At 43.7% G+C, this 144,179-nt stretch overlaps 3 protein-coding genes and 1 pseudogene across 10 annotated transcripts; 2 read left to right on the forward strand and 2 right to left on the reverse strand.

Moving 5' to 3' along the window:
* Positions 1–949: 949 nt before the first annotated feature.
* Positions 950–11,640, reverse strand: LOC115129207 (ankyrin repeat and SOCS box protein 12-like; annotated as a pseudogene).
* Positions 11,641–31,574: 19,934 nt separating this feature from the next.
* LOC115129199 (moesin-like) lies at positions 31,575–69,836 on the forward strand. Of its 7 annotated transcripts, none has more exons than XM_065018398.1 (16): positions 31,575–34,025; positions 34,136–34,227; positions 34,798–35,237; positions 56,684–56,767; positions 57,076–57,171; positions 57,287–57,409; positions 59,984–60,135; positions 60,532–60,615; positions 61,380–61,526; positions 61,654–61,750; positions 62,938–63,101; positions 63,185–63,315; positions 63,477–63,628; positions 66,987–67,079; positions 67,221–67,433; positions 68,076–69,836. In XM_065018398.1, the coding sequence occupies exons 4-16, from the start codon at positions 56,705–56,707 to the stop codon at positions 68,238–68,240; spliced, it is 1,680 nt and encodes a 559-aa protein (XP_064874470.1). In that variant the 5' UTR covers positions 31,575–34,025; positions 34,136–34,227; positions 34,798–35,237; positions 56,684–56,704; the 3' UTR covers positions 68,241–69,836. The 7 variants fall into 7 exon arrangements, with proteins under 7 accessions (XP_064874470.1, XP_064874472.1, XP_064874473.1 ...); XM_065018400.1 differs by having other exon boundaries at positions 34,801–35,237; XM_065018401.1 differs by having other exon boundaries at positions 34,804–35,237.
* Positions 35,380–49,036, reverse strand: LOC115129219 (zinc finger C4H2 domain-containing protein-like). 2 transcript variants are annotated; one of them, XM_065018403.1, is made up of 5 exons: positions 48,885–49,036; positions 43,490–43,661; positions 37,087–37,259; positions 36,830–36,992; positions 35,380–36,022 (listed from the first exon to the last, which is right to left on the reverse strand). In XM_065018403.1, the coding sequence occupies exons 1-5, from the start codon at positions 48,935–48,937 to the stop codon at positions 35,909–35,911; spliced, it is 675 nt and encodes a 224-aa protein (XP_064874475.1). In that variant the 5' UTR covers positions 48,938–49,036; the 3' UTR covers positions 35,380–35,908. The 2 variants fall into 2 exon arrangements, with proteins under 2 accessions (XP_064874475.1, XP_064874474.1); XM_065018402.1 differs by having other exon boundaries at positions 36,803–36,992.
* Positions 69,837–71,262: 1,426 nt separating the features above from the next.
* Positions 71,263–100,583, forward strand: LOC115129125 (androgen receptor-like). Its single transcript, XM_065018404.1, has 9 exons — positions 71,263–72,467; positions 76,667–76,800; positions 77,133–77,249; positions 81,753–82,001; positions 82,220–82,429; positions 83,506–83,650; positions 87,757–87,887; positions 87,972–88,123; positions 98,051–100,583. Exons 1-9 carry the CDS (start codon positions 71,614–71,616, stop codon positions 98,216–98,218), a joined length of 2,160 nt encoding a protein of 719 aa, XP_064874476.1. The 5' UTR covers positions 71,263–71,613; the 3' UTR covers positions 98,219–100,583.
* Positions 100,584–144,179: the final 43,596 nt, after the last annotated feature.

Genomic DNA, 144,179 nt, shown 5'->3' on the forward strand with positions numbered 1-144,179 from the left:
ACTGACATAAAATGGTGAGGAAACAGACAGAACAGTCATACTACCTGTGACTAGCAGCTAGCTACATGTACATACTGTATAAACAACAGACCATATATGATATTACAATATTGGTATTTTGCGTTGGAGACAGCCAACAGTGTTGTTTCAGTTTTAGGTTTGCATCTCAAATGGCACCCTATTCCCTATATAGTGCACTACTTTGACCAGTGCTCCATGGGTCCTGTTCAAAAGTAGGGCAAAATAAAGGTAATAGGGTGCCATTTGAGACTCAGTTCTATTCTCAGTACCGGAGACCCAGTTATATCCCCAGTACCAGAGACCCAGTTCTATCTTCAGTACCAGGGACCCAGTTCTAGCCTCAGTACCAGAGACCCAGCTCTATCCTCAGTACCAGAGACCCAGTTCTAGCCTCAGTACCAGAGACCCAGTTCTATCCTCAGTACCAGAGACCCAGTTATATCCTCAGTACCAGAGACCCAGTTCTATCCTCAGTACCAGGTAGATGCATGGTGTTTTGTGGCATCCAGAGTTCTGCATGACACATGAGATTAACTCTTTGAAGATTTGGTTTTCTCTTTTAACAACCAACCTGCTTGCCATTATTTTACAACCTTCCACTGTTTCATTCCATGTAATGATATGATATGAGAAATCTGTAGCAGACATTATACATACTGTGCACTGATTTTGTCCCAAATGGCATCCTATTCTCTATATAGTCCCTATAGGCCCTGATCAAAAGGAGTACACTATACAGGGAATAGGTTGCCATTGGGACGTACACACAGTCATCATTACAAATCCTTGTTGCTTTTCTCTAGTTGGTTTCAGAACAGTCAGGGTACTAATGTAAGGACACTGAAACAGATAACAAGACAAGTAACAAGTTTAGTTGGAGCTACTAGGCTGTTCACTGTACATTCACATTGCCATCTAGAATGGGGGGGGGGGGGACTGTACTCTGGTATGACTCCTATTTTATCTGACAGTCTGAAATGTCATCTCCATGTTTGTACAGTACAAATAGCAGGAACATATATTTTCTCTCTGACCTTAGATTGTTTGTTTTGATTGGTTGTGGAAATTGAAAATCCAACTCTGAAACTAAGTAATGCCTATTGAAATGTGATATGGGGAGCGGTGAAAAGTCTATATATTTTGATGTAATCAAAGAGCACTGGGAATTATTACGTTGTGTTTCACTGTAAAAACAGAACCACTTCTGATATAACTGTACTTTAGTTGAAATTAAAACCTCTATATACTGAACTGTGTCGTAAGGTCAATGGGGACGTTAGACAGGATATGCTCATCCTGTAATGTGATGTCATATCCTGTGTGTGTATGAATTATTCTGTTAAAATAAGGCAATGTCTTCTTCCTGTTTGTTTGCTGCTCCTTTGACTGACTGGGTTTAAACCAGTTTTTTTTATTTGGGTATTTGGTATTTTATTAGGGTCCCCATTAGCTGTTGCAAAAGCAGCAGCTACTCTTCCTGGGGTCCACACAGAACATGAAACATGACATAATACAGAACGTTATTAGACAAGAACAGCTCAAGGACAGAACTACATACATTTTTAAAAAAGGCACACGTAGCCTACATATGAATACATACACACAAACTATCTGGGTCAAGTAGGGGACAGGCGTTGTGCCGTTGCTTATTTGTTACCAGGTTAGAACCTGGGTTTGACTGACTGGGTTAGAACCCTGGGTTTGAACCTGGGATTGAATGATTGGGTTTGAACCTGGGTTTGACTGACTGGGTTTGAACCTGGGTTTGACTGATTGGGTTTGAACCTGGGTCTTATCGCAATCCACAAGACCATGTCATTGAGCTAAAGCCTCAGAATTAACTCAGGGAACTTACTTCAGTCTTCAGCAAGGTCACTCATAATGTGAGAGAGATTCCACAAATACATTTTTTTTTAGCTTGACTAAAGATGACTTCCAAACGGTGAGCAGTGATTTCATAGACGGAGAATACATTTACTGTGGTAGTGTGACACCTAGTGGTTACTTGTGGTTTTACACTTACAAAATGTATCTCCTGAAGCTCTGTGCACTTATGTAACTGTCCAGAAGAGGGCAGTGTCTCACCATGGTTTCAGTAGACTTCAAACAATTTCCAATGATTACATTTACGCACGGTTTGCTGAATTCAATCACAGAGATTATGTTAAATAAATGTGTTTCTTCTAATTAAACCTCTACAACTATTCAAAGGCAAACTTGGCATAATTATTATTCACACTTCCAATAAAAACAGAACAAACTGGACTTTGCAGCCCATGACACACTCAGTAGAGACAGTAGAAGACAGTATGAAATTTTCACACTTTTTGTTTACATTTTGCAGAAATCCTCCTCCATATTACTTTCACCTAAAATGTGTTTTCAGAACAGTGGAGATGAAGCAGAGGACTCCCATATTGAGACACAGCCAGATAGGGTCTCCATTTGTGACATCATCTTCATCATACAGAGTTCAGAGGTCAGGAGATAGAGGTCAGGGGAGATGTTTCAGGTAGTTCCTCAGTATCTGGGGAATGTCCAAGCAGTCTATGGATGTCATTGTATTAACCACGGGGAGGTGTCTCCGAATCGCGAGCCGTGTCTGTGACATCAGAGTATTGGGACAAACTGGAAACAAAACACAGGGGAGGTTCTAGTTAATTCAGGGGAGGTTCTAGTTAATTCAGGGGAGCTTCTAGTTAATTCAGGGGAGGTTCTTGTTAATTCAGGGGAGGTTCTAGTTAATTCAGGGGAGCTTCTAGTTAATTCAGGGGAGGTTCTAGTTAATTCAGGGGAGGTTCTAGTTAATTCAGGGGAGGTTCTAGTTAATTCAGGGGAGGTTCTAGTTCATTCAGGGGAGGTTCTAGTTAATTCAGGGGAGGTTCTAGTTAATTCAGGGGAGGTTCTAGTTCATTCAGGGGAGGTTCTAGTTCATTCAGGGGAGGTTCTAGTTCATTCAGTGAAATATGTCTCCAATGTCTCGTGTTCTCATCATTAACAACCATCAATCAGTTAGAGATACAGAACAGACTGAATATGTGAAGGTCAAATCTGTAACAACTGTTTAACAAGTGTGTGTGATGTTCTCACCTCTCTCCTTGAGCAGCAGAGCCACCGCTTCGTTCTGCTTGGTGGTCTTGTCAATAATCAGCGTGGGCAGATACACGTCTGCCCCAAAGTCTATGAGCAGCTGTATGTATTCCAACCCAGCAGTCATACCTGAGACACATCTCCAGCACCGTCTTGGGCTGCTTGATCCTGGCCAGCATCTTCTCTGACTTACAGTTATAGTCAGGATTAGCCCCGTGGAGCAGCAGCAGCTTGAAACAGTCCATATACAGCGGATATGTACAGGGGTCACCTGCAGGCTGTGGCGTTGGAGGCCCACTCAGGGACTTTGGGCCAGACGTCGACCTCGGCTCCGAACTGAAGCAGCTCCCTGAGGACCTCCACGTCTCCCTCGCGGGCGGCGTTCAGCACCGGGGAACAGTTGTTGTACGGGCTGCCGTTGGGGTCGGCTCCAGCCTTCAGTAAGACCACAACACAGTCCAGGTGTTTACCACTGACTGCTGTAAACAGAGGGGTCTGGGCCTTCACATCTAGACTGTCCACCTGCAAAACCAATCAATCACCAAGCAATAATTCATCAATAGGTTAAATCACATTTATTTAGAAAGCCCTTTTTTACATCCGCAGTTGTCACAATGGGCTTTTACAGTAACTTAGAGTAAAGGACCGTTGTTTCAATCAACCCTATAATAGACCATGTCAGCAGCTGTCACAATGGGCTTTTACAGTAACTTAGAGTAAAGGACCGTTGTTTGAATCAACCGTATAATAAACCATGTCAGCAGCTGTCACAACGGGCTTTTACAGTAACATAGAGTAAAGGACCGTTGTTTGAATCAACCGTATAATAGACCATGTCAGCAGTTGTCACAATGGGCTTTTACAGTAACTTAGAGTAAAGGACCGTTGTTTGAATCAACCCTATAATAAACCATGTCAGCAGTTGTCACAATGGGCTTTTACAGTAACTTAGAGTAAAGGACCGTTGTTTGAATCAACCCTATAATAAACCATGTCAGCAGTTGTCACAACGGGCTTTTACAGTAACATAGAGTAAAGGACCGTTGTTTGAATCAACCCTATAATAGACCATATCAGCAGCTGTCACAACGGGCTTTTACAGTAACTTAGAGTAAAGGACCGTTGTTTGAATCAACCCTATAATAAACCATGTCAGCAGCTGTCACAATGGGCTTTTACAGTAACATAGAGTAAAGGACCGTTGTTTGAATCAACCGTATAATAGACCATGTCAGCAGCTGTCACAACAAGCTTTTACAGTAACATAGAGTAAAGGACCGTTGTTTGAATCAACCGTATAATAGACCATGTCAGCAGCTGTCACAACGGGCTTTTACAGTAACATAGAATAAAGGACTGTTGTTTGAATCAACCGTATAATAGACCATGTCAGCAGCTGTCACAATGGGCTTTTACAGTAACATAGAGTAAAGGACCGTTGTTTGAATCAACCGTATAATAGACCATGTCAGCAGCTGTCACAACGGGCTTTTACAGTAACATAGAGTAAAGGACTGTTGTTTGAATCAACCGTATAATAGACCATGTCAGCAGCTGTCACAATGGGCTTTTACAGTAACATAGAGTAAAGGACCGTTGTTTGAATCAACCGTATAATAGACCATGTCAGCAGCTGTCACAACGGGCTTTTACAGTAACATAGAGTAAAGGACCGTTGTTTGAATCAACCCTATAATAGACCATGTCAGCAGCTGTCACAACGGGCTTTTACAGTAACATAGAGTAAAGGACCGTTGTTTGAATCAACCGTATAATAGACCATGTCAGCAGCTGTCACAACGGGCTTTTACAGTCACATAGAGTAAAGGACCGTTGTTTGAATCAACCGTATAATAGACCATGTCAGCAGCTGTCACAACGGGCTTTTACAGTAACATAGAGTAAAGGACCGTTGTTTGAATCAACCGTATAATAAACCATATCAGCAGCTGTCACAACGGGCTTTTACAGTAACATAGAGTAAAGGACCGTTGTTTGAATCAACCCTATAATAAACCATGTCAGCAGCTGTCACAACGGGCTTTTACAGTAACATAGAGTAAAGGACCGTTGTTTGAATCAACCCTATAATAGACCATGTCAGCAGCTGTCACAACGGGCTTTTACAGTAACATAGAGTAAAGGACCGTTGTTTGAATCAACCGTATAATAAACCATATCAGCAGCTGTCACAACGGGCTTTTACAGTAACATAGAGTAAAGGACCGTTGTTTGAATCAACCCTATAATAAACCATGTCAGCAGCTGTCACAACGGGCTTTTACAGTAACATAGAGTAAAGGACCGTTGTTTGAATCAACCCTATAATAGACCATGTCAGCAGCTGTCACAACGGGCTTTTACAGTAACATAGAGTAAAGGACCGTTGTTTGAATCAACCGTATAATAGACCATGTCAGCAGCTGTCACAACGGGCTTTTACAGTAACATAGAGTAAAGGACCGTTGTTTGAATCAACCGTATAATAGACCATGTCAGCAGCTGTCACAATGGGCTTTTACAGTAACATAGAGTAAAGGACCGTTGTTTGAATCAACCCTATAATAGACCATGTCAGCAGCTGTCACAACGGGCTTTTACAGTAACATAGAGTAAAGGACCGTTGTTTGAATCAACCCTATAATAAACCATGTCAGCAGCTGTCACAATGGGCTTTTACAGTAACATAGAGTAAAGGACCGTTGTTTGAATCAACCCTATAATAGACCATGTCAGCAGTTGTCACAACGGGCTTTTACAGTAACATAGAGTAAAGGACCGTTGTTTGAATCAACCGTATAATAGACCATGTCAGCAGCTGTCACAACGGGCTTTTACAGTAACATAGAGTAAAGGACCGTTGTTTGAATCAACCCTATAATAGACCATGTCAGCAGCTGTCACAACGGGCTTTTACAGTAACATAGAGTAAAGGACCGTTGTTTGAATCAACCCTATAATAGACTATGTCAGCAGCTGTCAACGGGCTTTTACAGTAACATAGAGTAAAGGACTGTTGTTTGAATCAACCCTATAATAGACCATGTCAGCAGCTGTCACAACGGGCTTTACAGTAACATAGAGTAAAGGACCGTTGTTTGAATCAACCCTATAATAGACCATGTCAGCAGCTGTCACAACGGGCTTTTACAGTAACATAGAGTAAAGGACCGTTGTTTGAATCAACCCTATAATAAACCATGTCAGCAGCTGTCACAACGGGCTTTTACAGTAACATAGAGTAAAGGACCGTTGTTTGAATCAACCCTATAATAGACCATGTCAGCAGCTGTCACAACGGGCTTTTACAGTAACATAGAGTAAAGGACCGTTGTTTGAATCAACCGTATAATAGACCATGTCAGCAGCTGTCACAACGGGCTTTTACAGTAACATAGAGTAAAGGACCGTTGTTTGAATCAACCGTATAATAGACCATGTCAGCAGCTGTCACAATGGGCTTTTACAGTAACATAGAGTAAAGGACCGTTGTTTGAATCAACCCTATAATAGACCATGTCAGCAGCTGTCACAACGGGCTTTTACAGTAACATAGAGTAAAGGACCGTTGTTTGAATCAACCCTATAATAAACCATGTCAGCAGCTGTCACAATGGGCTTTTACAGTAACATAGAGTAAAGGACCGTTGTTTGAATCAACCCTATAATAGACCATGTCAGCAGCTGTCACAACGGGCTTTTACAGTAACATAGAGTAAAGGACCGTTGTTTGAATCAACCGTATAATAGACCATGTCAGCAGCTGTCACAACGGGCTTTTACAGTAACATAGAGTAAAGGACCGTTGTTTGAATCAACCCTATAATAGACCATGTCAGCAGCTGTCACAACGGGCTTTTACAGTAACATAGAGTAAAGGACCGTTGTTTGAATCAACCCTATAATAGACTATGTCAGCAGCTGTCACAACGGGCTTTTACAGTAACATAGAGTAAAGGACTGTTGTTTGAATCAACCCTATAATAGACCATGTCAGCAGCTGTCACAACGGGCTTTTACAGTAACATAGAGTAAAGGACCGTTGTTTGAATCAACCCTATAATAGACCATGTCAGCAGCTGTCACAACGGGCTTTTACAGTAACATAGAGTAAAGGACCGTTGTTTGAATCAACCCTATAATAAACCATGTCAGCAGCTGTCACAACGGGCTTTTACAGTAACATAGAGTAAAGGACTGTTGTTTGAATCAACCCTATAATAAACCATGTCAGCAGCTGTCACAACGGGCTTTTACAGTAACATAGAGTAAAGGACCGTTGTTTGAATCAACCCTATAATAGACCATGTCAGCAGCTGTCACAACGGGCTTTTACAGTAACATAGAGTAAAGGACCGTTGTTTGAATCAACCCTATAATAAACCATGTCAGCAGTTGTCACAACGGGCTTTTACAGTAACTTAGAGTAAAGGACCGTTGTTTGAATCAACCCTATAATAAACCATGTCAGCAGCTGTCACAACGGGCTTTTACAGTAACATAGAGTAAAGGACCGTTGTTTGAATCAACCGTATAATAGACCATGTCAGCAGCTGTCACAACGGGCTTTTACAGTAACATAGAGTAAAGGACCGTTGATTGAATCAACCCTATAATAGACCATGTCAGCAGCTGTCACAATGGGCTTTTACAGTAACATAGAGTAAAGGACTGTTGTTTGAATCAACCCTATAATAGACCATGTCAGCAGCTGTCACAACGGGCTTTTACAGTAACATAGAGTAAAGGACCGTTGTTTGAATCAACCCTATAATAGACCATGTCAGCAGCTGTCACAATGGGCTTTTACAGTAACTTAGAGTAAAGGACCGTTGTTTGAATCAACCCTATAATAAACCATGTCAGCAGCTGTCACAATGGGCTTTTACAGTAACTTAGAGTAAAGGACCGTTGTTTGAATCAACCCTATAATAAACCATGTCAGCAGCTGTCACAACGGGCTTTTACAGTAACATAGAGTAAAGGACCGTTGTTTGAATCAACCCTATAATAAACCATGTCAGCAGCTGTCACAACGGGCTTTTACAGTAACTTAGAGTAAAGGACCGTTGTTTGAATCAACCCTATAATAGACCATGTCAGCAGCTGTCACAATGGGCTTTTACAGTAACATAGAGTAAAGGACCGTTGTTTGAATCAACCCTATAATAGACCATGTCAGCAGCTGTCACAACGGGCTTTTACAGTAACATAGAGTAAAGGACCGTTGTTTGAATCAACCGTATAATAAACCATGTCAGCAGCTGTCACAATGGGCTTTTACAGTAACATAGAGTAAAGGACCGTTGTTTGAATCAACCCTATAATAGACCATGTCAGCAGCTGTCACAACGGGCTTTTACAGTAACATAGAGTAAAGGACCGTTGTTTGAATCAACCGTATAATAAACCATGTCAGCAGCTGTCACAATGGGCTTTTACAGTAACATAGAGTAAAGGACCGTTGTTTGAATCAACTCTATAATAGACCATGTCAGCAGCTGTCACAATGGGCTTTTACAGTAACATAGAGTAAAGGACCGTTGTTTGAATCAACCCTATAATAGACCATGTCAGCAGCTGTCACAATGGGCTTTTACAGTAACATAGAGTAAAGGACCGTTGTTTGAATCAACCCTATAATAGACCATGTCAGGTGTCTGGGTTGGAGAAGCTAACCCAGAGTCTTCTATCGGTATATCTCACCTCCGCTCCGTGCTCCAGCAGCACTTCCAGACACCTCAGGTGCCCGTGTGCTGCGGAGGGCCGTAGGGGGTAACAGGGATCCCCCAGCCGCTTCCGCTGTTGATAGACTTTCTGTAGCTCTCCTGGGACAACAGCTCAGCTAACACCACCATGTCATCACTGCTCACTGCCTGGTTCAGAGCCTGAGGAACAGAGCAGTATTATACCTCCACCATACACACAGTGTTATTGGGTTGCACTGCTGGGTAGTATTCACTACACTCAAAACAAAACAGAGACATGCTATCTGAACTTGTTCAATAAGATATTTTCTATTTAACTAGGCATGTCAGTTAAGAACAAATTCTTATTTTCAATGACAGGCTAGGAACAGTGCCTTGTTAATGGGCAGAATGACAGATTGTTACTTTATCAGCTCAGGGATTCGATCTTGCAACCTTTTGGTTACTAGTCCAACGCTCTAACCACTAGGCTACCTGCCGCCCCATCTATAAGATATGTTCGTTGACATTTTCTGTTGGACATAATTTTGAAACTCTTTGCTACGGAGTCTCCAAATGAATACGACCCTAGTTAGGTCACACCCATGTAGACTTGGGAAGTCACCCCAGTGGGTCTGATGCTGTGTAAGTCTACTGATGCTGTCCCAGTGATAGGTTGCTAAGTTACAAAGCACTGCAAGCTCATTGGTTGTATCTGGCCATGCTCATTGTCCTCCTCATCCTCTTCCTTGGGCTGAAGCAGAGAGAAGATCTTGGAGACATCCATTAGACTCATCTTGAGAGGGTTGGTGGCTGTGTTGATACTGTCTAGGACCATACTGTTACTATAGATATAACAGTTGCAACTCATCCATCTGATGAGAGAGAGAGAGAGGGAGAGAAAGAGAGAGAGAGAGAGAGACAGAGAGAGAGAGAGAGAGAGAGAGAGAGAGAGAGAGAGAGAGAGGCAAAAAGAAAGAGAATGAGAGAGAACGGATGAAAGAGAGACAAAAAGAAAGAGAGAGAGAGAATGGTAGAGAGAGAGAGAGAGAGAGAGAGAGAGAGGGGGAGGGGAATATAAATAAATAAATAAATTGAATGAATTAATAAACTGTATAGATCCTCATAGGGAAAAGTGATATTGTCACCAGCATTAGACACAGATAATACAGACACATAGCTAAACTGGGGTTGTACCAGCTCTCTTTTTCTTTAACTAGGCAAGTCAGTTAAGAACAAATTCTTATTTTCAATGACGGCGTAGGAACAGTGGGTTAATTGCCTTGTTCAGGGGTAGAATGACAGATTTGTACCTTGTCAGCTTGAACTTGTAACCTTCCGGTTACTAATCCAACACTCTAACCTCTTGGCTACCCTGCCTCCCCTCATCTGTGCTTCAGGACAGGAATAGATCAAATATAATAGACCAGGAATAGATTGAGACAGGGAATAGATAATAGACAGGAAATAGATAATAGACAGGAAATAGATAGAGACAGGAATATATAGAGATGGAATAGATCATAGACAGGGAATAGATAGAGACAGGAATAGATAGAGACGGAATAGATAGAGACATGGATAGAGAATAAACAGGAATAGATAGAGACAGGGAATAGATAGAGGCAGGAATAGATAGAGACGGAATAGATAGAGACATGGAATAGATAGAGACAGGAATAGATAGAGACAGGGAATAGATTGAGAAAGGAATAGATAATAGACAGGGAATGGATAATAGTCAGGGATAGAGAATAAACAGGAATATATAGAGACAGGGAATAGATAGAGACAGGGATAGAGAATAAACAGGAATAGATAGAGACAGGGATAGATAGAGACAGAGATAGAGAATAAACAGGAATAGAGAGAGTAATGTTTACTGTTAATTTTTATTGTTTATTTCACTTTATATATTATCTACCTCACTTGCTTTGGCAATGTTAGCACATGTTTCCCATGCCAATAAAGCCCTTGAATTGAATTGAATTGAATTGAGAGACAGGGATAGATAGAGACAGGAATAGAGAATAAACAGGGATAGATAGAGACAGGGATAGAGAATAAACAGGAATAGATAGAGACAGGGATAGAGAATAAACAGGAATAGATAGAGACAGGGATAGAGAATAAACAGGAATAGATAGAGACAGGGATAGATAGAAAACACATAGAACTCAATGCACAGTATTACATATAAACCTTTTTTCTAATTCAGTTCATTTAGTCTCAGACATCGGCAAATGTTTTTTTAGGAGCCAAGTGGGATGAACACTTGTTGAAATAGACATTTCTATATAAGGGTTAAATTAGTGAAAGTCTTCATCGTATGAGTTTGCACTAGTTTTCAGAAAGGGCATAATGTTGAGATTGATTGAGAAAATGAAATGCTTCTGAATATTTTTCTCTATTTGCGTAAACAACTATCATGGAAAATATGATAAAAGACAACAGATTTGGGGACTGTTAAAAACATCCATCCATCCACACAATCCCATTCCCCATTTAACTCCTTCTATAGCTACTATGATCCAAAGACCCAGAGCCACACAGCAAATGGTGGTTAACAATGCTTTCCACTTACCTCACCCACAGGGAGGGTCACCAACCAGTGATCTCTCTGCCAGTAATGTTACTCAGGACGTTGGAAGTAAAACGTCCCTCTCTTTAATAACTCCATGGTCCATCGCTCACGTGGAAGAAGAGGAGAAGACGCCAAGAGGAATGTGTTGCTGTATCCACACAGGGACTGGGGTCTGAGAGCTGAGGGGGGCGTGTTACTTTCTAACACAGCAGACCAGAGAGGGGGTCTGGCTGGGTGGGTGTTGCTGTATCCACACAGGGACTGGGGTCTGAGAGCTGAGGGGGGCGTGTTACTTTCTAACACAGCAGACCAGAGAGGGGGTCTGGCTGGGTGTTGCTGTATCCACACAGGGACTGGGGTCTGAGAGCTGAGGGGGGCGTGTTACTTTCTAACACAGCAGACCAGAGAGGTGGTCTGGCTGGGTGTTGCTGTATCCACACAGGGACTGGGGTCTGAGAGCTGAGGGGGGCGTGTTACTTTCTAACACAGCAGACCAGAGAGGGGGTCTGGCTGGGTGGGTGTTGCTGTATCCACACAGGGACTGGGGTCTGAGAGCTGAGGGGGGCGTGTTACTTTCTAACACAGCAGACCAGAGAGGGGGTCTGGCTGGGTGTTGCTGTATCCACACAGGGACTGGGGTCTGAGAGCTGAGGGGGGTGTGTTACTTTCTAACACAGCAGACCAGAGAGGGGGTCTGGCTGGCTGGGTGTTGCTGTATCCACACAGGGACTGGGGTCTGAGAGCTGAGGGGGGCGTGTTACTTTCTAACACAGCAGACCAGAGAGGGGGTCTGGCTGGGTGTTGCTGTATCCACACAGGGACTGGGGTCTGAGAGCTGAGGGGGGCATGTTACTTTCTAACACAGCAGACCAGAGAGGGGGTCTGGCTGGGTGTTGCTGTATCCACACAGGGACTGGGGTCTGAGAGCTGAGGGGGGTGTGTTACTTTCTAACACAGCAGACCAGAGAGGGGGTCTGGCTGGGTGTTGCTGTATCCACACAGGGACTGGGGTCTGAGAGCTGAGGCGGGTGTGTTACTTTCTAACACAGCAGACCAGAGAGGGGGTCTGGCTGGGTGTTGCTGTATCCACACAGGGACTGGAGTCTGAGAGCTGAGGCGGGTGCCCTACCAGCCCTATCCTCAGAACCATTATCAGCTGGTCACACAGCCCAACCCAGCTCAGCCCAGCCCTCAGAACCATTATCAGCTGGTCACACAGCCCAGCCCAGCCCTGCCCTCAGATCCATGATCAGCTGGTCACACAGCCCTGCCCTGCCCTCAGAACCATGATCAGCTGGTCACACAGCCCTGCCCTGCCCTCAGAACCATGATCAGCTGGTCACACAGCCCTGCCCTGCCCTCAGAACCATGATCAGCTGGTCACACAGCCCTGCCCTGCCCTCAGAACCATGATCAGCTGGTCACACAGCCCTGCCCTGCCCTCAGAACCATGATCAGCTGGTCAAACAGCCCTGCCCTCAGAACCATGATCAGCTGGTCACACAGCCCAGCCCTGCCCTGCCCTCAGAACCATGATCAGCTGGTCACACAGCCCAGCCCTGCCCTGCCCTCAGAACCATGATCAGCTGTTCACACAGCCCTGCCCTCAGAACCATGATCAGCTGTTCACACAGCCCTGCCCTCAGATCCATGATCAGCTGGTCACACAGCCCTGCCCTGCCCTCAGAACCATGATCAGCTGTTCACACAGCCCTGCCCTCAGATCCATGATCAGCTGTTCACACAGCCCTGCCCTGCCCTCAGAACCATGATCAGCTGGTCACACAGCCCTGCCCAGCCCTCAGAACCATGATCAGCTGTTCACACAGCCCTGCCCTGCCCTCAGAACCATGATCAGCTGGTCACACAGCCCTGCCCAGCCCTGCCCTCAGATCCATGATCAAGAAGAGCTCTGCACAGGTATGGCATCTTGCATTCTTTTCCAGCATGCCACTAGATCTACACATTCCATTTTGGGAGGTGAAATCTGTTTCCGCCTCTCAAAAAACACAGGGAAGGAAAATGAGTTAGTTATCTTTGTTTTCTTTATTATTTTGGTTAGGTCAGGGTGTGACGAGGGAGGTTTGTGTAGTTGTGTATTGTCTAGGGGTTTTTGTAGGTCTAGGTGTTTATATGTCTATGGTTGCCTAGACTGGTTCCCAATCAGAGGCAGCTATTTATCGTTGTCTCTGATTGGGGACCATATTTAAGTAGCCATATAAAATAATGTAAGCAGGCAGATAAACTGAGGTTTGCCAAAAGTGTTTCAAAATGTGAACTTTTCATTTTTTGGACCCCCTTCCTCAATCCCACTCCACTCCACCAAGTGGCGGTGAATAATCATTGGTAGCGGCACTGCGCTCACAAGAAGAAAATGGTTGCTTCTGTTGTAGTTTTGGGTGTGTAGCTAGCTAAAGTATTTTTATTCTAATAGCTAGCTAATTCATCACAAAGTTTGACACAATTGCGTCAACATTTTCTTTCTGTCACGTACAAGGTTAGATTTGTACTTGTACGTTGTCGTTTTGTGCACTTTACTATATTTGTTGAGGCTACACGTTGGATTAAAAAATATATATAATAACAAATGTCAGCAGCAGTAAAGCTAGCTAGCTAGCATCAATCCGACTTTCGTCACCGCCTCTTGTTACGTCATTCAGTTGTACGTCAGTCGATCAGAAAATCGTGAAGGTAATATCACATAGTGGCCACTGTTTTTGATATGAGGTCAGTTTGTTCAACCTTTGAAAGCCAAATTTACGTTAAAGAACTCGTACTGTTAAACAAATGCGGCGCCATGTTGCTGGAAGTTCCCAAGACTAGAAGTGGCATTTCCGGCGGCTTGAAAAGGGTATTTTTCTTGGCCCTAGGCACGGAGGAGAACTAGGCACAGGAGATTTACTGCAGAAGAATGACACAGGTCAACAATCAACTGAACCCAGAAACTGGAGGAGAGAGAGGCAGGGGGAGAGCAGCCCTCAGGGGAGAGCAGCCCTCAGTGGGAGAGCAGCCCTCAGTGGGAGAGGAGCCCTCGGGGGGAGAGCCGCCCTCGGGGGGAGAGCAGCCCTCAGGGGGAGAGCAGCCCTCAGGGGGAGAGCAGCCCTCGGGGGGAGAGCAGCCCTCAGGGGGAGAGCAGCCCTCAGGGGGAGGCCGGAAGGAAGAGGCAGAAGGAAAAGAGGGAGTGTGAGGACCAGAGCATGTCAGTTTACAGCTCACTTCTGCCTTGAAGATGAATACTTTCACAGAGGAGATGAGACACGTGAGACAGACACTTTGTCTGGGTATAGGAACGATATATGTTCTGTTGGGTCTACTCTAGCTTAGTCTCATTGTATTTACACACACACACATCTATACAACAGGGTACAACTCACACCTCTGCAACAGGGTACAACACACAGACACCCCTCTGCAACAGGGTACAACACACACACACACACACACACCTCTACAACAGGGTACAACACAACACATACACATCCCTCTGCAACAGGGTACAACACACCTCTACAACAGGGTACAACACACCTCCATAGCAGGGTATAACACAACACCTCTACAACAGGGTACAACACAACACACACACCTCTACAACAGGGTACAACACCCGTCTACCACAGGGTACAACAGAGGAAGACAGACTGCACATAGAGTAAAGGCTCTTCATATGCAGTGTTCCTTCATGCTTCTGTCTCGTCAATACATTCCCATCTTAGCTATGTTATTATTTTCAGTTTCTACTGTTTCAGGACAATCTAAACTACCAGCAGTCCCTGAAAAAAAATATGGTTTGAAGTAACCTGTGTTCTCATGTGTTGTCAAACGCTGTGTGCCTGTTCAGAGAGTTGCTAAAGGGCCTCCCCAAGCCCTCTGACGGTCCAAGTAGGATATGGGAACAACAGCATGCCAGGGGGAGAGCACAAAGCAACCTGGGGTTACCTTGGCAACAGAACAGGAATCTGGGGTTACCCTGACGACAGTACAATAACTGAGCTAAAGGTACCCTCATGCTGGTCGTGTGACTGAGCATATCAGAAATCACACCCATTTCCCTGTGTAATGAACTTGTTTTGCATGGAGACAGCCCAATGAGGAAGTGGATTGCAGCCTGTGACCTACAGTGAGTGTCACTGATCATCTGTAATATAATGAGATTCATCTTCGTCTAGAAGAAAATACAATTCCAACTGCAGTACAAAACGGCCATTTATTTTTGAATTCTTGTATTAAAGTTTGACATTACAACACTGTTAAAAGCATAAGTTATTAAGCGTCATGGTTTTCTCAGTCCTTGACCGTCCCTTATGTGTTCAGTAAACATTAGAACAACTTCCTGGGTTATACACTGCAACAATAAAACCCACTTTCATATCATCACAAACAGTTACAACACAGTCATTATAGCTCAGCCATGGAAAGTGTTCATGCAATGTAAACATACTAAATACAGAGTAACAAGTACATTCAGTCAGTTTTACATTTATAATGCCTGAACCAATCACAACATTAGCAGAGGAATGCTGAACTCCGTTCGCTTACATCGAAGTGGAGTTGAGTTTTGATAACTGGTTGCGTAATTTGCTAGCAACAAAATTGAGTCACCATCAGTCGATACTTGTACAAATGTAAATTCTGAAAAGGCTTACAGGGCATTCAGAAGGTATTCAGACCCATTTACTTTTTCCACATTTTGTTAAGTTACAGCCTCATTGTAAAATGGATTCAATTATTTGTTTTTTACCCTCGTCAATCTACACACAATACCCCATAATGACATCACAATACCCCATAATGACATCATAATACCCCATAATGACATCACAATACCCCATAATTACATCACAATACCCCATAATGACATCACAATACCCCATAATGACATCACAATACCCCATAATGACAAAGCATAAACAGGTTTTTAGAAATGTTGGCAATTTTATAAACCAAAGAAATAACTGAACACATTTACATAAGTATTCAGACCCTTTACTCTGTACTTTGTTGAAGCACCTTTGGCAGCGATTACAGCCTTGAGTCTTCTTGGGTATGACGCTACAAGTTTGGCACACCTGTATTTGGGGAGTTTCTCCCATTCTTCTCTGCAGATCCTCTCAAGCTCTTTCAGGTTGGATGGGGAGCGTTGCTGCACAGATATTTTTAGATCTCTCCAGAGATGTTCGATTGGGTTCAAGTCCGGGCCACTCAAGGACATTCAGAGACTCCTGTTTTTTCCTGGCTGTATGCTTAGCATCGTTGTCCTGTTGGAAGGTGTACCTTCACCCCAATCTGAGGTCCTGACTGCTCTGGAGCAGGGTTTCATTAAGGATCTCTCTGTACTTTGCTCTATTCATCTTTCCCTCGATCCTGACTAGTCTCCCAGTTCCTTCTGCTGAAAACATCCCCACAGCATGATGCTGCCACCACCATGCTTCACCGTGGGAATGGTGCCAGGTTCCCTCCAGAAGTGACGCTTGGCATTCAGGCCAAAGAGTTCTATCTTGATTTCATCAGACCAGAGAATCTTGTTTCTCATGGTCTGAGAGTCCTTTAGGTGCTTTTCGGCAAACTCAAAGTGGGCTGTCATGTGCCTTTTACTGAGGAGGGGCATCCATCTAGCCACTCTACCATAAAGGCTTGATTGGTGGAAGTGCTGCAGAGATGGTTGTCCTTCTGGAAGGTGTTATGGGATTTATATGAATAATGACTAAATTATATATACATTTAACGTAGAACTATAACTAAACAGAATACTATCCTGTCATTGTATGAATTAATGAATCGTATTATAATCAAAACACTGAATATAATGTGTGTAGTCTTAGTCAAGAATTAGAACAAGGACTTTCTGTTCCTTGTTAGAAACGAATGGAGCTATCGTCTGACCGGCTGGAATACTGTGTTCCTTACAGGACTTTCTGTCCCCACCCAGGGAGGGGCTTGTAGTAGATTGTTTAACAGGTGGCAGACAATGTGAGAAGGCTTGTGAACTATATTGCCATTGTATCTGAGAGGAGGAGGGACATTTATGACAAAATGTGAGGTATATAAACCAATGTACATGGTATTATGAACAGAGCTCTCGAGAATAAACGCTATTGGTTAATGTTGATGACTGGTCTCTGTCTATTTTATGTAAATAAGAACCTTACAAATTTTTATAAACGGACAGAGTGTTTAAATTGAATTGGGTAATGAACACATAGGAACTAAATTCCTCTAACAATTGGTCCTTCGAGCAGGATCTAAATATCTGTCCCTGTCATCTGAAGGTAACAAGCCAAGAACCGTGCACGGGCGGGCCGTGGTCCCGTAAAATAAAGCCCTGTCCCCTGACATTGGGGCTCTATAACAGGCCGGTATACACCCCAGGTTGACAGGAACGGTGACTAGATCCAACCGACATTGCTTTTCCCAGTCTGCGAGACCAGGTCTGTAGTCTTTATTCTCGAATTTGGGGGGAATGATTTAAGATATCTTTGCTTTGATGTTCTAAGTTTTAGAATTGATCAATAATGGGAACTTAACTTTTTATGGCTGCAGGGGCAGTATTGAGTAGCTTGGATGAAAGGTGCCCATTTCAAACGGCCTGCTCCTCAGTCATAGTTGCTAATATTTGCATATTATTAGTATTATTGGATAGAAAACACTCTGACATTTCTAAAACTGTTTGAATGATGTCGGTGAGTATAACAGAACTCATATTGGCAGGCAAAATCCTGAGTTGAAATCAAAACAGGAAGTCGGAAATCTGAGCTTGTATGTATTCACCAGAGTCCCCAATGAAATCCCATTGAGATATGAATGATGTTGAACTGCCTAGGGGTTCCACTAGATGTCAACCATCAATAGAAATTATAATGAGGCTTCTATGTTGTTGTGGGAGTGAATGAGAGCAGAATATATCAGATGTCCATCAAGCAGCCATTTTGCGATCGCGCTTTTTCCTCATGGTAGTCACTTGCGTTCCATTGCTCACGAAGACAAGAAAGAATACTCCGGTTGGAACTTTATTGAAGCTATATGTTAAAAACATCCTAATTATTGATTCTGTACTTAGTTTGAAATGTTTCTTCAACCGGTAATATCACTTTTTGAAGTTTTTGTCCGCTGACCAGAATTAGCGTTTGGATATGTATACCAAACGCGCTAACAAAAGAAGGTATTTGTACATAAATAACAGACATTTTCGAACAAAACAAACATTTATTGTGGACCTGGGATTCCTGGAGTGCTTTCTGATGTAGATCATCAAAGGTAAGGGAATATTTATAATGTAATTTCTTGTTTATGTTGACGCCATCTTTGCGGCTGTGGTGTTTTTACTTTTGAGCGCCGTCTCAGATTATTGCATGCGTTTCTTTGTCCGTCAAGTTTTTTTGAAATCTGACACAGCGGTTGCATTAAGGAGAGGTATATCTATATTTCCATGTGTATAACTTGTATTATCATCTACATTTATGATGAGTATTTCTGTTGAATGATGTCGCTATGCAAAATCACTTGATGTTTTTGGAACTAGTGAATCTAACGCGCCAATGTAAACTCAGATTTTTAAAAATATAAATATGAACTTTATCAAACAAAACATGCATGTATTGTGTAACATGAAGTCCTATGAGTGTCATCTGATGAATATAATTCAAGGTTAGTGATTAATTTGATCTTTATTTTGCTGGAAAATGGCTGTGCTTATTGTGGTTTGGTGGAGACCTAACATAATAGTTTGTAATGCTTTCGCTGAAAAGCCTATTTGAAATCGGACACTTTGGTGGGATTAACAACGAGAATAGCTTTAAAATGATATAAGACACATGTATGTTTTAGGAATTGTAATTATGAGATTTCTGTGGTTTGAATTTGGCGCCCTCTATTTTCACTGGTAGTTGTCATATCGATCCCGGTATCGGGATTGCAGCCATAACAGGTTAACGGTATTCCAAACAGATTCATGCAAGGTTTTGTAAACCATAAATACACCGGGTTTTAGTAAACCAATATCGATAACGCGGCAGGTCCGAAATGACCTGAGTTAAGGTGCACTACGATAAATGAAAATATCTTAATAGATCCTAGTGCCTTTGGAGGCCAATGGGGTTATTAAGGCGGGATATAGTAGGTGTTGTTAGATAGGGTGGTAATTTGGTACAAATAGGATAACTTATGGTTAATTGACATGAGGTAAATTAGCCATAGTCCAAATTCAAAAGACTAAATAAAGTCCTAAGTCCTGTCTATCTGTATAAAACAGGTGTGGACATAAACTAGGCTTGGAGAGAAAGGAAGGTAATGCGAACAGGATAACGCACCTATTCAATACTGAAAGAAAGTAATATCCACAAAAGGAGAAGAGGGAAGCCTAATGTAGCGGAGCGAGATACGAGATATTGGTGTACTTTAAAAGCCCTCCGACACAACCTGAAATAAGAGGTTAACTAGGGATTTTCGACCCCTGAGTAATAGCTTATAGTTGTATAGGTAAGACCGATTGACAGTCAACGCTATAGATAAAGTTTTCATAAAGGAGAAATATACATCAAACACGAAATATACATAGATTGGGAGCATTAACTTCTTCGGGATAGGGGGCAGCATATTCACTTTTGGATAAATAGCGTGCCCAATTTCAACTTCCTGCTACTCATCCCCAGAATATAAGATATGCATACTATTAGTAGATTTGGATAGAAAACACTCTGAAGTTTCTACAACTGTTTGACTCATGTCTGTGAGTATAACAGAACTTATGTAGCAGGCAGAACCCTGAGGACAAATCATTCAGATATTTTATTTTGAGGTCACTGTCTATTCAATGAGCTTTCATTGGGAAACTAGATTTCTAAGGGACCTTGTTTGCAGTTCCTACCGCTTCCACTGGATGTCACCAGTCTTTGGAAACTGGTTGAGGTTATATTCCTTTGTGTAATGAATGAAGTACGGCCATCTTGAATGAAAGTTGTATTACAAAAGTAGTTTGAAATGTTTTGGCAAAGTTTACAGGTAACTTTTGAGATATTTTGTAGTGACGTTGCGAAAGTTTAAAGCTGTGTTTTTCTGGATCAAACGCGCCAAATAAATGGACATTTTGGATATATATCGACTGAATTAATCGAACAAAAGGACCATTTGTGATGTTTATGGGACATATTGGAGTGCCAAGAAAAGAGGCTCGTCAAAGGTAAGGCATGATTTATATTTTATTTCTGCGTTTTGCGTAGGGCCTGCAGGGTGAAATTCTCGCTTTGTTTACTGTTGTGCTATCATCAGATAATAGCATCTTATGCTTTCGCCGAAAAGCCTTTTTGAAATCTGACATGTTGGCTGGATTCACAACGAGTGTAGCTTTAAGTTGGTATCTTACATGTGTGATTTAATGAGTTAGAGTTAGATAAGTTAGATTTTTATAGTACATATAGAACATAACTATAGTAATTGGATAGCGGTAGAAAAGAACACACACATAGAAGGCAAAAAGCACATACACATAGAAGAAGATGAGACAGAAAAAGGCTTGCCGTAAAACCACCCACACAGAGAGAGAGAGAGAGAGAGAGAGAGAGAGAGAGAGAGAGAGAGAGAGAGAGAGAGAGAGAGAGAGAGAGAGTCAAAAGAAAGATGTAGATAGTCAAGGGAAACAGCAGGTCAAGGGTTAAATACCAGGTTACAAGATAAGGGGACATACAGAGAAAACGAGAGAGAGAGAGAGGGAGTAAGGAGAATCCTCGCTGGGGAAAAGCTAGGACCTTTAAATTAGGGCTATTTTCAGGGAATTGTCTCGGTGCCGGAGTTTGCGACTATTGGCGGGAAGGCTCTGTCATTCCAATAGTGATGGTGGTCGAGGGGTGGAAATTTTACCTACACTGCTAGAGACTCAGGTTCGTATCTCAGCCTTGGCACCGATAGACTAAAATATATTCTGATTATAATTCAAATACTGATATGTTTTGCTGGGAGAGATACGGTTAGGTAGTGTTTATTTAGGATAGAAACTGAACGTTTTAATAGCTTGTTTAGGTTAAATTGAAAGACCAATCCATTCTAAATAATAGCGGGGCGATGTCGTTGGAATACGCTGTCTTGCCTAAATACCCCGCTGGAATAACGTATTAGGAATGGAGTCGTATTTAAAATGCTGAATCATAGAAGAGACAGTTACCTAAATCTAATGATTTCTAAATAATAACGAAGAGATCATTACGATAGAGTTGTGCCCATCGAAATGTTATTATTCTTATGGGTTGACTGACATACGTTATACATTTAGCGAAGTACATGGTACGTATACATTTTGGAATAGAGAAAGTTGGAAAGTTTGATTTTACTTTTACGATAGAATTAAAGCAGAACTCAATCCGAGTAGAGGGTAAATCTTTGCCTAGACTAGAGGTAGGTTGAATTGTTGCGTGATAACGTAAAACTGCGTCATTACGTTGAATACACAATAACGTTACTCAAATTGATTTGACAGTTGTTCAGGTATACTCTTTTCTGTACTTTTGGCAGTACAATTTTGATTGAGAGAAGTTGACTGATGTTGTAAGTTCTGTTCAAGATCAAACATTTGTGATTAATTGGGTTTGGCTTGTCGAACCCGTACTACTACTGCTGCTGCAGTCAGCCAACAATGATTTGCAGTTCGCTGAAGTTGCTGCTGCCTGGGCACGGCTGAGCGCCTGCTGCTGACGGCACTCACAATGCACTTTTGCAGCCAGGCAATGATGTGATGTTTTTTAAAGTAGCTAAATTCGTCAGGGTAGTCTGGAAAGATGCTAAAACTAGCAAAAAAATAGCTAGGAGGGCATCACTGGTTGGTGGCGCTCACTGGGCTATATTTGGCTATAAGAGAGGGAGGTCTGAATAGTTGAATCGTAAAAGTTTTATCAATAGTGAATAATTCCCGATTGATTGATTTTTGGTTTGATTGTTTAGGTAACACCAGTGAAATTTAACAGGAAGTTAAGGTATACTAACATTATAATCTGTTTCCATTATGTGGAACCATGACAGGTCAGCAAAGTGGATTGCAGGTTGAGTTCATTTTATTTTAAAGGGACAGTGCACGTTTATCACCGTTGTGTGTCTAATGGCAGGGTGTTCCTATCAAGCATTTTGGGGAGACTATTTGAAGAGAGACTGAATGGGATCTTAGATATAACCATTGAGGAAATGTAAAACTAATGATTTGAGGGAGTACAATAGAATGATCATTATTATTAGGTTTTGTTTGTAGTAAACATTAGGGATCAGGGAGATTTCCATTTTCCTAGAGACACGATATCTTAAAGGGGTACACACATATAGAATATTAGAGGTTTTGTTTTCTGAGTTTGAATTAAACACGTGAAATATTTAGATAAAGGGTTCTTTAATATGTCTAATATAGAATGGAACACGGCTGTAAAAGGGTGGCATGACCTTTGACCTCTATCGTGGCATTCTCTTGTGGTCTGATCAGCCTCAGGGGAGGGCCATTTGGATAAAGAATGTGTGGTCATTTGTGATACTGATTTTAAGGTAAATTAATTATGATGGAGTTTATAGCTCTTTGACATAATTGTAATTTGAACCAATGAAAAGAAAGAAATGGCATAGCCCTGGATTAATGGTAGACTTATGTTAAGTATTTAGAACCTAATCAAGGCCAACAGGACAGGTATAAATGACATCTGCGGTGATTCAGGATTATTGATAGGATCGAGAACCTTAATTAACCTACGTAAGGACTTTAGAAATTGCCACCATAGACATGTTTTTCCAAGAAATCCATGAGTTCAGATAAAGCCAAACAGTGAGACACTTAGTTAATATTTGGAAACAACACATAGTTGTTACGGACTGTTATGAGAAAGAGCGACAGACAGAGAGGAGGAAGGGCAGATGGAGGAACCCTCCCCGCACTGCTGAGACCTTGAGGGTTTGAGAGCAGAGAGGAGGAAGGGCAGATGGAGGAGCCCTCCCCCCACTGCTGAGACCTTGAGGGTTTGAGAGCAGAGAGGAGGAAGGGCAGATGGAGGAACCCTCCCCCCACTGCTGAGACCTTGAGGGTTTGAGAGCAGATAGGAGGAAGGGCAGATGGAGGAACCCTCCCCCCACTGCTGAGACCTTGAGGGTTTGAGAGCAGAGAGGAGGAAGGGCAGATGGAGGAACCCTCCCCGCACTGCTGAGACCTTGAGGGTTTGAGAGCAGAGAGGAGGAAGGGCAGATGGAGGAACCCTCCCCCCACTGCTGAGACCTTGAGGGTTTGAGAGCAGATAGGAGGAAGGGCAGATGGAGGAGCCCTCCCCCCACTGCTGAGACCTTGAGGGTTTGAGAGCAGAGAGGAGGAAGGGCAGATGGAGGAACCCTCCCCGCACTGCTGAGACCTTGAGGGTTTGAGAGCAGAGAGGAGAAAGTGGAGAAGGGTGGTCAGGAAATGAGCAAGATAGGAGTGACACAGAATGGGTAGATAGCAGTTACTGAGTGGAGTAAAACTTAGTTGGTTTCAGGAACTAAGGTGTTAAACACGGAAACATTTCCCAGAAATTATTCTGCACAATCAGGTCGAAATAGTAGCATTGACTAGTGTCTGTGAAATAAGAAAGGAACGAAAGATGACGGTTTAAATAGACAAGCACATATACAGTGGGGAGAACAAGTATTTGATACACTGCCGATTTTGCAGGTTTTCCTACTTACAAAGCATGTAGAGGTCTGTAATTTTTATCATAGGTACACTTCAACTGTGAGAGACGGAATCCAGAAAATCACATTGTATGATTTTTAAGTAATTCATTTGCATTTTATTGCATGAAATAAGTATTTGATCACCTACCAACCAGTAATAATTCCAGCTCTCACGGACCTGAATGGTCATGAGGGCAGGGAAGCCAGACAGTGACAGTTGCATTGAACTGCATTATCTATTTCCCCATATGCCCATTACATCCAGACTTCCCCCTTTCACAGTTACAGGAGAAAATTATTATTGTATGGCTCGCAACATCACACACGGATGGGACGTAGGGGAAGTAAGGACATTATTGTATGGCTCGCTACATCACACACGGATGGGACGTAGGGGAAGTAAGGACATTATTGTATGGCTCGCAACATCACACACGGATGGGACGTAGGGGTAGTAAGGACATTATTATTGTATGGCTCGCAACATCACACACGGATGGGACGTAGGGGTAGTAAGGACATTATTATTGTATGGCTCGATACATCACACACAGATGGGACGTAGGGGTAGTAAGGACATTATTATTGTATGGCTCGATACATCACACACAGATGGGACGTAGGGGTAGTAAGGACATTATTATTGTATGGCTCGCTACACCACACACGGATGGGACGTAGGGGAAGTAAGGACATTATTGTATGGCTCGCTACATCACACACGGATGGGACGTAGGGGTAGTAAGGACATTATTATTGTATGGCTCGATACATCACACACAGATGGGACGTAGGGGTAGTAAGGACATTATTATTGTATGGCTCGCTACATCACACACGGATGGGACGTAGGGGAAGTAAGGACATTATTATTGTATGGCTCGCGACATCACACACGGATGGGACGTAGGGGTAGTAAGGACATTATTGTATGGCTCGATACATCACACACAGATGGGACGTAGGGGTAGTAAGGACATTATTATTGTATGGCTCGCGACATCACACACGGATGGGACGTAGGGGAAGTAAGAACATTATTATTGTATGGCTCGCTACATCACACACGGATGGGACGTAGGGGTAGTAAGAACATTATTATTGTATGGCTCGCTACATCACACACAGATGGGACGTAGGGGAAGTAGGACAGAGAATGTTACAACCGACAAGACAATGAGGGACTTGACTGGCAGATGAGTGGATTGTGACATAACCTGCCTACCAATTGGACCGGTAGTTGTGCACTAGTGCAGCTAGGCATGCTCTTCACCCTTACCCAGAGCCAGGTCGAAGAGAGAGAAGGAGTGCTCCGTTAGGATATTTTTGACCCTAGAGTTTTACATTGATATCATGGGAGTTCCAAGGAGATTACCTGATGGGTTCTGGATTGGAATCAAGCATCCTCTGGTGATAACAGCTGCAACTAGGTTGATGGGATGTCAGAATAGAAAAGCCTTGGACATGTTAATGGTTGAAAAGGCTGGGGGTGTATGAGGTTCAGAGCAGAATGTTGTACTTTCATCCCAAAATGACACAGCTCCACACGGATCAGTGACCAAGGCTCTGGCAGAGAACTCGGTGGTAGATAATGCTCTAACAAATTGGTTTGATAGTGTGTTTGGGAAATTAATAAATGTCATGATCACTGTGTTGTGGGCAACCTTCACCTGTGTGACTGTGTTAGTTTTGTGTGGATGTGCGTGAAAGGTCTCATCTCCAGGACTCTGGAGAAATCGATGAGACAACAGAAGGTGAGATAGGGACCGATTCCGAGCTCTGGCCAGTAGAATGATAAATACATGACTCCAGATCTAGTAGATGGACCTGGCTCATTCACATACGAGGAGCCTATGTTGGAGGAGACCATTTTTGATGTTTAGACTGTTTCTTTGATGAAGATTATAAAGACAATCCTGATAAGAAGAGTTATGATTCTGTCCTAGAACAGTCAATGTAAATATATATATTGGTCTTTGTTGGTTGAAGTTGGATAACTAGAGATATTTCTAATAAAAATAGATGTGTGCTTGTGTGTATAATATTTAGTCAAAGTGTGGGGGATTTTTATGAATAATGACTAAATCATGTATACATTTTACGTAGAACTATAACTAAACAGAATACTACCCTGTCACTGTATGAATGAATCGTATTATAATCAAAACACTGAATATAATGTGTGTAGTTTTAGTCAAGAATTAGAACAAGGACTTTCTGTTCCTTGTTAGAAACTAATGGAGCTATCGTCAGACCGGCTGGAATACTGTGTTCCTTACAGGACTTTCTGTCCCCACCCAGGGAGGGGTTTGTAGTAGGTTGTTGTTTAACAGGTGGCAGACAATGTGAGAAGGCTTGTGAACTATATTGCCATTGTATCTGAGAGGAGGAGGGACATTTATGACAAAATGTGAGGTATATAAATCAATGTTCATGGTATTATGAGCAGAGCTCTCGAGAATAAACACTATTGGTTAATGTTGATGACTGGTCTCTGTCTATTTTATGTAAATAAGAACCTAACAAATTCTTATTACATTTTACATTTAAGTCATTTAGCAGACGCTCTTATAAATGGGCAGAGTGTTTGAATTGAATTGGTTAATAAATTCCTCTAACAAAGGTTCTCCCATCTCCACAGGGAAACTCTGGAGCTCTGTCAGAGTGTCCATTGGGTTCTTGGTCACCTCCCTGACCAAGGCCCTTCTCCCTTGATTGCTCAGTTTGGCTGTGAGGCTAGCTCTAGGAAGAGTCTTGGTGGTTCCAAACGTGATCTTGTTTTTGCACAGTCAACTGTGGGACCTTATATAGACAGGTGTGTGTCTTTCCAAATCATGTCCACTCAATTGAATTTGCCACAGGTGGACTCCAATCAAGTTATAGAAACATCTCAAGGATGATCAATGGAAACAGGATGCACCTGAGCTCAATTTCAAGTCTCATAGCAAAGGGTCTGAATACTTACTGTTATTATTTTTTAAATTAATTAGCAACATTTTTGAAAAACCTGTTTTCACTTTGTCACTATGGGGTATTGTGTGTAGATTGATGAGGGGGAAATCTTTCCCTCTACAGGAGAAATACCTGCAGAGGGAAGCCCCCCAACCCTAAAGGACAGAGGGAGAGACAGGAGAAAGCCCTGCAGAGGGAAGCCCCCCAACCCTAAAGGACAGAGGGAGAGACAGGAGAAAGCCCTGCAGAGGGAAGCCCCCCAACCCTAAAGGACAGAGGGAGAGACAGGAGAAAGACCTGCAGAGGGAAGCCCCCCAACCCTGAAGGACAGAGGGAGAGACCTGCAGAGGGAAGCCCCCCAACCCTGAAGGACAGAGGGAGACACAGGAGAAAGACCTGCAGAAGAGTCTGCAGTGTAGACCGAGAAAGTCTTTGGACCCTGCAAGAGCGAGGACAGGACCAACCCAGCTGGTCCCCCTACAGCTCATCTCTGCCCTGAAGCTCCAGACTGGGCTCCACTGGTCCCCCTACAGCTCATCTCTGCCCTGAAGCCCCAGACTGGGACCCAACTGGTCCCCCTAGAGCACATCTCTGCCCTGAAGCCCCAGACTGGGACCCAGCTGGTCCCCCTACAGCTCATCTCTGCCCTGAAGCTCCAGACTGGGCCCCACTGGTCCCCCTACAGCTCATATCTGCCCTGAAGCCCCAGACTGGGCTCCACTGGTCCCCCTACAGCTCATCTCTGCCCTGAAGCCCCAGACTGGGCCCCACTGGTCCCCCTACAGCTCATCTCTGCACTGAAGCCCCAGACTGGGCCCCACGGGTCCCCCTACAGCTCATCTCTGCCCTGAAGCCCCAGACTGGGCTCCACTGGTCCCCCTACAGCTCATCTCTGCACTGAAGTTCCAGACTGGGACTCAGCTGGTCCCCCTACAGCTCATCTCTGCCCTGAAGCCCCAGGCTGGGACCCAGCTGGTCCCCCTACAGCTCATCTCTGCCCTGAAGCTCCAGACTGGGCCCCACTGGTCCCCCTACAGCTCATCTCTGTCCTGAAGCCCAAGACTGGGCCCCACTGGTCCCCCTACAGCTCATCTCTGCCCTGAAGCCCCAGACTGGGACCCAGCTGGTCCCCCTACAGCTCATCTCTGCCCTGAAGCTCCAGACTGGGACCCAGCTGGTCCCCCTACAGCTCATCTCTGCCCTGAAGCCCCAGACTGGGCCCCACTGGTCCCCTTACAGCTCATCTCTGCACTGAAGCCCCAGACTGGGCCCCACTGGTCCCCCTACAGCTCATCTCTGCCCTGAAGCCCCAGACTGGGCTCCACTGGTCCCCCTACAGCTCATCTCTGCACTGAAGCTCCAGACTGGGACTCAGCTGGTCCCCCTACAGCTCATCTCTGCCCTGAAGCCCCAGACTGGGACCCAGCTGGTCCCCCTACAACTCATCTCTGCCCTGAAGCTCCAGACTGGGCCCCACTGGTCCCCCTACAGCTCATCTCTGTCCTGAAGCCCAAGACTGGGCCCCACTGGTCCCCCTACAGCTCATCTCTGCCCTGAAGCCCCAGACTGGGCCCCACTTGTCCCCCTACAGCTCATCTCTGCACTGAAGCCCCAGACTGGGCCCCACTGGTCCCCCTACAGCTCATCTCTGCCCTGAAGCTCCAGACTGGGCTCCACTGGTCCCCCTACAGCTCATCTCTGCCCTGAAGCTCCAGACTGGGCTCCACTGGTCCCCCTACAGCTCATCTCTGCCCTGAAGCCCCAGACTGGGACCCAACTGGTCCCCCTAGAGCTCATCTCTGCCCTGAAGCCCCAGACTGGGACCCAGCTGGTCCCCCTACAGCTCATCTCTGCCCTGAAGCCCCAGACTGGGCTCCACTGGTCCCCCTACAGCTCATCTCTGCCCTGAAGCCCCAGACTGGGCCCCACTGGTCCCCCTACAGCTCATCTCTGCACTGAAGCCCCAGACTGGGCCCCACTGGTCCCCCTACAGCTCATCTCTGCCCTGAAGCTCCAGACTGGGCTCCACTGGTCCCCCTACAGCTCATCTCTGCACTGAAGCTCCAGACTGGGACTCAGCTGGTCCCCCTACAGCTCATCTCTGCCCTGAAGCCCCAGACTGGGACCCAGCTGGTCCCCCTACAGCTCATCTCTGCCCTGAAGCTCCAGACTGGGCCCCACTGGTCCCCCTACAGCTCATATCTGTCCTGAAGCCCAAGACTGGGCCCCACTGGTCCCCCTACAGCTCATCTCTGCCCTGAAGCTCCAGACTGGGACCCAGCTGGTCCCCCTACAGCTCATCTCTGCCCTGAAGCCCCAGACTGGGCCCCACTGGTCCCCCTACAGCTCATCTCTGCCCTGAAGCCCCAGACTGGGCCCCACTGGTCCCCCTACAGCTAATCTCTGCACTGAAGCCCCAGACTGGGCCCCACTGGTCCCCCTACAGCTCATCTCTGCACTGAAGCCCCAGACTGGGCCCCACTGGTCCCCCTACAGCTCATCTCTGCCCTGAAGCCCCAGACTGGGCTCCACTGGTCCCCCTACAGCTCATCTCTGCACTGAAGCTCCAGACTGGGACCCAGCTGGTCCCCCTACAGCTCATCTCTGCCCTGAAGCTCCAGACTGGGCCCCACTGGTCCCCCTACAGCTCATCTCTGTCCTGAAGCCCAAGACTGGGCCCCACTGGTCCCCCTACAGCTCATCTCTGCCCTGAAGCCCCAGACTGGGACCCAGCTGGTCCCCCTACAGCTCATCTCTGCCCTGAAGCTCCAGACTGGGACCCAGCTGGTCCCCCTACAGCTCATCTCTGCCCTGAAGCCCCAGACTGGGCCCCACTGGTCCCCCTACAGCTCATCTCTGCACTGAAGCCCCAGACTGGGCCCCACTGGTGCCCCTACAGCTCATCTCTGCCCTGAAGCCCCAGACTGGGCTCCACTGGTCCCCCTACAGCTCATCTCTGCACTGAAGCTCCAGACTGGGACTCAGCTGGTCCCCCTACAGCTCATCTCTGCCCTGAAGCCCCAGACTGGGACCCAGCTGGTCCCCCTACAGCTCATCTCTGCCCTGAAGCCCCAGACTGGGCCCCACTGGTCCCCCTACAGCTCATCTCTGCACCGAAGCCCCAGACTGGGCCCCACTGGTCCCCCTACAGCTCATCTCTGCCCTGAAGCCCCAGACTGGGCTCCACTGGTCCCCCTACAGCTCATCTCTGCACTGAAGTTCCAGACTGGGACTCAGCTGGTCCCCCTACAGCTCATCTCTGCCCTGAAGCCCCAGGCTGGGACCCAGCTGGTCCCCCTACAGCTCATCTCTGCCCTGAAGCTCCAGACTGGGCCCCACTGGTCCCCCTACAGCTCATCTCTGTCCTGAAGCCCAAGACTGGGCCCCACTGGTCCCCCTACAGCTCATCTCTGCCCTTAAGCCCCAGACTGGGACCCAGCTGGTCCCCCTACAGCTCATCTCTGCCCTGAAGCTCCAGACTGGGACCCAGCTGGTCCCCCTACAGCTCATCTCTGCCCTGAAGCCCCAGACTGGGCTCCACTGGTCCCCCTGCAGCTCATCTCTGCACTGAAGCTCCAGACTGGGACTCAGCTGGTCCCCCTACAGCTCATCTCTGCCCTGAAGCCCCAGACTGGGACCCAGCTGGTCCCCCTACAGCTCATCTCTGCCCTGAAGCTCCAGACTGGGCCCCACTGGTCCCCCTACAGCTCATCTCTGTCCTGAAGCCCAAGACTGGGCCCCACTGGTCCCCCTACAGCTCATCTCTGCCCTGAAGCCCCAGACTGGGACCCAGCTGGTCCCCCTACAGCTCATCTCTGCCCTGAAGCTCCAGACTGGGACCCAGCTGGTCCCCCTACAGCTCATCTCTGCCCTGAAGCCCCAGACTGGGCCCCACTGGTCCCCTTACAGCTCATCTCTGCACTGAAGCCCCAGACTGGGCCCCACTGGTCCCCCTACAGCTCATCTCTGCCCTGAAGCCCCAGACTGGGCTCCACTGGTCCCCCTACAGCTCATCTCTGCACTGAAGCTCCAGACTGGGACTCAGCTGGTCCCCCTACAGCTCATCTCTGCCCTGAAGCCCCAGACTGGGACCCAGCTGGTCCCCCTACAACTCATCTCTGTCCTGAAGCTCCAGACTGGGCCCCACTGGTCCCCCTACAGCTCATCTCTGTCCTGAAGCCCAAGACTGGGCCCCACTGGTCCCCCTACAGCTCATCTCTGCCCTGAAGCCCCAGACTGGGCCCCACTTGTCCCCCTACAGCTCATCTCTGCACTGAAGCCCCAGACTGGGCCCCACTGGTCCCCCTACAGCTCATCTCTGCCCTGAAGCTCCAGACTGGGCTCCACTGGTCCCCCTACAGCTCATCTCTGCCCTGAAGCTCCAGACTGGGCTCCACTGGTCCCCCTACAGCTCATCTCTGCCCTGAAGCCCCAGACTGGGACCCAACTGGTCCCCCTAGAGCTCATCTCTGCCCTGAAGCCCCAGACTGGGACCCAGCTGGTCCCCCTACAGCTCATCTCTGCCCTGAAGCCCCAGACTGGGCTCCACTGGTCCCCCTACAGCTCATCTCTGCCCTGAAGCCCCAGACTGGGCCCCACTGGTCCCCCTACAGCTCATCTCTGCACTGAAGCCCCAGACTGGGCCCCACTGGTCCCCCTACAGCTCATCTCTGCCCTGAAGCTCCAGACTGGGCTCCACTGGTCCCCCTACAGCTCATCTCTGCACTGAAGCTCTAGACTGGGACTCAGCTGGTCCCCCTACAGCTCATCTCTGCCCTGAAGCTCCAGACTGGGACCCAGCTGGTCCCCCTACAGCTCATCTCTGCCCTGAAGCCCCAGACTGGGCCCCACTGGTCCCCCTACAGCTCATCTCTGCACTGAATCCCCAGACTGGGCCCCACTGGTCCCCCTACAGCTCATCTCTGCCCTGAAGCCCCAGACTGGGCTCCACTGGTCCCCCTACAGCTCATCTCTGCACTGAAGCTCCAGACTGGGACTCAGCTGGTCCCCCTACAGCTCATCTCTGCCCTGAAGCACCAGACTGGGACCCAGCTGGTCCCCCTACAGCTCATCTCTGCCCTGAAGCTCCAGACTGGGCCCCACTGGTCCCCCTACAGCTCATCTCTGTCCTGAAGCCCAAGACTGGGCCCCACTGGTCCCCCTACAGCTCATCTCTGCCCTGAAGCCCCAGACTGGGACCCAGCTGGTCCCCCTACAGCTCATCTCTGCCCTGAAGCTCCAGACTGGGCCCCACTGGTCCCCCTACAGCTCATCTCTGTCCTGAAGCCCAAGACTGGGCCCCACTGGTCCCCCTACAGCTCATCTCTGCCCTGAAGCCCCAGACTGGGACCCAGCTGGTCCCCCTACAGCTCATCTCTGCCCTGAAGCTCCAGACTGGGACCCAGCTGGTCCCCCTACAGCTCATCTCTGCCCTGAAGCCCCAGACTGGGCCCCACTGGTCCCCCTACAGCTCATCTCTGCCCTGAAGCCCCAGACTGGGCCCCACTGGTCCCCCTACAGCTAATCTCTGCACTGAAGCCCCAGACTGGGCCCCACTGGTCCCCCTACAGCTCATCTCTGCACTGAAGCCCCAGACTGGGCCCCACTGGTCCCCCTACAGCTCATCTCTGCCCTGAAGCCCCAGACTGGGCTCCACTGGTCCCCCTACAGCTCATCTCTGCACTGAAGCTCCAGACTGGGACTCAGCTGGTCCCCCTACAGCTCATCTCTGCCCTGAAGCCCCAGACTGGGACCCAGCTGGTCCCCCTACATCTCATCTCTGCCCTGAAGCCCAAGACTGGGCCCCACTGGTCCCCCTACAGCTCATCTCTGCACTGAAGCCCCAGACTGGGCCCCACTGGTCCCCCTACAGCTCATCTCTGCCCTGAAGCCCCAGACTGGGCTCCACTGGTCCCCCTACAGCTCATCTCTGCACTGAAGCTCCAGACTGGGACTCAGCTGGTCCCCCTACAGCTCATCTCTGCCCTGAAGCCCCAGACTGGGACCCAGCTGGTCCCCCTACAGCTCATCTCTGCCCTGAAGCTCCAGACTGGGCCCCACTGGTCCCCCTACAGCTCATCTCTGTCCTGAAGCCCAAGACTGGGCCCCACTGGTCCCCCTACAGCTCATCTCTGCCCTGAAGCCCCAGACTGGGACCCAGCTGGTCCCCCTACAGCTCATCTCTGCCCTGAAGCTCCAGACTGGGCCCCACTGGTCCCCCTACAGCTCATCTCTGTCCTGAAGCCCCAGACTGGGCCCCACTGGTCCCCCTACAGCTCATCTCTGCCCTGAAGCCCCAGACTGGGCTCCACTGGTCCCCCTACAGCTCATCTCTGCACTGAAGCTCCAGACTGGGACTCAGCTGGTCCCCCTACAGCTCATCTCTGCCCTGAAGCCCCAGACTGGGACCCAGCTGGTCCCCCTACAGCTCATCTCTGCCCTGAAGCTCCAGACTGGGCCCCACTGGTCCCCCTACAGCTCATCTCTGTCCTGAAGCCCAAGACTGGGCCCCACTGGTCCCCCTACAGCTCATCTCTGCCCTGAAGCCCAGACTGGGACCCAGCTGGTCCCCCTACAGCTCATCTCTGCCCTGAAGCTCCAGACTGGGACCCAGCTGGTCCCCCTACAGCTCATCTCTGACCTGAAGCCCCAGACTGGGCTCCACTGGTCCCCCTACAGCTCATCTCTGCACTGAAGCTCCAGACTGGGACTCAGCTGGTCCCCCTACAGCTCATCTCTGCCCTGAAGCCCCAGACTGGGACCCAGATGGTCCCCCTACAGCTCATCTCTGCCCTGAAGCTCCAGACTGGGCCCCACTGGTCCCCCTACAGCTCATCTCTGTCCTGAAGCCCCAGACTGGGACCCAGCTGGTCCCCCTACAGCTCATCTCTGCCCTGAAGCCCCAGACTGGGACCCAGCTGGTCCCCCTACAGCTCATCTCTGCCCTGAAGCCCCAGACTGGGACCCAGCTGGTCCCCCTACAGCTCATCTCTGCCCTGAAGCGCCAGACATTCACAGAGGAGATGAGACGGGTAAAATAATCTTTCTCATCACATGACTTTCTCTTATCTTTTGAGCTGTATGTCTCTACTGGCTGACTAATTTACTGACACATGCTCTGTGTGTGTGTGTGTGTGTGTAGCAGCAGGCAGCCCTGAACACCTTCATCAGGAAGAAGGCTACGCAACTGGACATTAACACACTGGAGGATAAACTACACACCTCTACAACAGGGTACAACACAGCACACACCTCTACAACAGGGTACTACACACCTCTACAACAGGGTACAACACAGCACACACCTCTACAACAGGGTACAACACAGCACACACCTCTACAACAGGGTACAACACACCTCTACAACAGGGTACAACACACCTCTACAACAGGGTACAACACACCTCTACAACAGGGTACAACACACCTCTACAACAGAGTACAACACAGCACACACCTCTGTTACAGGGTAAAACTCAACACACACCTCTACAACAGGGTACAACACCACACCTCTACCACAGGGTACAACACACCTCTACAACAGGGTACACCACACCTCTACAACAGGGTACAACACCACACCTCTACAACAGGGTACAACACAACACACACCTCTACCACAGGGTACAACACCACAGCTCTACAACAGGGTACAACACACACGGTACCATCCAGACTGCTCATAGTATTTGTGTTCTTTTCTGTTTTGGTTCTGTAGCTGCTGCCATGTTATTATAATCCGTTTCTGTCCTTATGTTCTTGTACACTTCACCGGCTCTCTGAACTGCAAACAATCCCAAGAAGCAGAAGCCCTATGGGAACAGAATGACCCTCATTTAGGTAAATCTATCTGTGTTCTGGTGTTGGAGGACGCCGTGGGAGAATCTCATTTACATACTCCTCACGTCCTCTCTATTTCTCTAAACCGATTGGAGAAGGTCAGAGGGGATGGACCTCTGGCTTTCTCATCCAATGGGCTTTGACGAGGCAAGGAGAGAGGATGCCAGGAGTATGTAAATGAGATTCTCCCAGTGTGCAATTTGGGTGAGCTGCTGAGGAGCCTCCACAAGACCTCTGACCCCCAGCAGGCCATAGGGAGTCACAGCAACCTGGGGTTACCTTGGAGACAGAACAGGAATCTGGATGTAATCTGCCAACAGAATGTCAATAAAGAATTACCCTGAAGGCCCAGAATGTTAACCTGACGACTTCTTGACGACAGTACAAGAACTGAGCTGAAGGTACCTTCATACTGGCACTATACAACATGCGGACCTATCTGAAATATTCCCCATATAGTGCACTACTTCTGATCAGAGCCCTGTGTGTGACCCTGTAATATAATGAGGTTCATCTTCGTCTAGAAGAAAATACAATTCCAACTGCAGTACAAAACGGCCATTTATTTTTGAATTCTTGTATTAAAGTTTGACATTACAACACTGTTAAAAGCATAAGTTATTAAGCGTCATGGTTTTCTCAGTCCTTGACAGTCCCTTATGTGTTCAGTAAACATTAGAACAACTTCCTGGGTTATACACTGCAACAATAAAACCCACTTTCATATCATCACAAACAGTTACAACACAGTCATTATAGCTCAGCCATGGAAAGTGTTCATGCAATGTAAACATACTAAATACAGAGTAACAAGTACATTCAGTCAGTTTTACATTTATAATGCCTGAACCAATCACAACATGGGTACAGCTACAGTATAATGGTTTGTATTTTTGCATATAACATGGTTACGGTCTATTAAACCTTAACCAATTACATTTCAACACTTTAGCACCATTAAAAAACACTTAGGATAATGAAGTTAATACTAAATGCAGGTTCCATGGCATGGAGAAGGTTATGAAGATATGTTTTACTGAAATGTAGCAATATGAGGTGTGTGTGTGTGTGTCTACTCGTCAGGCTTCCTCTTGGGTTTCTTGGGGTTGCGGGAGCGACTCTTGGCCTTACACAGTGGACAGATAGGAGCGTTACGATGGATCTGCTGGTGGCATGACAGACAGGCCTGGAGAGAGGACAGAGATGTTATAGTGTGTCATTACTATGTCCATACAGAAGTCAGTACAGTGTCATTATTGTGTAGGTACAGATGGGTGGAGGAGGGTGTGTACCTACATAGGAGGGTGTGTACCTACATAGGAGGGTGTGTACCTACATAGGACGGTGTGTACTGTGTACCTTCATAGGAGGGTGGGTACTATGGACCTTCATAGGAGGGTGTGTACTATGGACCTTCATAGGAGGGTGTGTACTATGGACCTTCATAGGAGGGTGTGTACTATGGACCTTCATAGGAGGTTGTGTACTATGTATCTTCATAGGAGGGTATGTACTGTGTACCTTCATAGGAGGGTGTGTACTATGGACCTTCATAGGAGGGTGTGTACTATGGACCTTCATAAGAGGGAGTTTACCTTCATAGGAGGGTGTGTACTGTGTACCTTCATAGGAGGGTGTGTACTATGGACCTTCATAGGAGGGTGTGTACTATGGACCTTCATAGGTGGGTGTGTACCTTCATAGGAGGGTGTGTACTGTGTACCTTCATAGGAGGGTGTGTACTGTGTATTTTCATGGGAGGGTGTGTATTGTGTATCTTCATGGGAGGGTGTGTATTGTGTACCTTCATGGGAGGGTGTGTATTGTGTACCTTCATGGGAGGGTGTGTATTGTGTACCTTCATGGGAGGGTGTGTATTGTGTACCTTCATGGGAGGGTGTGTATTGTGTACCTTCATGGGAGGGTGTGTATTGTGTACCTTCATGGGAGGGAGTGTATTGTGTACCTTCATGGGAGGGGGTGTATTGTGTACCTTCATGGGAGGGGGCTGTTGTCTGAAAGTGGCAGTCTGGCGGGCGTCTTGTTTCCGGGAGACCTGGAGTTGTTGGGCCGCAGCAGCCGCTGCTGCAAGGGATTCTGGGATTGTGGGCTCATGAGGCTCCTTCTGCCACTCAGCCTTCTGTTTCTCAAAGTAACTATGGCAACAGATAGAAGATAGCACAGAGAACAAGTTGATGTGTGTGTGAGGGCCTGTGCGACCGTGTGTGTGTGTATAGTAAGTGTACTGACTCCAGAGAGAGTTTCTCCTCCTCTTCGTTGAGGTTGGGAAGTCTGTGAAGGCCCAGGGTCATCCTCAGGGCGTCTACATGTTCCTTCAGGGGTTTGTAGTCATCATGGAGCCTCCGCGTCGTCTCCAGCAGCTTGTTCAGGTCGTTCTCTGACTGCTTTATAGTGCTCTCCATCTGGGGAGGAGAAGGAGAGAGGTGGAAGGGGAGAGGAGAAGGAGAGAATGGGAGAGAGAAGGAAGAAGGAGAGAATGGGAGAGAGAAGGAAGAAGGAGAGGAGGAGAGAGATGGAAGGGGAGAGGAGAAGGAGAGAATGGGAGAGAGGAGAAGGAGAGAATGGGAGAGAGAAGGAAGAAGGAGAGAATGGGAGAGAGGAGAAGGAGAGAATGGGAGAGAGAAGGAAGAAGGAGAGAATGGGAGAGAGAAGGAAGAAGGAGAGAATGGGAGAGAGAAGGAAGAAGGAGAGAATGGGAGAGAGAAGGAAGAAGGAGAGAATGGGAGAGAGAAGGAAGAAGGAGAGAATGGGAGAGAAGGAAGAAGGAGAGAATGGGAGAGAAGGAAGAAGGAGAGAATGGGAGAGAGAAGGAAGAAGGAGAGAATGGGAGAGAGAAGGAAGAAGGAGAGAATGGGAGAGAGATGGAAGGGGAGAATGGGAGAGAGAAGGAAGAAGAAGAGGAGAAGGAGAGAGATGGAAGGGGAGAGGAGAAGGAGAGAATGGGAGAGAGAAGGAAGAAGAAGAGGAGAAGGAGGGAGGAGAAGGGGAGAGAGAGGAGGTAGAGAGAGAGAGGAGAAAGAACCTTAAATAGTTTGTTATTTTTCTGTAAATCTCAACCCAATTTCAGCCTTTGCCCAATCCCTTCACATTTTGCTAAAATGCTTTCAGGTGAGAAGTTATGGGTGAGGGAGTTGTTCATGAAAATTAATTTTGGGATTGGGTAAATGTAGTTGTACCTGACCCCAACACTATCTCACTAAAGTGTAATTGCCAGAAGTCCACTGAACCAATCTGAGAATAAAATGTGCATTGTGAGCAAACACAACTCTGGACAGTTATATGACAGTGTTGAGGTGCAGAGTTACTGACATCTATTACCAAACACAACTCTGGACAGTTATCTGACCGTGTTGAGGTGCAGAGTTACTGACATCTATTACCAAACACAACTCTGGACAGTTATCTGACCGTGTTGAGGTGCAGAGTTACTGACATCTATTACCAAACACAACTCTGGACAGTTATCTGACCGTGTTGAGGTGCAGAGTTACTGACATCTATTACCAAACACAACTCTGGACAGTTATCTGTCCGTGTTGAGGTGGAGTTACTGACATCTATTACCAAACACAACTCTGGACAGTTATCTGACCGTGTTGAGGTGCAGAGTTACTGACATCTATTACCAAACACAACTCTGGACAGTTATCTGTCCGTGTTGAGGTGCAGAGTTACTGACATCTAGTACCAAACACAACTCTGGACAGTTATCTGACCGTGTTGAGGTGCAGAGTTACTGACATCTATTACCAAACACAACTCTGGACAGTTATCTGTCCGTGTTGAGGTGCAGAGTTACTGACATCTATTACCAAACACAACTCTGGACAGTTATCTGTCCGTGTTGAGGTGCAGAGTTACTGACATCTATTACCAAACACAACTCTGGACAGTTATCTGACCGTGTTGAGGTGCAGAGTTACTGACATCTATTACCAAACACAACTCTGGACAGTTATCTGACCGTGTTGAGGTGCAGAGTTACTGACATCTATTACCAAACACAACTCTGGACAGTTATCTGTCCGTGTTGAGGTGCAGAGTTACTGACATCTAGTACCAAACACAACTCTGGACAGTTATCTGACCGTGTTGAGGTGCAGAGTTACTGACATCTATTACCAAACACAACTCTGGACAGTTATCTGACCGTGTTGAGGTGCAGAGTTACTGACATCTATTACCAAACACAACTCTGGACAGTTATCTGTCCGTGTTGAGGTGCAGAGTTACTGACATCTATTACCAAACACAACTCTGGACAGTTATCTGACCGTGTTGAGGTGCAGAGTTACTGACATCTATTACCAAACACAACTCTGGACAGTTATCTGTCCGTGTTGAGGTGCAGAGTTACTGACATCTATTACCAAACACAACTCTGGACAGTTATCTGACCGTGTTGAGGTGCAGAGTTACTGACATCTATTACCAAACACAACTCTGGACAGTTATCTGACCGTGTTGAGGTGCAGAGTTAATGACATCTAGTACCACTTACAGTGTAAATTTGAATTCCCCATTGGGTGAAAAAGAAGTAATTGAAATGTGGACTCACATTTATTGTGGTGTGGGAGAAAAGTGCATCATCTTGAAAATGAAGATTAGAGGCTCAATTCAATCAAACCCATTAGTGCTTTTCCAATGGTCAAATTAACCCACAAATTGGTTTTGAGTAGTGTATAAAATCCTACAACTACTGCCAGGGTGACCCCTCTCACAGGTAGGCTTTAATTTTTCAGAATTGGAAGTGTGTGGGTATGGGATGACTATTGTAAATAACACAAATCTGCCCCATGTGAGATTACTGCTCACAACCATTGAACTATGAGCCACCTGTTTTAGCAGACTGCAACGCCAAGCAGCCGTAGCAGTTGGGGAAAATACAATGAGTTGATTTTACCACCATTGTCATCTATTTCTTGTTACGATGGTTGTGTCTATGCATATTAACATGATTTTCTGAACTTACAGTGGCAAGAGAAAGTTTGTGAACCCTTTGGAAATACCTGAATTTCTGCATAAATTGGTAATAAAATTGTATCTGATCTTCATCTAGTCATAACAATAGACAAACACAGTCTGCTTCAACTAATAACACACAGACAATTCTACGTTTTCATGTTTTTATTGAACACACTGTGTACAAGTACAGGGTGGAAAAACTATGTGGACCTTTCGATTTAATAACCGGTTTGGCAGCAATAACCTCAACCAAATGTTTTCTGTAGTTGTGGATCAGACCTGCACAACAGTCAGGAGGAATTTTGGACCATTCCTCCTGTCGTGTCTTTACTCTCATTAACTGAAGACTTATAGTTTTTATCAAAGATTCTCTGTAATTAGTTATTACGCGATCAACTGATTAATCGCGTAACTAATTAACTAGGAAGTGGGGGGAACCAAGGAAAAATATTATAATTTCCTAAAATAACTTTTCAGATATTTTATCTGATCAATTAGTCTTCGAATTAATGAATTATTTACTTTACCTCACGTTAGTCTCATTCCAAACGTCGTAAATTGTTGGCTATCTGCACAAACCCAGTCTTCACTATGAGACATCCATACATCAATTGTCTTGATTGAGAGAAACATGGTCTGCAACCTTTAGCCATCTCGTAATTGAGGTAAGCCCGGTCTGCTGATCGAAAACCCGAGTGGGGTTTTATTCGGAAGGCCCGAAGAGGGCCTGTCCCAGGATGTTTGACCCTAACTGGGCTCTGGGCGGTCCTCTGATTTAGTTCAAATCAAAAGGGAATTGTATTTTTCTTCATTAAACAGTCCACAATCATATTACACAATTATACAAACAGTATCATATTCACTCATTCATCTTATACAACAATTAGATGTAAACCTCATATCTGAGGCTATTATATAAACAGTGTTATGGTAATGTGGCCACACCGTCTCTCTTGAGCTTCCCAAGTTGTGGCAAACGAACCAGTTCGTAGCTGGATTCTTCACCCATCTTTTACACTTTCTCCGGAACATGAAATGTGTTCGTACCTCAAGTTCTGTGAGGTGGAAGGATTTCCTTTGTCCTCTATGAAAGTTTACCCTCTCTCTACTATGTGGCAGGGACTTCTCAGGAATTTACGACCTCTGACCACAGCAGCCTAGTTGAAGGAGGCAACGGGGAGGCACGGAGAGGGGGCTGGGGTTGCTATACCCAAAGAGGCCAACGTCATGACACTCTTTACAAAACTGTTTCAGTTCAGCAATATTGTTGGGATGTCTTTTGTGAACTGCTCTCTTGAGGTCATGCCACAGCATCTCAATCGGGTTGAGGTCAGGACTCTGACTGGGCCACTCCAGAAGGCGTATTTTCTTCTGTTGAAGCCATTCTGTTGTTGATTTACTTCTGTGTTTTGGCTCTTTGTCCTGTTGCATCACCCAACTTCTGCAAACAACTCAACTGTAGTTTCATCTGTCCACAGAATATTTAGCCAGTAGCGCTGTGGAACATCCAGGTGCTCTTTTGCAAACTTCAGATGTGCAGCAATGGTTTTTTTAACAGCAGTTTGCTTCTTCCGTGGTGTCCTCCCATGAAACCATTCTTGTTTAGTGTTTTATGTATCGTAGACTCGTCAACAGAGATGTTCCAGAGATTTCTGTAAGTCTTTAGCTGACACGCTAAGATTCTTCTTAATCTCATTGAGTATTCTGCGCTGTTCTCTTGCAGTCATCTTTGCAGGACGGCCACTTTGTTTTACCGTGGACTGATGAACATCAAGGCTTCTAGAGATACTTTTGTAACCCTTTCCAGCTTTATGCAAGTCAACAATTCTTAATCTTGTGTCTTCTGAGATCTCTTTTGTTCGAGGTATGGTTCACATCAGGCAATGCTTCTTGTGAATAGCAAACAGTGTTTTTTATAGGACAGGGCAGCTCTAACCAGCATCTCCAATTTCGTCTCATTGATTGGACTCCAGGTTAGCAGACTCCTGATTTCAATGAGCTTTTGGAGAAGTCATTAGTCTTGTGGGGTTCACATGTTTTTCCAACCTACACTGTGAATGTTTAAATTATGTATTCAATATAGATAAGAGAAATACACTAATTTGTGTGTTACTAGTTTAATCCCTCTATGTTTGTCTATTGTTGTCACTAAAATGAAGATCAGATCAAATTTGATGACCAATTGATGCAGAAATCCAGCTAATTCCAAAGGGTTCACATACTTTTCTTCTTGCCTCTGTATATGATTTGTTCTTCTTCATAAAAGCACATAGATGTGTATGAAATGGTCAACAAAAACGTAGAATTTGTTCCAATGCAGAAATGTGTCTTTACTGCCCTTTTGAATGTTGTGTAACGTCAATAGTCTGGTCAAGGAAGCATCATGCTAAATATAGTGGCACACTCCACTTACCAAGACCATTGGCCAGGCACACTGTCACCTGCTTTTATAGTAAGCCTCGAGGTGGTACCACCCAGCACATCTAGAAGGGAGTGTATTTCATACCGAAACCCTCCCTTGAGATGATGTATAGGAACCTTCTCAAGGTGCCTCTACGTCACGATTCCAGTGGTAGAATTGAAACGCTAGGGGTGAAAACAAACTATATTTACTACTAAAAGACCAAAATACACTGAGTGTACAAAACATTATGAACATTACGCTCCTTCCATGACACAGACTGACCAGGTGAATCCAGGTGAAAGCTATGATCCCTTATTGATGTCACTTGTTAAATCCACTTCAGTCAGTGTAGATGAAGGGGAGGAGACGGGTTAAAGAAGGATTTTAAGCCTTGAGACAACTGAGACATTGTGAATGTGTGCCATTCAGAGGGTGAATGGGCAAAAGATTGAAATGCCTTTGAAAGGGGTATGGTAGTCAATAACTGCAATGCTGCTGGGTTTTTCACAATCAACAGTTTCCCATGTGTATCAAGAATAGTCCACCACCCTGAGGACAACCAGCCAACTTGGCAGAACTGTGGGAAGCATTGGAACCAACATGGGCCAGCATCCCTGTGGAATGCTTTCCACACTTAAAGTCCATGCCAGAAAATGTAAGGCTGTTCTGAGGGCAAAAGTGTGGCGGGGTGCAACTCAACATTAGGAAGGTGTTCTTAATGTTTTGTTCACCCAGGGTACATCACTATTGCAATCAACTTAAAAATTAAGAACTGAATGGATGTGTTTCACTATAACTAAGCCTGACACATCTGGTTTTCCATTTTAAAAAAACAGATCAAATAGTAAAATAGTGGTTTCTGCCTCTTCCTCTCACACACACACACTCTCTCTCTCTGTCTCTCTCGGTCTCTCTCTCTCTGTCTCTCTCTCTCTCTGTCTCTCTCTCTCTGTCTCTCTCTCTGTCTCTCTCTCTCTGTCTCTCTCTCTGTCTCTCTCTCTCTGTCTCTCTCTCTCTGTCTCTCTCTCTCTGTCTCTCTCTCTCTCTGTCTCTCTCTCTCTCTCTAACTCTCTCTCTGTCTCTCTCTCTCTCTCTCTGTCTCTCTCTGTCTCTCTCTCTCTGTCTCTCTCTCTCTCTCTCTCTCTCTCTCTCTCTCTCTGTCTCTCTGTCTCTCTCTGTCTCTCTCTCTCTCTCTCTCTCTCTCTGTCTCTCTCTCTCTCTGTCTCTCTCTCTCTCTCTCTCTCTCTCTCTCTCTCTACCCACCACATTGATATCAGCGTGTATAAGTCGTAGCTCCTCTACATGGGCCATCTTCTCCTGCATTAGGAGGTCCATCTCCTGTTTGTATTCCTTCAGATGTTTCTCCTCAGACTCTAGGGACTCAAACTCTGACTTCAGACGAGACTTGATCTTCTGCATCTGTACCGTCTTATTCCTGAAATGACAGAAAACACAGTTTAACCAATGCATTACTAGTTAGTTATCACTGTAAAACAGTAGTTATTACCAATGCATTACTAGTTAGTTATCACTGTAAAACAGTAGTTATTACCAACGCATTACTAGTTAGTTATCACTGTAAAACAGTAGTTATTACCAACGCATTACTAGTTAGTTATCACTGTAAAACAGTAGTTACCAACAATACACAGTAGTTATTACCAATGCATTACTAGTTAGTTATCACTGTAAAACAGTAGTTATTACCAATGCATTACTAGTTAGTTATCAATGTAAAACAGTAGTTATTACCAATGCATTACTAGTTAGTTATCACTGTAAAACAGTAGTTATTACCAATGCATTACTAGTTAGTTATCACTGTAAAACAGTAGTTATTACCAATGCATTACTAGTTAGTTATCACTGTAAAACAGTAGTTATTACCAATGCATTACTAGTTAGTTATCACTGTAAAACAGTAGTTATTACCAATGCATTACTAGTTAGTTATCACTGTAAAACAGTAGTTATTACCAATGCATTACTAGTTAGTTATCACTGTAAAACAGTAGTTATTACCAATGCATTACTAGTTAGTTATCACTGTAAAACAGTAGTTATTACCAATGCATTACTAGTTAGTTATCACTGTAAAACAGTAGTTATTACCAACAATACACAGTAGTTATTACCAATGCATTACTAGTTAGTTATCACTGTAAAACAGTAGTTATTACCAATGCATTACTAGTTAGTTATCACTGTAAAACAGTAGTTATTACCAATGCATTACTAGTTAGTTATCACTGTAAAACAGTAGTTACCAACAATACACAGTAGTTATTACCAATGCATTAGTAGTTAGTTATCACTGTAAAACAGTAGTTATTACCAACGCATTACTAGTTAGTTATCACTGTAAAACAGTAGTTACCAACAATACACAGTAGTTATTACCAATGCACTAGTTACCAATTACACAACATTAGGTAGTTACATACCACTGGGCTATTTACTAATGCAGTAGTTACCAATTACACAACATTAGGTAGTTAACCTACCACTGGGCTATTTACTAATGCACTAGTTACCAATTACACAACATTAGGTAGTTACATACCACTGGGCTATTTACTAATGCACTAGTTACCAATTACACAACATTAGGTAGTTACATACCACTGGGCTATTTACTAATGCACTAGTTACCAATTACACAACATTAGGTAGTTACATACCACTGGGCTATTTACTAATGCACTAGTTACCAATTACACAACATTAGGTAGTTACATACCACTGGGCTATTTACTAATGCACTAGTTACCAATTACACAACATTAGGTAGTTACATACCACTGGGCTATTTACTAATGCACTAGTTACCAATTACACAACATTAGGTAGTTAACCTACCACTGGGCTATTTACTAATGCAGTAGTTACCAATTACACAACATTAGGTAGTTACATACCACTGGGCTATTTACTAATGCACTAGTTACCAATTACACAACATTAGGTAGTTAACCTACCACTGGGCTATTTACTAATGCAGTAGTTACCAATTACACAACATTAGGTAGTTACATACCACTGGGCTATTTACTAATGCAGTAGTTACCAATTACACAACATCAGGTAGTTACATACCACTGGGCTATTTACTAATGCAGTAGTTACCAATTACACAACATTAGGTAGTTACATACCACTGGGCTATTTACTAATGCACTAGTTACCAATTACACAACATTAGGTAGTTAACCTACCACTGGGCTATTTACTAATGCAGTAGTTACCAATTACACAACATTAGGTAGTTACATACCACTGGGCTATTTACTAATGCAGTAGTTACCAATTACACAACATTACATTTACATTTGGTAGTTACATACCACTGGGCTATTTACTAATGCACTAGTTACCAATTACACAACATTAGGTAGTTAACCTACCACTGGGCTATTTACTAATGCAGTAGTTACCAATTACACAACATTAGGTAGTTACATACCACTGGGCTATTTACTAATGCACTAGTTACCAATTACACAACATTAGGTAGTTACATACCACTGGGCTATTTACTAATGCACTAGTTACCAATTACACAACATTAGGTAGTTACATACCACTGGGCTATTTACTAATGCACTAGTTACCAATTACACAACATTAGGTAGTTACATACCACTGGGCTATTTACTAATGCACTAGTTACCAATTACACAACATTAGGTAGTTACATACCACTGGGCTATTTACTAATGCAGTAGTTACCAATTACACAACATTAGGTAGTTACATACCACTGGGCTATTTACTAATGCACTAGTTACCAATTACACAACATTAGGTAGTTACATACCACTGGGCTATTTACTAATGCACTAGTTACCAATTACACAACATTAGGTAGTTACATACCACTGGGCTATTTACTAATGCACTAGTTACCAATTACACAACATTAGGTAGTTACATACCACTGGGCTATTTACTAATGCACTAGTTACCAATTACACAACATTAGGTAGTTACATACCACTGGGCTATTTACTAATGCAGTAGTTACCAATTACACAACATTAGGTAGTTACATACCACTGGGCTATTTACTGATGCACTAGTTACCAATTACACAACATTAGGTAGTTACATACCACTGGGCTATTTACTAATGCAGTAGTTACCAATTACACAACATTAGGTAGTTACATACCACTGGGCTATTTACTAATGCACTAGTTACCAATTACACAACATTAGGTAGTTACATACCACTGGGCTATTTACTAATGCACTAGTTACCAATTACACAACATTAGGTAGTTACATACCACTGGGCTATTTACTAATGCACTAGTTACCAATTACACAACATTAGGTAGTTACATACCACTGGGCTATTTACTAATGCACTAGTTACCAATTACACAACATGAGGTAGTTAACCTACCACTGGGCTATTTACTAATGCACTAGTTACCAATTACACAACATTAGGTAGTTACATACCACTGGGCTATTTACTAATGCACTAGTTACCAATTACACAACATTAGGTAGTTAACCTACCACTGGGCTATTTACTAATGCACTAGTTACCAATTACACAACATTAGGTAGTTACATACCACTGGGCTATTTACTAATGCACTAGTTACCAATTACACAACATTAGGTAGTTACATACCACTGGGCTATTTACTGATGCACTAGTTACCAATTACACAACATTAGGTAGTTACATACCACTGGGCTATTTACTAATGCACTAGTTACCAATTACACAACATTAGGTAGTTACATACCACTGGGCTATTTACTAATGCACTAGTTACCAATTACACAACATTAGGTAGTTACATACCACTGGGCTATTTACTAATGCAGTAGTTACCAATTACACAACATTAGGTAGTTACATACCACTGGGCTATTTACTAATGCAGTAGTTACCAATTACACAACATTAGGTAGTTAACCTACCACTGGGCTATTTACTAATGCAGTAGTTACCAATTACACAACATTAGGTAGTTACATACCACTGGGCTATTTACTAATGCACTAGTTACCAATTACACAACATTAGGTAGTTAACCTACCACTGGGCTATTTACTAATGCAGTAGTTACCAATTACACAACATTAGGTAGTTACATACCACTGGGCTATTTACTAATGCAGTAGTTACCAATTACACAACATCAGGTAGTTACATACCACTGGGCTATTTACTAATGCAGTAGTTACCAATTACACAACATTAGGTAGTTACATACCACTGGGCTATTTACTAATGCACTAGTTACCAATTACACAACATTAGGTAGTTAACCTACCACTGGGCTATTTACTAATGCAGTAGTTACCAATTACACAACATTAGGTAGTTACATACCACTGGGCTATTTACTAATGCAGTAGTTACCAATTACACAACATTAGCTAGTTACATACCACTGGGCTATTTACTAATGCAGTAGTTACCAATTACACAACATTAGGTAGTTAACCTACCACTGGGCTATTTACTAAATAGTTACCAATTACACAACAATGTTAAATGGGCTATTTACTAATGCACTAGTTACCAATTACACAACATTAGGTAGTTACATACCACTGGGCTATTTACTAATGCACTAGTTACCAATTACACAACATTAGGTAGTTAACCTACCACTGGGCTATTTACTAATGCAGTAGTTACCAATTACACAACATTAGGTAGTTACATACCACTGGGCTATTTACTGATGCACTAGTTACCAATTACACAACATTAGGTAGTTACATACCACTGGGCTATTTACTAATGCACTAGTTACCAATTACACAACATTAGGTAGTTACATACCACTGGGCTATTTACTAATGCAGTAGTTACCAATTACACAACATTAGGTAGTTACATACCACTGGGCTATTTACTAATGCACTTATTTTGATTACAGGGAAGAAGGCACAAAGACAACGTTCTGTCAGTTCAACTTCCGGTCACTCAATCATGCTTAATAAGAAACCAATTGCCCTAAGGCATCTTCTATTGCTTCTACATTATTTAACCTGGTTGGTCTCTTCAGATAGATACACATTTTTCAAGAGACCTGTTTTCTGTTGCAATCGATGAGTTTATTGTGAAATAAGGAGATACTATTTGTCATGGGAATAAGTAATAGAATGCATGCATAGCCGACATAAAGATGGACGTGCACCATATGACATTGTTATAACTGGTGTAACTATATATTTTTTCTACTGATGTTACTGACGTGCCGCCGTATAGCTTCGCATCTATTCAACAATGTGTACATTTGTAACTGGTTCCAACAGAATGAACCATGGTTAGCCAATGAACAACCTGGCTAATGACAAAAAGCTAGCTAGCTAAGATGCCAGATAGCCGCTAATCTGGCAAAGCACTTCGCATCTGGATTTTTGTTGATGCAAACAGCTGGATTGATTATATATAATGCACAGCTAGCAAGCTATTCTGTGACATGTTTTTTGCAGTTCCTCCGCTTGCTAACCTTGCTCGAGGCTATATCGATACATATAGCTAGCTTCCTCGCCCAATAACAAAGCCAAGACGCTAATATCAGCTGGCGAGACAATTCCTCTCTCTGATCTTTTCCTGAGCCATCCAGCTACATTTACCAGATGTGGTTTCTTTGAAGAAGAATATACTTTTTTTTTTTACCGTATTTCCATAATGTTTTCTAGTTTGCACATTATGTCTTGTTCGTCCCCCATGGTTTTGTCTTTAGACTGATAAATTAGATCTTAATTGAAGGCCAGGGTGGTCTGCCGACCAGCTAATCAAAACAATACCGTCAGCTGTAACAGTCGCTGTGAAGCACCACGCATGCGCGGAGAAACAGTGGCTAAGTGTATTGTACTTCAGTGACCCCAGCTGGAAACTGTGACATTGTTTCAGACAGACACTGTCTGATAAAAACGGTTACACTGTTGTTCTAGCCTTTTAATAGAAACGGTTGCATTGTTTGAATGTAATCCTCTTTATGATGGTGTAAACTGTCTAAACTCTACATTACTCATAAAGATGCTTATATATATTATATTTTTTACAAAATAACAACTACGTGTTGTAAGGATCAGAGTCTTTTTTTCCATTTTCGCCTAAAATACATACCCAAATCTAACTGCCTGTAGCTCAGGACCTGAAGCAAGCATGTGCATGTTCTTGATACTATTTGAAAGGAAACACTTTGAAGTTTGTGGAAATGTGAAATTAGTTCTCGTAAAATATGGTAAAAATATGCAATGACAAAAACATTTGTTTTCCCCCAAAAATAATCTCCATCTTTGAAATGCAAGAGAAAGGCCATTATATATGTCACGACTTCTACCGAAGTCGTTGCCTCTCGGGCGGTGGTCTGCGGTCGACGCCACCGATCTTCTAGCCATCATTGATCCATTTTTCATTTTCCATTGGTTTTGTCTTGTCTTCCCACACACCTGTTTTCAATCCCATTAATTACCTGTTGTGTATTTAACCCTCTGTTTCCCCTCATGTCTTTGTCAGAGATTGTATATTGTCAGTGTTGTGTTTATTGTATAGGTGCGCGACGGGTCCTCGTACCCATGTTTGTTTATATTCTATTCTTATTAGTGTTATGGAGCATGTTACGTGGACATTCATTAAAAGACTCAAAATTACACTCTGCTTGACTCCTGCGCCTGACTTCCCTGCCACCTATACACACGACTCTGACAATATAATTTAGGAGTCTAGGCGCAATTTAGATTTTGTTCACTAGATGGTAGCAGTGTATGTGCAAAGTTTTAGGCTGATCCGATGAACCATCCAATGAACCACAGCATTACTGTCCGAAATGTTGTATCAAGTCTGCCCAAAGGTGCCGAATTGATAAATTGATACATTTTCAAGTACGTAACTATAGAGAACATACATTTTTATAGTTTACACACTCCCAGGGATGTCATAAATGATGGATAATTAGCTTCCATATGGAAAAGACTCTAACCTTCACACATCTAGAGGGGGGGGGGCAGACATAGCAGGGGTTCAAACTGTAGAACCCAGTTCCTACATTTGAATATGAAAATGGATTTTATCAGAGAAAAAACTATGCTACATTTTTTATCTCTGCGACGATCAGGATGACAAATCAGAGCAAGATTACTGAAGTACCTTATTTTAACCTTCAGAGGTAAATGTATCAAACCAGTTACTGTGATAAAAGAGTTTTTGTTGCTGTTGTGCACTCTCCTCAAACAATAGCATGTCATTTTTTCACTAATAGCTACTGTAAATTGGACAGTGCAGTTAGATTAACAAGAATTTAAGCTTTCTGCCCCTATGTCCTGGGGAAATGTTCTTGTTTACTTACAGCGTCATGCAAATCACATTAGCTCTAGTTAGTTCAACCAATCCCGTAGAGTTAAAAAAAATAATGAGAGACATATAGTTGAAGTCAGAAGGTTACGTACACCTTAGCCAAATACATTTAAACTCAGTTTTTCACAATTCCTGACATTTAATCCTAGTAAAAATTCCCTGTTCTAAGTCAGGATCACCACTTTATTTTAAGAATGTGAAATGTCAGAATAATAGTAGAGAGAATGATTTATTTCAGCTTTTATTTCTTTCATCACATTTCCAGTGGGTCAGAAGTGTCACATCTGCTTCTGCCACACACCCTAGTGGACATCCGGTGTCTCCTTGACCTGCAGCCACTCCTCCAGTACACTCTCTCTATCCCCCTTCCTTTCTGTTTGTTTGTAATTGTGTGGTTGGAGACAGGTGTGCTGGAGTCAGAGCGGATCCTCACCAGCTGCAACCCGTTCCATAATCAAGACCTCTACAAATGCTCAGTCCTGCCACTGCTCAGTCAGTTTATGATTCTAGCTATTTGTGATTATTCAAGATCCTGTTACCCTGCCTGACGCTGTTTATCCTCTCACTGCAGTTTTGCCGCTCTGACTCTGGTACCAGTCTCCTGTTCCACATCTCACCACCCTGCTACCCTGTTCTGGATTCACCACACCACCACTCCATTGGATTCCTCTCCGTACCTGTTTACCCTGTTCCAACCCAGCTCACTTCAACCTCAGCCTCCACATCTAGTTTCCTACCACTCATCTGAGCTTCCCCGGATCTGCACTCCATATCTCCTGCTTCTTCGAAAAGAAAGCACAGGGGCGGAGTATCGGTGGCGTACCCGAGCGCTGTGAGAGCACGGCTCCTATCCCAGCCTCGGACGTGTCTACCTCCACTAATGGATGCCAAAGAGGTATCCGGATGGTCCAGCACGGGAGCCGCAGTAAACAGAGCTCTTAGCTGCCCAAAAGCCCTGTCTGCCTCAGCCGACCACTGCAACCGTACAGAACCTCCCTTCAGCAGTGAGGTAATGGGAGCAGCAACCAGGCCAAAACCCCAGATAAATCTCTCCGGTAGTAATTGGCAAACCCTAAAAGGCGCTGCATCTCCTTTACCGTGGTGGGAGTCGGCCAATTACGCACAGCTGCAATGCGGTCGCTCTCCATCTCCACCCCTGATGAGGAAATGCGAAGGAGACAGCCTGCTGAAAGAACAGGCGTTTCTCAGCCTTGACATACAGGTCATGCTCCAACAGTTGTCCAAGTACCTTGCGCACCAAGGACACATGCTCGGCGCATGTAGTGGAGTAAATCAGAATGTCATCGATATACACCACTACACCCTGCCCGTGCAGGTCCCTGAAAATCTTGTCTACAAAGGATTGGAAAACTGATGGAGCATTCATCAACCCGTACGGCATGACGAGGTACTCATAATGCCCTGTCTTCCACTCGTCTCACTCCCGGATACGCACCAGGTTATACGCACTCCTCAGATTCAGTTTTGTGAAGAAGCGGGCCCCATGCATTGACTCAATCGCCGTGGCAATAAGAGGTAGGGGGTAACTGTACCTCACCGTGATTTGATTGAGACCTCTATAGTCAATACACGGGTGTAAACCTCCATCCTTCTTCTTCACAAAAAATAGACTTGAGGAGGCAGGTGAAATAGAGGGCCGAATGTACCCCTGACGCAGGGATTCAGAGACATATGTATTCATAGCCACTGTCTCCGCTTGCGACAGGGGATACACGTGACTCCTGGGAAGTGCAGCGTCTGCCAGGAGATTTATTGCACAATCCCCCCCTATCGATGAGGTGGTAATTGAGTCGCCTTCTTTTTACAGAAGGCGAGAGCCAAATCGTCATATTCTGGGGGGATGTGCACGGTCGAGACCCGGTCTGGACTTTCCACCGTGGTGTTGGTGCCGTGGTAGCACCAACGGCAACCCCTACACACCTCCCGAGCACTCTCGCGACCACCCCGTGAGAGACCTCTGTTGCCAGGAAATAGTGGGGTTATGCAGAGCCAACCAGGGAAGGCCTAGTACCACAGGTAACGCAGGAGAGTCAATGAGGAAGAGGCTGATTCTCTCCTCATGATCCCCCTGCATAACCGTGGCCAAGGAGATGGTGGCCTCCCTGATTAGCCCGGACCCTAATGGTCGACTATCCAGAGTGTACTGGGAAGGGTCTAACTACAGGAAAAATGGGGAGAGTGTGTAGCGGAGGCGAAGTCAGGTGCAGGAGAGCAGAGTGTAGCAAACAGGCGCACTTTAATTCGGTTCCAAATTGACGGCACAATAAAAGTGCCAAAACCACGGAAATAACAAAAGTAGTGCGCATGACAAACCACATAACAATAAACAATTACACACAAAGACATGATGGGAAACAGAGGGCTAATTAAATTTAGATTGATTAGGGAATGAAAACCAGGTGTGTATGGGACAAGACAAAACAAATGGACATATGAAAAATGGAGCGGCGATGGCTAGAAAGCCGGGGACATCGATCGCCGAAACGCCGCCCGAACAAGGACTAACCGACTTGCCAAAACTATAGTTTGTTAACAATTTGTGGAGTGGTTGAAAAACGAGTTTTAATGACTCCAACCTAAGTGTATGTAAACTTCCGACTTCAACTGTACATAGAACTAGGAAAAAATGCCTTGAGTGTTGGGCTTAGTAAGTACTTTTACCTTGGCTAGTGGCAATGTGGTCTAATGTTAAGGCAGTACTACAGTATATTATCAACATTGTCTTATCGTATATCTCATTCGAAATGATTGTATTCTAAAGGTGCATGTACAGTGTCTTGGGTACAGTGTCTTGGGTGCTATTTTGCGGTGAGCCTGTGAGGGTCAAGTGTTAGTACACCGACCTAATCCACTTTAAATGAGATTCCTGGGCTGCCATTGGATTATTCCTGAGAACACAACAATGGATTTTTTAAATTCACCATAATCCCAGTGAATATTGCAAGCACTTTCATATGACTCTGTGTAGAGAAAGCTAATGCCTAAAGAAGGACCTCTCAGGAACTTAATAACATAGTAGATTAAAGATCTACTAATGTCTTCTGTGAGTATCCATTTATTCTCTTTATCCTACAACATCTGGCTTGAGGTTAAGATGTGGCTGTCTGTGTAAGATTAGTGTGAGATTGTGTACATTTAGCATTTGACAGTAAGACAAGGCTAACCTTTTCCCATAGCCATGTCTCTGTTTCTCTGTGACACAGAATAATGGGCTAGAAAAGTTTATTCTAGGATCTGTTCTGGACACAGTGCTTAGTTTCTTGGCTGTTTTTGTTGGATTTGTGATTTTGTGAGTTGTGATTTTCCGCCATTTTAAAGGCTTACCATGTTACTACCCTGAGTTATACCGTGTTTGTTATAAGTGAAGTGTTCGTTAACCACTCAAATCAGACACAAATGGTTTTTAGAAGTTTGAGCTTCAACACAACAGTACATCGTTCTGTGTGATACTTGTAGTACAGTGAGTTCACTCAATTTTGAAACTCAATCTTTTATATCTTAGCTCTTTTGAGTAATATAAACATTTTACTTGTAGAAACATTCCATATTTTTTGTGGTTGAAGTATTCTGGCCAGAGTAGACCGATATGATCAACATTAAACATATGAGAATTGGACTACTTATGGGCCTCCCTAGTTGGCCTGGCCCGCTCTGATCTCTGCTGTTTCGTAACTTTATTCCAGTTTGCTCCATAATCAGTGTTAAAAACCACTTCAGAAACCTTAGCGGTGGATACCTGGGGTAGATTAGAATTTATTAGAAAAACGTTATTGTCCACACAATGTGGGAACTTTCACTAACATGATTGACATTAAAACAATGACCGCAACAACAGAAACCTACACTACAGTTCTGTGTGGATCATGGGATCCTAGAATTGGAATCCCAAAGATTGGAAAGCAGCTGCGGTCATCCCCCTCTTCAAAGGGGGGGACACTCTTGACCCAAACTGCTACAGACCTATATCTATCCTACCATGCCTTTCTAAGGTCTTCGAAAGCCAAAACAAACAGATTACCGACCATTTCGAATCTCACCATACCTTCTCTGCTATGCAATCTGGTTTCAGAGCTGGTCATGGGTGCACCTCAGCCACGCTCAAGGTCCTAAACGATATCTTAACCGCCATCGATAAGAAACATTACTGTGCAGCCGTATTCATTGATCTGGCCAAGGCTTTCGACTCTGTCAACCACCGCATCCTCATCGGCAGACTCGACAGCCTTGGTTTCTCAAATGATTGCCTCGCCTGGTTCACCAACTACTTCTCTGATAGAGTTCAGTGTGTCAAATCGGAGGGTCTGCTGTCCGGACCTCTGGCAGTCTCTATGGGGGTGCCACAGGGTTCAATTCTTGGACCGACTCTCTTCTCTGTATACATCAATGAGGTCGCTCTTGCTGCTGGTGAGTCTCTGATCCACCTCTACGCAGACGACACCATTCTGTATACTTCCGGCCCTTCTTTGGACACTGTGTTAACAACCCTCCAGGCAAGCTTCAATGCCATACAACTCTCCTTCCATGGCCTCCAATTGCTCTTAAATACAAGTAAAACTAAATGCATGTTCTTCAACCGATCGCTACCTGCACCTACCCGCCTGTCCAACATCACTACTCTGGACGGCTCTGACTTAGAATACGTGGACAACTACAAATACTTAGGTGTCTGGTTAGACTGTAAACTCTCCTTCCAGACCCATATCAAACATCTCCAATCCAAAGTTAAATCTAGAATTGGCTTCCTATTTCGCAACAAAGCATCCTTCACTCATGCTGCCAAACATACCCTTGTAAAATTGACCATCCTACCAATCCTCGACTTTGGCGATGTCATTTACAAAATAGCCTCCAATACCCTACTCAACAAATTGGATGCAGTCTATCACAGTGCAATCCGTTTTGTCACCAAAGCCCCATATACTACCCACCATTGCGACCTGTACGCTCTCGTTGGCTGGCCCTCGCTTCATACTCGTCGCCAAACCCACTGGCTCCATGTCATCTACAAGACCCTGCTAGGTAAAGTCCCCCTTATCTCAGCTCGCTGGTCACCATAGCATCTCCCACCTGTAGCACACGCTCCAGCAGGTATATCTCTAGTCACCCCAAAACCAATTCTTTCTTTGGCCGCCTCTCCTTCCAGTTCTCTGCTGCCAATGACTGGAACGAACTACAAAAATCTCTTAAATTGGAAACACTTATCTCCTCACTAGCTTTAAGCACCAACTGTCAGAGCATCTTACAGATTACTGCACCTGTACATAGCCCACCTATAATTTAGCCCAAACAACTACCTCTTTCCCAACTGTATTTAATTTATTTATTTATTTTGCTCCTTTGCACCCCATTATTTTTATTTCTACTTTGCACATTCTTCCATTGCAAAACTACCATTCCAGTGTTTTACTTGCTATATTGTATTTACTTTGCCACCATGGCCTTTTTTGCCTTTACCTCCCTTCTCACCTAATTTGCTCACATTGTATATAGACTTGTTTTTTTTTACTGTATTATTGACTGTATGTTTGTTTTACTCCATGTGTAACTCTGTGTCGTTGTATGTGTCGAACTGCTTTGCTTTATCTTGGCCAGGTCGCAATTGTAAATGAGAACTTGTTCTCAACTTGCCTACCTGGTTAAATAAAGGTGAAATAAATAAAAAAATAAAAAAATAAAAAAAATAAACCTTCCCCTGTTCTGAGAATACTCTCAACTCTATTTTGTTCTGAGAATTCTCCCTAAACAATATTTCACGTTTAAAAATACCTTGTGGGCTTCATGTTTTGATTGTAGTCCCCTACGACTTCTTGCGATTGGATGATCCTGCAGGTTGAACAGAAAAATGTAAGAAACATAATTATATTATATTTTTGGGGCCTTTTACCTCACAAAAAACGTAGCACACCATTTTACAATAATAGTAAGAGACATACAATTCGCTTAGCCTCTTAGTACATTGCATGCCTGTCCCCTATTATAAGCCAAACTACCCATTATACTAACCATTACTCTAGCTATGTGTTTTAATAGGCTATTAAGTTCTCTCTCCTCCCATTCATACTCCAGTTTGTGTCTATGTGAATGCCCTCTGGTAGATCAATGTTCGCGTCACCACCATGGACGCTGAGCTGGAGTTCGCCGTCCTGCCCAGCACCACTGGCAAACAACTCTTCAACCAGGTACATGGACAGACAGACTGGCGGACAGACCGACTGGCAGACAGTCAGACTGGCGGACAGACCGACTGGCGGACTGACAGACCGACTGGCGGACTGACAGACCGACTGGCGGACAGACCGACTGGCAGACAGTCAGACTGGCGGACTGACAGACAGACTGGCGGACTGACAGACAGACTGGCGGACAGACAGACTGGCGGACTGACAGACTGGCGGACTGACAGACTGGCGGACAGACTGGCGGACGGACAGACAGAAAACCTCTGTTTCCTGCACAACGGACAATCTTTTTCTTCATTGTTGTGTAGATAGTGAAAACCATCGGGCTGAGAGAGACCTGGTTCTTTGGCCTACAGTACCAGGACAGCAAAGGCTTCTCTACCTGGCTCAAACTCAACAAGAGGGTGAGTACATCCTAACTACTCTGCTCAGACAGTAACAACATACAGAACTGTCTCACACACTTCCACGTTCATTCATACACTTATTTACTCACTCATGTTGTTGCAATGTTCCCAGGTGACAGCTCAGGATGTACGCAGGGAGAACCCTCTGTTGATAAAGTTCAGGGCCAAGTTCTACCCTGAAGATGTAGCTGAGGAACTGATCCAAGAGGCCACGCAACGACTTTTCTTCCTGCAGGTCATACACACAAGCGCACACACACATGAGCTGGCCAGACACACACACATACCGTACATCAAATCAAGGTTTATGTGTCACGTTCACAGGAAACAACAGGCGTGAACAGTACAGATAAAATGTTTACTTACAAGCTCTTCCTCAACAATGCAATGTTCAATATCAAAGGTAAAGGAATAGAAAATCCCAAATAGGCTCTTATAAAGAGCACTGAGTCAACACTAGGGCACTCTCACTCAGATATCATATTAAAAACTGAGTCAATACTAGGTCACTCTCACTCAGATATCATATTAAAAACTGAGTCAATACTAGGTCACTCTCACTCAGATATCATATTAAAAACTGAGTCAATACTAGGGCACTCTCACTCAGATATCATATTAAAAACTGAGTCAACACTAGGGCACTCTCACTCAGATATCATATTAAAAACTGAGTCAATACTAGGTCACTCTCACTCAGATATCATATTAAAAACTGAGTCAATACTAGGTCACTCTCACTCAGATATCATATTAAAAACTGAGTCAACACTAGGTCACTCTCACTCAGATATCATATTAAGAACTGAGTCAATACTAGGTCACTCTCACTCAGATATCATATTAAAAACTGAGTCAATACTAGGTCACTCTCACTCAGATATCATATTAAAAACCGCAAACATTTCTACCCACACAATGACAAAATGTGAAGAAAATTATATACACCCCATGACAAAATCAGTAGAATGGCATGGAATTAGTTATAAATCTTCTTTGACGCATGGCAAGATGTGTAGAATTACAGCATTTCTCCACTAAAATGTCCCATTTCCTCTCCGCTGTCAAGAAGGATCTACACAACATTTCACTTAGGAACATTTAAATCAACAAAAGGTTAGGTCCCTCAAAAGGCCAGGGCCGTCTCTCACTGCCAGGGAGGTTATGCAGACCTTCCAGCCACTGCAGCCCCTCATGATGAGTTCAGATTTTGGGTGGGAGGGGGCAACCCAATCAAGGTTGCCCATCTCTGTTGTAAATAATCAGAATTCATGTAAACATTCGCGCTGATCTCTTGGCACAACTTATGGGGTATGTTGAGCATAGGGACAGGGGAAGTTGAGTCGCCTTGGGGGTAAGTCGGTGATGGTGTGGTTGCTGGTAGGTCAAAGTTGAATTCATGGAATGGGGGTGTGGTGTATGGTATATCTTAAATGTATGCCTACATTCATATTGAGGACCAGAGGCCCAGGTACATGTTCGTTATCTTTTTTGGGAATGTACTGTCGTGGAATTGGAATCAATAATGAGGAGAGACAAGGTCAATCACCAATCAGTATTTTACTTTACTCAAAAGATACTAATAAAACAGCGAGTGAGGCTGGTCGACCCAACACTTTTGAGTAGCTCTGACAGAGAACGAATACAAATATCTCTTATAGCAAAGATACACCTTCTTAGTCTACATGACAAACAACAGATGTGTGGAATGGGTCAAAAGGTGAGACTTGATATATGAGAAAGGAGTTTCCCCCAGCCAGATAGCATTTGCTGTGAAGACTGTTCTTATTGTATAGAAACCAGAGTTTGGCCCGAGACAAGGTTCCTCATCACTATCCTCTCATACCCGAGCCGTCTCTCCCCGGTACCTTACAGAACAAACACCAACTCATTCTAGGAAATGCATGCTGTCGGTTCTATCACCAACCCATTAAATCAATTGTCAGCGAATAAGCCTCAGAGGCTCCTCTCAGGTCACACAGACACAGATGAGCAAGTACTAATAGAAGCCTATTCTATTGCATAAAACAACTACTCGATGCAACATAATCTTGTAATTTCTCCACCACAGTACCTCTTCAATGTCATTCAGTCTATGTTTTCCTCCCTTTCTGCTGCTCTAATGGACTTCTTCCCTTCTCTCACTTCCTTGGCTGCTCTCTGAAGAACCTTGCTTGTTTTACGTCTGTATACACGGAGCGTGAGGATGTTTGCTCTTTAACAATAAAAAAAAAAGTACTATCTTGAGTTCATTTGCATGATACATTGCAAAAATACTATGCACATTATACATAAAACGGACTAAATGTGATCATCGTTTGTATCGCGTACGGTGGCCATTGGCTCAACTTACTTACTCTAAGGCAAACATTTTGACTATATTAACCCATACAGCTACAAGGATGCACTTTCATGCCAGGTTTAGGACCTCATATTGTAGCTTATAGAGACCCCAACTGATCTATAGAACATTTTAAAACAATATATTTTTAGATACAATATATAGTTTAGATACAAGCATCATGAAACCTACAACAAAATACTCACATTTGACTTTGTGCAAAAAAAAAAGCTGGACCTAACTTGCTTCCCACTTTTTCCATGTGGTTTCTTCCTTCACAAACTCCAAGAAATGATGACCTCTTCCTAAATATTTGGTCACATGATTCATTTTATGTATGGTTTTCTAGAAACAAGGGTGGCTCCACTTACCCCACTCTCCCCTACACATACAGTACATGTATGTGTATAAGGATGTACACAGGCCAGACACACATACGAGCTGGTCACACACTGTTTGTCACTGCAGGTGAAGGAAGGCATCCTGAATGATGATATCTACTGTCCTCCGGAGACGGCTGTGCTGTTGGCCTCCTACTCTGTTCAGACCAAACATGGAGACTACAAGAAGGACTACCACTTCCCTGGTTACCTCAGCAGGGACAAGCTGCTTCCCCAGAGGTGTGTCATCTCTCCCAGTCCCCCTGTGTGACATACCTCAGCCCACAAACAGAAGCTAAACTGGTGAAATGGTCCACTGAATTTGTTGATCTTCTATGATAATTTTGAAGAGAGATCTATTCCAAGTCTCCCTGAACGTTCCTCTGATTGTTGTCTCCCATACTTAGATTAGTGTTGGGGTCAATTCCATTTCATTTAGCAGACACTCTTATCCAGAGAGACTTACAGGAGCAATTAGGGTTAAGTGTCTTTCATCAACAGATTTTTTCACCTAGTCGGCTAGGGGATTTGAAACAACAACCTTTTTTTGGTTTACTGGCCCAACATTTTAACCGCTAGTCTACCGTCCTCTCTCTACCCCTTTAATCGAACCCTTCTCGTGTCCTCTACCCCCAGAGTTCTGGAGCAGCACAAGCTGAACAAGGAGCAGTGGGAGAATAGAATAAAGGTGTGGCATGAGGAGCACAAGGGAGTGCTGAGGTAAGACCACTCACAGTCCTCTCAGTCCTCACTCACAGTCCTCTCAGTCCTCACTCACAGTCCTCTGTCCTCACTATCAGTCCTCTCAGTCCTCACTCACAGTCCTCTCAGTCCTCACTCACAGTCCTCTGTCCTCACTATCAGTCCTCTCAGTCCTCACTCACAGTCCTCTCAGTCCTCACTCACAGTCCTCTCAGTCCTCACTCACAGTCCTCTGTCCTCACTATCAGTCCTCTCAGTCCTCACTCACAGTCTTCTCTACTCACAGTCCTCTCAGTCCTCTCAGTCCTCACTCACAGTCCTCTCAGTCCTCACTCACAGTCCTCTCAGTCCTCACTCACAGTCTTCTCTACTCACAGTCCTCTCAGTCCTCTCAGTCCAAACTCACAGTCCTCTCAGTCCTCACTCACAGTCCTCTCAGTCCTCACTCACAGTCCTCTGTCCTCACTAACAGTCCTCTCAGTCCTCACTCACAGTCTTCTCTACTCACAGTCCTCTCAGTCCTCACTCACAGTCTTCTCTACTCACAGTCCTCTCAGTCCTCACTCACAGTCCTCTCTACTCACAGTCCTCTCAGTCCAAACTCACAGTCCTCTCAGTCCTCACTCACAGTCCTCTCAGTCCTCACTCACAGTCCTCTCTACTCACAGTCCAATCCAAGTTAACACTGGCTTACTTATATTGCACTGATTGTCTGTGTGTGTCTGTATCGGTGTCTGTATCTGGTCCTGTACATGTGTTTGTGTCTGTCTGTCTGTCTCCAGGGAGGATGCCATGGTGGAGTATCTGAAGATAGCTCAGGATCTAGAGATGTATGGAGTCAACTACTTCAGCATCAAGAACAAGAAGGGTTCAGAGCTGTGGCTGGGGGTAGACGCTCTGGGCCTCAACATATACCAGAACACTGACAGGTAGGAACCTTTAACTACATCTGAATTCCCCATATGTTCATCGTGATATTAGACTACTTTTGAAGTGTGAAACCATTGGATAAACTTTGCTTTTGGAGTGAACTATTCTACAGTGTTTTCTTTCTAGGATGACTCCTAAGATCGGCTTCCCATGGAGTGAGATCAGAAACATTTCCTTCAACGACAAGAAGTTTGTTATAAAACCCATGGACAAGAAAGCCCCGGTACGTCACCTCTGTTTCTTTGTCTGCTGTATATTTGGTTATAATTCAAACCTCTGATAGTTTGTTAAGTACAGAATAAAGGTCACATTATTATTTCAACAGGCACTGATAACCACACGAGGCACTGATACCCACAAGAGGCACTGATACCCACACGAGGCACTGATAACCACACGAGGCACTGATAACCACAAGAGGCACTGATAACCACACGAGGCACTGATAACCACACGAGGCACTGATAACCACAAGAGGCACTGATAACCACACGAGGCACTGATAACCACACGAGGCACTGATAACCACAAGAGGCACTAATACCCACAAGAGGCACTGATACCCACACGAGGCACTGATACCCACAAGAGGCACTGATACCCACAAGAGGCACTGATAACCACAAGAGGCACTGATAACCACACGAGGCACTGATACCCACAAGAGGCACTGATAACCACAAGAGGCACTGATAACCACAAGAGGCACTGATAACCACACGAGGCACTGATACCCACAAGAGGCACTGATAACCACACGAGGCACTGATACCCACAAGAGGCACTGATAACCACAAGAGGCACTGATAACCACAAGAGGCACTGATAACCACACGAGGCACTGATACCCACAAGAGGCACTGATAACCACAAGAGGCACTGATAACCACAAGAGGCACTGATAACCACAAGAGGCACTGATAACCACACGAGGCACTGATAACCACAAGAGGCACTGATACCCACAAGAGGCACTGATAACCACACGAGGCACTGATACCCACAAGAGGCACTGATAACCACAAGAGGCACTGATAACCACACGAGGCACTGATAACCACACGAGGCACTGATAACCACAAGAGGCACTGATAACCACAAGAGGCACTGATAACCACACGAGGCACTGATAACCACACGAGGCACTGATACCCACACGAGGCACTGATAACCACACGAGGCACTGATACCCACAAGAGGCACTGATACCCACAAGAGGCACTGATACCCACAAGAGGCACTGATAACCACAAGAGGCACTGATACCCACAAGAGGCACTGATACCCACAAGAGGCACTGATACCCACAAGAGGCACTGATAACCACACGAGGCACTGATAACCACACGAGGCACTGATAACCACAAGAGGCACTGATAACTACATTTGTGGTGACTGGGTCTCTTTCAGGATTTTGTGTTCTACGCCCCTCGTCTGCGGATCAACAAACGTATCCTGGCGTTGTGCATGGGGAACCATGACCTGTACATGAGGAGGAGGAAGCCAGACACCATCGAGGTCCAGCAGATGAAGGCCCAGGCCAGAGAGGAGAAGACTAAGAGACAGATGGATAAGTGAGGACAGAGAGAGGGGGAAAGAGAGAGAGAGATAATGTTGTTAGCAGGTGTTTACTCATCCCTCATATCCCTCGTTCCAGAGCTCTGCTTGAGAGCGAGAAGAAGAAGAGAGTGAATGCGGAGAAGGAGACAGAGAAGATCGCCAGAGAAACCATGGAGCTGATGGGCAGACTGAAACAGATTGAGAAAGAGACCAAGAAAGCTCAGGAAGGTCAGACTCTTTCTGTCTGGATAAGAGCGTCTGCTAAATGACTTAAATGTAAATGTAAATGTCTTCTGACAGTGTGTGTGTGTGTGTGTGTGTGTGTGTATAAATATATATAAATAAATAAATATATATATATATATATATATATATATATATATATATAGAGCTGGAGGAGCAGACTCGCAGGGCCCTGGAGCTGGAGAAGGAGAGGACGTTTGCCCAGGAGGAGGCAGAGCGTCTGGAGAAAGAGCGCAGAGCAGCGGAAGAGGCCAAGGCATCCCTCCTACAGCAGTCAGAGAGCCAGATGGAGAACCTGGTACACACACACAGAGATACATGCACAGACAGCCACACACGCACAGACAAACAGACACCACACACAGACACACAGACACAGACACCACACACAGACAGAAAGCCACCACACACAGACAGACAGCCACCACACACAGACAGACAGACAGACAGACACCACACACAGACAAACGGATACCACACACAGACAGACAGCCACCACACCCAGATACGTGCACAGACAGACAGCCACCACACACAGATACGTGCACAGACAGTCAGATAGCCACACACACAGATACATGCACAGACAGACAGCCACCACACACAGATACGTGCACAGACAGTCAGATAGCCACACACACAGATACATGCACAGACAGACAGCCACACACACAGATACGTGCACAGACAGTCAGATAGCCACACACACAGATACATGCACAGACAGACAGCCACACACACAGATACATGCACAGACAGACAGGCACACACACAGATACATGCACAGACAGTCAGATAGCCACACACACAGAGATACGTGCACAGACAGTCAGATAGCCACACACACACAGATACGTGCACAGACAGTCAGATAGCAATACACACAGATACGTGCACAGACAGTCAGATAGCCACACACACAGATACGTGCACAGACAGTCAGATAGCCACACACACAGATACGTGCACAGACAGTCAGATAGCCACACACACAGATACGTGCACAGACAGTCAGATAGCCACACACAGACACGTGCGCAGACAGTCAGATAGCCACACACACAGATACATGCACAGACAGCCACACACACAGATACGTGCACAGACAGTCAGATAGCCACCACACACAGATACGTGCACAGACAGTCAGATAGCCACACACACAGATACGTGCACAGACAGTCAGATAGCCACACACACAGATACGTGCACAGACAGTCAGATAGCCACACACACAGATACGTGCACAGACAGACAGCCACACACACAGATACGTGCACAGACAGTCAGATAGCCACACACACAGATACATGCACAGACAGACAGCCACACACACAGATACATGCACAGACAGACAGCCACACACACAGATACATGCACAGACAGTCAGATAGCCACACACACAGAGATACGTGCACAGACAGTCAGATAGCCACACACACACAGATACGTGCACAGACAGTCAGATAGCCACACACAGACACGTGCGCAGACAGTCAGATAGCCACACACACAGATACATGCACAGACAGCCACACACACAGATACGTGCACAGACAGTCAGATAGCCACCACACACAGATACGTGCACAGACAGTCAGATAGCCACACACACAGATACGTGCACAGACAGTCAGATAGCCACACACACAGATACGTGCACAGACAGTCAGATAGCCACACACACAGATACATGCACAGACAGCCACACACACAGATACGTGCACAGTCAGATAGCCACACACACAGATACGTGCACAGACAGTCAGATAGCCACACACAGACACGTGCGCAGACAGTCAGATAGCCACACACACAGATACATGCACAGACAGCCACACACACAGATACGTGCACAGTCAGATAGCCACCACACACAGATACGTGCACAGACAGTCAGATAGCCACACACACAGATACGTGCACAGACAGTCAGATAGCCACACACACAGATACGTGCACAGACAGTCAGATAGCCACACACACAGATACATGCACAGACAGTCAGATAGCCACACACACAGATACGTGCACAGACAGTCAGATAGCCACACACACAGATACGTGCACAGACAGTCAGATAGCCACACACACAGATACATGCACAGACAGTCAGATAGCCACCACACACAGATACGTGCACAGACAGTCAGATAGCCACACACACAGATACGTGCACAGACAGTCAGATAGCCACACACACAGATACGTGCACAGACAGTCAGATAGCCACACACACAGATACATGCACAGACAGTCAGATAGCCACACACACAGATACGTGCACAGACAGTCAGATAGCCACACACACAGATACATGCACAGACAGCCACACACACAGATACGTGCACAGACAGTCAGCCACACACACAGATAGACCAGCCACACACACAGATACGTGCACAGACAGTCAGATAGCCACACACACAGATACGTGCACAGACAGTCAGATAGCCACACACACAGATACGTGCACAGACAGTCAGATAGCCACACACACAGATACGTGCACAGACAGTCAGATAGCCACACACACAGATACGTGCACAGACAGTCAGATAGCCACACACACAGATACGTGCACAGACAGTCAGATAGCCACACACACAGATACATGCACAGACAGTCAGATAGCCACACACACAGATACATGCACAGACAGACAGCCACACACACAGATACGTGCACAGACAGTCAGATAGCCACACACACAGATACATGCACAGACAGACAGCCACACACACAGATACGTGCACAGACTGTCAGATAGACAACCACTCCTGTATTATTCTAAGGTTCTCTTTGCAGGCCACTGAGCTGGCTGAGCCACACACACAGACAGTCAGATAGACAACCACTCCTGTATTATTCTAAGGTTCTCTTTGCAGGCCACTGAACTGGCTGATCCACACACACAGATACATGCACAGACAGTCAGATAGACAACCACTCCTGTATTATTCTAAGGTTCTCTTTGCAGGCCACTGAGCTGGCTGAGCCACACACACAGACAGTCAGATAGACAACCACTCCTGTATTATTCTAAGGTTCTCTTTGCAGGCCACTGAGCTGGCTGAGCCACACACACAGACAGTCAGATAGACAACCACTCCTGTATTATTCTAAGGTTCTCTTTGCAGGCCACTGAACTGGCTGATCCACACACACAGATACATGCACAGACAGTCAGATAGACAACCACTCCTGTATTATTCTAAGGTTCTCTTTGCAGGCCACTGAGCTGGCTGAGCCACACACACAGACAGTCAGATAGACAACCACTCCTGTATTATTCTAAGGTTCTCTTTGCAGGCCACTGAGCTGGCTGAGCCACACACACAGACAGTCAGATAGACAACCACTCCTGTATTATTCTAAGGTTCTCTTTACAGGCCACTGAACTGGCTGATCCACACACACAGATACATGCACAGACAGTCAGATAGACAACCACTCCTGTATTATTCTAAGGTTCTCTTTGCAGGCCACTGAGCTGGCTGAGCCACACACACAGACAGTCAGATAGACAACCACTCCTGTATTATTCTAAGGTTCTCTTTGCAGGCCACTGAACTGGCTGAGCCACACACACAGATACATGCACAGACAGTCAGATAGACAACCACTCCTGTATTATTCTACGGTTATTTTTCCAGGCCACTGAACTGGCTGATCTGACCTCTAACATCTCCCTTCTGGAGGACGTAAAGAAGGAGAAGGACGACGATACAAAGAGATGGCAGAAAAGGGTGAGAGAGAATAAATGAATGTGTGTGTGTTGGCGCAACCCTCTATCTAACCACAGTGCTTCAATGTGAGCGAGCGTGTGTGTGTGTGTGTGTGTGATAGCACTATCCACTGTGAGCGGTCATGTGTGTGTTTGTCGTCAGACGGTCATGGTGGAGGTTGATTTGGAGCGGGCCAAAGAAGTTCTGAAGACTAAAGACATCCAGGACTGTGTGCAGGGGGACCACGACGAGACCGACGAGAGCAGCGACGAGGCCAGCGCCGAGCTGACATCACCAGGCATGGTCAGAGACCGCAGCGAGGAGGAACGCATGACGGAGGCTCAGAAGAACAAACGGCTACAGAAACACCTCAAGGTCAGAAGCACCGAGGGGAACTCTAGGAACTTTTTTCCCATTAGTCCCACAAAATGATTTGCATTGTCAGCAGTCAAGTTTTCAAGAAGCAAAGTGTCACTGGCCAGCAGTCAAATTCTCAAGAAGCAAAGTGTCACTGGCCAACAGTCAAGTTCTCAAGAAGCAAAGTGTCACTGGGACACATCATCGTGATGACGTGAACACCTCTTCCTGAAAGTCCAATATCTTGAAAACTTGGCTGCTGACATGCTAATCATTTTGGAACTGTATCATCAGTGGACTAATTAAACAAATACCACAAGATAGTTTTTGAGTGGCGTTCCCCTTTAACCCATAAGCCATGAACTTTAACCCATGACCCTAATTCATGACCATAACAGAGGCCCAGAAGAATGAATGGCTATACAAAGGTCAGACCCTACCTTAACATTTAACCTATGACCTTAACCTAACAATAACCCTTTATACCTGGTTGGGTTCCATCCTGACTAAATGTAAAAATGTCCTCCCGCTCTGAGCTGAGAGATATAGTTCTGAGACCACATGCGTTACACATGTCCTACACATTCCGTCCAATGTTTTAGTACATTATGTTGATGCTCCACCAGTTTATTTGTGTCCTTGTTCTCCGTTTGTCCTCAGGTCCTGAGTACTGAGTTGGCCAGCGCTCGAGACGACAGTAAGAATACTCCCAACGACCTGATCCACGCGGAGAACGTTAAGGCCGGCCGGGACAAGTACAGGACCCTCCGTCAGATACGACAGGGAAACACCAAGCAACGCATCGACGAGTTTGAGTCCATGTGAGAGAGAGAGAATGAGTGAGTGAGAGAATGAGTGAGTGAGAGAATGAGTGAGTGAGAGAATGAGAGAGAGAGAGAACAAGAGTCTGTACTGAATCTATGTATTTGAATGGAAGTCATATAGGCAGGTACAGTGTAATTATAACGTCAACAGGTACAGTGTAATTGTAACGTCAACAGGTACAGTGTAATTGTAACGTCAACAGGTACAGTGTAATTGTAACGTCAACAGGTACAGTGTAATTGTAACGTCAACAGGTACAGTGTAATTGTAACGTCAACAGGTACAGTGTAATTGTAACGTCAACAGGTACAGTGTAATTGTAACGTCAACAGGTACAGTGTAATTGTAACGTCAACAGGTACAGTGTAATTATAACGTCAACAGGTACAGTGTAATTGTAACGTCAACAGGTACAGTGTAATTGTAACGTCAACAGGTACAGTGTAATTGTAACGTCAACAGGTACAGTGTAATTATAACGTCAACAGGTACAGTGTAATTATAACGTCAACAGGTATAGTGTAATTATAACGTCAACAGGTACAGTGTAATTATAACGTCAACAGGTACAGTGTAATTATAACGTCAACAGGTACAGTGTAATTATAACGTCAACAGGTACAGTGTAATTATAACGTCAACAGGTACAGTGTAATTATAACGTCAACAGGTAGTGTAATTATAACGTCAACAGGTACAGTGTAATTGTAACGTCAACAGGTACAGTGTAATTATAACGTCAACAGGTACAGTGTAATTATAACGTCAACAGGTACAGTGTAGTTGTAACGTCAACAGGTACAGTGTAATTGTAACGTCAACAGGTACAGTGTAATTATAACGTCAACAGGTACAGTGTAATTGTAACGTCAACAGGTACAGTGTAATTATAACGTTGACAGGTACAGTGTAATTGTAACGTCAACAGGTACAGTGTAATTGTAACGTCAACAGGTACAGTGTAATTATAACGTCAACAGGTACAGTGTAGTTGTAACGTCAACAGGTACAGTGTAATTGTAACGTCAACAGGTACAGTGTAATTATAACGTCAACAGGTACAGTGTAATTATAACGTTGACAGGTACAGTGTAATTGTAACGTCAACAGGTACAGTGTAATTGTAACGTCAACAGGTACAGTGTAATTATAACGTCAACAGGTACAGTGTAATTATAACGTCAACATTGCTTTATTGACTTTGTAAGAACCCACTGCCTCTCCCCAGTAGTGTTTTGTCTACTGTGACTAAAGATTGCCATCTACTGGCTGTAACGTATTACATTTATGTTTGCTAAAGTCAAATTCCGTGGACTACAGACTGTAGGCTACTAGTTCAACAATCAAAGTGAGTGATGACATTATTACTACATCATTCCTGTTGCTTTTGGGTTTTGCAATCTTGAAATGCATCTATGCAAAATAATCCTTAGCTGATACACTATAAACCCCATTTTTTTCTGTATGCATAGTTTAGTGAGAGGAACGGTTAGAGGTTATTTACAATATTTACAGTGGATGTCATTTCACACATATAAATGAGCAACACATTGTGTTTTGCTATGAGTCAAATAAATACCATTAACCAACGTTGAATATGTGTTGAGTGCTGTGCATATCTGTCTCAATCTGTTATGATTGTCACTCTGGTCATCTGTTATAGGCTGTTATGATTGTCACTCTGGTCATCTGTTATAGGCTGTTATGATTGTCACTCTGGTCATCTGTTATAGGCTGTTATGATTGTCACTCTGGTCATCTGTTATAGGCTGTTATGATTGTCACTCTGGTCATCTGTTATAGGCTGTTATGATTGTCACTCTGGTCATCTGTTATAGGCTGTTATGATTGAAGTGTGCGTGTGTTTGTGTCTGCAGTGTGTGTGTGTCTGCAGTGTGTGTGTGTGTCTGCAGTGTGTGTGTGTGTGTGTGTCATGTGTTTGTCTGCAGTGTGTGTCATGTGTTTGTGTCTGCAGTATGTGTGTGACATTTGTTTGTAAGGAGTGTGTTTTTCAGTAGGCCTGATATGACTGATAGGATACAGTAAGCGCTGTAAAAATATATATATATTTTGATTCAAAGTAGAATTGTAAGAAAACCAGCTGCAATAGGATTGTGAGTTTGTTCAACAAAAATGTTCTTGAACAAAACTCACAATCCTATTGTAGTTGGCTGCCTGACGTTGAAACAACATCGTCTTTTAGTTTTATAAAGTGTTATCAAATCTGAGGTCTACTACACTGGAAGACAAGATCTCTCTCTCAGGAAAATACAGTTATCTTCTGTGGGAAGTAGGCCATTGAACAGCTCAGTTACAAGAGCAGACTCCCAGTTAGTGAATTCATCTTAAAATAGTTTAATATTTAACCATTATTTAACTAGGCAAGTCAGTTAAGAACAAATTCTTATTTTACAATGACGGCCCAAACCTTCCCCTAACCTGGATGACGCAGGGGGCCAATTGTGCGCCGCACTATTGGGACTACCGATCACGGCCGGTTGTGATACAGCCCGGGATCGAACCAGGATCTGTAGTGACGCCTCGCGCCACTCAAGAGCACACATAGTTAGGTGGGACAAACAGTTTCAGTCATAGTAAGTACATTTTTCCGGAAAATAAGTTAGGTTGTAAAATAGGCTACATAAATTCATAATGCTGTCTTAACAGATGCCATATAATTGTTAGTCATCTTATGACAGCTGACATGTTGCTGTCATGTGACACAAACAGAACAAAGGATGTGCCATAGCTCTCAATCGCTGTTTCTAAACAGATTACAGGAGTGTCTGTGGGTCAGAAAAACACGGACAAATCACTATTGTTGTGTTATTGCACTGGAGGAAGAGTGTACACGTCTGTTTTGACTGTGAGATATGACGAACCAGCAACAACACTCAGTCTCTCTACAACTTTATTAAAAATATATTTTAAATATACTTTACAGTCATAATTTTAACGGTCAAATAAGTAACTGATAGATGAAGAACACGGTGTTATAAACAGACAGTAATAACACGGTAGAGAATGCACTTTACCCTACACGAGTCACAACTTGGACACGCGCCAGCCTTTCCCTCCCCGAGGTCACAACGAATGAGCAAAACGCAGAGGCGTAAGAAGGGATTTGTTGTTCATGTACTGTAGTCTCCCGTAGTTCAGCTCGGGGAGGTTATAGGTGGTGGCCCGACATAACGGCATAACAGGAGTCTCTGGTTACACGGTTACGTTAAGATTTAACGTAGTTGCGTCTACTCTCACACGGGGAAAAAAATGTAGTAGCTCCTCGTGCTTTAGGCCTACAGTGAAAACCGGAGACCTCGAGAGCAAGTCTTTTTTTGGAACTGTCCGCGCCTGGGAAGAAATCAAAACAACAATGCAGAGTTGCACCAATATATCAGATACAGCCAAGGAGTTATGTGACGCGGTGTCAGTGTCTTTAGGTTTGAGTTCGCAGTCAAACGAGATAGTGGATAATGGACGGAGCGGCCCTGCCTTCTCTGCAGACTGCGGCCCAAATCATGGAAACCATTTTTCAGTCTCCGAGGAGTCTTCTCCAGAGTTTGGAGCTGGCGCAAGTATGACCTCAGAGTTAACCACCCAGATGCAGAGGAAAACGAGAATTAAATCAAATGATCTCGGGCCATCGTTCGAAGTACATCACGACATTTGTGGACAAAATTATGTCGGTTTTTTACAGACCCTCGAGCGCGAAAGGGACAGCGCATGGAAGGTGACGAGGCCTATGCACGAGTTGGAAATGGCCCGAGGTCTCCGTAAAAACTCGGACATGTTCGTGAATTTGGATAACGCTATTGCGCTCTCGGTGCCCTCTCAGTTTGACGAACTGTTACCTTTAAGTTCTCCATTCCGTAAAGACGCCCCAACCCATTTATTTGGTAGGGAATTTACGGATCAATCGACCGTCAATGGCCTCATCAAAAGCAGCCTTAACAAAACCGAACCAGGACACGAGGGACCCTGTCCGGTGGCGGGTGGATCTTGGTTCTGTAAATATTTGGACAACGGAAATTGCATGTCTTGTGGAGCACGTAAAGCCTGTCCCCCTGGGGTTAACTATCAGGACTATGACCCTGGGATGCCACAAGATGGTCATGTCCAGGAGCAAAGTTACCAAAGTGTGATGCATGAAAGCGGTCTTCAACAAGTGTATCACTCTGCTATCAAGAAGGAGAGTTCTGGATGGATGAGTGCTGACTCCAGGCTGAGGTAGATATATTCTTTATAAGACATATTATTTCAATTGTTTCTTTGTTTTGTTTTCACGTAAGACCAAGCAGACCAGAGGCAAATTAATGGAGCTTCTCTAACTATGTAATCATAACAAAACAACAGTAATATCAGATGTTATAAGGAATACCTAGGATAGGATAAAGTAATCCTTCTCACCCCCCTTAAAAGACTTAGATGCACTATTGTAAAGTGGCTGTTCCACTGGATGTCATAAGGTGAAAGCACCAATTTGTAAGTCGCTCTGGATAAGAGCGTCTGCTAAATGACTTAAATGTAAATGTAATGTTATAATATGTCAAATTCAATGAAGCAGAAACGCACGAGGGGGTGTGGTATGTGGCCATATCTGGTTAGAGTGTTGGATTTCTAACTGAACGGTTGCAAGATAGAATCCCCGAGCTGACAAGGTAAAAATCTGTCTTTCTGCCCCTGAACGAGGTAGTTAACCCACCGTTCCTTGGCTGTCATTGAAAATAAGAATTTGTTCTTAACTGACTTGCCTAGTTAAATAAATATACCACAAACTCCTGAGCAGTAAAAAAAAAAAAACGTTTTGTCATACCCATGGTATACTGTCTGATACCATGCCTGTCAGCCAATCAGCATTCAGAGCTCGAACCACCCAGGTTATAATAGCATTTATGCTATCTGTTATAATGACCTAATTCCCTGCACCAGCTGCCACAGAGACTCACGACAATATCCCCATGCTGGAGAGGACAGACTGCAAGTGATAGGTTATAGCCACTGTCCCTTTCAGCATGGCCAGTCTCGTGACTACGACCCAGCAGTGTGTCTGTCTCTGACATCACTGTTTACCTTCCTAACCAGTGTTTATTTCATGAGTATTAGAGTAATAGGCTTCCAGCTGACTTTACGCTGGCCTTCAACTAACCAGGTGTAATGTATTTAGTCTCAATCAACAAGGCCCAGTAGGACATAAGGCAACACTCACTAAAAGATGCACTGTGCGGAAATCTCTCAGACATTTCCTGGTTGCTAAAATTCTAATAGTTCAATTCTAATTTCAGTTAATGTGATAAAACAAGCAAGTATAGCGTAGAAAATCATTGTGTCATCTAAACTGCTGTGAAATATGTTTTCCATAACCAGAAATATTGTATTTTCAATTGTTTGAAGCTGTTGCACAAAACCAAAAGTAAAACGCACAAAAACAAAACTTAAGCAAGGGAAGCATAGAAATAGCGCACATAGAACAGATCTACCGCTTCTTAGACTGGCTTTCAATGAGAATGACATATCTATAACTCACATTTCTATGTGAATTTGGTCAGGTCGCCCAAAAACGTATATATTGCAGCTTTCATAATGATATCACACTTATTGCCAAGGCTGTGGTGTGGTGGGTCAGTCAAAGATCTAGTAGCGGATACTGATCAAGTTGAATTAATTCACATTCAAGGACCATTTCATTTATAGAAAGGCTATCCAAGGTCAAACCAACTTTGACACAGTCGCACACCAGTTTACTGACAGTAATTGGCTAAATAATTTGTCTTTCCACCTGCAAACACACACGAGGTACCCACATCAAACCACACCCCGAAACCAACTCACGTTTGAATTCAGTCATGGCCCCTAGCATTTATTAATGAACGAAATTTAAAACGAGGCCAATTCAGGAAGCGCAGTCGCCCTTTAAACGGGTAGCTGGCTAATTTAAAATGTAAAGTTTGTCAGACTTGTTATACCTCAAAAGTATTGTAATGTTGATCTGAGCCCGTAGTCCACACCGTCTGGTTAACAGATTCTGCTGCTAACTGAATTAGACAGAATCTGCATGACTCAATCCCACATCAATAGGCAAGTATGTGCAGATCAGCAGGTATAGGCAGGTAGGTGCATTAGGTGCATTTCAGATGTGAGGGTGTAGCTGTAAGATCTGAAATAGTGTTAGGTGTGTGTTGTGTGATTTCAGGTGAATGTGTGTGTGTGTATATGTGTGTACATCTGTGTGTGTGTGTTTCTGTCTGTGTGTGTGTGTATGTATGTACGTCTGTGTGTGTGTGTGTGTATGTATGTACGTCTGTGTGTGTGTGTGTGTGTATGTACGTCTGTGTGTGTGTGTTTCTGTCTGTGTGTGTGTGTGTGTGTATGTACGTCTGTGTGTGTGTGTTTCTGTCTGTGTGTGTGTGTTTCTGTCTGTGTGTGTGTGTATGTATGTACGTCTGTGTGTGTGTGTTTCTGTCTGTGTGTGTGTGTATGTATGTACGTCTGTGTGTGTGTGTGTGTATGTATGTACGTCTGTGTGTGTGTGTGTGTGTGGTTATGAAGTGTAGCTGTAAGATCTAAAAGAGTGTTACCCACATGTTAGGTGTGTGTTTACAGTAGAGGTCGACCGTTTAATCGGAATGGCCGATTAATTCAGGCCGATTTCAAGTTTTCATGACAATCGGAAATCGATATTTTTGGACACCGATTTGGGCGATATAAAATATATATATATATATATTTTTTTTACACCTTTATTTAATCTTTATTTAATTAGGCAAGTCAGTTAAGAACATATTCTTATTTTCAACGATGGCCTAGGAACGGTGCGTTAACTGCTTGTTCAGGGGCAGAACGACAGATTTTTACCTTGTCAGCTCGGGGATTCAATCTTGCAACCTTACAGTTAACTAGTCTAACGCTCTAACCACCTGCCTCTCATTGCACTCCACGAGGAGCCTACCTGTTACGCAAATGCAGTAAGCCAAGATAAGTTGCTAGCTAGCATTAAAAGTATCTTATAAAAAACAATCAATCAATCAATCATAATCACTAGTTAACTACACATGGTTGATGATATTACTAGTTTAGCTAGCATGTCCTGCGTTGCATATAATCGATGCGGTGCGTATTCGTGAAAAAGGACTGTCGTTGCTCCAATGTGTACCTAACCATAAACATCAACGCCTTTCTTAAAATCAATACACAGAAGTATATATTTTTAGACCTGCATATTTAGCTAAAATAAATCCAGGTTAGCAGGCAATATTAACCAGGTGAAATTGTGTCACTTCTCTTGCGTTCATTACACGCAGAGTCAGTGTATATGCAACATTTACTGCCACCTAATTTTCCAGAATTTTATGTAATTATGACATAACATTGAAGGTTGTGCAATGTAACAGGAATATTTAGACTTAGGGATGCCACCCGTTAGATAAAATACAAAACGGTTCCTTATTTTACTGAAGGAATAAACGTCTTGTTTTCGAGATGATAGTTTCCGGATTCGACCATATTAATGACCAAAGGCTCGTATTTCTGTGTGTTATTATGTTATAATTAAGTCTGACTGAGCAATGGTAGGCACTAGCAGGCTCGTAAGCATTCATTCAATCAGCACTTTCGTGTGTTTTGCCAGCAGCTCTTCGCAATGCTTCAAGCATTGAGCTGTTTATGACTTCAAGCCTATCAACTCCCGAGATTAGACTGGTGTAACCGATGTGAAATGGCTAGCTAGTTAGCGGGGTGCGTGCGAATAGCGTTTCAAACGTCACTCGCTCTGAGACTTGGGGTAGTTGTTCCCCTTGCTCTGCATGGGTAACGCTGCTTCGAGGGTGGCTGCTGTCGATGTGTTCCTGGTTTGAGCCCAGGTAGCGGCGAGGACAGGGATGGAAGCTATACTGTTACACTGGCAATACTAAAGTGCCTATAAGAACATCCAATTGTCAAAGGTATATGAAATACAAATCGTATAGAGAGAAATAGTCCTATAATTCCTATAATAACTACAACCTAAAACTTCTTACTTGGGAATATTGAAGACTCATGTTAAAAGGAACCACCAGCTTTCATATGTTCTCATGTTCTGAGCAAGGAACTGAAACGTTAGCTTTCTTACATGGCACATATTGCACTTTTACTTTCTTCTCCAACACTTTGTTTTTGCATTATTTAAAACAAATTGAACATGTTTCATTATTTATTTGAGGCTAAATTGATTTTATTATTTATTATTTTAACTTTTATGTTAAGTTAAAATAGGTGTTCATTCAGTATTGTTGTAATTGTCATTATTACAAATACATTTTTAAAAATCGTCCGATTAATCGGTATCGGTGTTGAAAAATCATAATCGGTCGCCCTCTAATATGTTGCCAGTGAGAGTGTATCTGTAAGATCTGAAAGAGTGTTAGGTGTTTACAGATGTGTGTGTGTTTCAGATGTGAGGATATGTTGCCAGTGTACTTCTCTGACCGGAGGGTGTGTAAGGTATGTGGAGACGAGGCATCAGGCTGTCACTATGGAGCTGTTACCTGTGGGAGCTGCAAGGTGTTCTTCAAGAGAGCTGCAGAGGGTGAGCCATACACACACACATATATCACTTTGTTTACATTAATTTTACTAGGCAAGTCAGTTAATTAAGAACAAATTCTTAATTATAATGACGGCCTACCCACCACGGGCAAACCCTCACCACGACCTTGGGCCAATTGTGTGCCGCCTTATGGGACTCCCAATCACAGCATGTTGTGATAAAGCCTGGAATCGAACAAGGGTCTTTAGTGACAACTCTGGCACTGAGATGCAGTGCCTTAGACCGCTGCACCACTCGGGAGCCCCACACACATACAGGAAATGGGATATCCAACTCCCCTGTAGCGGCCGTGTTTGTTTTTGTGTCCCCAGGTAAGCAGAATCACCTGTGCGCCAGCCGTAACGACTGCACCATCGACAAGCTGAGGAGGAAGAACTGTCCTTCCTGTCGTCTCAGCAGATGCTTCCGGTCTGGAATGAGCCTCAAAGGTTACAACTTTTACCATAACATACATGGCTGTTAAATGGAGAGAGGGAGAGAAAGAGATCGTGAAAAAGAAGGGGGAGGAGAGGGGAGCAGAGAATAAGAGGGGAGGAAGGCTAGACACACCTACTTGTATTTTGTTTACAGGGTCTTTGAAGAAGCAGGAATCATGACTAGGTCTTTAGGTAGGTTTTAATTGACCATGTGTTTTACTCCCTATCCTGTGACTTTCATTGGTAAATTCAGCTGCTTTTCAGGCTGCTTTTCAGGCTGCTTTTCAGGCTGCTTTGGGGAGTTTTGACAGCATGTAGCTACTTTTCCCAACTCAATTCTGCCACATACAAGAGTGGGAGAAGCGGTCTGTGCAACAGGCAGAGAAGCACCAGGGGAGGGGGGGTGCGGTGAGAGAGGAGGGGAAAACGTTATGTCGGGGAGTGCAGCTGTGCAGCAGCAAGTCAAAATGGTGCTGTGATGTCGTCGTGGCAACAGCAAAAACGTCATCTAGAGAGAAATCAAGGGGCCAATAGCAGATATCACTGAAAAATAGTTGGCAACACTGTTTGCAACATTGTGTAGTGATTTCAGATGTGGCACCACAGGTCCCAGTTGTGGGGGGGGAGTTATTTTCCTGGGGCTCAGAGTTTTCTTGATCTGGTAGTAGGCTAACCAAAAGGTTACTACACAGAATACTCAAATGGCGGCGACGTAGCATAGTGTCGCAATGTTGTTTTTTGTTATGAAAGGGGAGGCTCCTTGCAGTGCGCACTGACATTCGACGTACCCTTCCCGTGGGGGCAGTGTTGTGTAGGCAATGATGTTTGCTTGATTCCTTCATCTGATCAACAGTATAGGCTATAGGCTATGCATCAAAGAAGCCTATTTTGCATTGATAAGCAAATATAATCTGAGCTACTGTTCAAACAACAAACCAAACAACATTGTAGCCTTGTTAGAATCTACCCAAAAAGGTATTTTGTTTAGCAGTAATAACTTGTGATTACAGGCTATTGTGAAATGTTAGAAAGTGCTGTAGGCTGATGTGGGAATACATACACAAGCAGTATATTTAACTGGAATAATGTTTTAGGTTACACCGGCAAGTAGAAGAATATTACCTGGGTATATTTTATTTTGTATTATTTATCTATATATTATATCTTTATCTATATATTATTATTTATTTATCATATTCATGCAAAAATAGAATCCTACTCCACCCACGTACATGCCAAAAATAGAATCCTACTCCACCCACGTACATGCCAAAAATAGAATCCTACTCCACCCACGTACATGCCAAAAATAGAATCCTACTCCACCCACGTACACGCCAAAAATAGAATCCTACTCCACCCACGTACATGCCAAAAATAGAATCCTACTCCACCCACGTACACGCCAAAAATAGAATCCTACTCCACCCACGTACATGCCAAAAATAGAATCCTACTCCACCCACGTACACGCCAAAAATAGAATCCTACTCCACCCACGTACATGCCCAAAATAAAATCCTACTCCACCCACGTACACGCCAAAAATAGAATCCTACTCCACCCACGTACACGCCAAAAATAGAATCCTACTCCACCCACGTACACGCCAAAAATAGAATCCTACTCCACCCACGTACACGCAAGTAGATGAACAGAGTTTAGCTTGTAGTAACCTTAACCAACTCCCAGATCCCTAGTTGTAGTAATAAATCAGCTGTAAGGTCATTAAAAAAACTCCTGGAAAAACTTCTGGCCCTAGGAAGGATGAAAACCCTTTACACATAGAGAACAACTGGGATTGGACAGAGACTAGCAGGGCTGAGCTGGCTGTGTATGGTGTTGTGTTTTACATCTGTAATGGAAAAGATACTCATACAGTGTGGCATCACTATTGTGTTAATTCATTAGTTCAAGCCAGTCGTTTTGGTTTAAAAAGGCCTAGGTAGCCTAGCTACACGAAGTTTGATCACATTCACATTTTCTCAGGACACAAATAAATTGGCCTATTTTAGGCTATAAATGCATAGCTTAGGCTATAAAAACATGTACGTTTCCCCTGGCTCAGATGGGATCAGAGCATTTTTCATAATTATCATTATGTTGTTTTAGAAGATATTATGCATTTTACCACAAATTCCACAATTCCATCACTGCAACAATCCCAAAAAAGTAATAAACAAATCAATTGCCAATATTGCTTACATTGCTTCCCGAATGAAAATGCCTGATTTAAATAAAAAATGCACTGAAAATAAAAATATACAAAATTAAATTATACAATTATAATTAAATTAAATCAGACTTTTTCTAAATTTGAGCTTGTTAATTAACCATTCCAGTAATGAAAAGGCCAAATGGGGTAAAGGGGTTGTTTGAAAATAAGAACCTCATTCTGAAGGCATATAAGTAGATAAATTAAATCCTACTACTCCTCTAGATAGTGGTGATGCATCATGGGTGGTATTGCCCTCAGGTAGCCTGTTTCTGGTCTGAAGTTCAGGAATGGCTGAAAATGAATAGCATTGATCTAAAATTGACCCTACAAATAGTACTGTTAGGAGATCTGGAGAGACCGGGTCAGTCAATTACTAATATACTAATACTCTTAGTAAAATATTTATCTTCAACACGCAATCTGTGGATTCTATTCGATTAGATAGATTGAAATTGTATGTTAAATATCACAGCATAGTTGAAAGATATGTGTTGCGTAAAAACACGAAGTGGGTGGCCAGCAGAGATAGATGGGATCGTTTGAGGGAAGCTGAGGATTGGGATGTGGAATTGGAGACAAGTGGGAGTGGAGTTGCTGTGTGTGAGAGAATCATGGTCAAAGATAAATGGGGGGGGGTCTAAATAAAACATAATAAAAGTACATTTGAATGACACTGTGGGACAGTGTTTTTCCAACGAATACCGGTTTGCCAGAGGCTGATGCCGTGCAGGTGTTTGTACACTTGCATATACACACACTCATTCAAATAAACACATATAAGAACACACACATACATGTAATAGTACCAGACATGCACAAACATATACAGTTGGCATTGTTGTTATGATTTCAGTTGTCCTTTATGTCCTTTGTTTTAACCTCTTGCGACGAGCAATCCAGGATCGTAATCATAGCCTCAAACGAATTAGCATAACGCAGCGGACATAAATACCCCTAGAAACTTTTCCTATTCATGAAAATCGCAAATGAAATGAATTAAATATATTCAAACACAAAGCTTAGCCTTTTGTTAACAACACTGTCATCTCAGTTTTTCAAAATATGCGTTACAGCCAACGCTAGACAAGCATTTGTGTAAGTTTATCATGACATAATGCCATGCTAGGCTCTGCTGGCAGCAGGCAACATTTTCAGGAAAATAAGAAAAGCAACCAAATTAAATCATTTACCTTTGAAGAACTTCAGATGCTTTCACTCAGGAGACTCCCAGTTAGATAGCAAATGTTCCTTTTTTCCAAAAATATTATTTTTGTAGGCGAAATAGCTCCCGTTTGTTCATCATGCTTGGCTGAGAAATCGTGGAGTGCTGCAAAGATAGTTGTCCTTCAAGGAAGGTTCTCCCATCTCCACAGAGGAACTCGGGAGCTCTGTCAGAGTGACCATCAGGTTCTTGGTCACCTCCCTGACCAAGGACCTTCACCCCCGATTGCTCAGTTTGGCCGGGTGGCCAGCTCTAGAAAGAGTCTTGGTAGTTCCAAACTTCTTGCATTTAAGAATGATGGAGGCCACTGTGTTCTTGGGGACCGTCAATGCTGCAGAAATGTTTTGGTACCCTTCCCCAGATCTGTGCCTCGACGCAATCCTGTCTCTGAGCTCTATGGACAATTCCTTTGACCTCATGGCTTGGTTTTTGCTCTGACGTGCACTGTCAACTGTAGGACCTTATATAGACAGGTGTGTGCTTTTCCAAATCATGTCCAATCAATTACATTTACCACAGGTTGACTCCAATTGTAGAAAAATCTCAAGGATGATCAATGGAAACAGGATGAGCACCTGAGCAGAATTTCGAGTCTCATAGCAAAGGGTCTGAATACTTATGTAAATAAGGTATTTCAGCGTTTCTTTCATTTTTAATACATTGCAAATATTTCTAAAAATCCGTTTTCACTTTGTCATTATGGGGTATTGTGTGTAGAATGTTGAGGGAAAAAATATATTTAATCCATTTTAGAATAAGTAGGGTCTGAATGCTTTCTGGTTGTATTGTACATGCTTGTGAATTGTTGCATTATCAAGTAGTGTAATATTTTGGAAGAAAAGTCTCTTGTCATTGTTAAATAGTTTGTGCCTTCTCGCTAGTGGCTACTGTGATATTTACGGTCAATTTGAGCTACAGACCAATAATGTCACATGGCCAGCAGCCACGGCAATGATGTAATGTGAATGGAAAAATAGCTTTATTTTTCTCCACCCCGCTCCTCAGACTCCTTTATATCTTCTAGTGGTAATGGGGCCTTTCTCTCTGTCCTACTTCTGTGTGTGGTGCATTTCAGGCCGCAAGCTGAGGGGAGCTGGCCCGCTGAAAGGAGGAGTGGAGGGGGGAACACAGGCACCCGGCAAAGAGAGGACTGGAGAGAGGGGAGGAGAGAGACCTGGAGAGAGGACTGGAGAGAGGCCTGGAGAGAGGGGAGGAGAGAGGGGAGGAGAGAGGCCTGGAGAGAGGGGAGGAGAGAGGCCTGGAGAGAGGACTGGAGAGAGGACTGGGGGATTACAGTTATCCACCGTTTCCCCACAGGCTAAATGTGAGGATCAATATTACCATATGTAAAATATTTTTCTTATCCAGAATGCTATTTTTTCAAGTGAGCCCTGACTAAGAAAGCAGTTACAACTCAATTCAGAATTTACCCCGACCCTGGATGAAAGGCAGCACATATTCAGTCTCAACTGGTTTCATTTTGTCTCTCATCTCATGTCTCAATTCACCTTGCCTTGTTTCATCTCATATCCCTCTCTGCAGGCTGTGCTGCGTCGCAGGCTCCCGCTCTTGGCCCCTCCCCCAGTCTACGCCCCTCCCTCCTCAACATTCTGAGTTCCATTGAGCCAGGAATGGTCAACGCAGGCCATGACACCTCCCAGCCAGACTGTTTCGCCTCCCTACTGTCCAGCCTCAACGAGCTGGGAGAGAGACAACTGGTGTCTGTGGTGAACTGGGCTAAAGCCATGCCAGGTAAACCATTCTTCATGTATCCTACTGTTACCTAACCACTACATGTTACCAACCCACTAACCCTGTATCCTACTGTTACCTAACTACTACATGTTACCAACCCTGTATCCTACTGTTACCTAACCACTACATGTTACCAACCCACTAACCCTGTATCCTACTGTTACCTAACTACTACATGTTACCAACCCTGTATCCTACTGTTACCTAACCACTACATGTTACCAACCCTGTATCCTACTGTTACCTAACCACTACATGTTACCAACCCTGTATCCTACTGTTACCTAACCACTACATGTTACCAACCCTGTATCCTACTGTTACCTAACCACTACATGTTACCAACCCTGTATCCTACTGTTACCTAACCACTACATGTTACCAACCCACTAACCCTGTATCCTACTGTTACCTAACCACTACATGGTACCAACCCTGTATCCTACTGTTACCTAACCACTACATGTTACTAACCCTGTATTCTACTGTTACCTAACCACTACATGTTACCAACCCTGTATCCTACTGTTACCTAACCACTACATGTTACCAACCCACTAACCCTGTATCCTACTGTTACCTAACCACTACATGTTACCAACCCTGTATCCTACTGTTACCTAACCACTACATGTTACCAACCCACTAACCCTGTATCCTACTGTTACCTAACCACTACATGGTACCAACCCACTAACCCAGGTGTGATAGAGAGAGCTGGGGGACAGAGAACTGGTCTGTGTATGACTGATATCAGTGCTGTAGCCTCGGTTCTAGTTTTCTATGTCCTTCCCACCAGAGGGGGCTCTACTCATCACATATTTTATTCTCCCTGCACTATGGGTTTCATGTAGAAGACCAGATGTCAGTGGTCCAGTCTTCATGGCTGGGGTTGATGATGTTCTCTGTGTAGGTTTCAGACAGCTGCATGTAGAAGACCAGATGTCAGTGGTCCAGTCTTCATGGCTGAGGTTGATGATGTTCTCTGTGTAGGTTTCAGACAGCTGCATGTAGAAGACCAGATGTCAGTGGTCCAGTCTTCATGGCTGGGGTTGATGATTTTCTCTGTGTAGGTTTCAGACAGCTGCATGTAGAAGACCAGATGTCAGTGATCCAGTCTTCATGGCTGGGGTTGATGGTGTTCGCTCTGGGCTGGAGGTCTTACACTAACACAGATGCTAGAGAGCTCTACTTCGCTCCTGACCTCATCTTTAACGAGTGAGTACTATTGTCTTGCTGAATACAATATTGATGACAATCTCTCTCTGTCTCTAGACAATATACAAGGGAAATGTCTGAAATTTGAAATGTTGTATTATTGGTTATATAACAACACTCTGAATCAATTTCACTCCCTCTCATCCTAACTCCCTCTCATCCTAACTCCCCCTCATCCTAACTCCCTCTCATCCTAACTCCCTCTCAACCTAACTCCCTCTCATCCTAACTCCCCCTCATCCTAACTCCCTCTCATCCTAACTCCCCTCATCCTAACTCCCTCTCATCCTAACTCCCTCTCATCCTAACTCCCCCTCATCCTAACTCCCTCTCATCCTAACTCCCTCTCATCCTAACTCCCCCTCATCCTAACTCCCTCTCATCCTAACTCCCTCTCATCCTAACTCCCTCTCATCCTAACTCCCTCTCATCCTAACTCCCTCTCATCCTAACTCCCTCATCCTAACTCCCCCTCATCCTAACTCCCCTCATCCTAACTCCCTCTCATCCTAACTCCCTCTCATCCTAACTCCCTCTCATCCTAACTCCCTCTCATCCTAACTCCCCTCATCCTAACTCCCTCTCATCCTAACTCCCTCTCATCCTAACTCCCTCTCATCCTAACTCCCCTCATCCTAACTCCCTCTCATCCTCACTCCCCCCTCATCCTAACTCCCCCTCATCCTAACTCCCTCTCATCCTCACTCCCTCTCATCCTAACTCCCTCTCATCCTCACTCCCCCTCATCCTAACTCCCTCTCATCCTCACTCCCTCTCATCCTAACTCCCTCTCATCCTAACTCCCTCTCATCCTAACTCCCTCCCATCCTAACTCCCCCTCATCCTAACTCCCCCTCATCCTCACTCCCCCTCATCCTAACTCCCTCTCATCCTCACTCCCTCTCATCCTAACTCCCTCTCATCCTCCTCCCCTCATCCTAACTCCCTCTCATCCTAACTCCCTCTCATCCTAACTCCCTCTCATCCTAACTCCCTCTCATCCTAACTCCCTCTCATCCTAACTCCCTCTCATCCTAACTCCCTCTCATCCTAACTCCCCCTCATCCTAACTCCCTCTCATCCTCACTCCCCCTCATCCTAACTCCCTCTCATCCTCACTCCCTCTCATCCTAACTCCCCCTCATCCTAACTCCCCCTCATCCTAACTCCCTCATCCTAACTCCCTCTCATCCTAACTCCCTCTCATCCTAACTCCCTCTCATCCTAACTCCCCTCATCCTAACTCCCTCTCATCCTAACTCCCCCTCATCCTAACTCCCCCTCATCCTAACTCCCCTCATCCTAACTCCCCTCATCCTAACTCCCCTCATCCTAACTCCCTCTCATCCTAACTCCCTCTCATCCTAACTCCCTCTCATCCTAACTCCCTCTCATCCTAACTCCCTCTCATCCTAACTCCCCTCATCCTAACTCCCTCTCATCCTAACTCCCTCTCATCCTAACTCCCTCTCATCCTAACTCCCTCTCATCCTAACTCCCCCTCATCCTAACTCCCTCAACTCCCCCTCATCCTCACTCCCTCTCATCCTCACTCCCTCTCATCCTAACTCCCTCTCATCCTAACTCCCCTCATCCTAACTCCCTCTCATCCTAACTCCCTCTCATCCTAACTCCCTCTCATCCTAACTCCCTCTCATCCTAACTCCCCCTCATCCTAACTCCCTCTCATCCTCACTCCCCCTCATCCTAACTCCCTCTCATCCTAACTCCCTCTCATCCTAACTCCCCCTCATCCTAACTCCCTCTCATCCTAACTCCCTCTCATCCTAACTCCCTCTCATCCTAACTCCCCTCATCCTAACTCCCCTCATCCTAACTCCCTCTCATCCTAACTCCCTCTCATCCTAACTCCCTCTCATCCTAACTCCCCTCATCCTAACTCCCTCTCATCCTCACTCCCCCTCATCCTAACTCCCTCTCATCCTAACTCCCTCTCATCCTAACTCCCCTCATCCTAACTCCCTCTCATCCTAACTCCCTCTCATCCTAACTCCCTCTCATCCTAACTCCCCCTCATCCTAACTCCCCCTCATCCTAACTCCCTCTCATCCTAACTCCTCTCATCCTAACTCCCCTCATCCTAACTCCCTCTCATCCTAACTCCCTCTCATCCTAACTCCCTCTCATCCTCATCCCTCTCCTAACTCCCTCTCATCCTAACTCCCTCTCATCCTAACTCCTCCCATCCTAACTCCCCTCATCCTAACTCCCCCTCATCCTACTCCCCCTCATCCTAACTCCCTCTCATCCTAACTCCCTCTCATCCTAACTCCCTCTCATCCTAACTCCCCCTCATCCTAACTCCCTCTCATCCTCACTCCCTCTCATCCTAACTCCCTCTCATCCTAACTCCCTCTCATCCTAACTCCCTCTCATCCTAACTCCCTCTCATCCTAACTCCCTCTCATCCTAACTCCCCCTCATCCTAACTCCCCCTCATCCTAACTCCCCCTCATCCTAACTCCCCCTCATCCTCACTCCCTCTCATCCTAACTCCCCTCATCCTAACTCCCCTCATCCTAACTCCCTCTCATCCTAACTCCCTCTCATCCTAACTCCCTCTCATCCTAACTCCCCTCATCCTAACTCCCTCTCATCCTAACTCCTCTCATCCTAACTCCCCTCATCCTAACTCCCCCTCATCCTAACTCCCCTCATCCTAACTCCCCCTCATCCTAACTCCCTCTCATCCTCTAACTCCCTCTCATCCTAACTCCCTCTCATCCTAACTCCCTCTCATCCTAACTCCCTCTCATCCTAACTCCCTCTCATCCTAACTCCCCTCATCCTAACTCCCTCTCATCCTAACTCCTCTCATCCTAACTCCCTCTCATCCTAACTCCCTCTCATCCCCTCATCCTAACTCCCCTCATCCTAACTCCCCCTCATCCTAACTCCCTCTCATCCTCACTCCCCTCATCCTAACTCCCTCTCATCCTAACTCCCTCATCCTAACTCATCCTAACTCCCTCTCATCCTAACTCCCCCTCATCCTAACTCCCTCTCATCCTAACTCCCTCTCATCCTAACTCCCTCTCATCCTAACTCCCCCTCATCCTAACTCCCCCTCATCCTAACTCCCTCTCATCCTAACTCCCTCTCATCCTAACTCCCTCTCATCCTAACTCCCCCTCATCCTAACTCCCCTCATCCTAACTCCCCTCATCCTAACTCCCCCTCATCCTAACTCCCCTCATCCTAACTCCCCTCATCCTAACTCCCTCTCATCCTAACTCCCTCTCATCCTAACTCCCCCTCATCCTAAACTCCCCTCATCCTAACTCCCCCTCATCCTAACTCCCCTCATCCTAACTCCCCTCATCCTAACTCCCTCTCATCCTAACTCCCCTCATCCTAACTCCCTCTCATCCTAACTAACTCCCCCTCATCCTAACTCCCTCTCATCCTAACTCCCTCTCATCCTAACTCCCCCTCATCCTAACTCCCTCTCATCCTAACTCCCCCTCATCCTAACTCCCCTCATCCTAACTCCCCTCATCCTAACTCCCTCTCATCCTAACTCCCCTCATCCTAACTCCCTCTCATCCTAACTCCCTCATCTAACTCCCTCCTAACTAACTCCCTCATCCTAACTCCCTCTCATCCTAACTCCCCCTCATCCTAACTCCCTCTCATCCTAACTCCCTCTCATCCTAACTCCCCTCATCCTAACTCCCCTCTCATCCTAACTCCCTCTCATCCTAACTCCCTCTCATCCTAACTCCCCTCATCCTAACTCCCCTCATCCTAACTCCCCCTCATCCTAACTCCCTCTCATCCTAACTCCCCTCATCCTAACTCCCTCTCATCCTAACTCCCTCTCATCCTAACTCCCCTCATCCTAACTCCCCCTCATCCTAACTCCCCTCATCCTAACTCCCTCTCATCCTAACTCCCTCTCATCCTAACTCCCCCTCTCTCTCCTTCGCAATTCAATTTAAACACATGTTACCAAATGGAATAGACAATAAAAAAATGGGACTAGAAATAAACAAACATTACACTCTCTCTCCTCACCCTCTTTCTCTCCGTCTGTCTGTCTGTCTGTCTCTCTCTTCTCTCCACCCCCCACTCCCCCACCCCAGTCAGAGGATGCGTGTGTCCAGTATGTACGAACACTGTGTCCAGTTCCGTCTGCTGTCCCAGAGGTTCTGTATGCTCAGAGTCACCCAGGAAGAGTTCCTCTGTATGAAGGCTCTGCTCCTCTTCAGCATCAGTGAGTCACATCACTGACACACTGAAACTAAGTGACTGTATCATTATCTGGTTCAATATTTGCTTATTTCTTTGTGTCTTTTAGTCCCTGTGGAGGGTCTGAGGAATCAGAAGTGTTTTGACGAGCTGAGGATCTCTTACATCAAGGAGCTGGTTTGTCTGGCCAGCCAACATGGAGAAAAACACCATACACAACGCCTGTTCCAGCTCACACAGCTACTGGACTTCCTACACCCGGTAATATTACCTAACCCTGACCTCTAACCCCTAACCCATAACCCTGCTCACACAGCTACTGGACTAACCCCTAACCCATACACAACGCCTGTTCCAGCTCACACAGCTACTGGACTTCCTACACCCGGTAATATTACCTAACCCTGACCTCTAACCCCTAACCCATACACAACGCCTTTTCCAGCTCACACAGCTACTGGACTTCCTACACCCGGTAATATTACCTAACCCTGACCTCTAACCCCTAACCCATACACAACGCCTGTTCCAGCTAACACAGCTACTGGACTTCCTACACCCGGTAATATTACCTAACCCTGACCTCTAACCCTAACCCATACACAACGCCTGTTCCAGCTAACACAGCTACTGGATTTCCTACACCCGGTAATATTACCTAACCCTGACCTCTAACCCCTAACCCATACACAACGCCTGTTCCAGCTAACACAACTACGTCCGGTAATTTAATGATAATAATAATGATACTAGATTTAATTAGTATAGCGCTTTTCATTACAGCAAGAATCTCAATCTTAAAACAGTCTAATCTTTCAGTTAGCCTATTGACAGTTCTAGCTGGAAGGTCTTTCACAGTCATCCACAGTCTTTCACAGTCATCCACAGTCTTTCACAGTCATCCACAGTCTTTCACAGTCATCCACATCCACAGTCATCCACAGTCTTTCACAGTCATCCAGTCTTTCACAGTCATCCACAGTCATCCACAGTCTTTCACAGTCATCCACAGTCTTTCACAGTCATCCACAGTCTTTCACAGTCATCCACAGTCTTTCACAGTCATCCACAGAGGCAGGTGCCAGTTCAACGGGTCACATCCGGTGTCCAATCCACTCTACATGTCCACTTACCTGACCCGTCCACGTCTCTACCGACCGAGGCCCAAATGAAGGGTTGAGGTCCAGATGATAACAAAAATGTATTTAAAAAATGTAACCTTTATTTAACTAGGAAAGTCAGTTAAGAACAAATTCTTATTTACAAGGACAGCCAACATCGGCCAAACCCATATGACACTTGGCCAATTGTGCACCACTGTATGGGACTCTAGAATCAAACCAGGGTGTCTGTAGTAACGCCTCAAGCACTGAGATGCAGTGCCTTAGACCACTGCGCCATTCGGGAGCCCAAGGGTTGAGGCCCAGATGAAGGGTTGAGGCCCAGATGAAGGGTTGAGGCCCAGATGAATGGTTGAGGCCCAGATGAAGGACGGGCCGAGATGTGGGTTGAGCAGGGGTGAAACGATGCTTAGATCCAGGGGAGAAACAAGTTAGAAGTCAGGTCACCTCTTCCCTTGGAAACTCCTCTGAAAAACATGTAACACCAACCTGGGTGAAGTAATGCAGCTGCTAAGCTTTATGGCATGAAGCTCACTACAGTCAAAAGCGATAGTCCACCTTGAAATAAACTACTGGGGAAAACCTCTGCCATCTTCAAAATTCTCCAAGCCTCTGCCATCTCTTGTTGTTTCAAATAAAGTTGGTAGCTAAATAGCTTCTCAGTTCAGTTGGTAAAATAACTGACTTGCCAATCTTGCACTGCCGTGGATCAATATATTGTAATGAATCAGGCAGGAAGTGCGGTTCGAACCCTCAACCTTCTGGCCCGAAGCCCAGAGCGCAACAACATGCTCTTCTTGCAGTCGATATCCGCACTTATAAACCCAGGATTGCTACAATATATACAATATACAATCAAAACTTACTTAGCTAACAAAATAAAAAGTTGGTCAAAAAAGAAAACAACTAAAACTTCAAATATGTACAATATTTACAGAGCTCTCTGCGCCATGGCAACCACAGAACTGACCTATCCCTGACCTCTAACCCGTAACCCATACTCAACACTTGTTCTAGCTAACCCAGCCAGTGGACTACCTACAGCAGGTAATATAGACCTACTACCAAGGGCCAGCCTAGCTTTTTGTGGGCCTGTCATGGCAAATAATGTCCCCTGGCCAAATAGTGTCCCCTTCTGCGTCACAATGGAGTTCGATAAATTATTAGCGTCCGTTGCTATATCAACGGTGGGGTTACCTAATTACAGCCTAAATGACATCATCATTGCTATGCAAACAAGGCCGATTTCCGCAGCAATTTCGCTGTTTAAACAAGTTTTATTTAGCTGACAAAATGAAAACATTCATTCAAACTACTTTTGGGTACCTTGTTAACATTACAACATGAAATCCATGTCTTAAACATTATTACGTTTCGGAAATGTCAAATAAAACGTGTAATCTGCTTGACACATTAAAGTGACTTACCTTACAGACCAGGAAGTCAGATCATTTCCACTCCATTCATATGCAAATCTGTTGGATTCATACACTGGTTGTCTGGCCGTCGTGTTTCAATTTGATCCTGCCCTCCCCTTATCTACGCTATAATAATATATCTTCACTAGACCTCCTTTAGGATTCATGTTGTTCTATCTCACATAGCTCATTAGTACACCCTTGTGGTTGAATATATATGTATTTATTGTCGGTCATAGGATACAACAATGAATAATGTGGAACAAATAAATACCATCAAAGGATACCTTACAACAATGAACACCTTGTGAAACAGCTGTGAAAACCAACCTGGCAATATTTCAGATTTGAATACATAAACTTCAATCGTTTTTGGTACAGTTGTGTCATTCATTTGTTTTACACAAACATGGCAATCATAGACTAAAATACTGAATTCTGGTGTGTGCAATATAGAGGAGGGGGTTGCTGTGTGGGTGGGTGGTTCTGCCTGTCACCTATTCTCAACAGGCAGTCAGTCTCAGAAGGGAGACTTGAAGAGGGAGACTGCAAAGTTCAGGCACTGATGCTCTCAGTGTTTGCTGTGCGAGTGTTTTTAGTTAATCTGTGTATCTCACATATTATGTGCCCAGTATGATAGGTTATGATACAAAATTATAGAGTATGATAGAGTAGAATAGACTATGATAGGTTATGATACAAAATTATAGAGTATGATAGAGTAGAATAGACTATGATAGGTTATGATACAAAATTATAGAGTATGATAGAGTAGAATAGACTATGATAGGTTATGATACAAAATTATAGAGTATGATAGAGTAGAATAGACTATGATAGGTTATGATACAAAATTATAGAGTATGATAGAGTAGAATAGACTATGATAGGTTATGATACAAAATTATAGAGTATGATAGAGTAGAATAGACTATGATAGGTTATGATACAAAATTATAGAGTATGATAGAGTAGAATAGACTATGATAGGTTATGATACAAAATTATAGAGTATGATAGAGTAGAATAGACTATGATAGGTTATGATACAAAATTATAGAGTATGATAGAGTAGAATAGACTATGATAGGTTATGATACAAAATTATAGAGTATGATAGAGTAGAATAGACTATGATAGGTTATGATACAAAATTATAGAGTATGATAGAGTAGAATAGACTATGATAGGTTATGATACAAAATTATAGAGTATGATAGAGTAGAATAGACTATGATAGGTTATGATACAAAATTATAGAGTATGATAGAGTAGAATAGACTATGATAGGTTATGATACAAAATTATAGAGTATGATAGAGTAGAATAGACTATGATAGGTTATGATACAAAATTATAGAGTATGATAGAGTAGAATAGACTATGATAGGTTATGATACAAAATTATAGAGTATGATAGAGTAGAATAGACTATGATAGGTTATGATACAAAATTATAGAGTATGATAGAGTAGAATAGACTATGATAGGTTATGATACAAAATTATAGAGTATGATAGAGTAGAATAGACTATGATAGGTTATGATACAAAATTATAGAGTATGATAGAGTAGAATAGACTATGATAGGTTATGATACAAAATTATAGAGTATGATAGAGTAGAATAGACTATGATAGGTTATGATACAAAATTATAGAGTATGATAGAGTAGAATAGACTATGATAGGTTATGATACAAAATTATAGAGTATGATAGAGTAGAATAGACTATGATAGGTTATGATACAAAATTATAGAGTATGATAGAGTAGAATAGACTATGATAGGTTATGATACAAAATTATAGAGTATGATAGAGTAGAATAGACTATGATAGGTTATGATACAAAATTATAGAGTATGATAGAGTAGAATAGACTATGATAGGTTATGATACAAAATTATAGAGTATGATAGAGTAGAATAGACTATGATAGGTTATGATACAAAATTATAGAGTATGATAGAGTAGAATAGACTATGATAGGTTATGATACAAAATTATAGAGTATGATAGAGTAGAATAGACTATGATAGGTTATGATACAAAATTATAGAGTATGATAGAGTAGAATAGACTATGATAGGTTATGATACAAAATTATAGAGTATGATAGAGTAGAATAGACTATGATAGGTTATGATACAAAATTATAGAGTATGATAGAGTAGAATAGACTATGATAGGTTATGATACAAAATTATAGAGTATGATAGAGTAGAATAGACTATGATAGGTTATGATACAAAATTATAGAGTATGATAGAGTAGAATAGAGTAGAATAGACTATGATAGGTTATGATACAAAATTATAGAGTATGATAGAGTAGAATAGACTATGATAGGTTATGATACAAAATTATAGAGTATGATAGAGTAGAATAGACTATGATAGGTTATGATACAAAATTATAGAGTATGATAGAGTAGAATAGAGTAGAATAGACTATGATAGGTTATGATACAAAATTATAGAGTAGAATAGAGTAGAATAGACTATGATAGGTTATGATACAAAATTATAGAGTATGATAGAGTAGAATAGAGTAGAATAGACTATGATAGGTTATGATACAAAATTATAGAGTATGATAGAGTAGAATAGACTATGATAGGTTATGATACAAAATTATAGAGTATGATAGAGTAGAATAGACTATGATAGGTTATGATACAAAATTATAGAGTATGATAGAGTAGAATAGAGTAGAATAGACTATGATAGGTTATGATACAAAATTATAGAGTATGATAGAGTAGAATAGAGTAGGATAGACTATGATAGGTTATGATACAAAATTATAGAGTATGATAGAGTAGAATAGAGTAGGATAGACTATGATAGGTTATGATACAAAATTATAGAGTATGATAGAGTAGAATAGAGTAGAATAGACTATGATAGGTTATGATACAAAATTATAGAGTATGATAGAGTAGAATAGAGTAGAATAGACTATGATAGGTTATGATACAAAATTATAGAGTATGATAGAGTAGAATAGAGTAGAATAGACTATGATAGGTTATGATACAAAATTATAGAGTATGATAGAGTAGAATAGACTATGATAGGTTATGATACAAAATTATAGAGTATGATAGAGTAGAATAGAGTAGGATAGACTATGATAGGTTATGATACAAAATTATAGAGTATGATAGAGTAGCATAGAGTAGGATAGACTATGATAGGTTATGATACAAAATTATAGAGTATGATAGAGTAGAATAGAGTAGAATAGACTATGATAGGTTATGATACAAAATTATAGAGTATGATAGAGTAGAATAGAGTAGAATAGACTATGATAGGTTATGATACAAAATTATAGAGTATGATAGAGTAGAATAGAGTAGAATAGACTATGATAGGTTATGATACAAAATTATAGAGTATGATAGAGTAGAATAGAGTAGAATAGACTATGATAGGTTATGATACAAAATTATAGAGTATGATAGAGTAGAATAGAGTAGAATAGACTATGATAGAGAATGATATAGTATGATAGAGTAGGATAGACTATGATAGAGAATGATAGAGTAGAATAGAGTATGATAGAGTAGGATATTGGAGAAGTAAATTTCTATAGGCTTAGCATAACTACTATTTCTTGCTTTTCTTATTGTTTCTGTCAACCAAAGCTGAGCATACTTTGTCTATTGGGCTTCACTGAAGTGTAGGGCGGCAGTGCTTTCAGTGGTCGACCGTCCAAGTGCTCCAACTGTAGAAGATTGTTGGCTTCCACCGAGGGAACCCTAGGAAGACAAAGAGACTCCAACTGTAGAAGATTGTTGGCTTCCACCGAGGGAACCCTAGGAAGACAAAGAGAAAAATATCAGTGTTAAGGGAACTAAAACTAGCTTCAGGTTATTTTGTGTGCAAATACAAATAGTTATCATCTGATATTTTCTATATTCACTTTAACTGATGGTGACCCCAGCTAGGAGCGAAAGAGCAGTGAGGTTTCCCAGGTGTCGTCTTTCTTTCCTCCATCTTCCAAACCTAGTAATTCGCCCTGAAGTCGCAGCACTTGTTCCCCTTCTTCATTCTGCTCCAGTAGCTCTCCTTCTGTTTCTCCTGCGCCTTGTCCATGTTCAGTCTCACATTGACTGATAACAGGAATAAATGCTATTCTATTTCTTACATATCTCTTGGAGGGACAGAAAATAAATTGACAGCGGACAATCATTTTTACCTGGTCAAAAACCTCTACATCCTCCTCAGTCCGTGCCTGAAGGTACTGTAGTCCTCGAGGGTTCTGATCTGGTTCGACAGCTTCCACCACATCAGGTGGGGTTTCAGTGATCTGAAAGTACCTTATATAAAAATAGCAATAGACAAACAACATCAGTATATGCAATAATTGTAGATACAATTGCATTGTTTTACCTCAGCCAACAGCTGCGACTCCTGTCCGTACTCGGTGGAGGCCTGGATGCTGCTGTTGTGTGCAAAGAGAATTACCTTCCAGTAGTTCTCCCAACCTTCCTGGTACCAATCAAGGGACTTGCCCATGACATGTCTTGAGGGTTTGGTTGGTCCATTCACCAAACCTGGAGGAGGGAGTAGGAAAGGGATATCTATCGACAATGAAAGATATTGAAATAGGTCTGTTTATGTACCACGGAAAAACAAATTGTAAAAAATCAATAAAACAAACCATTGGTGACAGAATATAACCTATAACATCCGTCACTTGTTCCAGTGTTCATGACCTCGGTCACTCAAGATGACTGTGGGTGTTGAAGATGTCCGTCATTGTCTTGGAGTTGTCCTCGTCAGTCGTCCTTGATGGGTATCATCCAATACAAAAATCTACTTTTGGTTTCAAGCACTTTTTTGAATGGGTTATACAGAAGAGAATTTAGAGTTAAGCAGATTCTCTTCCTGTACTGAGCTTAATGGGTATTACCTCCACATTCTCTTCCCGTACTGAGCTTAGTGGGTATTACCTCCACATTCTCTTCCTGTACTGAGCTTAATGGGTATTGCCTCCACATTCTCTTCCTGTACTGAGCTTAATGGGTATTACCTCCACATTCTCTTCCTGTACTGAGCTTAATGGGTATTGCCTCCACATTCTCTTCCTGTACTGAGCTTAATGTGTATTGCCTCCACATTCTCTTCCTGTACTGAGCTTAATGTGTATTGCCTCCACATTCTCTTCCTGTACTGAGCTTAATGGGTATTACCTCCACATTCTCTTCCTGTACTGAGCTTAATGGGTATTGCCTCCACATTCTCTTCCTGTACTGAGCTTAATGGGTATTGCCTCCACATTCTCTTCCTGTACTGAGCTTAATGGGTATTACCTCCACATTCTCTTCCTGTACTGAGCTTAATGTGTATTACCTCCACATTCTCTTCCTGTACTGAGCTTAATGGGTATTACCTCCACATTCTCTTCCTGTACTGAGCTTAATGGGTATTGCCTCCACATTCTCTTCCTGTACTGAGCTTAATGTGTATTGCCTCCACATTCTCTTCCTGTACTGAGCTTAATGGGTATTGCCTCCACATTCTCTTCCTGTACTGAGCTTAATGGGTATTGCCTCCACATTCTCTTCCTGTACTGAGCTTAATGTGTATTGCCTCCACATTCTCTTCCTGTACTGAGCTTAATGGGTATTGCCTCCACATTCTCTTCCTGTACTGAGCTTAATGGGTATTGCCTCCACATTCTCTTCCTGTACTGAGCTTAATGGGTATTGCCTCCACATTCTCTTCCCGTACTGAGCTTAATGGGTATTGCCTCCACATTCTCTTCCTGTACTGAGCTTAATGGGTATTGCCTCCACATTCTCTTCCCGTACTGAGCTTAATGGGTATTGCCTCCACATTCTCTTCCTGTACTGAGCTTAATGGGTATTGCCTCCACATTCTCTTCCTGTACTGAGCTTAATGGGTATTGCCTCCACATTCTCTTCCTGTACTGAGCTTAATGGGTATTGCCTCCACATTCTCTTCCTGTACTGAGCTTAATGGGTATTGCCTCCACATTCTCTTCCTGTACTGAGCTTAATGGGTATTACCTCCACATTCTCTTCCTGTACTGAGCTTAATGGGTATTACCTCCACATTCTCTTCCCGTACTGAGCTTAATGGGTATTACCTCCACATTCTCTTCCTGTACTGAGCTTAATGGGTATTGCCTCCACATTCTCTTCCCGTACTGAGCTTAATGGGTATTGCCTCCACATTCTCTTCCCGTACTGAGCTTAATGGGTATTGCCTCCACACACCTTCTTGGTAAAGTGATGGGTCGCCGTTCGACAGCAGCTGTTGCCATTCCTGTATTTCGTGAAGGGTCCAATGAGGGCCACCTCTAACATTTAAAATGTTAGAGAGAAGATGACTATTCTTACCCGTACCTGGGTCATACAGTATGCAGATGTTCATATTTGTAAGGCTACTGACACACACACACATTCTATAATACTGTTGTGGTCAAATAAAGCAACCATTACAAAACATCTTATCGGGCCGAAATGTGAATTGGGACACTCACCGATCATGTGCCATGATGAAACAACCTGGATGGGCTTCAACTCCGGCGCCACAGTCTTCGCCCTCTCAAACTTCTGGCAAGCTAGACAGGGTACTGACCTTTAGGCACAACGTGACAAATTGAAATATTGTGTGCTCTCTGATATGATATTCATTGAAATCCTAATAATTTCAGATATAATAGAATGTGATTGATAAATAAAAGGTTATTTCCCTTCTGTCCACCTCCTAGACAATTCCCTGTCAGAAGAAGCGTAGGTTGATTTTGGCAATCATGCGCTCCGAAATGGCCAGCATGCATCTTGGTCAGCACGGCCTCCTCCTCCTTAGTAAAAATCACCCTCCTGTGTGGCTGGCCACCTTCCCCTGTAGGTACATATGATTGCCTAACAAGTTGGAGGAGAAGAGGTGTTGAAATACTCTAGTCTAAGTACATTTACACTGCTGTCTTTCTCTCTGTTTCTCTCTCTTCGTCTGTCTCTCTGTCTTCCATTCTTTTCCCACCTCCTCTCACTTTCATCCTTTCTTTCTCACTGTCCTCCTCCCTCCTCTCTATGTCTGTCTCTGTCTGTCTTCCATTCTTTTCCCACCTCCTCTCACTTTCATCCTTTCTTTCTCACTGTCCTCCTCCCTCCTCTCTATGTCTGTCTAGCGAAGACACCTAGTTAAGGGCATTTGGAATAACCATAATTGCTTACACCCATCCATTTGATTGATCAGGTTGAACTTATAGCTAGACACCCTGATATGACGCATCCTTCTTCCTTTGCGACCGCTACGAGGTAAAATAAGAGAACAAACAACCAGCATAGCAACGAACTTTGGTTCGTTACATAATCCGGTCAGCATTTTGCACGTTCTAGCAACAGCTCTTGGTGTTCTACTGTTATAACTCTCAACAGTAAGTTAAGACACCAACTGAGTTCCTAAATTATTTTTGGGGGGTTGGGGGCCGTAGTGGCCAGGGGCCCTAAGCAACAGCTTATGTCGCCTACACCCAGGGCCGGCCCTGCTTCTATCCCTAACCACTAACCCCTGACTTGTTCAACCCCCCCTGCTTTGGTATTACTGACAGTTGACTCCCTCTCTCTCCCCCCCCCCCTCTCTCACTCTCTCTCTCTCACTCTCAGATTGTGAGGAAGCTGCACCAGTTCACCTATGATCTGTTTATCCAGGCCCAGTCTCTGCCCACCAGAGTCAGCTATCCAGAGATGATCTCTGAGATCGTCAGCGTTCACGTGCCCAAGATACTCACAGGCATAGTTCAGCCAATCCTCTTTCACAATGCACCTTGCTAGAGGGTCATCCCATCACAATGCACCTTGCTAGAGGGTCATCCCATCACAATGCACCTTGCTAGAGGGTCATCCCATCACAATGCACCTTGCTAGAGGGTCATCCTATCACAATGCACCTTGTTAGAGGGTCATCCTATCACAAAAAACCCTGCAAGTGGTTCAACCTATCACAAAACTTCCTGCTAGAGGTTCAACCCAGGGCAGGCCCTAGGCACAAGGTACTTTTTTTTGGGGGGACTCAGTCGGGGTCTCAACTTAATGTTGAGAGTTAAAGTAAAATACACAAGGTGACATTTTTTAATTTGTTAGTGAATCAGCAGTTTTTGTTAGTGAATCAGCAGTTTTTGTTAGTGAATCAGCAGTTTTTGTTAGTGAATCAGCAGTTTTTGTTAGTGAATCAGCAGTTTTTGTTAGTGAATCAGCAGTTTTTGTTAGTGATTTTGTTAGTGAATCAGCAGTGTCAGTCTCTGAATTAGCCCTTGTTAGCAAACATTTATTTAGATTGTTAAGTTAGCCAGCTGTCTACACCTTATAGTAATCATGGCCAACTAATGACCAGGCACGCATGCACCCTGACCTCCAGGGGACCTCCATTGATGTTGTCAGTCACTCTCACTCAGATATCATAAGTCATGGCAAAATGTGTAGAATTGTAGGAAATTTGCTTTAAAACTTGATAATTTCTCTCCACCCCCTGGCAGTATTTGTAGAATTGTTGGAAATTTGCTTTAAATCTGCAAGATCTTCTGGCTGCCCCATTTGAAGAAAAATGTGTAGAATTTGATCAAATGTGATTTAAAACCACAACATTTTCTCTATGCCCCATAGCTAAATGCGAATGTGAATTTCAGGAAATGTGATTTAAAACCACAACATTTTCTCTACGCCCCATAGCTAAATGCGAATATGAATTTCAGGAAATGTGATTTAAAACCACAACATTTTCTCTATGCCCCATAGCTAAATGCGAATGTGAATTTCAGGAAATGTACTTTAAAACTTACATTTGCTTTATCTGTGCCGTCAAGAGGGGGCCCAATAAAATGTTTTACCCGCATGGTGTGGGGCCCCAAAACGCTAGGGCCAGCCCTGGTTCAATATATCACAAAAACCTTACTAGAGGACCAACCATTGTCTGTACATGGTGTGGGGCCCCAAAATGCTAGGGCCAGCCCTGGTTCAATATATCACAAAAACCTTACTAGAGGACCAACCATTGTCTGTACATGAATCGGCAAAGCCGTCGATGATGTCACACCATTAATTCCTATGTGAAGACTCAATGTCGCATTTGAAGGTTAGGAAGTCGGTTTTAGCTTGCTAAAGTGCCGTCTCATTGGGGATATGTATGTCGACATAACATGCACAGTTTGAGCTACTCCAGGAAGGGACGTTGCAGGCTAGGTCAGAGCTGCCTGCAACCGAAGGCCGACCAGGGTACTGCAGGCTACCATAGCAACTCAATTATCCTTATAACTTCTTTGTACAATTGTATTTTTTTTTTATATAATCAGTTCAAGGACATACATCTGTTCTAATATAAGCAATTATTGGTAACATGGTTGTGTTTGAATGCTATATTTTAAAAAGTTTTTTCTCTAATATTTACAACGAAGATTGCCATTTTCCCATTCACTATAATGGGAGATCCTGGTTTCTGGAAACTACAGCCTTCAGTACCGCAGTCGGCCTTGCACTTCATGGCTTCAATGAGAGGGGTCAGTCGGTCTCCCCAGGGTTGATTACGTTACAACCCCTGATCTCAAGGGTTTGATCCTGAATGTACATTTCAGACTGTTGGTTTTCTCTCTTTTCAGTTAACTGTTATATACTCTTTCATAGTTTCAGTAAATGTAGTAGTATGTTTAACACTGTCAAAATAAGTCATAATTCTTCTGAATAACACATCATTCATACTCTACAGACATTCATATATAACACAATATCTGTAAATATGAAATGCATTATACGTTGCATATTCTATCAAAACAAAGCATACTTCTTTAAAAGTCTAACAAATGAAACTATAACGATCTATATTCCACATCACTGGGTCTTTATTTGGCATCATGTCATTTGTATCTTAAGTATTGTATAAGTCACAGGGAAACACACAGGTTGTATCCAAAATGACATCCAACCCTTTTAGTGCACTACATTTGAGTAGGACCCATAGGGCTCTGGTCAAAACTAGTGCACTATATAGGGAATGGGGTGCCAATTTCTGACTCAATTTTCCATAAAAAAAACATATATTTCTCCCTCAGGTAAGGTGTTACCATCTATTGAAGTATTGAGCTTCATCAATACTTTATCCTATCTGAGTTCATATGTCTACTTACCAAATAAATACCGTACCTCACTATTCCAAAAGGTGTGTTCTATTCAGGTTATATGTTCACGACGTTGCAGAAAGGAAACGAAGCCAACACAATTCCCTAATTCTACTTGAGAAACAATACATTTCTATCTCTTCCTGGGGAAAAAAAAAAGTTGCATCCTGAATAGGCCCCAGTGATCATCTGCTTATGGGTCTTGTAGTTTTTATATCTCAGCACAAAAAGAGCCCACAGCAAACATGATTACCAACAAGTTAGTAGAGAAGTTCAGTGTTCAACTACAGCCATCTAGTGGACTGTCCTGTTACTGCAACAAGAGGCAAATGAAGACCAGCTGGCAGTGATGTCGGACTGGGTTAGACAAACAGTCGCCACATTGATACCAACCACATTAGTCCTACATGCTGGAACAATCTTATATCATCATGAAAAGACGGAAATGATCATGTGCTGGGCAGAGGAATGCGAAATGATGAACTCCTTATAATCAAAACCGTCCTTTTTGATCTCACAACTTTCTTCATGTATTATTCATGAACATGCCTCTACAATCTGTCTTTTTCCCTTTTATGTTGAAGTCTTCACATGTTGATGAAACCGGATAAGAATATGGTTTAAGGGCTGGCTCAACCCCTAAGCTGCATTCCAATGTCCACACTAGTACGACACTTAGTATGAAGCGTGTACTCTAAGTGGTATGGTAGTATGGTGATTGGAACAGGGCCGAAATAGTCTAGTTCAACAGCCACTTTGTCTACAAGGCGTTGTCCCAAATGGAACTACTTTTGACCAGGCCTCTGGTTAAAGTAGTTCACTATACAGTGAATATGGTCTAATTTGGGACGCAGCCACAGACCCGCCTAAACCAGAACCAATGTCACATTGAATCTCTGTGATTCCTGTGGGTTTAAAAAACAGTCCATCTAGACTATCTGGTTGTATAAAAAATGAAAAACATCCTGTTAGTGAAATGTTTTAGTACATCTCTCCACAGCGAGGAGGAGTGACATGACTCTGACTGAACACCACAACGAGGAGGAGTGACATGACTGACTGAACACCACAGCGAGGAGGAGTGACATGACTCTGACTGACCTCCACAGCGAGGAGGAGTGACATGACTCTGACTGACCTCCACAGCGAGGAGGAGTGACATGACTCTGACTGAACACCACAGTGAGGAGGAGTGACATGACTCTGACTGAACACCACAGCGAGGAGGAGTGACATGACTCTGACTGACCTCCACAGCGAGGAGGAGTGACATGACTCTGACTGACCTCCACAGCGAGGAGGAGTGACATGACTCTGACTGACCTCCACAGCGAGGAGGAGTGACATGACTCTGACTGAACACCACAGTGAGGAGGAGTGACATGACTCTGACTGACCGCCACAGCGAGGAGTGACATGACTCTGACTGACCTCCACAGCGAGGAGGAGTGACATGACTCTGACTGACCACCACAGCGAGGAGGAGTGACATGACTCTGACTGAACACCACTAGTCTATTTTAGTTCATTGGATTGGATGTCCGGAAGACCCGACTGTAAAAAGCCCAGATCTGTCTGAGTAACATCCTGCAAGGCGGCCATGTTAAGTACACACACACACTGTCATACACACACACACTGTCACACACACACACACACACTGTCACACACACACACACTGTCATACACACACACACTGTCACTCACACACACACACACTGTCACACACACACACTCATACACACACACACTGTCATACACACACACACACACTGTCACACACACACATTCTCAGTTCCTGCTCTATAACCAACTCTCTTAACAATTGTCTCCTCATGAATGACGTAGAACTGAGTGATCGAGAGCTGAAATATCACTTCTCTAACTATATTATTTGCAACATTGCCCTTGTGGTTTGACTTTAAAAGGAAAGTACTGGCGTCTCCTACATTTGAAATTATCAAAAATACACGTGTTGACGTCGACATTTGAACTTTTAGATTCCATTTGATTTGTGTGTGTTTGTAATCTTCCAGCCATTCGTACATGAATATATTTCCACTGTAGTAGAAGTACTGGGGAGTAGAGACAAGACTTGTGACATCATAGTCACAAATATCCCTCTTCGTTTACATTCCTACCGGATGTATATTTCTCCCCAATGCACACCAGGGTACAACATACAGTAGAAACAGTCCACATGTATATCCAAGGAGTAGTTCTGACTGCTTATGCCTTAGTTTGCAACATGGTCTCATGAGGTATATGTTCCATTTCAATGTACAGCAGTTTGTATATTCATTTTTGTTGTTGTTGCAGTAAAACTATTGTTATGTAAGATTGTCACAAGTCACATTCCTGTGAGATTTCCTGTGCGGTTGGGCTATTGTAGGCGTTGTGCTAACAGAATGTTCCACAACATAATTGATTAGGGGAATGCTTAGGATAGTAAATCTCACTAGACAACATGGTCAACCTTTGGGCCACTTGACTTGGGGCACAAAAAATAACAATTCTAAACCAAAGCAGCAGCACATAAAACAATAGTAAGATTAAACATCTACACTCTGAATTCCACAACATATGGGCTGTGTCAGAAATAGCAGCCTATTCACTATATAGTGCACCAATGGGCCCTGGTCAAAAGTAGTGCACTATATGGTGAACAGGGAGCCATTTGGGACATTGGTCCTGGTTTATCAGCCAGTTGTAGAGGTGTAACCCTACACTATGTGACCAGGGCTCACAGGGCTGTGGTGGAATGGTAATAAACAGGACTATTGGGACTATTAACACAACCCAGTCCATTAACAAACAATTAACAGACTATTACTATTTTACCAGACAGCCCTTCTCATCTCACTGTATGTTTACAGGAGGATGTCCCAGGAGAGAGAGAGAGAGTGTGGTTTACAGGAAGATGTCCTAGGAGTGAGAGAGAGAGAGGAGGAGTGTGTGTGGTTTACAGGAAGATGTCCTAGGAGAGAGAGAGGGGGGGGGAGTGTGTGTGGTTTACAGGAAGATGTCCTAGGAGTGAGAGAGGGAGAGTGTGTGGTTTAAAGGAGGATGTTCTAGGAGTGAGAGAGAGAGAGAGAGTGTGGTTTACAGGAAGATGTCCTAGGAGTGAGAGAGGGGGAGTGTGTGGTTTACAGGAAGATGTCCTAGGAGTGAGAGAGAGAGAGGGGGAGTGTGTGTGGTTTAAAGTAAGATGTCCTAGGAGTGAGAGAGAGAGAGGGGGAGTGTGTGGTTTACAGGAAGATGTCCTAGGAGTGAGAGAGAGCGAGAGGGGGAGTGTGTGTGGTTTAAAGTAAGATGTCCTAGGAGTGAGAGAGAGAGAGGGAGAGTGTGTGGTTTACAGGAAGATGTCCTAGGAGTGAGAGGGAGAGAGAGAGGGGAGTGTGTGGTTTAAAGGAGGATGTCCTAGGAGTGAGAGAGAGAGGGGGAGTGTGTGGTTTAAAGTAAGATGTCCTAGGAGTGAGAGAGAGAGAGGGGGAGTGTGTGTGGTTTAAAGTAAGATGTCCTAGGAGTGAGAGAGAGGGGGTGGTTTAAAGTAAGATGTCCTAGGAGTGAGAGAGAGAGGGGGAGTGTGTGTGGTTTAAAGTAAGATGTCCTAGGAGTGAGAGAGAGGGGGAGTGTGTGTGGTTTAAAGTAGGATGTCCGAGGGGTGTTTGACCATGAACTGCTTTCAGCTGTAGCATAAAGAAGCCGGTGTAATGGTCTGGATGGAGGGAAGAGGAGGAAGAGAGAGGACTGGTGTAATGGTCTGGATGGAGGGAAGAGGACTGGTGTAATGGTCTGGATGGAGGGAAGAGGACTGGTGTAATGGTCTGGATGGAGGGAAGAGGACTGGTGTAATGGTCTGGATGGAGGGAAGAGTAGGAGAGAGGACTGGTGTAATGGTCTGGATGGAGGGAAGAGGAGGAGAGAGGACTGGTGTAATGGTCTGGATGGAGGGAAGAGGAGGAGAGAGGACTGGTGTAATGGTCTGGATGGAGGGAAGAGGAGGAGAGAGAGGACTGGTGTAATGGTCTGGATGGAGGGAAGAGGACTGGTGTAATGGTCTGGATGGAGGGAAGAAGAGGAAGAGAGGACTGGTGTTATGGTCTGGATGGAGGGAAGAGGAGGAGGAGAGAGGACTGGTGTAATGGTCTGGATGGAGGGAAGAGTAGGAGAGAGGACTGGTGTAATGGTCTGGATGGAGGGAAGAAGAGGAAGAGAGAGGACTGGTGTAATGGTCTGGATGGAGGGAAGAGGAGGAGAGAGAGGACTGGTGTAATGGTCTGGATGGAGGGAAGAGGAGGAAGAGAGAGGACTGGTGTAATGGTCTGGATGGAGGGAAGAGTAGGAGAGAGGACTGGTGTAATGGTCTGGATGGAGGGAAGAGGAGGAGAGAGGACTGGTGTAATGGTCTGGATGGAGGGAAGAGGAGGAGAGAGGACTGGTGTAATGGTCTGGATGGAGGGAAGAGGAGGAGAGAGAGGACTGGTGTAATGGTCTGGATGGAGGGAAGAGGACTGGTGTAATGGTCTGGATGGAGGGAAGAAGAGGAAGAGAGGACTGGTGTTATGGTCTGGATGGAGGGAAGAGGAGGAGGAGAGAGGACTGGTGTAATGGTCTGGATGGAGGGAAGAGGACTGGTGTAATGGTCTGGATGGAGGGAAGAAGAGGAAGAGAGGACTGGTGTTATGGTCTGGATGGAGGGAAGAGGAGGAGGAGAGAGGACTGGTGTAATGGTCTGGATGGAGGGAAGAGGAGGAGGAGAGAGGACTGGTGTAATGGTCTGGATGGAGGGAAGAGGAGGAGGAGAGAGGACTGGTGTAATGGTCTGGATGGAGGGAAGAAGAGGAGGAGAGAGGACTGGTGTAATGGTCTGGATGGAGGGAAGAGGAGGAGGAGAGAGGACTGGTGTAATGGTCTGGATGGAGGGAAGAGGAAGAGAAGAGAGGACTGGTGTAATGGTCTGGGTGGAGGAAAGAGGACTGGTGTAATGGTCTGGATGGAGGGAAGAGGAGGAGAGAGGACTGGTGTAATGGTCTGGATGGAGGGAAGAGGAGGAGAGAGAGGACTGGTGTAATGGTCTGGATGGAGGGAAGAGGAGGAAGAGAGAGGACTGGTGTAATGGTCTGGATGGAGGGAAGAGGACTGGTGTAATGGTCTGGATGGAGGGAAGAGTAGGAGAGAGGACTGGTGTAATGGTCTGGATGGAGGGAAGAAGAGGAAGAGAGAGGACTGGTGTAATGGTCTGGATGGAGGGAAGAGGAGGAGAGAGAGGACTGGTGTAATGGTCTGGATGGAGGGAAGAGGAGGAAGAGAGAGGACTGGTGTAATGGTCTGGATGGAGGGAAGAGGAGGATGAGAGAGGACTGGTGTAATGGTCTGGATGGAGGGAAGAAGAGGAGAGAGAGGACTGGTGTAATGGTCTGGATGGAGGGAAGAGGAGGATGAGAGAGGACTGGTGTAATGGTCTGGATGGAGGGGAGAGGAGGATGAGAGAGGACTGGTGTAATGGTCTGGATGGAGGGAAGAGGAGGAGGAGAGAGGACTGGTGTAATGGTCTGGATGGAGGGAAGAGGAGGAGGAGAGAGGACTGGTGTAATGGTCTGGGTGGAGGGAAGAGGAGGAGGAGGGGAGAGGACTGCTGTAATGGTCTGGATGGAGGGAAGAAGAGGAAGAGAGAGGACTGGTGTAATGGTCTGGATGGAGGGAAGAGGACTGGTGTAATGGTCTGGATGGAGGGAAGAGGGGGAGAGAGGACTGGTGTAATGGTGTGGATGGAGAGAAGAGGAGGAGGAGGAGAGAGGACTGGTGTTATGGTCTGGATGGAGGGAAGAGGAGGAGGATAGAGGACTGGTGTAATGGCCTGGATGGAGGGAAGAGGAGGAGGAGAGAGGACTGGTGTAATGGTCTGGATGGAGGGAAGAGGAGGAAGAGAGAGGACTGGTGTAATGGTCTGGATGGAGGGAAGAGGAGGAAGAGAGAGGACTGGTGTAATGGTCTGGATGGAGGGAAGAGGAGGATGAGAGAGGACTGGTGTAATGGTCTGGATGGAGGGAAGAGGAGGATGAGAGAGGACTGGTGTAATGGTCTGGATGGAGGGAAGAGGAGGAGGAGAGAGGACTGGTGTAATGGTCTGGATGGAGGGAAGAGGAGGAGGAGGGGAGAGGACTGCTGTAATGGTCTGGATGGAGGGAAGAGGAGGAGAGAGGACTGGTGTAATGGTCTGGATGGAGGGAAGAAGAGGAAGAGAGAGGACTGGTGTAATGGTCTGGATGGAGGGAAGAGGGGGAGAGAGAACTGGTGTAATGGTGTGGATGGAGAGAAGAGGAGGAGGAGGAGAGAGGACTGGTGTTATGGTCTGGATGGAGGGAAGAGGAGGAGGATAGAGGACTGGTGTAATGGCCTGGATGGAGGGAAGAGGAGGAGGAGAGAGGACTGGTGTAATGGTCTGGGTGGAGGGAAGAGGAGGAGGAGGGGAGAGGACTGCTGTAATGGTCTGGATGGAGGGAAGAGGGGGAGAGAGGACTGGTGTAATGGTCTGGATGGAGGGAAGAAGAGGAAGAGAGAGGACTGGTGTAATGGTCTGGATGGAGGGAAGAGGGGGAGAGAGGACTGGTGTAATGGTGTGGATGGAGAGAAGAGGAGGAGGAGGAGAGAGGACTGGTGTTATGGTCTGGATGGAGGGAAGAGGAGGAGGATAGAGGACTGGTGTAATGGCCTGGATGGAGGGAAGAGGAGGAGGAGAGAGGACTGGTGTAATGGTCTGGATGGAGGGAAGAGGATGAGAGAGGACTGGTGTAATGGTATGGATGGAGGGAAGAGTAGGAGAGAGGACTGGTGTAATGGACTGGATGGAGGGAAGAGGAGGAGGATGAGAGAGGACTGTTGTAATGGTCTGGATGGAGGGAAGAGGAGGAGAGAGGACTGGTGTAATGGTCTGGATGGAGGGAAGAGGAGGAGAGAGGACTGGTGTAATGGTCTGGATGGAGGGAAGAGGAGGAGGAGGAGAGAGGACTGGTGTAATGGTTTGGATGGAGGGAAGAGGAGGATAGAGGACTGGTGTAATGGTCTGGATGGAGGGAAGAGGAGGAGGAGGAGAGAGGACTGGTGTTATGGTCTGGATGGAGGGAGGAGGAGGAGAGAGGACTGGTGTAATGGTCTGGATGGAGGGAAGAGGAGGATAGAGGACTGGTGTTATGGTCTGGATGGAGGGAAGAGGAGGAGAGAGGACTGCTGTAATGGTCTGGATGGAGGGAAGAGGAGGAGAGAGGACTGGTGTAATGGTCTGGATGGAGGGAAGAGGAGGATAGAGGACTGGTGTAATGGTCTGGATGGAGGGAAGAGGAGGAGAGAGGACTGGTGTAATGGTCTGGATGGAGGGAAGATGAGGAGGAGGAGAGGAAAGGGAGAGAAGGAAAGGACTGGGAGAGAAGGAAAGGACAGGGAGAGAAGGAAAGGACAGGGAGAGAAGGGAAGGACAGGGAGAGAAGGGAAGGACAGGGAGAGAAGGAAAGGACAGGGAGAGAAGGAAGAAGGAAAGGACAGGGAGAGAAGGAAAGGACAGGGAGAGAAGGAAAGGAAAGGGAGAGAAGGAAAGGAAAGGGAGAGAAGGAAAGGACAGGGAGAGAAGGAAAGGACAGGGAGAGAAGGAAAGGACTGGAAGATGGACAGAAGGTGTAGAGGGTTGGGAAAAAAGGGAGAAATCAAATCAAATTGTATTTGTCACGTACACATGGTAAGCAGATGTTAATGTGAGTGTAGCGAAATGCTTGTGCTTCTAGTTCCGACCATGCAGTTATATCTAACAAGTAATCTAACAATTTCACAACTACCTACTCAATGTTAGTCATGGCTGTATAACAGTCTGATGGCCCCCGGTGATGTGTTGTGCAGACCTCACTACCCTCTGGAGAGCCTTATGGTTGTGGGCGGAGCAGACCTCACTACCCTCTGGAGAGCCTTATGGTTGTGGGCGGAGCAGACCTCACTACCCTCTGGAGAGCCTTATGGTTGTGGGCGGAGCAGACCTCACTACCCTCTGGAGAGCCTTATGGTTGTGGGCGGAGCAGACCTCACTACCCTCTGGAGAGAGAGCCTTATGGTTGTGGGCGGAGCAGACCTCACTACCCTCTGGAGAGCCTTATGGTTGTGGGCGGAGCAGACCTCACTACCCTCTGGAGAGCCTTATGGTTGTGGGCGGAGCAGACCTCACTACCCTCTGGAGAGCCTTATGGTTGTGGGCGGAGCAGACCTCACTACCCTCTGGAGAGCCTTATGGTTGTGGGCGGAGCAGAACTCACTACCCTCTGGAGAGCCTTATGGTTGTGGGCGGAACAGACCTCACTACCCTCTGGAGAGCCTGATGGTTGTGGGCGGAGCAGACCTCACTACCCTCTGGAGAGCCTTATGGTTGTGGGCGGAGCAGAACTCACTACCCTCTGGAGAGCCTTATGGTTGTGGGCGGAGCAGACCTCACTACCCTCTGGAGAGCCTTATGGTTGTGGGCGGAGCAGACCTCACTACCCTCTGGAGAGCCTTATGGTTGTGGGCGGAGCAGACCTCACTACCCTCTGGAGAGCCTTATGGTTGTGGGCGGAGCAGACCTCACTACCCTCTGGAGAGCCTTATGGTTGTGGGCGGAGCAGTTGCCGTACCAGGCGGTGATACAGCCTGACAGGATGCTCTTGATTGTGCATCTGTAAAAGTTTGTGTGTTTTTGGTGACAAGCCAAATTTCTTCAGCCTCCTGAGGTTGAAGATGCGCTGCTGCGCCTTCTTCACCATGCTGTCTGTGTGGGTGGACCAATTCAGTTTGTCCGTGATGTGTACGCCGAGGAACTTAAAACTTTCTACCTTCACTACTGTCCCGAGGGGAGTTGGAGGTAGAAAGGGAATAGAGGACTGGGGAAATGGTTTGGAGAAGGTGGAAAGGGAATAGAGAGGGATTAGATGGAGAGTAGGGTTGGGGAAATGGTTTGGAGAAGGTGGAAAGGGAATAGAGAGGGATTAGATGGAGAGCAGGGTTGGGGAAATGGTTTGGAGAAGTTGGAAAGGGAATAGAGAGGGATTAGATGGAGAGCAGGGTTGGGGAAATGGTCTGGAGAAGGTGGAAAGGGAATAGAGAGGGATTAGATGGAGAGCAGGGTTGGGGAAATGGTCTGGAGAAGGTGGAAAGGGAATAGAGAGGGATTAGATGGAGAGCAGGGTTGGGGAAATGGTTTGGAGAAGGTGGAAAGGGAATAGAGAGGATTAGATGGAGAGCAGGGTTGGGGAAATGGTTTGGAGAAGGTGGAAAGGGAATAGAGAGGATTAGATGGAGAGCAGGGTTGGGGAAAGGGTTTGGAGAAGGTGGAAAGGGAATAGAGAGGGATTAGATGGAGAGCAAGGTTGGGGAAATGGTTTGGAAAAGGTGGAAAGGGAATAGAGAGGATTAGATGGAGAGCAGGGTTGGGGAAATGGTTTGGAGAAGGTGGAAAGGGAATAGAGGGGATTAGATGGAGAGCAGGGTTGGGGAAATGGTTTGGAGAAGGTGGAAAGGGAATAGAGAGGATTAGATGGAGAGCAGGGTTGGGGAAATGGTTTGGAGAAGGTGGAAAGGGAATAGAGAAGATTAGATGGAGAGCAGGGTTGGGGAAATGGTTTGGAGAAGGTGGAAAGGGAATAGAGGGGATTAGATGGAGAGCAGGGTTGGGGAAATGGTCTGGAGAAGGTGGAAAGGGAATAGAGAGGATTAGATGGGGAGCAGGGTTGGGGAAATGGTCTGGAGAAGGTGGAAAGGGAATAGAGAGGATTAGATGGAGAGCAGGGTTGGGGAAATGGTCTGGAGAAGGTGGAAAGGGAATAGAGAGGATTAGATGGAGAGCAGGGTTGGGGAAATGGTCTGGAGAAGGTGGAAAGGGAATAGAGAGGATTAGATGGAGAGCAGGGTTGGGGAAATGGTCTGGAGAAGGTGGAAAAGGGAATAGAGAGGATTAGATGGAGAGCAGGGTTGGGGAAATGGTCTGGAGAAGGTGGAAAGGGAATAGAGGGGATTAGATGGAGAGCAGGGTTGGGGAAATGGTCTGGAGAAGGTGGAAAGGGAATAGAGAGGATTAGATGGAGAGCAGGGTTGGGGAAATGGTCTGGAGAAGGTGGAAAGGGAATAGAGAGGGATTAGATGGAGAGCAGGGTTGGGGAAATGGTCTGGAGAAGGTGGAAAGGGAATAGAGGGGATTAGATGGAGAGCAGGGTTGGGGAAATGGTCTGGAGAAGGTGGAAAGGGAATAGAGAGGGATTAGATGGAGAGCAGGGTTGGGGAAATGGTCTGGAGAAGGTGGAAAGGGAATAGAGAGGGATTAGATGGAGAGCATGGTTGGGGAAATGGTCTGGAGAAGGTGGAAAGGGAATAGAGAGGGATTAGATGGAGAGCAGGGTTGGGGAAATGGTCTGGAGAAGGTGGAAAGGGAATAGAGAGGGATTAGATGGAGAGCAGGGTTGGGGAATAACAGATTACATGTAATCTGATTACAAAAAATGTCATCAGTTGTGTCCTAATAAAAAATATCGTAATCAGATTACATATTGTTTTCAAAAACGACAAGATTACTTCTTGGATTACTTTGAAATTCAGAAACGATGTTTGCATAAAAAACAAAACAAGATGACACCTTTCTGTTTTCTCAAAAGGCGTAAGTTTAAGTTTGTCCCACTTTAGCAAGTCAGAGACCACTATGATGACACACCAATCAGAGACTACTATGATGACACACCAAATGATGACCACCAATCAGAGACCACTATGATGACCACTATGATGACACACCAAATGATGACCACTATGATGACACACCAATCAGAGACCACTATGATGACACACCAAATGATGACCACCAATCAGAGACCACTATGATGACACACCAAATGATGACCACCAATCAGAGACCACTATTATGACACACCAAATGATGACCACCATTCAGAGACCACTATGATGACACACCAATCAGAGACTACTATGATGACACACCAAATGATGACCACCAATCAAAGACCACTATGATGACACACCAATCAGAGACCACTATGATGACACACCAAATGATGACCACCAATCAGAGACCACTATGATGACCACCAATCAGAGACCACTATGATGACACACCAAATGATGACCACCAATCAGAGACCACTATGATGACACACCAAATGATGACCACCAATCAGAGACTACTATGATGACACACCAATCAGAGACCACTATGATGACACACCAAATGATGACCACCAATCAGAGACCACTATGATGACACACCAAATGATGACCACCAATCAGAGACCACTATGATGACACACCAATCAGAGACCACTATGATGACACACCAAATCAGAGACCACTATGATGACACACCAATCAGAGACCACTATGATGACACACCAAATGATGACCACCAATCAGAGACCACTATGATGACCACCAATCAGAGACCACTATGATGACACACCAAATGATGACCACCAATCAGAGACCACTATGATGACACACCAATCAGAGACTACTATGATGACACACCAATCAGAGACCACTATGATGACACACCAAATGATGACCACCAATCAGAGACCACTATGATGACCACCAATCAGAGACCACTATGATGACACACCAAATGATGACCACCAATCAGAGACCACTATGATGACACACCAAATGATGACCACCAATCAGAGACTACTATGATGACACACCAATCAGAGACCACTATGATGACACACCAAATGATGACCACCAATCAGAGACCACTATGATGACACACCAAATGATGACCACCAATCAGAGACCACTATGATGACACACCAATCAGAGACCACTATGATGACACACCAAATGATGACCACCAATCAGAGACCACTATGATGACACACCAATCAGAGACCACTATGATGACACACCAAATGATGACCACCAATCAGAGACCACTATGATGACCACCAATCAGAGACCACTATGATGACACACCAAATGATGACCACCAATCAGAGACCACTATGATGACACACCAATCAGAGACTACTATGATGACACACCAATCAGAGACCACTATGATGACACACCAAATGATGACCACCAATCAGAGACCACTATGATGACACACCAATCAGAGACCACTATGATGACACACCAAATGATGACCACCAATCAGAGACCACTATGATGACACACCAAATGATGACCACCAATCAGAGACCACTATGATGACACACCAAATGATGACCACCAATCAGAGACCACTATTATGACACACCAAATGATGACCACCATTCAGAGACCACTATGATGACACACCAATCAGAGACTACTATGATGACACACCAAATGATGACCACCAATCAAAGACCACTATGATGACACACCAATCAGAGACCACTATGATGACACACCAAATGATGACCACCAATCAGAGACCACTATGATGACCACCAATCAGAGACCACTATGATGACACACCAAATGATGACCACCAATCAGAGACCACTATGATGACACACCAAATGATGACCACCAATCAGAGACTACTATGATGACACACCAATCAGAGACCACTATGATGACACACCAAATGATGGCCACGAATCAGAGACCACTATGACGACACACCAAATGATGACCACCAATCAGAGACTACTATGATGACACACCAATCAGAGACCACTATGATGGCCACCAATCAGAGACCACTATGATGACACACCAAATGATGACCGCCAATCAGAGACCACTATGATGACACACCAATCAGAGACCACTATGATGACACACCAAATGATGACCACCAATCAGAGACCACTATGATGACACACCAATCAGAGACTACTATGATGACCACCAATCAGAGACCACTATGATGACACACCAAATGATGGCCACCAATCAGAGACCACTATGATGACACACCAAATGATGACCACCAATCAGAGACCACTATGATGACACACCAAATGATGACCACCAATCAGAGACCACTATGATGACCACCAATCAGAGACCACTATGATGACACGCCAAATTTATTTGATGGATGCTTTATGTCTTCTAACGCTTCTTAATTAAGGAGCAAATAATCAGATTACGTTACTGAGTTTGAGTAATGCAAAAGTTATGTTACTGATTACAATTTTGGACAGGTAACTAGTAACTGTAACGGATTACATTTAGAAAGTAACCTACTCAACCCTGGAGAGACAACCTGATTGCAACATGAGGAGAAAGTCAGCTTTCTACAGCTGGTCTCAGTCTGGGGCGTGTTGAGACAGAGGATGTGGGCAAAGGCACGAGGCCCTACGAACTCATTCACACTAGAATGTCTGCTTACTGGGTCCTATTCTATGATCTGGGATCAGGGTGGACAGTAAGACTATATAGCTCAGGGAAACTCCCAGTCTCAGAGAGAGAGAGAGGGGGAGGAGAGGTAGGGAGATAGAGAGGGAGGGAGGGAGAAAGAGCGAGAGAGAGGGGGATAGATGGAGAGAGAGAGAGGAGGAGGGAGAGGGAGGGAGGAGATGGAGAAGGAGGGAGAGTGGGAAGAGAGAGAGAGGGAGGAGAGGGAGATGGAGAAGGAGGGAGAGCGGGAAGAGGGAGGGAGGGAGAAAGAGCGAGAGAGAGGGGGATAGATGGAGGAGAGAGAGGAGGAGGAGAGGGAGGGAGGAGATGGAGAAGGAGGAGAGTGGGAAGAGGGAGGAGGAGATGGAGAGTGGGAGAGAGAGGGGGAGAGGGAGATGGAGAAGGAGGGAGAGTGGGAGAGAGAGGGAGGAGGGAGATGGAGAAGGAGGGAGAGTGGGAAGAGGGAGGAGGAGAGGGAGATGGAGAAGGAGGGAGAGTGGGAAGAGGGAGGAGGAGAGGAAGAGAGGGAGATGGAGAAGGAGGAGAGTGGGGAAGAGAGAGGGAGGAGAGGGAGATGGAGAAGGAGGGAGAGTGGGAAGAGAGAGAGAGGAGGAGAGGGAGATGGAGAAGGAGGGAGAGTGGGAAGAGGGAGGAGAGGGAGATGGAGAGTGGGAAGAGAGAGAGGGAGGAGAGGGAGATGGAGAAGGAGGGAGAGTGGGAAGAGAGAGGAGAGGGAGATGGAGAAGGAGGGAGAGTGGGAAGAGAGAGGGAGGAGAGGGAGATGGAGAAGGAGGGAGAGTGGGAAGAGGGAGTGAGGAGAGGGAGATGGAGAAGGAGGGAGAGTGGGAAGAGGGAGGGAGGAGAGGGAAGAGAGAGAGAAGGCCCATTATGACCTCAGTAAGTCCCAGTGGAACATGTATTTGTCGTTACTTGAAAGTATGATTTATTTTCCGATCTGTAAGAGTAGGGTTATGTTTGGCACTGAAACATGTTTGGAAGAATAGCAGAAAAAATAAACGTTTCAAGGCTTGAGGTTTTTTGATGTTTGCCTGGAGACTGAATAAGGACTCATCATTCTCTCCTGATGAGTTTCGCTACTTACATTTGAAATAATTGCATTATATCTGAATCATAACCACATCGTTATCCAGGAGAAAGAGAGATGGAGAGAGAGTCAGAGGGATTGAGGAAGATAAGAGAGGAAGTGAAATGGAGAGATGGAATGAAAAGAGAGATGGAGAAGAAAGGGAAAGAGAGAGAGAGGGATTGAGGAAGAGATGGAGAAGAGAGAGAGAGGGAATGAGGAAGAGATGGAGAAGAGAGGGATTGAGGAAGAGATGGAGAAGAGAGAGAGAGGGAATGAGGAAGAGATGGAGAAGAGAGGGATTGAGGAAGAGATGGAGAAGAGAGAGAGGGGGATTGAGGAAGAGATGGAGAAGAGAGGGATTGAGGAAGAGATGGAGAAGAGAGGGATTGAGGAAGAGATGGAGAAGAGAGGGATTGAGGAAGAGATGGAGAAAGAGGGCAGCGGTTGTATCAGATTTCCTCCACTGGGTGTAGATGTGGTCTTAGATTTCTCTCTGGGCTGCTGACTAACGTCTCTGTGTGTGTGCGTGAGTGTGTGAATGAATGTGTGTGTCTGCGTGTGTGTTTGTGCCCGAGCAGAGGCGAGGAACTTCAGATTTAATTTCCCCCAGCACCAGATATTACACCCCTCCTCCCTCCCCCTCCTCCCTCTCATTGTGGTTTTATTGGAATGGGGTGTTTGTGATGTAATAAAACATGGGGGATGTGTTAGTGTGGAATTGTTAAACTATACATTTGTCTCTCTCTCTCCATCTATTCCTATCCCTCCATCTATCCCTCTCTCTCCATCTATCCCTCTCTCTCCATCTATCCCTCTCTCTCTCTCTCTCTCCATCTATCCCTCTCTCTCCATCTATCCCTCTCTCTCCATCTATCCCTATCCCTCTCTCTCCATCTATCCCTATCCCTCTCTCTCTCCATCTATCCCTCTCTCTCCATCTATCCCTCTTTCTCCATCTATCCCTCTCTCTCCATCTATCCCTATCCCTCTCTCTCCATCTATCCCTCTCTCTCCATCTATCCCTCTTTCTCCATCTATCCCTCTCTCCATCTATCCCTCTCTCTCCATCTATCCCTCTTTCTCCATCTATCCCTCTCTCTCCATCTATCCCTCTTTCTCCATCTATCCCTCTCTCTCCATCTATCCCTCTCTCTCCATCTATCCCTCTTTCTCCATCTATCCCTCTCTCTCCATCTATCCCTCTTTCTCCATCTATCCCTCTCTCTCCATCTATCCCTCTCTCTCCATCTATCCCTCTCTCTCTCCATCTATCCCTCTCTCTCTCTCTCTCCATCTATCCCTCTCTCTCCATCTATCCCTCTCTCTCCATCTATCCCTATCCCTCTCTCTCCATCTATCCCTATCCCTCTCTCTCCATCTATCCCTATCCCTCTCTCTCTCCATCTATCCCTCTCTCTCCATCTATCCCTCTTTCTCCATCTATCCCTCTCTCTCCATCTATCCCTATCCCTCTCTCTCTCTCTCCATATATCCCTCTTTCTCCATCTATCCCTCTCTCTCCATCTATCCCTATCCATCTCTCTCTCTCTCCATCTATCCCTCTCTCTCCATCTATCCCTCTCTCTCCATCTATCCCTCTCTCTCTCCATCTATCCCTCTCTCTCCATCTATCCCTCTCTCTCTCCATCTATCCCTCTCTCTCTCCATCTATCCCCCTCTCTCTCCATCTATCCCTCTCTCTCCATCTATCCCCTCTCTCTCCATCTATCCTCTCTCTCTCCATCTATCCCTCTCTCTCCATCTATCCCTCTCTCTCCATCTATCCCTTTCTCTCTCCATTTATCCCTCTCTCTCTCCATCTATCCCTATCCCTCTCTCTCTCTCTCTCCATCTATCCCTCTCTCTCCATATATCCCTCTCTCTCTCCATCTATCCCTCTCTCTCCATCTATCCCTCTCTCTCTCCATCTATCCCTCTCTCTCTCCATCTATCCCTCTCTCTCTCCATCTATCCCTCTCTCTCCATCTATCCCTCTCTCTCTCCATCTATCCCTCTCTCTCTCCATCTATCCCTCTCTCTCCATCTATCCCTCTCTCTCCATCTATCCCTTTCTCTCTCCATTTATCCCTCTCTCTCTCCATCTATCCCTATCCCTCTCTCTCTCTCTCTCCATCTATCCCTCTCTCTCCATATATCCCTCTCTCTCTCCATCTATCACTCTCTCTCTCCATCTCGCTCCTCTCTGTGTCTCTTTCCGCCTGTTTCAGAGCTTTGATGAATCACTTCAGGAGAGTCCTGATGATGATGATAACACACTGTAAAATCATGTTTATCATCACATTGGAGAGAGAATGTCCTCTGGGGCTACAGTTACTGGGAAGGTTGGGAAGGGAAGGGATACGAGGAAGAGATGGATGGAGAGAGAATGTCCTCTGGGGCTACAGTTACTGGGAAGGTTGGGAAGGGAAGGGATACGAGGAAGAGATGGATGGAGAGAGAATGTCCTCTGGGGCTACAGTTACTGGGAAGGTTGGGAAGGGAAGGGATACGAGGAAGAGATGGATGGAGAGAGCCAAAGAAAGTTAAGTGGGAGAGGGAGTAGGTTGTTGGCTCAATAAAACATTGAATATGTAGAATTTATTTTATATATATCTTAACTTTACAAAGTCACTTTAGATAAGTGTTAGATTATGTTATTATTGTTATTGTAGTACTTTATCACACCTCCTAAATCCATATATTGAACAATAGAGGTCTTTGTCCTATAGCTTCAGTGTGTTATCGGAGAGCTATAACAGTAATGATCCACATGGTGAAGAATAACTTTTCTAAAGACAACACATCCTGTCATGTGGTCGGCGTCCTGCGACTAGAGCCACGTGTCGGGGAGAGGGGACTGTCACGTGGTCGGCGTCCTGCGACTAGAGCCGCGTGTCGGGGAGAGGGGACTGTCACGTGGTCGGCGTCCTGCGACTAGAGCCGCGTGTCGGGGAGAGGGGACTGTCACGTGGTCGGCGTCCTGCGACTAGAGCCGCGTGTCGGGGAGAGGGGACTGTCACGTGGTCGGCGTCCTGCGACTAGAGCCGCGTGTCGGGGAGAGGGGACTGTCACGTGGTCGGCGTCCTGCGACTAGAGCCGCGTGTCAGGGAGAGGGGACTGTCACGTGGTCGGCGTCCTGCGACTAGAGCCGCGTGTCGGGGAGAGGGGACTGTCACGTGGTCGGCGTCCTGCGACTAGAGCCGCGTGTCGGGGAGAGGGGACTGTCACGTGGTCGGCGTCCTGCGACTAGAGCCGCGTGTCGGGGAGAGGGGACTGTCACGTGGTCGGCGTCCTGCGACTAGAGCCGCGTGTCGGGAGAGGGGACTGTCACGTGGTCGGCGTCCTGCGACTAGAGCCGCGTGTCGGGGAGAGGGGACTGTCACGTGGTCGGCGTCCTGCGACTAGAGCCGCGTGTCGGGGAGAGGGGACTGTCACGTGGTCGGCGTCCTGCGACTAGAGCCGCGTGTCCGGGAGAGGGGACTGTCACGTGGTCGGCGTCCTGCGACTAGAGCCGCGTGTCGGGGAGAGGGGACTGTCACGTGGTCGGCGTCCTGCGACTAGAGCCGCGTGTCGGGGAGAGGGGACTGTCACGTGGTCGGCGTCCTGCGACTAGAGCCACGTGTTGGGGAGAGAGGAGTGTCACGTGCTCCCTCTCCGGCCTCTAGGTTGCCAGGCTGCTCGTTATGGCGCACACCTGTCACCAGCGTTACGCGCATAATTACACTCACCTGGACTCCATCACCTCCTTGATGACCTTCTATTTATATGTCTCTCCCTTTGGTTCCTTCTCTTTATATGTCTCTCCCTTTATATGTCTCTCCCTTTGGTTCCTTCTCTTTATATGTCTCTCCCTTTGGTTCCTTCTCTTTATATGTCTCTCCCTTTGGTTCCTTCTCTTTATATGTCTCTCCCTTTATATGTCTCTCCCTTTGGTTCCTTCTCTTTATATGTCTCTCCCTTTATATGTCTCTCCCTTTGGTTCCTTCTCTTTATATGTCTCTCCCTTTGGTTCCTTCTCTTTATATGTCTCTCCCTTTATATGTCTCTCCCTTTGGTTCCTTCTCTTTATATGTCTCCCCTTTGGTTCCTTGTCTTTATATGTCTCTCCCTTTGATTCCTTGTCTTTATATGTCTCCCCTTTGGTTCCTTGTCTTTATATGTCTCTCCCTTTATATGTCTCTCCCTTTGATTCCTTGTCTTTATATGTCTCCCCTTTGGTTCCTTGTCTTTATATGTCTCTCCCTTTATATGTCTCTCCCTTTGATTCCTTGTCTTTATATGTCTCTCCCTTTGGTTCCTTGTCTTTATATGTCTCCCCTTTGGTTCCTTGTCTTTATATGTCTCTCCCTTTGATTCCTTGTCTTTATATGTCTCCCCTTTGGTTCCTTCTCTTTATATGTCTCTCCCTTTGGTTCCTTGTCTTTATATGTCTCTCCCTTTATATGTCTCTCCCTTTGATTCCTTGTCTTTATATGTCTCCCCTTTGGTTCCTTGTCTTTATATGTCTCTCCCTTTATATGTCTCTCCCTTTATATGTCTCTCCCTTTGATTCCTTGTCTTTATATGTCTCTCCCTTTGGTTCCTTGTCTTTATATGTCTCCCCTTTGGTTCCTTGTCTTTATATGTCTCCCCCTTTGGTTCCTTCTCTTTATATGTCTCTCCCTTTGGTTCCTTCTCTTTATATGTCTCTCCCTTTATATGTCTCTCCCTTTGGTTCCTTCTCTTTATATGTCTCCCCCTTTGGTTCCTTCTCTTTATATGTCTCTCCCTTTGGTTCCTTCTATTTATATGTCTCTCCCTTTGGTTCCTTCTCTTTATATGTCTCTCCCTTTGGTTCCTTCCCTTAATATGTCTCTCCCTTTGGTTCCTTCTCTTTATATGTCTCTCCCTTTGGTTCCTTCTCTTTATATGTCTCTCCCTTTGGTTCCTTCCCTTAATATGTCTCTCCCTTTGGTTCCTTCTCTTTATATGTCTCTCCCTTTGGTTCCTTCCCTTTATATGTCTCTCCCTTTGGTTCCTTCTCTTAATATGTCTCTCCCTTTGGTTCCTTCTCTTTATATGTCTCTCCCTTTGGTTCCTTCCCTTAATATGTCTCTCCCTTTGGTTCCTTCTCTTTATATGTCTCCCCCTTTGGTTCCTTCTCTTTATATGTCTCTCCCTTTGGTTCCTTCCCTTAATATGTCTCTCCCTTTGGTTCCTTCCCTTAATATGTCTCCCCCTTTGGTTCCTTCTCTTTATATGTCTCTCCCTTTGGTTCCTTCTCTTTATATGTCTCTCCCTTTGGTTCCTTCCCTTAATATGTCTCTCCCTTTGGTTCCTTCTATTTATATGTCTCTCCCTTTGGTTCCTTCTATTTATATGTCTCTCCCTTTGGTTCCTTCCCTTAATATGTCTCTCCCTTTGGTTCCTTCCCTTAATATGTCTCCCCCTTTGGTTCCTTCTCTTTATATGTCTCTCCCTTTGGTTCCTTCTCTTTATATGTCTCTCCCTTTGGTTCCTTCCCTTAATATGTCTCTCCCTTTGGTTCCTTCTATTTATATGTCTCCCCCTTTGGTTCCTTCTCTTTATATGTCTCTCCCTTTGGTTCCTTCTCTTTATATGTCTCTCCCTTTGGTTCCTTCCTTAATATGTCTCTCCCTTTGGTTCCTTCTATTTATATGTCTCTCCCTTTGGTTCCTTCCTTTATTGGTTCCTTCTATTTATATGTCTCTCCCTTTGGTTCCTTCTATTTATATGTCTCTCCCTTTGGTTCCTTCTCTTTATATGTCTCTCCCTTTGGTTCCTTCTCTTTATATGTCTCTCCCTTTGGTTTTAGTTCCTTCTCTTTATATGTCTCTCCCTTTTTGGTTCCTTCCTTTGGTTCTTTATATGTCTCTCCCTTTGGTTCCTTGTCTTTATATGTCTCTCCCTTTGGTTCCTTCTCTTTATATGTCTCTCCCTTTGGTTCCTTCTATTTATATGTCTCTCCCTTTGGTTCCTTCTCTTTATATGTCTCTCCCTTTGGTTCCTTCTATTTATATGTCTCTCCCTTTGGTTCCTTCTCTTTATATGTCTCTCCCTTTGGTTCCTTCTCTTTATATGTCTCTCCCTTTGGTTCCTTCTATTTATATGTCTCTCCCTTTGGTTCCTTCCCTTTATATGTCTCTCCCTTTGGTTCCTTCTTTATATGTAATCCCTTTGTGTCCCCCTTTGGTTCCTTCTCTTTATATGTCTCTCCCTTTGGTTCCTTCTCTTAATATGTCTCTCCCTTTGGTTCCTTCTCTTTATATGTCTCTCCCTTTGGTTCCTTGTCTTTATATGTCTCCCCCTTTGGTTCCTTCTCTTTATATGTCTCCTTCCCTTTGGTTCCTTCTCTTTATATGTCTCTCCCTTTGGTTCCTTCTCTTTATATGTCTCTCCCTTTGGTTCCTTGTCTTTATATGTCTCTCCCTTTGATTCCTTCTCTTTATATGTCTCTCCCTTTGGTTCCTTCTCTTTATATGTCTCTCCTTTGGTTCCTTGTCTTTATATGTCTCTTTCCCTTTGGTTCCTTTGGTTCTCTTTATATGTCTCTCCCTTTGGTTCCTTCCCTTTATATGTCTCCTTTGGTTCCTTCCCTTTGTATGTCCTTTGGTTCCTTCTCTTTATATGTCTCTCCCTTTGGTTCCTTCTCTTTATATGTCTCTCCCTTTGGTTCCTTCTCTTTATATGTCTCTCCCTTTGGTTCCTTGTCTTTATATGTCTCTCCTTTGGTTCCTTGTCTTTATATGTCTCTCCCTTTGGTTCCTTCTCTTTATATGTCTCTCCCTTTGGTTCCTTCTCTTTATATGTCTTTGGTTCCCTTTGGTTCCTTCTCTTTATATGTCTCTCCCTTTGTTCCTTGTCTTTATATGTCTCTCCCTTTGATTCCTTCCCTTTGTTCCTTCTATGTCTCTCCCTTTGGTTCCTTCTCTTTATATGTCTCTCCCTTTGGTTCCTTCTCTTTATATGTCTCTCCTTTGGTTCCTTCTCTTTATATGTCTCTCCATTTGATTCCTTGTCTTTATATGTCTCTCCCTTTGATTCCTTCCTTTGTATGTCTCTCCCTTTGGTTCCTTCTCTTTATATGTCTCTCCCTTTGTTCCTTCTCTTTATATGTCTCTCCCTTTGGTTCCTTCTCTTTATATGTCTCTCCCTTTGGTTCCTTCTCTTTATATGTCTCTCCCTTTGGTCTTCCTTCTCTTTATATGTCTCTCCCTTTGGTTCCTTCCCTTTATATGTCTCTCCCTTTGGTTCCTTCTCTTTATATGTCTCTCCCTTTGGTTCCTTCTATTTATATGTCTCTCCCTTTGGTTCCTTCTCTTTATATGTCTCTCCCTTTGGTTCCTTCTATTTATATGTCTCTCCCTTTGGTTCCTTCTCTTTATATGTCTCTCCCTTTGGTTCCTTCTCTTTATATGTCTCTCCCTTTGGTTCCTTCTATTTATATGTCTCTCCCTTTGGTTCCTTCCCTTTATATGTCTCTCCCTTTGGTTCCTTCCCTTAATATGTGTCCCCCTTTGGTTCCTTCTCTTTATATGTCTCTCCCTTTGGTTCCTTCTCTTAATATGTCTCTCCCTTTGGTTCCTTCTCTTTATATGTCTCTCCCTTTGGTTCCTTGTCTTTATATGTCTCCCCCTTTGGTTCCTTGTCTTTATATGTCTCTCCCTTTGGTTCCTTCTCTTTATATGTCTCTCCCTTTGGTTCCTTGTCTTTATATGTCTCTCCCTTTGGTTCCTTCTCTTTATATGTCTCTCCCTTTGGTTCCTTCCCTTTATATGTCTCTCCCTTTGGTTCCTTGTCTTTATATGTCTCCCCCTTTGGTTCCTTGTCTTTATATGTCTCTCCCTTTGATTCCTTCCCTTTGTATGTCCCTCCCTTTGGTTCCTTCTCTTTATATGTATCTCCCTTTGGTTCCTTCTCTTTATATGTCTCTCCCTTTGGTTCCTTACCTTTATATGTCTCTCCCTTTGGTTCCTTGTTTTTATATGTCTCTCCCTTTGGTTCCTTCTCTTTATATGTCTCTCCCTTTGGTTCCTTCCCTTTATATGTCTCTCCCTTTGGTTCCTTGTCTTTATATGTCTCCCCCTTTGGTTCCTTGTCTTTATATGTCTCTCCCTTTGATTCCTTCCCTTTGTATGTCTCTCCCTTTGGTTCCTTCTCTTTATATGTCTCTCCCTTTGGTTCCTTCTCTTTATATGTCTCTCCCTTTGGTTCCTTCCCTTTTTGTCTCTCCCTTTGGTTCCTTGTCTTTATATGTCTCCCCCTTTGGTTCCTTGTCTTTATATGTCTCTCCCTTTGATTCCTTCCCTTTGTATGTCTCTCCCTTTGGTTCCTTCTCTTTATATGTCTCTCCCTTTGGTTCCTTCTCTTTATATGTCTCTCCCTTTGGTTCCTTCTCTTTATATGTCTCTCCCTTTGGTTCCTTCTCTTTATATGTCTCTCCCTTTGATTCCTTGTCTTTATATGTCTCTCCCTTTGATTCCTTCCCTTTGTATGTCTCTCCCTTTGGTTCCTTCTCTTTATATGTCTCTCCCTTTGGTTCCTTCTCTTTATATGTCTCTCCCTTTGGTTCCTTCTCTTTATATGTCTCTCCCTTTGGTTCCTTCTCTTAATATGTCTCTCCCTTTGGTTCCTTCCCTTTATATGTCTCTCCCTTTGGTTCCTTCCCTTTGTATGTCTCTCCCTTTGGTTCCTTCTCTTTATATGTCTCTCCCTTTGGTTCCTTCTCTTAATATGTCTCTCCCTTTGGTTCCTTCTCTTTTATTTGGTCTTTATATGTCTCCCCCTTTGGTTCCTTCTCTTTATATGTCTCCTTTGGTTCCCTTTGGTTCCTTCTCTTTATATGTCTCTCCCTTTGGTTCCTTCTCTTTATATGTCTCTCCCTTTGGTTCCTTCTCTTTATATGTCTCTCCCTTTGGTTCCTTGTCTTTATATGTCTCTCCCTTTGGTTCCTTCTCTTTATATGTCTCTCCCTTTGGTTCCTTCCCTCTTTATATGTCTCTCCCTTTGGTTCCTTCCCTTTATATGTCTCTCCCTTTGGTTCCTTCTCTTTATATGTCTCTCCCTTTGGTTCCTTCTCTTTATATGTCTCTCCCTTTGGTTCCTTCTCTTTATATGTCTCTCCCTTTGGTTCCTTGTCTTTATATGTCTCCCTTTGATTCCCTTTGTATGTCTCCCTTTGGTTCCTTCTCTTTATATGTCTCTCCCTTTGGTTCCTTCTCTTTATATGTCTCTCCCTTTGGTTCCTTCTCTTTATATGTCTCTCCCTTTGATTCCTTGTCTTTATATGTCTCTCCCTTTGATTCCTTCCCTTTGTATGTCTCTCCCTTTGGTTCCTTCTCTTTATATGTCTCTCCCTTTGGTTCCTTCTCTTTATATGTCTCTCCCTTTGGTTCCTTCTCTTTATATGTCTCTCCCTTTGATTCCTTGTCTTTATATGTCTCTCCCTTTGATTCCTTCCTCTTTATATGTCTCTCCCTTTGGTTCCTTCTCTTTATATGTCTCTCCCTTTGGTTCCTTCTTTGGTTCTTTCTTTATATGTCTCTCCCTTTGGTTCCTTCTCTTTATATGTCTCTCCCTTTGGTTCCTTCTCTTAATATGTCTCTCCCTTTGGTTCCTTCCCTTTATATGTCTCTCCCTTTGGTTCCTTCCCTTTGTATGTCTCTCCCTTTGGTTCCTTCTCTTTATATGTCTCTCCCTTTGGTTCCTTCTCTTAATATGTCTCTCCCTTTGGTTCCTTCTCTTTATATGTCTCCCCCTTTGGTTCCTTCTCTTTATATGTCTCCCCCTTTGGTTCCTTCTCTTTATATGTCTCTCCCTTTGGTTCCTTCTCTTTATATGTCTCTCCCTTTGGTTCCTTCTCTTTATATGTCTCTCCCTTTGGTTCCTTCTCTTTATATGTCTCTCCCTTTGGTTCCTTCTCTTAATATGTCTCTCCCTTTGGTTCCTTCTCTTTATGTCTCCCCCTTTGGTTCCTTCTCTTTATATGTCTCTCCCTTTGATTCCTTGTCTTTATATGTCTCTCCCTTTGGTTCTTTCTCTTTATATGTCTCTCCCTTTGGTTCCTTCTCTTTATATGTCTCCCCCTTTCCCTTACCTGACTTGTCTAGTTAAGTAAAACGGTTTGGGATAGGTTTAAAACAAAAATATAAAAAACAACTTTCTATCACTGGATTCAATCTTTTGCCCTTTGGAATCAGAAGCAGATGGTTATCCACCATAGTCCCTGTGGACAGGCAGACCACCATAGTCCCTGTGGACAGGCAGACCACCATAGTCCCTGTGGACAGGCAGACCACCATAGTCCATGTGGACAGGCAGACCACCATAGTCCCTGTGGACAGGCAGACCACCATAGTCCCTGTGGACAGGCAGACCACCATAGTCCCTGTGGACAGGCAGACCACCATAGTCCCTGTGGACAGGCATACATGTTCTCAGCAGACCACCATAGTGCCTGTGCCCAAGAACACTAAGGTAACCTGCCTAAATGACTACCGACCCGTAGCACTCACGTCTGTAGCCATGAAGTGCTTTGAAAGGCTGGTCATGGCTCACATCAACACCATTATCCCAGAAACCCTAGACCCACTCCAATTTGCTTACCGCCCCAACAGATCCACAGATGATGCAATCTCTATTGCACTCAACACTGCCCTTTCCCACCTGGACAAAACGAACACCTATGTGAGAATGCTATTCAAGTTCCTTGGTGTCCACATCACCAACAAACTAACATGGTCCAAGCACACAAGGACAGTCATGAAGAGGGCACAACAAAACCTATTCCCCCTCAGGAGACTGAAAATATTTGGCATTGGTCCTCAGATCCTCAAAATGTTCTACAGCTGCACCATCGAGAGCATCACTGGCAAATGCTCAGCCTCCGACCGCAAGGCATTACAGAGGGTAGTGCGAACGGCCCAGTACATCACTGGGGCCAAGCTTCCTGCCATCAGGACCTCTATACCAGGCAGTGTCAGAGGAAGGCCCTAAAAACTCCAACCACCCTAATCATAGACTGTTCTCTCTGCTACCGCACGGCAAGCGGTACCGGAGCGCCAAGTCTAGATCCTAGAGGCTTTTAAACAGCTTCTACCCCCAAGCCATAAGACTCCAGAACACCTACTCAAATGGCTACCCAGACTATTTGCCTTGCCCCCCTGCCCCTCTTTTAAACCGCTGCTACTCTCTGTTGTTATCATCTATATTGCATAGTCACTGTAATTACTCTACCTACATGTACATATTACCTCAACTAACCGGTGCTCCCGCACATTGACTGTGTACCGGTACCCCCCTGTATATAGTCTCCACATTGACTCTCTACCGGTACCCCCTGTATATAGTCTCCACATTTGACTCTGTACCGGTACCCCCTGTATATAGTCTCCACATTTAATCTGTACCGTACCCCTGTATATAGTCTCCACATTGACTCTGTACCGGTACCCCCTGTATATAGTCTCCACATTGAATGTGTACCGGTACCCCCTGTATATAGTCTCCACATTGTATCTGTACCGTACCCCCCTGTATATAGTCTCCGCATTGAATCTGTACCGTACCCCCCTGTATATAGTCTCCACATTGAATCTGTACCGTACCCCCCTGTATATAGTCTCCACATTGAATCTGTACCGTACCCCTGTATATAGTCTCCACATTGAATATGTACCAGTACCCCCTGTATATAGTCTCCACATTGCATATGTACCAGTACCCCCTGTATATAGTCTCCACATTGTATCTGTACCGTACCCCCCTGTATATAGTCTCCACATTGCATATGTACCAGTACCCCCTGTATATAGTCTCCACATTGAATATGTACCAGTACCCCCTGTATATAGTCTCCACATTGCATATGTACCAGTACCCCCTGTATATAGTCTCCACATTGTATCTGTACCGTACCCCCCTGTATATAGTCTCCACATTGCATATGTACCAGTACCCCCTGTATATAGTCTCGCTATTGTTATTTTACTGCTGCTCTTTAATTACTTGTTACTTTTATTTCTTATTCTTATCCGTATTTTTTTAACTGCATTGTTGGTTAGGGGCTTGTAAGTAAACATTTCACTGTAATGTGAAAACCTGTTGTATTCGCCGGCATGTGACAATGTGACAAATTTTATTTTATTTTATTTGTTCACAACACCCTAGCAAAACCAAAACCTTCTTAAAGGTAACAGCACTCTCTGTTGCCACTAGTGACCTGTTTCCACGTCATCTCCCGATGTCCTCAGACATGGATGGACGTCGAATACGGACTTGTACCACGGGTGACCTGTTTCCACGTGATCTCCCGACGTCCTCAGACATGGATGGACGTCGAATACGGACTTGTACCACGGGTGACCTGTTTCCACGTCATCTCCCGACGTCCTCAGACATGGATGGACCTCGAATACGGACTTGTACCACGGGTGACCTGTTTCCACGTCATCTCCCGACGTCCTCAGACATGGATGGACCTCGAATACGGACTTGTACCACGGGTGACCTGTTTCCACGTCATCTCCCGACGTCCTCAGACATGGATGGACGTCGAATACGGACTTGTACCACGGGTGACCTGTTTCCACGTCATCTCCCGACGTCCTCAGACATGGATGGACATCGAATACGGACTTGTACCACGGGTGACCTGTTTCCACGTCATCTCCCGACGTCCTCAGACATGGATGGACGTCGAATACGGACTTGTACCACGGGTGACCTGTTTCCACGTCATCTCCCGCGTCCTCAGACATGGATGGACGTCGAATACGGACTTGTACCACGGGTGACCTGTTTCCACGTCATCTCCCGACGTCCTCAGACATGGATGGACGTCGAATACGGACTTGTACCACGGGTGACCTGTTTCCACGTCATCTCCCGACGTCCTCAGACATGGATGGACGTCGAATACGGACTTGTACCACGGGTGACCTGTTTCCACGTCATCTCCCGCGTCCTCAGACATGGATGGACGTCGAATACGGACTTGTACCACGGGTGACCTGTTTCCACGTCATCTCCCGACGTCCTCAGACATGGATGGACGTCGAATACGGACTTGTACCACGGGTGACCTGTTTCCACGTCATCTCCCGGCGTCCTCAGACATGGATGGACGTCGAATACGGACTTGTACCACGGGTGACCTGTTTCCACGTCATCTCCCGGCGTCCTCAGACATGGATGGACGTCGAACGGGTGGACTTGTACCACGGGTGACCTGTTTCCACGTCATCTCCCGACGTCCTCAGACATGGATGGACGTCGAATACGGACTTGTACCACGGGTGACCTATTTCCACGTCATCTCCCGACGTCCTCAGACATGGATGGACGTCGAATACGGACTTGTACCACGGGTGACCTGTTTCCACCGTCATCTCCCGACGTCCTCAGACATGGATGGACGTCGAATACGGACTTGTACCACGGGTGACCTGTTTCCACGTCATCTCCCGACGTCCTCAGACATGGATGGACGTCGAATACGGACTTGTACCACGGGTGACCTGTTTCCACGTCATCTCCCGACGTCCTCAGACATGGATGGACGTCGAATACGGACTTGTACCACGGGTGACCTGTTTCCACGTCATCTCCCGACGTCCTCAGACATGGATGGACGTTGAATACGGACTTGTACCACGGGTGACCTGGCTGCACATTCTCCTTCTACAGAATTACTAATGCAAGCTGATGCATGGCGGATCATTACAATACGATGTGTATGCTTGGGGGTCAACACACATTTCGATTTTAACAGGCAGAATGTGTTTACCTTTGTCTGAGGTCTAGGCTGCCTTTTGAACAGGGAAGATCAGAACACACATGGGCTATGTTTACACAGGCACCCCAGTTTAGACCTTTTTTTTTCCCACTTATTTGTATTTTTATCAATCAAATCAGATATTTTCACATCAGATCTTTTCCAGGGCTGATCTGATCGGTCAAAATATAAATTATTGAAAAAACTAAGATCCGAATTGGGTTGCCTGTCTAAACGCAGCTATACACACACACACACACACACATTTTCACACACCTAGTTGGATCCGGTCTATCTCTCTGAGGATCATATTGTTTTACGGGTCAAATGATTGAATTATTAATGCGACTGCAAAAAAACAATTGTCTCTTGTCAGCTGTGATTCCGACAGGATCCTCACACACACACACACACATACACACACATACACACACATATACACACACACACACGCGCGCACACACACATACACATACACACACATATACACACACACACACGCGCGCACACACATACACATACACACACACACAGACAATACAATTTGATACCATCCTCCTAAGATCCTCATACTAATCCAATAATGCAGCATCTGCAGAAGAATGAGCTTCTTTTATTGTGTGATATTGAGTATATTGAGTTAACAGCAGGACAATAGAGAGTTATAGTGGAGTATATTGAGTTAACAGCAGGACAATAGAGAGTTATAGTGGAGTATATTGAGTTAACAGCAGGACAATAGAGAGTTATAGTGGAATATATTGAGTTAACAACAGGAGGGAGTTATAGTGGAGTATATTGAGTTAACAACAGGAGAGAGTTATAGTGGAGTATATTGAGTTAACAACAGGAGGGAGTTATAGTGGAGTATATTGAGTTAACAACAGGACAATAGAGAGTTATAGTGGAGTATATTGAGTTAACAACAGGAGGGAGTTATAGTGGAGTATATTGAGTTAACAACAGGAGAGAGTTATAGTGGAGTATATTGAGTTAACAACAGGAGGGAGTTATAGTGGAGTATATTGAGTTAACAGCAGGACAATAGAGAGTTATAGTGGAGTATATTGAGTTAACAGCAGGACAATAGAGAGTTATAGTGGAGTATATTGAGTTAACAGCAGGACAATAGAGAGTTATAGTGGAATATATTGAGTTAACAACAGGACAATAGAGAGTTATAGTGGAGTATATTGAGTTAACAACAGGACAATAGAGAGTTATAGTGGAATATATTGAGTTAACAGCAGGACAATAGAGAGTTATAGTGGAGTATATTGAGTTAACAGCAGGACAATAGAGAGTTATAGTGGAGTATATTGAGTTAACAACAGGAGGGAGTTATAGTGGAGTATATTGAGTTAACAGCAGGACAATAGAGAGTTATAGTGGAGTACATTGAGTTAACAACAGGAGGGAGTTATAGTGGAGTATATTGAGTTAACAACAGGACAATAGAGAGTTATAGTGGAGTATATTGAGTTAACAGCAGGACAATAGAGAGTTATAGTGGAGTATATTGAGTTAACAGCAGGACAATAGAGAGTTATAGTGGAGTATATTGAGTTAACAACAGGAGGGAGTTATAGTGGAGTATATTGAGTTAACAGCAGGAGGGAGTTATAGTGGAGTATATTGAGTTAACAACAGGACAATAGAGAGTTATAGTGGAGTATATTGAGTTAACAGCAGGACAATAGAGAGTTATAGTGGAGTATATTGAGTTAACAACAGGACAATAGAGAGTTATAGTGGAGTATATTGAGTTAACAGCAGGACAATAGAGAGTTATAGTGGAGTATATTGAGTTAACAGCAGGACAATAGAGAGTTATAGTGGAGTATATTGAGTTAACAACAGGACAATAGAGAGTTATAGTGGAGTATATTGAGTTAACAACAGGACAATAGAGAGTTATAGTGGAGTATATTGAGTTAACAGCAGGAGGGAGTTATAGTGGAGTATATTGAGTTAACAACAGGACAATAGAGAGTTATAGTGGAGTATATTGAGTTAACAACAGGAGGAGTTATAGTGGGTATATTGAGTTAACAGCAGGACAATAGAGAGTTATAGTGGAGTATATTGAGTTAACAACAGGACAATAGAGAGTTATAGTGGAGTATATTGAGTTAACAGCAGGACAATAGAGAGTTATAGTGGAGTATATTGAGTTAACAACAGGACAATAGAGAGTTATAGTGGAGTATATTGAGTTAACAACAGGACAATAGAGAGTTATAGTGGAGTATATTGAGTTAACAGCAGGACAATAGAGAGTTATAGTGGAGTATATTGAGTTAACAACAGGACAATAGAGAGTTATAGTGGAGTATATTGAGTTAACAACAGGACAATAGAGAGTTATAGTGGAGTATATTGAGTTAACAACAGGAGGGAGTTATAGTGGAGTATATTGAGTTAACAGCAGGACAATAGAGAGTTATAGTGGAGTATATTGAGTTAACAACAGGACAATAGAGAGTTATAGTGGAGTATATTGAGTTAACAGCAGGACAATAGAGAGTTATAGTGGAGTATATTGAGTTAACAACAGGACAATAGAGAGTTATAGTGGAGTATATTGAGTTAACAACAGGACAATAGAGAGTTATAGTGGAGTATATTGAGTTAACAACAGGAGGGAGTTATAGTGGAGTATATTGAGTTAACAGCAGGACAATAGAGAGTTATAGTGGAGTATATTGAGTTAACAACAGGACAATAGAGAGTTATAGTGGAGTATATTGAGTTAACAACAGGACAATAGAGAGTTATAGTGGAGTATATTGAGTTAACAACAGGACAATAGAGAGTTATAGTGGAGTATATTGAGTTAACAACAGGAGGGAGTTATAGTGGAGTATATTGAGTTAACAGCAGGACAATAGAGAGTTATAGTGGAGTATATTGAGTTAACAACAGGACAATAGAGAGTTATAGTGGAGTATATTGAGTTAACAACAGGACAATAGAGAGTTATAGTGGAGTATATTGAGTTAACAACAGGACAATAGAGAGTTATAGTGGAGTATATTGAGTTAACAACAGGACAATAGAGAGTTATAGTGGAGTATATTGAGTTAACAACAGGACAATAGAGAGTTATAGTGGAGTATATTGAGTTAACAGCAGGACAATAGAGAGTTATAGTGGAGTATATTGAGTTAAGGAGAGAGTTATAGTGGAGTATATTGAGTTAACAATAGGAGTTATAGTGGAGTATATTGAGTTAACAGCAGGACAATAGAGAGTTATAGTGGAGTATATTGAGTTAACAGCAGGACAATAGAGAGTTATAGTGGAGTATATTGAGTTAACAGCAGGACAATAGAGAGTTATAGTGGAATATATTGAGTTAACAACAGGACAATAGAGAGTTATAGTGGAATATATTGAGTTAACAGCAGGACAATAGAGAGTTATAGTGGAGTATATTGAGTTAACAGCAGGACAATAGAGAGTTATAGTGGAGTATATTGAGTTAACAACAGGAGGGAGTTATAGTGGAGTATATTGAGTTAACAGCAGGACAATAGAGAGTTATAGTGGAGTATATTGAGTTAACAGCAGGACAATAGAGAGTTATAGTGGAGTATATTGAGTTAACAACAGGACAATAGAGAGTTATAGTGGAGTATATTGAGTTAACAGCAGGACAATAGAGAGTTATAGTGGAGTATATTGAGTTAACAGCAGGACAATAGAGAGTTATAGTGGAGTATATTGAGTTAACAACAGGACAATAGAGAGTTATAGTGGAGTATATTGAGTTAACAACAGGACAATAGAGAGTTATAGTGGAGTATATTGAGTTAACAGCAGGACAATAGAGAGTTATAGTGGAGTATATTGAGTTAACAACAGGACAATAGAGAGTTATAGTGGAGTATATTGAGTTAACAGCAGGACAATAGAGAGTTATAGTGGAGTATATTGAGTTAACAGCAGGACAATAGAGAGTTATAGTGGAGTATATTGAGTTAACAACAGGAGGGAGTTATAGTGGAGTATATTGAGTTAACAGCAGGAGGGAGTTATAGTGGAGTATATTGAGTTAACAACAGGACAATAGAGAGTTATAGTGGAGTATATTGAGTTAACAGCAGGACAATAGAGAGTTATAGTGGAGTATATTGAGTTAACAACAGGACAATAGAGAGTTATAGTGGAGTATATTGAGTTAACAGCAGGACAATAGAGAGTTATAGTGGAGTATATTGAGTTAACAGCAGGACAATAGAGAGTTATAGTGGAGTATATTGAGTTAACAACAGGACAATAGAGAGTTATAGTGGAGTATATTGAGTTAACAACAGGACAATAGAGAGTTATAGTGGAGTATATTGAGTTAACAGCAGGAGGGAGTTATAGTGGAGTATATTGAGTTAACAACAGGACAATAGAGAGTTATAGTGGAGTATATTGAGTTAACAACAGGAGGGAGTTATAGTGGAGTATATTGAGTTAACAACAGGACAATAGAGAGTTATAGTGGAGTATATTGAGTTAACAACAGGACAATAGAGAGTTATAGTGGAGTATATTGAGTTAACAGCAGGACAATAGAGAGTTATAGTGGAGTATATTGAGTTAACAACAGGACAATAGAGAGTTATAGTGGAGTATATTGAGTTAACAGCAGGACAATAGAGAGTTATAGTGGAGTATATTGAGTTAACAACAGGACAATAGAGAGTTATAGTGGAGTATATTGAGTTAACAACAGGACAATAGAGAGTTATAGTGGAGTATATTGAGTTAACAACAGGACAATAGAGAGTTATAGTGGAGTATATTGAGTTAACAACAGGACAATAGAGAGTTATAGTGGAGTATATTGAGTTAACAGCAGGAGGGAGTTATAGTGGAGTATATTGAGTTAACAACAGGACAATAGAGAGTTATAGTGGAGTATATTGAGTTAACAACAGGACAATAGAGAGTTATAGTGGAGTATATTGAGTTAACAGGACAATAGGGAGTTATAGTGGAGTATATTGAGTTAACAGCAGGACAATAGAGAGTTATAGTGGAGTATATTGAGTTAACAACAGGACAATAGAGAGTTATAGTGGAGTATATTGAGTTAACAACAGGACAATAGAGAGTTATAGTGGAGTATATTGAGTTAACAACAGGACAATAGAGAGTTATAGTGGAGTATATTGAGTTAACAACAGGACAATAGAGAGTTATAGTGGAGTATATTGAGTTAACAGCAGGACAATAGAGAGTTATAGTGGAGTATATTGAGTTAACAGCAGGACAATAGAGAGTTATAGTGGAGTATATTGAGTTAACAACAGGACAATAGAGAGTTATAGTGGAGTATATTGAGTTAACAGCAGGACAATAGAGAGTTATAGTGGAGTATATTGAGTTAACAACAGGACAATAGAGAGTTATAGTGGAGTATATTGAGTTAACAACAGGACAATAGAGAGTTATAGTGGAGTATATTGAGTTAACAGCAGGACAATAGAGAGTTATAGTGGAGTATATTGAGTTAACAACAGGACAATAGAGAGTTATAGTGGAGTATATTGAGTTAACAGCAGGAGGGAGTTATAGTGGAGTATATTGAGTTAACAACAGGACAATAGAGAGTTATAGTGGAGTATATTGAGTTAACAGCAGGACAATAGAGAGTTATAGTGGAGTATATTGAGTTAACAACAGGACAATAGAGAGTTATAGTGGAGTATATTGAGTTAACAACAGGACAATAGAGAGTTATAGTGGAGTATATTGAGTTAACAACAGGACAATAGAGAGTTATAGTGGAGTATATTGAGTTAACAACAGGACAATAGAGAGTTATAGTGGAGTATATTGAGTTAACAGCAGGAGGGAGTTATAGTGGAGTATATTGAGTTAACAACAGGACAATAGAGAGTTATAGTGGAGTATATTGAGTTAACAACAGGAGGGAGTTATAGTGGAGTATATTGAGTTAACAGCAGGACAATAGAGAGTTATAGTGGAGTATATTGAGTTAACAACAGGACAATAGAGAGTTATAGTGGAGTATATTGAGTTAACAGCAGGACAATAGAGAGTTATAGTGGAGTATATTGAGTTAACAACAGGACAATAGAGAGTTATAGTGGAGTATATTGAGTTAACAACAGGACAATAGAGAGTTATAGTGGAGTATATTGAGTTAACAACAGGACAATAGAGAGTTATAGTGGAGTATATTGAGTTAACAGCAGGACAATAGAGAGTTATAGTGGAGTATATTGAGTTAACAACAGGACAATAGAGAGTTATAGTGGAGTATATTGAGTTAACAACAGGAGGGAGTTATAGTGGAGTATATTGAGTTAACAGCAGGACAATAGAGAGTTATAGTGGAGTATATTGAGTTAACAACAGGACAATAGAGAGTTATAGTGGAGTATATTGAGTTAACAGCAGGACAATAGAGAGTTATAGTGGAGTATATTGAGTTAACAACAGGACAATAGAGAGTTATAGTGGAGTATATTGAGTTAACAACAGGACAATAGAGAGTTATAGTGGAGTATATTGAGTTAACAACAGGGAGGGAGTTATAGTGGAGTATATTGAGTTAACAGCAGGACAATAGAGAGTTATAGTGGAGTATATTGAGTTAACAACAGGACAATAGAGAGTTATAGTGGAGTATATTGAGTTAACAACAGGACAATAGAGAGTTATAGTGGAGTATATTGAGTTAACAACAGGACAATAGAGAGTTATAGTGGAGTATATTGAGTTAACAACAGGAGGGAGTTATAGTGGAGTATATTGAGTTAACAGCAGGACAATAGAGAGTTATAGTGGAGTATATTGAGTTAACAACAGGACAATAGAGAGTTATAGTGGAGTATATTGAGTTAACAGCAGGAGGGAGTTATAGTGGAGTATATTGAGTTAACAACAGGACAATAGAGAGTTATAGTGGAGTATATTGAGTTAACAACAGGACAATAGAGAGTTATAGTGGAGTATATTGAGTTAACAACAGGACAATAGAGAGTTATAGTGGAGTATATTGAGTTAACAACAGGACAATAGAGAGTTATAGTGGAGTATATTGAGTTAACAGCAGGACAATAGAGAGTTATAGTGGAGTATATTGAGTTAACAACAGGACAATAGAGAGTTATAGTGGAGTATATTGAGTTAACAACAGGACAATAGAGAGTTATAGTGGAGTATATTGAGTTAACAGCAGGACAATAGAGAGTTATAGTGGAGTATATTGAGTTAACAACAGGACAATAGAGAGTTATAGTGGAGTATATTGAGTTAACAACAGGAGGGAGTTATAGGAGTATATTGAGTTAACAGCAGGACAATAGAGAGTTATAGTGGAGTATATTGAGTTAACAACAGGACAATAGAGAGTTATAGTGGAGTATATTGAGTTAACAGCAGGACAATAGAGAGTTATAGTGGAGTATATTGAGTTAACAACAGGACAATAGAGAGTTATAGTGGAGTATATTGAGTTAACAACAGGACAATAGAGAGTTATAGTGGAGTATATTGAGTTAACAGCAGGACAATAGAGAGTTATAGTGGAGTATATTGAGTTAACAACAGGAGGGAGTTATAGTGGAGTATATTGAGTTAACAACAGGACAATAGAGAGTTATAGTGGAGTATATTGAGTTAACAACAGGAGGGAGTTATAGTGGAGTATATTGAGTTAACAGCAGGACAATAGAGAGTTATAGTGGAGTATATTGAGTTAACAACAGGACAATAGAGAGTTATAGTGGAGTATATTGAGTTAACAGCAGGACAATAGAGAGTTATAGTGGAGTATATTGAGTTAACAACAGGACAATAGAGAGTTATAGTGGAGTATATTGAGTTAACAACAGGACAATAGAGAGTTATAGTGGAGTATATTGAGTTTGAGTTATAGTGGAGTATATTGAGTTAACAGCAGGACAATAGAGAGTTATAGTGGAGTATATTGAGTTAACAACAGGACAATAGAGAGTTATAGTGGAGTATATTGGAAAGTTAACAACAGGACAATAGAGAGTTATAGTGGAGTATATTGAGTTAACAACAGGACAATAGAGAGTTATAGTGGAGTATATTGAGTTAACAACAGGAGGAGTTATAGTGGAGTATATTGAGTTAACAGCAGGACAATAGAGAGTTATAGTGGAGTATATTGAGTTAACAACAGGACAATAGAGAGTTATAGTGGGTATATTGAGTTAACAGCAGGAGGGAGTTATAGTGGAGTATATTGAGTTAACAACAGGACAATAGAGAGTTATAGTGGAGTATATTGAGTTAACAACAGGACAATAGAGAGTTATAGTGGAGTATATTGAGTTAACAACAGGACAATAGAGAGTTATAGTGGAGTATATTGAGTTAACAACAGGACAATAGAGAGTTATAGTGGAGTATATTGAGTTAACAACAGGACAATAGAGAGTTATAGTGGAGTATATTGAGTTAACAGCAGGACAATAGAGAGTTATAGTGGAGTATATTGAGTTAACAGCAGGACAATAGAGAGTTATAGTGGAGTATATTGAGTTAACAACAGGACAATAGAGAGTTATAGTGGAGTATATTGAGTTAACACAGGACAATAGAGAGTTATAGTGAGTATATTAGTTAACAACAGGACAATAGAGAGTTATAGTGGAGTATATTGAGTTAACAACAGGACAATAGAGAGTTATAGTGGAGTATATTGAGTTAACAACAGGACAATAGAGAGTTATAGTGGAGTATATTGAGTTAACAACAGGACAATAGAGAGTTATAGTGGAGTATATTGAGTTAACAACAGGACAATAGAGAGTTATAGTGGAGTATATTGAGTTAACAGCAGGACAATAGAGAGTTATAGTGGAGTATATTGAGTTAACAACAGGACAATAGGAGTTATAGTGGAGTATATTGAGTTAACAGCAGGACAATAGAGAGTTATAGTGGAGTATATTGAGTTAACAGCAGGACAATAGAGAGTTATAGTGGAGTATATTGAGTTAACAACAGGACAATAGAGAGTTATAGTGGAGTATATTGAGTTAACAACAGGACAATAGAGAGTTATAGTGGAGTATATTGAGTTAACAACAGGACAATAGAGAGTTATAGTGGAGTATATTGAGTTAACAACAGGACAATATTGAGTTATAGTGGGATATTGAGTTAACAACAGGAGAGTTATAGTGGAGTATATTGAGTTAACAACAGGACAATAGAGAGTTATAGTGGAGTATATTGAGTTAACAACAGGACAATAGAGAGTTATAGTGGAGTATATTGAGTTAACAACAGGACAATAGAGAGTTATAGTGGAGTATATTGAGTTAACAACAGGACAATAGAGAGTTATAGTGGAGTATATTGAGTTAACAACAGGACAATAGAGAGTTATAGTGGAGTATATTGAGTTAACAACAGGAGAGAGTTATAGTGGAGTATATTGAGTTAACAACAGGACAATAGAGAGTTATAGTGGAGTATATTGAGTTAACAACAGGACAATAGAGAGTTATAGTGGAGTATATTGAGTTAACAACAGGACAATAGAGAGTTATAGTGGAGTATATTGAGTTAACAGCAGGACAATAGAGAGTTATAGTGGAGTATATTGAGTTAACAGCAGGACAATAGAGAGTTATAGTGGAGTATATTGAGTTAACAACAGGACAATAGAGAGTTATAGTGGAGTATATTGAGTTAACAACAGGACAATAGAGAGTTATAGTGGAGTATATTGAGTTAACAGCAGGACAATAGAGAGTTATAGTGGAGTATATTGAGTTAACAACAGGACAATAGAGAGTTATAGTGGAGTATATTGAGTTAACAGCAGGACAATAGAGAGTTATAGTGGAGTATATTGAGTTAACAACAGGACAATAGAGAGTTATAGTGGAGTATATTGAGTTAACAACAGGAGGGAGTTATAGTGGAGTATATTGAGTTAACAACAGGACAATAGAGAGTTATAGTGGAGTATATTGAGTTAACAACAGGACAATAGAGAGTTATAGTGGAGTATATTGAGTTAACAACAGGACAATAGAGAGTTATAGTGGAGTATATTGAGTTAACAACAGGACAATAGAGAGTTATAGTGGAGTATATTGAGTTAACAGCAGGACAATAGAGAGTTATAGTGGAGTATATTGAGTTAACAACAGGACAATAGAGAGTTATAGTGGAGTATATTGAGTTAACAACAGGACAATAGAGAGTTATAGTGGAGTATATTGAGTTAACAGCAGGACAATAGGAGTTATAGTGGAGTATATTGAGTTAACAACAGGACAATAGAGAGTTATAGTGGAGTATATTGAGTTAACAGAGTATATTGAGTTAACAACAGGACAATAGAGAGTTATAGTGGAGTATATTGAGTTAACAACAGGACAATAGAGAGTTATAGTGGAGTATATTGAGTTAACAACAGGACAATAGAGAGTTATAGTGGAGTATATTGAGTTAACAACAGGACAATAGAGAGTTATAGTGGAGTATATTGAGTTAACAGCAGGACAATAGAGAGTTATAGTGGAGTATATTGAGTTAACAACAGGACAATAGAGAGTTATAGTGGAGTATATTGAGTTAACAACAGGACAATAGAGAGTTATAGTGGGTATATTGAGTTAACAGCAGGACAATAGAGAGTTATAGTGGAGTATATTGAGTTAACAACAGGACAATAGAGAGTTATAGTGGAGTATATTGAGTTAACAACAGGACAATAGAGAGTTATAGTGGAGTATATTGAGTTAACAACAGGACAATAGAGAGTTATAGTGGAGTATATTGAGTTAACAACAGGACAATAGAGAGTTATAGTGGAGTATATTGAGTTAACAACAGGACAATAGAGAGTTATAGTGGAGTATATTGAGTTAACAACAGGACAATAGAGAGTTATAGTGGAGTATATTGAGTTAACAACAGGACAATAGAGAGTTATAGTGGAGTATATTGAGTTAACAACAGGACAATAGAGAGTTATAGTGGAGTATATTGAGTTAACAACAGGACAATAGAGAGTTATAGTGGAGTATATTGAGTTAACAACAGGACAATAGAGAGTTATAGTGGAGTATATTGAGTTAACAACAGGACAATAGAGAGTTATAGTGGAGTATATTGAGTTAACAACAGGAGTTATAGTGGAGTATATTGAGTTAACAACAGGACAATAGAGAGTTATAGTGGAGTATATTGAGTTAACAACAGGACAATAGAGAGAGTTATAGTGGAGTATATTGAGTTAACAACAGGACAATAGAGAGTTATAGTGGAGTATATTGAGTTAACAACAGGACAATAGAGAGTTATAGTGGAGTATATTGAGTTAACAACAGGACAATAGAGAGTTATAGTGGAGTATATTGAGTTAACAACAGGACAATAGAGAGTTATAGTGGAGTATATTGAGTTAACAGCAGGACAATAGAGAGTTATAGTGGAGTATATTGAGTTAACAACAGGACAATAGAGAGTTATAGTGGAGTATATTGAGTTAACAACAGGACAATAGAGAGTTATAGTGGAGTATATTGAGTTAACAACAGGAGAGAGTTATAGTGGAGTATATTGAGTTAACAACAGGACAATAGAGAGTTATAGTGGAGTATATTGAGTTAACAACAGGACAATAGAGAGTTATAGTGGAGTATATTGAGTTAACAGCAGGACAATAGAGAGTTATAGTGGAGTATATTGAGTTAACAACAGGACAATAGAGAGTTATAGTGGAGTATATTGAGTTAACAACAGGACAATAGAGAGTTATAGTGGAGTATATTGAGTTAACAACAGGACAATAGAGAGTTATAGTGGAGTATATTGAGTTAACAACAGGACAATAGAGAGTTATAGTGGAGTATATTGAGTTAACAGCAGGACAATAGAGAGTTATAGTGGAGTATATTGAGTTAACAACAGGACAATAGAGAGTTATAGTGGAGTATATTGAGTTAACAGCAGGACAATAGAGAGTTATAGTGGAGTATATTGAGTTAACAACAGGACAATAGAGAGTTATAGTGGAGTATATTGAGTTAACAACAGGACAATAGAGAGTTATAGTGGAGTATATTGAGTTAACAACAGGACAATAGAGAGTTATAGTGGAGTATATTGAGTTAACAACAGGACAATAGAGAGTTATAGTGGAGTATATTGAGTTAACAACAGGACAATAGAGAGTTATAGTGGAGTATATTGAGTTAACAGCAGGACAATAGAGAGTTATAGTGGAGTATATTGAGTTAACAACAGGACAATAGAGAGTTATAGTGGAGTATATTGAGTTAACAGCAGGAGAGAGTTATAGTGGAGTATATTGAGTTAACAACAGGACAATAGAGAGTTATAGTGGAGTATATTGAGTTAACAACAGGACAATAGAGAGTTATAGTGGAGTATATTGAGTTAACAACAGGACAATAGAGAGTTATAGTGGAGTATATTGAGTTAACAGCAGGACAATAGAGAGTTATAGTGGAGTATATTGAGTTAACAACAGGACAATAGAGAGTTATAGTGGAGTATATTGAGTTAACAGCAGGAGGGAGTTATAGTGGAGTATATTGAGTTAACAACAGGACAATAGAGAGTTATAGTGGAGTATATTGAGTTAACAACAGGAGGGAGTTATAGTGGAGTATATTGAGTTAACAGCAGGACAATAGAGAGTTATAGTGGAGTATATTGAGTTAACAACAGGACAATAGAGAGTTATAGTGGAGTATATTGAGTTAACAGCAGGACAATAGAGAGTTATAGTGGAGTATATTGAGTTAACAGCAGGACAATAGAGAGTTATAGTGGAGTATATTGAGTTAACAACAGGACAATAGAGAGTTATAGTGGAGTATATTGAGTTAACAACAGGACAATAGAGAGTTATAGTGGAGTATATTGAGTTAACAACAGGACAATAGAGAGTTATAGTGGAGTATATTGAGTTAACAACAGGAGGGAGTTATAGTGGAGTATATTGAGTTAACAACAGGACAATAGAGAGTTATAGTGGAGTATATTGAGTTAACAACAGGACAATAGAGAGTTATAGTGGAGTATATTGAGTTAACAACAGGAGGGAGTTATAGTGGAGTATATTGAGTTAACAGCAGGACAATAGAGAGTTATAGTGGAGTATATTGAGTTAACAACAGGACAATAGAGAGTTATAGTGGAGTATATTGAGTTAACAACAGGACAATAGAGAGTTATAGTGGAGTATATTGAGTTAACAACAGGACAATAGAGAGTTATAGTGGAGTATATTGAGTTAACAACAGGACAATAGAGAGTTATAGTGGAGTATATTGAGTTAACAGCAGGACAATAGAGAGTTATAGTGGAGTATATTGAGTTAACAACAGGACAATAGAGAGTTATAGTGGAGTATATTGAGTTAACAACAGGACAATAGAGAGTTATAGTGGAGTATATTGAGTTAACAGCAGGACAATAGAGAGTTATAGTGGAGTATATTGAGTTAACAACAGGACAATAGAGAGTTATAGTGGAGTATATTGAGTTAACAACAGGACAATAGAGAGTTATAGTGGAGTATATTGAGTTAACAGCAGGACAATAGAGAGTTATAGTGGAGTATATTGAGTTAACAACAGGACAATAGAGAGTTATAGTGGAGTATATTGAGTTAACAACAGGAGGGAGTTATAGTGGAGTATATTGAGTTAACAACAGGACAATAGAGAGTTATAGTGGAGTATATTGAGTTAACAGCAGGACAATAGAGAGTTATAGTGGAGTATATTGAGTTAACAACAGGACAATAGAGAGTTATAGTGGAGTATATTGAGTTAACAGCAGGACAATAGAGAGTTATAGTGGAGTATATTGAGTTAACAACAGGACAATAGAGAGTTATAGTGGAGTATATTGAGTTAACAACAGGACAATAGAGAGTTATAGTGGAGTATATTGAGTTAAACAGGACAATAGAGAGTTATAGTGGAGTATATTGAGTTAACAACAGGACAATAGAGAGTTATAGTGGAGTATATTGAGTTAACAACAGGAGGAGAGTTATAGTGGAGTATATTGAGTTAACAACAGGACAATAGAGAGTTATAGTGGAGTATATTGAGTTAACAACAGGACAATAGAGAGTTATAGTGGAGTATATTGAGTTAACAGCAGGACAATAGAGAGTTATAGTGGAGTATATTGAGTTAACAACAGGACAATAGAGAGTTATAGTGGAGTATATTGAGTTAACAACAGGACAATAGAGAGTTATAGTGGAGTATATTGAGTTAACAGCAGGACAATAGAGAGTTATAGTGGAGTATATTGAGTTAACAACAGGACAATAGAGAGTTATAGTGGAGTATATTGAGTTAACAACAGGACAATAGAGAGTTATAGTGGAGTATATTGAGTTAACAACAGGAGGGAGTTATAGTGGAGTATATTGAGTTAACAACAGGACAATAGAGAGTTATAGTGGAGTATATTGAGTTAACAACAGGACAATAGAGAGTTATAGTGGAGTATATTGAGTTAACAGCAGGACAATAGAGAGTTATAGTGGAGTATATTGAGTTAACAACAGGACAATAGAGAGTTATAGTGGAGTATATTGAGTTAACAGCAGGACAATAGAGAGTTATAGTGGAGTATATTGAGTTAACAACAGGACAATAGAGAGTTATAGTGGAGTATATTGAGTTAACAGCAGGACAATAGAGAGTTATAGTGGAGTATATTGAGTTAACAACAGGACAATAGAGAGTTATAGTGGAGTATATTGAGTTAACAACAGGACAATAGAGAGTTATAGTGGAGTATATTGAGTTAACAACAGGACAATAGAGAGTTATAGTGGAGTATATTGAGTTAACAGCAGGACAATAGAGAGTTATAGTGGAGTATATTGAGTTAACAACAGGACAATAGAGAGTTATAGTGGAGTATATTGAGTTAACAGCAGGAGGGAGTTATAGTGGAGTATATTGAGTTAACAACAGGACAATAGAGAGTTATAGTGGAGTATATTGAGTTAACAACAGGACAATAGAGAGTTATAGTGGAGTATATTGAGTTAACAACAGGACAATAGAGAGTTATAGTGGAGTATATTGAGTTAACAACAGGAGGGAGTTATAGTGGAGTATATTGAGTTAACAACAGGACAATAGAGAGTTATAGTGGAGTATATTGAGTTAACAGCAGGACAATAGAGAGTTATAGTGGAGTATATTGAGTTAACAACAGGACAATAGAGAGTTATAGTGGAGTATATTGAGTTAACAACAGGACAATAGAGAGTTATAGTGGAGTATATTGAGTTAACAACAGGACAATAGAGAGTTATAGTGGAGTATATTGAGTTAACAACAGGAGGAGTTATAGTGGAGTATATTGAGTTAACAACAGGACAATAGA

Source organism: Oncorhynchus nerka, linkage group LG5 (assembly GCF_034236695.1).
Source record: "Oncorhynchus nerka isolate Pitt River linkage group LG5, Oner_Uvic_2.0, whole genome shotgun sequence".
Taxonomy (NCBI): Eukaryota; Metazoa; Chordata; class Actinopteri; order Salmoniformes; family Salmonidae; genus Oncorhynchus; species Oncorhynchus nerka.

Bases quoted from the DNA above. Each gene is read 5' to 3' on its own strand.
- LOC115129219 (XM_065018402.1), bottom strand. From the start codon at position 48,937: ATGGGGGACGAACAAGACATAATGTGCAAACTAGAAAACATTATGGAA. The intron at 43,662-48,884 runs GTAAAAAAAAAA...CTGTCATTTCAG, and splicing joins GAAAACATTATGGAAATACG to GAATAAGACGGTACAGATGC. The intron at 37,260-43,489 runs GTGGGTAGAGAG...TCTCCTCCCCAG, and splicing joins TACACGCTGATATCAATGTG to ATGGAGAGCACTATAAAGCA.
- LOC115129125 (XM_065018404.1), top strand. From the start codon at position 71,614: ATGCAGAGTTGCACCAATATATCAGATACAGCCAAGGAGTTATGTGAC. The intron at 83,651-87,756 runs GTGAGTACTATT...CCCCCACCCCAG, and splicing joins CCTGACCTCATCTTTAACGA to TCAGAGGATGCGTGTGTCCA. The intron at 87,888-87,971 runs GTGAGTCACATC...TGTGTCTTTTAG, and splicing joins TCTGCTCCTCTTCAGCATCA to TCCCTGTGGAGGGTCTGAGG.
- LOC115129199 (XM_065018395.1), top strand. From the start codon at position 41,435: ATGTATCGTAGACTCGTCAACAGAGATGTTCCAGAGATTTCT. The intron at 60,616-61,379 runs GTAAGACCACTC...GTCTGTCTCCAG, and splicing joins GAGCACAAGGGAGTGCTGAG to GGAGGATGCCATGGTGGAGT. The intron at 63,102-63,184 runs GTGAGGACAGAG...CCCTCGTTCCAG, and splicing joins ACTAAGAGACAGATGGATAA to AGCTCTGCTTGAGAGCGAGA.